The following is a 144179-nucleotide window of genomic DNA, read 5'->3' as shown; positions in this document are numbered from 1 at the left end:
ACTGGTAACAAGCTGAGAGGAAGACATGCAGGGCTGATGGGTCCTTGGTGCTATGAGAACAGCGGTGGTGAGGTAGCAGGGCTCTCACTACAAGGACAAACAGAGAGTTCAGTGGCCCTGATAAAAATAACACCAGAATCTTCCAGACATTTTCCCCATAAAATAAAAAGGTGAATGCCCCTTTAAATCATTAACTAAACCAGCATTCAAATCTGGGCAGACTCTCCCAGGTTGGGCTGTTCTGCTTTGCCAGGAATCAATAAGCTTCTGTGAACCCTCCAGGGCAAGTGAGGCATGATCCATCTTCCCTGTCTGAACAAGCTTGATCTGGCCTCCCTCCTCCTGCTAAAGCAGGCCTGAGGTATGTGCCAGGATTCTGTGTTTTAGGCTAATTAACACATTCCAGAATGGTCTGGACTCCTGCTGATATAGCTTTTCAGCTTTTAGAGGGCCCTGCTCTAACCCTCCCTGGCTGTACCCCTCTCAGAACCCACATTGATTCCCTCTAGACCACACTCTGGGCACCTTGGACCATTTCAGAATTCCTTGCCCAAATGCCCCAAGCTCACTTTCAAGGCCTGCCTACACTTCCTTCCCAGTCCCATCCTCTCAAGGACAGACCATGCCACTAGTACACTCCTCAGCCTGAAGGTCACCAGGGGATGTGCACAGTGTGGATGTTTGGGCCGGGGCATATACACTTCTGCAGGAGGGGCCCTTCTCCATTAGAGCCAGGGGTGGGAAGAGAAGAGGGGCAGCTTCAGCCTGGGGCCCAGCTCACCCCGTGCCTCCATGTCCTATTGCAGGACTCCAAGGAGTTCAAGAATTATACATTCAGACTTGGTCTTCAGATCATTAGGAAGATAGAGTTATCAAATTAGGAAAATAGAACATATTTTATTTATAATTTTACATAGTTAGACATGGGATGCAGACCTCCATTTGTACTTTCCCTTGTTTTTACAAATGTCAGGGGTAGTCCTGGCTCCAACAATGTATCATTTGCCCATTGTGAAGAACAGCTCTTCAAAATTACTATTCTAAGTTTATTTGACATCTAGTTAGGTCCAAATCATATCCCAGGATGGTGAAAAATAAAAATCCATTTAAAATCCTGTCAGGATTTCTAAAAAGTTTAGGTAGCCTCAGCCCTTTCTCTAATTTTTCTTTTTTTTAAATTAATTAACATTTATTTATTTTTGGCTGCATTGGGTCTTCATTGCTGCACCTGGGCTTTCTCTAGTTGAGGTGAGCAGGGGCTACTGTTCGTTGCGGTGCATGGGCTTCTCATTGCGGTGGCTTCTCTTGTTGCAGAGCACAGGCTCTAGGCACGCAGGCTTCAGTAGTTGTGGTACACGGGCTCAGTAGTTGTGGCTCGTGGGCTTAGTTGCTCTGTGCCATGTGGGATCTTCCCGAACCAGGGCTTGAACCCATGTCCCCTGCATTGGCAGGAGGATTCTTAACCACTGTGCCACCAGGGAAGTCCCTTAGCTTAATGTTTTCAAGGTTCATTCATATTTCAGTATGTATCAGCACTTCCTTTTTATTGCTGAATAATATTCCATTGTATGAATATAACATATTTTATTTATCCATTTATCTGTTGATGGAACTTGAGCTGTTTCTACTTTTTAGATGTTATGAATAGTGCTATTATGAACATTTGTGTACAAGTTTTTGTGTGGACATTTGATTTCATTTACCTTGGGTTATATACCTAAAAAGGGAATTGTTGGATCACAGGGAACTTCCTATGTTTAGCCTTTTGAGAAAGCCAGACTGTTTTCCTAATTGGCTACATTTTACATTTCCACTAGCAATGCATGAAGGTTCGAATTTCTCCAGTCCCTCACCAACACTTGTTATTATCTGTCTTTTTTATTATAGCCATCCTAGTGGGTGTGAGGGAAATCACTGTGATTGTGATTGCCATTTTCCTGAAGGCTAATGATATTGTGCATCTTTTCATGTGCTTATTGGCCATTTGTATATCTTCTTTGGAGAAATGTATATTCAGATCTTTTGCCCGTTCTTAAATTGGGTTGCCTTTTTATTGTTGCGTTTAAATTTTTTTATGTATTCTAGATACAAATCTCATATCAGATATATGATTTGCAAATCTTTTCTTGTCTTCTATAGGTTTCTTGCTGGTGTCCTTTGAAACACAAAAGTTTTCAATTTTGATGAAGTCAAATTTATCTGTTTTCTTTTTTTGCTTGTACTTTTGGTGTTATATCTAATGAGCCGTTGACTAAAGTTACAGATTTATGCCTGGGTTTCCTTCTAAACTTTTATAGGTTTAGCTTTTACATTTCAGTCTTTGCTTTTGGGGGGTTAATTTTTGTATTTGGTGTGAAGTAAAGGTCTAATTATATCCTTTTGCATGTGATATCCAGTTGTCCTAAACCTTTTGTTGAAAAGACTATTCTTTCCTCATTGGATTATCTTGGAACCCTTGTCAAAAAACCAACTGACCATAAAAAATAAAAATTAAAAAAAACCAACTGACCATAAGTGTGTGTAAGAGTTTTTAAAATACGTTTTTTCCTAATATCTATAATTTCTTTTCTAAAAGGATAAGTAATAGGTCACATCTCTGGTTACTATGACACTTTTAAATCAAAAAGTTCAGAATAGAAGCATTTTAACAATTGTTTTGTTCCCCTAGAGCCATTTAGAAAATTCTACTTGCAGCTAAAACATTCTTTCCCATTAGAGGTATTTCACCCAGATAGAAAACAGAAAACTAGATAAACTGGGAAACTGAGGTCACACAAAGGATTTCCTTAATCTCTTGGGTACGTGTTCTAATTTCCCCCTTTTTGCCCTCTTTTTTTTTCTTTTATCCAGAAGAGTAATATTAACTTTTTAATAAAATTCATAGCGATCAATCAGTTATCTAGTGTTCAGGCCCAGAATATATTTCTTGGCTAAAAGATCTCTACCCCACTTCCACATGTGGAAAGAAATAAAACATGGGACTCTAATCTCATAAATGAGTAACAAGGGTTGTTTCCTCAAATGAGACAAGGATTTAGGATGAGAACATGTTTTGAATTGAGATGGTTTTCATAAATCTGATTAGCTCTGATTGTAGGTTTATTTTATTGTTCACTGTATTTTGTTCCCATTTATAGTAATCAATAATAGATTTAATTGTGCTCTATCATTTATATCATTAATATTTCCCCTAGGTTTGAGTGCTGTGAAGTTCTCCTTTAAACTTGTATGGGGATTAAACTTGGCAGTGATTTAAAGTAATTAATTCATATGTCAGTTGTTAGCAAGGTCCAGTAATTAAAGTCTACTTTAGAGTAAGTTATTAACTCTCCAATAAAAAAAAAAGCACTTTATCAACTTATCAGTTTTAGCTATTTATTCTGGTTGACAGACGAGATAGGGAAGTTATTGACTGCACATAATCACCTCTGTACTTTCACCAGTAAGCACTGGGGTCAAATGGAAGTCTAGGTTGTTCAAGGTCATAATTTAAATATAGAATAAACCAGTTCAGATTGCTGGGGTGGGGGAAGGTGCCCTTGGATCTTGTCACCTTTGCAATACTGTCTCCTGAAATTTTGCAAAGTCTGTTTTTACTCTGTTCACAATTTTCAAATTTCTGAAGTAAAAACCTAGACCGAGTATTTCATATTGAGGTCAGATATTAAATTGCTTTACTTTTATGTTTTATTTGCAATATTATTAACTATAGTCACCATGCTGTACATTACATACCCATGACTAATTTATTTTATAAGTGGAGGTTTGTACCTTTTGACTCCCTTTGTATAATACTTTTAAAAACTAATATAATATAAAAAAACTAATATATGTCAGTTATATCTCAACTTTTTAAAAGGTAAAATTAAAAAAATTTTTTAAACCTTTAGATGCTCTCCTTGTGAACAGGCTAGGGGGAAGAATTCTAGTTAAGTGTAATACCTGGGACACAACAGGTGCAGGCCTTTTATTTGCAGGCCTAAACTAGCCACATTTTTCCATCTCATGATAGCAAGGTTCCTTTTTTTTTTTTTAACATCTTTATTGGAGTATAATTGCTTTACAATGGTGTGTTAGCTTCTGCTTTATAACAAAGTGAATCAGTTATACATATACATATGTTCCCATATCTCTTCCCTCTTGCGTCTCCCTCCCTCCCACCCTCCCTATCCCACCCCTCCAGGCGGTCACAAAGCGCCGAGCTGATCTCCCTGTGCTATGCGGCTGCTTCCCACTAGCTATCTATTTTACATTTGGTATGTATATATGTCCATGCCTCTCTCTCACTTTGTCCCAGCTTACCCTTCCCCCTCCCCATATCCTCAAGTCCATTCTCTAGTAGGTCTGTGTCTTTATTCCTGTCTTACCCCTAGGTTCTTCATGACATTTTTTTTTCTTAAATTCCATATATATGTGTTAGCATGTGGTATTTGCTTTCTCTTTCTGACTTACTTCACTCTGTATGACAGACTCTAGGTCTATCCACCTCATTACAAATAGCTCAATTTCGTTTCTTTTTATGGCTGAGTAATATTCCATTGTATATATGTGCCACATCTTCTTTAGAGGGTGTGGAGAAAAGGGAACACTCTTGCACTGCTGGTGGGAATGTGAATTGGTACAGCCACTATGGAGAACAGTATGGAGGTTTCTTAAAAAACTACAAATAGAGCTACCATATGACCCAGCAATCCCACTACTGGGCATATACCCTGAGAAAACCATAATTCAAAAAGAGTCATGTACCAAAATTTTCATTGCAGCACTATTTACAATAGCCCAGAGATGGAAGCAAGGTTCCTTTTATTCTGCTTTGCTTCTTGGCCTGACATTTGGTTACATTTATTCAGCTTGAGGGCAACCATAATGGGCCCTTTGCTTTCCCCTGGTGGGCTTGTGATGAGCTACTACCAAGGTCAGTTCAGGTCTAACTCTGTATGTGGTCAGCCATGACTACAATAGTGGTTCCCAAGCCCAGCTGATCATCAGACTATCTGGGGTGGTATTTAAAGAGCTTTTTAGGCCTCATCCCAAATGTACTGAATCTGGATCTCTAGGGTAGAGCTGATGAATCTGTATGTTTCAAATCTTCCCAAGGTGATTCTGATATTCAGCCAAGTTTGAGACGTGGTCCAGGACCCTCTCCAGGTAATTAGAGATCCCATGAGTGTGGCCTTAGGGCATTGCCTCTGAGAAACTGCCATCCACTTACCAGAAGATTCTAAAAAGACCAGAGGTTCCTGTTTGCAGTCTGCCCTTAATGACTATCCACTACCTTGGCGAAGAATTCAGTGTTCTTTCTCTGTCACTCTCACTCCCTCAGGCTGTCCTTGTGACTTATTTACTCTTTCAAGCTGCCCAGCAGTGGTGCTGGTGAGAATAAGATAGGCTTTGGTCTTAGAGACTTGACATGGCCTCTTGGCTCAGCCTCCTCTATGGGTGCCGTTTGCCTCATCTGTACAGTGGAGATAATATTGTCCTCCCAAGGATGTTATGAAGACCAGAAGAATGTATTAATATTACACCCTGCACTAGGCATTATAACTTGTTTGGTTTTACTTATCCACCTCTATGAATATGTTGGGTAAATGAAGCTTGGTCATCAGTTTTCCCTGATTGTAGCCCCTGGATTTCTCTATGCAGTGTTTCTCAAAGTAAGGAACATAGATCACCTGCATCTGAATAGGAGGGAGAGAGGAGAGAAATCTGCTCTTATGTAACTGTAACTTTCTGCACTTTTGAATTTTTTATTGCAGTATAACATACACATAGCAAAGCGTATTTATTATAAGTGAACAGCTCAGTGAATTTTCATAAACTGAAGACACTCATGAAACCAACACCCAGATCAAGAAATAAAACATGACCAGAACCCCAGAAGCCCTCTGCACTCGAACTTTGAGAACCAGTGTCATAGGAAGAGCCCAGCTGGGGAACTCCCCTTTGCCGCAGTCCCGCTCCTTTCTCACGAGCCAAATCTGCGTGCCGTGTGAGCCCTCCCCAATCTGAGAGCCTGTGGCCTCACATGCACCCTTAATAGTGATGAGACTTCCTTTGTCAGAAGGGTCACAAAGGATGTTTCCATCATTTATATTCTTGCATACACCCTAAACTGCTTACAGTAAATGAATTCAGGTCCTAGCCAACAAGGAGTGGAGATCACTCATTGTCTGAAAGCATCAACTTATTACAACACTCCAGCATTTTCTCACGGAAGGGTGAATGAGGTAGATTCTAGTGTAATTACCTTTGTGTAATTGAAAACTAAATCACTGTTGACTGCATAGTTTAAATATCCATTTAAATACTTTCATTTCATTGCACTTATTTTTGCAGGACATGCTACTACCAAATAGGCTATTAATTTTTCTAGTGGATTAAAATCTGCATGGGAACATTAAAAACTAACCCAGCTCAAATAGATGCCCTCTTCTTCCAGAAATCATTAGAGAGAGCTTGTCTTTTTCTTTAATCCAGCTATTCAAAATAATCTATTAGACTAAGACCTGTAATAATACAGGTCTTGCCCAAAAGAGATCAGGTTTTTCTATGCAATATAATTTAGGCAAGATTTTAAATAATAGAACAAGAGCCCGTGGTGCTTTTGCCTGTATCTCCTCAAATTTTAACATGCACACCAATTACCTGGGGGTCTTGTTAAAATGCAGATTCTGATTTCGCATGTCTTGAGGCCTGAGATTCTGCGTTTCTAACAGATTCCCAGCTGGGGCTGATGCTGCTGGTCTGAGGGCCACACCTTGAGCAGCAAGAGTATTCAGAATAAGCCCTGACTAGAAGCCTGGGTACATATCTGAGCTTCAGTTTCCTCGTATATATAGACAATTTCTAAGTCCCTTCTAACTGTACAATTCCACAATTCAATAATCTCTCTTCACTTATTAGCTCATTTTTCTTTAGGCTGCTGATTCTCATTGTTTATGCTGTTTAAGCTGTTGTATTAGGTATTGTGTATTGGAGGGCCAGGTAAAAACTCTTACTTATGGCTGAAAAGTTTTATTTTTCAATCTTCTACAAGTCTACCTCAATCCATGGAAAATTTTGGCTAATAATAACATGATACTGGCCTTGGACCATAAGCTAAACTTGAGTCAGCAGTGCAGGGCTTTGGATAGATAAGCCAGTGTGAACCTGGGAGTATAACCAAAAGAAAGGGACAGCTAGGGCTTCCCTGGTGGCACAGTGGTTAAAAGTCCACCTGCCAATGCAGGGGACACAGGTTTGAGCCCTGGTCCAGGAGGACCCCACATGCCACGGAGCAACTAAGTCCATGTGCCACAACTACTGAGCTACTGAGCCTGTTCTTTAGAGCCCACAAGCCACAACTACTGAGCCCCTGTGCCACAACTACTGAAGCCCACGTGCCTAGAGCCCTTGCTCCTCAACAAGAGAAGGCACCGCAATGAGAAGCCTGTGCACCGCAACAAAGATTATCCCCTGCTCACCGCAACCAGAGAAAAGCCCGCGCACCGCAACGAAGACCCAAAGCAGCCAAAGATAAAATAAATAAAATAAAATAAGTTAAATTAAAAGAAAAAAAGAAAGCTATGGAGACCACTGCCAATACCACAGCCAGTTCTTACCAATGGAGGTGGTGACAACATGGAGGCAGAGAAAGTCTAGCCACTGAAAATTATTCCTAATACAGCATACACATCAGCAACTAACAGGGAAAACTAACAGGCAGGGAAAATAGCACCCATCTTCCTTTTACATTCTAGATCTCACTTCATTATATCTGACTGGCAAAATCTAGTTTATATAGTCATAGTTTTTTAGCTATAAGTCAATATTTATTGAAGTATAACATACACACAGAAAAATGCACAAATCACAATTAGTCAGCTTGATGAACTTTCCTAAAGTGAACGTACCCATGTAACCAGCACCCGGATGAGGAGATGGAAATTCCTAGCACCCAGAAGCACCCCTTATGCTCTTTTCTAAGCATTATCCTCCCTAAAGTTAACTGCAATCTTGGCTTCTAACATCATAGAGCAATTTTGCCTATTTTTGAACCTTATACAAAGTGGAATAATATGGTATGTACTCTTTTATAACTGACTTTTTTCACTCAGCATTATTTTTGAGATTTATCCATGTTGCGTGTAGCAATTGTACCTTCATTTTCATTGCTGTATTGTGTTCCATTGGATGAATATAACAACATTTATGTATTCTACTGCAGCTGGACATTTGGATTGTTTCCAGTTTGGTTATTACAAATAGTGCTGCTATGAAAATAACATATGTATACATTTCAGTTAGATATATAAGAATGGAATTTCTGGGTTATAGGAGATACATACACTTAGCTCAAGTATATATTGCCAAACCGTTTTCCAAAGTAATGAATGTGCCACATCCTTACCAAAATTTATATTTTCCATCTTTTACATTTTAGCCATTCTGTTGAAAGGCTAATGTGATGTATGGAAATCATATTGTGGTTTTAGTTTTTATTTACCTGATGTCTAACAAGTGAAGCACCTTTTCTTATATTTATTGGCCATTTGGATATCCTCTTCCATGAAGTGCCTGTCCAAGTCTTTCGCCCAATTTTCTGTTGGCTTGTCTGACTTTTTCTTGTTCTTTTTGGTTCTTTATTCTGAATATGAGTCTTTTGTTGGGTATATGCATCGGAAGCACCTTTTGCCGCTCTGCAGCTTGTTTTTCCACTCCTTTAGTAGTGTCTCTTGATGAAGATGTTCATAATTTTGATGTAGTTCAGTTCATCAGAGGTTCTCCTTTATGGTCTATTTTGTGAGTATACAGTTTAAGACTGCTGACTCCATGGTCGTAAAGGTATTCTCCTATGTTTTCTTGTGAAAGCTTGTTTTACTGTTGACATTTAGATTTATAATTCATCTGATACTGATTTCTGTATATGATGAAAAGTAGGAAATATAGTTTTGAGCCTTCCAACTCCTATAATGCTGTGCAATGGGGTATCTAGAGAAGTTGGTGAAAATGAAGCTGAGTGCCAAGAGGCTATATCTAACACAGTTAACCTAGGCCAGTTTTTATACCGTAAAACATGGAGCTACAAACCATGAATTTTACTGAACCTCTTTTCAATATGACTTTCTGTGATAGCGATTTTCCAGATTCCACACCTCCCTAATGGCAACAGTCCACTTCAAGCACTTGCTTCACCTCTTCTTCCTTACCCTACCTCTTGGAATGTCATCATTTTTGCAAGAGCACTGTGTTCTTTTTCAAAACTTATAGCAAGAATTGATCTGCTTTCAAATAAATGAAAAGAAGCCCAAGGTTAGACTTGGTGAGTAAATGTGAATGTTAGAATACTTTTAAAGATTTGTAGTTTTATTATCCAATCTAAGAAACTGGGGTCAGGTATGGAATATTGTTCTAAAAGGCTTGAGGATGTGGAAACAACCTCAGTGTCCATCAGTGGATGAATGGATAAAGAAGTTGTGAGATATATTATATATATGTGTGTGTTTGTGTGTGTGTGTATATATATATGTATATATATGTGTGTGTGTGTGTGTGTATATATATATATATATATACAGCAGAATATTATTCAGCCATAAGAAAGAGGAAATCCTGCCATGTACAATAATATGGACCTTGAAGGCTTTGTGGTAAGTAAAATATGTCAGAGAGAGACAAAACTGTATGATCTCACTTGTATGTGGAATCTTAAAAAAAAAAAAAAAAAACTCTTAGAAAAAGAGATCAGACTTGTGGTTACCAGAACGGGTTGAGCCAGGGGAGGAGAAATTTAAGGAAGGTGGTCAAAAGGTACAAACTTTCAGTTATAAGATAAGTAAGTATGAGGGATGTAATGTACAATATGATGACTATAGTTAACCCTGCTGTATAATATATAGGAAAATAGTTAAGAGTTTGTGTCACAAGGAATAAGTTTTTTTCTGCTTTTTCTCTTGATTGTATCTACATGAGATGATGCATGCTGACTAAACGTGTTGTGGTAATCATTTCACAATATATGTAAGTCAAACCATCATGCAGTACACCTTAAACTTGTACAGATATATGTCATTATATCTCAATAAAACTGGAAAAAGTAAATAAAAGGCTTGAGGAAAAAGCGAGTTCTCCTAGGTGGGTTAAACAAGCTCCATCACCCTACCTCTCCCCACTTAGAGGCACAACCACTTCAGGCAATTTTTTTCATGTAGAACAACTGATGCCTCAATCTGATGTAAGGTATTATACAAAGGAGGTTTTGAAACAAACTCCCTACAACCAGATTTCTCTGTATAGGATCCTCCTTTAGAAATTACGGGGTGGCCCCTAGAACAAAAACATGCATCTAGAGCAAAATTCTTCTCAACTGCCTTGCGCCTGAATCCCTGCTCTTTCCTTTGACATTTCGATATATCCTTTGGTTCCCTAATAATAATAGCTGAAGTAGGTTGTGAAATATGACTTTTTTATTATTCAGCTCAATTTTTATTTCATGTCCCTATGTCTCTGGGTCCTTAGGAAAATAACACTGGTCATTTCAGGTCATACTGAAATGGTCATTTCCAAGCCATGCTATACAATTTCAGGATCTTACATAGTGCCAAGGCTTCTGGAACAGGGTGAGTGTCTTAGCTGGTCCTTAATTAGTTCACAGTGATAAGGCCAAGACTGATATACATTGTAGGGGTCCCCTGGCCCCTTTATGTCTAGGAGTCTTCTGTTGTTTCTGGGTTCCTTAGAGATCTGACCATCTGCATAGATGCACCTGGCAGCAATTGCCCCTCGGTTCTCCCAATTCTTATTTGCCAGGCACTCTTCTAATTATTCTATATGTATTGTCCTACTTAATTTCCATAATAACCCTGTATGGTAATTGCTATTATTATCTACATTTTATAAATGAGGACATTGAGGTTAGATAACATGCCTAAAGCCCTCGCTTCTCGTTAGTGGTGAAGCTTTTGCTGTGGATTGATTCCCTTTACTCTTTCGTGTGAATGCTCATTAATAATCCATTTGCCCACCCTTGCTTTGCCTCTCAGATCTCAGACAAACCTCTTATTATCATCTCCACTTGCCTCCAGAATTTTTCTTTGCAAAGATCCATCACACCAAGGTTTGCCAGTCATCTTAGTTAATCTTCTTATTCAATTTATGAAGCGAGTATTTGTAGGCACCAGCTATGTGTCCAACACAAGTTCTGATGACTGAATGGGATAGGGAGGAAAGAAATACAAGAGTCCCTTTCGTAGGAAACAGAAACGGAATTTAACTTAATTAGAAAGAAACCTAAGTGCTTCAATCACTAACCATTGATTTGACACTTGGAACTCAGATATATGAACAGCTATTGTTGTTTTTGATGGCCCTTTCATCTGGGTCATTTCCCAGAAGTAGCATATGTTTCCTCTTATGCTCATCTGAGAACTACTGATCCTTCTGAGGGGCCCACCTCCACCCACAGCCCCCCTCAGGGTTCAGTGGGTCTCAAGTGTCAATTTCCCAGCGTTCACTCACGCTTCCACAGGGATTAGGATAAGGATGGAATCTTTGGGAAACTGAAAGTGCCATTTTAGACTCAACATAGTTTATTTTTTAAAAGATTTTTCTGATGTGGACCACTTTTTTTTTTTTTTTTTCGGTACGCGGGCCTCTCACTGTTGTGGCCTCTCCCGTTGTGGAGCACAGGCTCCGGACGCGCAGGCTCAGCGGCCATGGCTCACGGGCCCAGCCGCTCCGCGGCATGTGGGATCTTCCTGGACCGGGGCACGAACCCGTGTCCCCTGCATCGGCAGGCGGACTCTCAACCACTGCGGATGTGGACCATTTTTAAAGTCTTTATTGAGTTTTTTACAACATTGCTTCTGTTTCATGTTTTGGCCTTTTGGACATGAGGCATGTGGGATCCTACCTCCCTGGAAGGTGAAGTCCCAACCACTGGACCGCCAGGGAAGTCCCGTAGACTCAATATAGTCTTGACAGATTTTATGGATGAACCTGGTACCTAGTCACTAAATATAAGGTTTTTATGGAAAAATATCTACATGTTCCCCAAAAGACAATTTTGTAAACTAATCTGACTACAGTCCTTGATTATGAACCATGTTACATTCTTTGCATTTCTTGGGTACCTTAACTTGTAAACCTGACCGTTTTAAGTGGAATGTCTGGTGTTTTCTCTATTCTTTACTCTTTCAGAATGAGGTAGATGTCTCTGTCCTGATACCAGTTCTCAACTTGAGCAAATTAGTGCCTCTAGCCACTTCAGAGAAAACAGATCTCTGGTAGGGATCATTTAAGACATTACAGCAGTGTTTTACAAAGTTCTAATTACCCTGTTTATCTGGAATCTCCTGAAAATTAATCCCTAATTAGCTGAATGTAAGATGACCTACTGTGGGAACTAGTTTTACTGGAACATTTCATCCTAGATTTCTGTGACCACGAGTTTAATCCTAGAGAAAAGTAAATCGGCACCACTTTCTCCATTTCGTCACGTAGTAATCACGAAATGTAGGAGCCTGATCAAACAGTCCATGGTCCTGATGGAAGGCAGAATGTCGTGGCTTTGTAAGAAGAAACATAAAATCCCTAACCCTAGAGAGTGATCAGTTTATCTTGTTGCTTCCTCCTTAGATTAAGAGCAATTTCGGTAGGATGAGATCCCTGGGCACAGCACCTGCAGGAAGGAGAGAGGACTGAAATGGAAGATAACTCCAAGCTTTGTCTTGAGGAATTTTTAAACCTCCATCCATCTCAATTTTGTTATTTGTGAAATGGGGTCTTAATAACTATTTAATAGGAGAATTATAAGATTGCATCGGATGTGTGAAAGTGCTTTATGTTTAAAGCAGTATATGCCACTACAGATTTTGAAAATTCATTTTTATATTGCCTTTGCTTTTTTTTTTTTTCTTTGCTTTTTAACCTAGTAAGTGCCATGACCAGCCATAATGACCACATTACACATTTTAAAACCATTGCTAGACTTTGGTGCTGGTGGTGTGATAGTAGCGATAGCAAGACAAACAGAAAGCAGAGTGTGGGTAGGTGGTGGGTGTAGGTGTGTGCATGCCCATGTGCTGGGTTTTCTTTATGTTCCGAAAAGTTCTGTGAAAGTCATCCAGTGTGCAAATGGGAAGGAACACAAATCAGGTAGGGAATCTACCCAGGTGTCAGAGAGTCCACATTGACCTAACTGACAAAATAACTGTCCATCCCAAGTTCATGTCATTACTTTTAAAAAAAAAATAACCATTTTTACTGCTAATAGTTTCAAAGACTTGTGTAGATGTTTTTTACTTTGTTATATTGGTTAAGATTTTTAAAGTTAGCTCTTAAGGTAATAGCTTATCTTAAGATGCCTTTGTTTAAGAGATGAGGTAAATTCCATCCTGGAAGCAAGAATGACCGAGAACAGATGCTTTTTTCCAATTCCACTCCAATGGATCCCTTAGGCTGAATTCCACCTCTTAAAAAAAAAAAAGAAAAAAAAAGCACGGATATGTATGGACTCAGTAAGGGTGGTGGAGGAAGGAAAGCTGATAGTGACTCACTCCAGTTTATAGGAGGAGAGGATTATGTTTCCACCTCCATAAGCCTGATGGTAGGAACTCCCACGTAGAAAGATGAGGCAGATCTTGACATGAAAGCAGTTTGAAGTAGTGGCCCACCCTACAAAACAAGCTAAATTCATTGTTAACTTCTAGACTACACAGTTAAAATGGAAGAACAGCAGGTGCCCCCATACGCTCAAAGGCCTGAAAAAATGTATGTATCTTCTGGTGAGGAATTTCAATTTTAGAACTCTATCCTTAGGGAGTAATCAAGCATAAATGCAAAGATTGAGCTACTGGGTAGATCATCCAAGCTCTGTTCATCATACAGAAATAGTAAAAGCAACCTAAGCAGCCAACAATAAAAGTTTAGTTAAATAAATACATCCATATAATGTGTACTATTTATATTTAAAGTATTGTAATAGATAAATATTTATTCATATGATAAGATTTTAAAATTTATTAAGGACAAACACAGGTGGCCAATCAACCAATTGATTCCAATTTTGTAAAATAAATAAATGTGTGAATGTAAGTGTGGTTTTAAAAGCCCTTAAAGGGCTCCTAACTCAAAATGGTAGAATGAGCCCATGCATTTAATCTCCTCTTGCTCTCCAAATCCCACTAAAATGATTTTAGGTCAGACCCACTCACAAACGACACAGTTTATAAAAGTAAAAAAAGGAACACCCCCTGATTTCACCCCCAACCCAACTCTGGGTCTTGCCTACATCTCTTCAAGTGGGAAGAAAGCTAAGGAATGAGACACGAGAATAGAAAGAGAAGATTTTTACTTTTTATTTTATACTTTCTGTACTAGTTGAATTTTTTAATTAGTATGTACGTATATTTGTAACTTTAAAAGTTATTGAAGGGTAGATACAAATGTATTAATACAGCAGCACCACACCATTTTGCATTCAGCTTCATGAGGATTCACCTAAATTTGGTAAAGGTAGAAGGCAAAAGAGAAAGAATAAAGGAAAGAGGGAAAGGGAAGAAAGAGAGGAGGAGGAGGAGAACAAGAGAGAATGTTTTAAATGGTGTGATGATTTCTGCCTGACTTGCCTTTCAGTTAGCTTGAACTTAACCCGAAGTTAATTCGAAAAAGGTGATGTAAATTTGATCCATTTCTGGTCCCGTGCACTGTTCATATTTGTAGTATCTGGTCATGATGAACGTGATTCTAGTATTAACAGATTCTTTTATTTTTATTTGTTTATTTAGACTTAAATAACATGGCTTATTAACACAACTACTTCATAAGGGCTCAACTGAGGAAGCAACATTCTCTGACACTGAGCGATGTAAGGTATTTTCAAGGGTAATTCTCATTCCCCCCTTGATTTAGAAGTTAATTCCCAAAACTATGGAAAGCCAGTGCAGAAATTAGTAATCAGTGGTGGTATTAAGATGTTTTTTATTCTCTTCCCCTCTCTCCTTAGTCATGTTTTCTATTTGAAGTACGAGGAAGTGTTCCTTTTGTAATAAGACAACTATATTTTAAAAAAATGTTTTTAACAGAATGTGTAGCTCTCATTCCACCTTCACCTGGCTGGTGAGCACCCAGTAGCTCCTAGTCTTTCACAGAGGCAAGCAGATTTCATGACTCTATTCTTAGAAGCATCTCATTCCCTCCTGCTGCCCCACATGGAGCACTTTTTAGTGATAAGATACCATAGCGTCATAATTTTTTACCTTATGAAACGCTCAGTCCTAGTCTGTGTCAGATGCTGTTCATAACTAGCCCTTCAACTTTTTTTCTTTTTCTTTGTGTAAAGTGCTTCATTAAATTTTAAGAAACTCAAATTTATATTCATCAGTTAAAAAAAAATTTTTTTAGAATTTGAAATACACTTAGAAAATGCCATTTGCAGAAGAAACATTAAGTAGTCTACCCCTTTATTACGTAAGTTGAAAAGCCATCCAAGAAACTTCAGATAGCGTAAAAAGGAACTCACATAGTGATGATTAATCTGTGTTTCTGCCTGCAAAATTGAGCAATCAGGGTTAGGCTCTCCCCAAAGAACAATTTTGAAATCCTGAAAGGATAATCAAGCATTTATCTCAGAGGCCTATGGAATAACCAAATCCTTTGGATACTTAAAAGGTAGAGAATAAGAAGCAGCTGAGGGCTACCTGCTCTTGAGGCAGGGCTAGCACTGTGGAAATGTGTCCAAAACTGGTAGCCTGACCAGGTTGCAGTTAATGGTTCTGATCTGTAGAAAGTGAGACTTCAAGACCACGGGTTCTCTGTGGAGGATAGGTACTTGAATAGATACCTAATTACAAGTTATGAATACAGTTTTAATAACTTATTATATGATGCAGAATAATTTATTTAATCTCCTGGACTCCTTTATTTTTATAGATTTAAAATGGGAATCATACTATTTGTTTAATCCACAAATTAAATGAGAGGCGCCTTTTGGGTATACAGTGCTGGCTCCTAACGTATAAGAATAAATTTTCAGGGCTTCCCTGGTGGCGCAGTGGTTGAGAATCTGCCTGCCAATGCAGGGGACACGGGTTCGAGCCCTGGTCCGGGAAGGTCCCACATGCCGCAGAGCAACTAGGCCCGTGAGCCACAACTACTGAGCCTGCGCGTCTGGAGCCTGTGCTCCGCAACAAGAGAGGCCACGACAGTGAGAAGCCTGCACACCGCGATGAAGAGTGGCCCCCTCTTGCCACAACTAGAGAAAGCCCTCGCACAGAAACGAAGACCCAACACAGACAAAAATAAATAAATAAATAAATAAAATTTTAAAAAGAATAAATTTTCAAACATTTATTAAGAAAAAAAGATAAAACACACCCTATCTACAGCAGAATTTTTGGGAAGTGTGGGAAGTGGCAGACAAGCAGTTCCTGATGTGGCCAATGGGAAGCCTGGAGACATCTTTATGTTCCCCTTTAGCATTTTGCAACTTGTTTACTTGTTAAATACCTTGGCAACAAGAATTGCATTTTTCTCTAGAAACAATAAATGCTGGAGAGGGTGTGGAGAAAAGGGAACACTCTTGCACTGCTTGTGGGAACGTGAATTGGTACAGCCACTATGGAGAACAGTATGGAGGTTCCTTAAAAAACTACAAATAGAACTACCATATGACCCAGCAATCCCACTACTGGGCATATATCCTGAAAAAACCATAATTCAAAAAGAGTCATGTACCAAAATGTTCATTGCAGCTCTATTTACAATAGCCCGGAGATGGAAACAACCTAAGTGTCCATCATTGGATGAATGGATAAAGAAGATGTAGCACATATATACAATGGAATATTACTCAGCCATAAAAAGAAATGAAATTGAGCTATTTGTAATGAGGTGGATGGACCTAGAGTCTGTCATACAGAGTGAAGTAAGTCAGAAAGAGAAAGACAAATACCGTATGCTAACACATATATATGGAATTTAAGAAAAAAAAATGTCATGAAGAATCTAAGGGTAAGACAGGCATAAAGACACAGACCTACTAGAGAATGGACTTGAGGATATGGGGAGAGGGAAGGGTAAGCTGTGACAAAGCGAGAGAGTGGAATGGACATATATACACTACCAAACGTAAAATAGATAGCTAGTGGGAAGCAGCCGCATAGCACAGGGAGATCAGCTCGGTGGTTTGTGACCACCTAGAGGGATGGGATATGGAGGGTGGGAGGGAGGGAGACGCAAGAGGGAAGAGATATGGGAACATATGTATATGTATAACTGATTCACTTTGTTATAAAGCAGAAGCTAACACACCATTGTAAAGCAATTATACTCCAATAAAGATGTTAAAAAAATTGCATTTTTCTTGCATGGAATCCATATCTAAGAAAACACACACCTGGAAGCTGTCAACAACAATATGCTTGCCAAGTTAGATGAGCCCACTGACGGGGTTGGCATGGATCAGCCTTAATCCTTTCTCAGGGCACTGAAGCAAGAGGCACTGGAGAGTATCTGTCAGGAGTTTTCAGGTGAATCCCATTCCGCCTCCGTGCACCAGAGGCCTGCACCATAGCCTCCTCCTCTGTCATCTGACCAGCAGGATTGCTGCTGTGCTTTACGGATGGTGAAGACATATTTTCGGCTCTTCCTTCTTTTTAATTCCTCCTTCTTTCCTTACTTCTGAGATGGGGACTGAATGGAGAGTACCAAATTGACCTGGAGAGCATGAACTAGATGTGCTTAGATTATGGAGCCTGGCCTCAGTGGGGAAGAAATGTACCCTAACCTACCACTCCAACCATGATATCCAATTTTAAGATTTAAGCATCTAAAACAAGAACAGTTATGAAAATACCAACCTTTTTGTGAGAGCAAGATCAAACAACGTAATGAATATAAAAGCACTTCGCCAACTGTAAACTATTAAAAAAAAATAAATCACATTAACAATTATTGTAGCAATTCTTTTCAAAGGGAAACAGCCAAGATCTCGAGTGAATGGAAGTCACTGCATCTTCCCACCTGGCCCAACACTCACTGCCTTCTGTAAGACCCAAATCTCCCTCTCCCTCTTCCTCACCCCAGATTTCCTTACACCCTTCAGCACCAGTGGAAACTTCTCAACTAGCTGTTGATCTCAATATCGGATTATAGAAATTCACAGTAAGGCATAAATGAGGATTAATTCTTCTGGAATACATTTACATGTTAAAAGAATTTGTTAATCAAAAGAATTTTATCTAGATGGAATGACCTGTAGAGAAAAAAGGGAAACTGATTTTTTTTTGTAGTTTAGGTTTATTTTTTCAGCTTTTAAATTAATACATGTGATAGTTGGCAGAAATGTATTCATATTTTCACCAAAAAATATGTACACAAATATTCATGGCAACACTATTTGTAATAGCCCCAAACCAGAAACAATCTGAATGCCCATAGATAAATTTTAATCTGTTCACATAATGGAGCACTACACAGCAGAGAGAATGAAGGAGCTAAAACTTTATGCAACAACATGGATGAATCTCGTGAACATAGTGGTGAGTAAAGGAAGCCAGGCACAAATGAGTATACACCATGTGATTCCATTTATATAAAGTTAAACATGGAATTCCCTGGCAGTCCAGTGGTTAGGACTCTGCATTCTCACTGCCAGGGCCCCAGGTTCGATTCCTGTTTGGGGAAATGAATCTCTGATGTTAGAAGTCAGGTCTGTTTTGGTAGGGAAGTAGTAGTGACTAGGAGGGAGGCACAAGGGCAACTTCTGGAGTGGTAATAATGTTCTGTTCCTTGATCTGAAAACTGGTTACATACGTGTATTAACTTTGTGAAAATTTGTTGAGCTATAAACTTATGTATGCATGCATACATACTTTGTTAAAACATGCATGTTTTAATTTGATATGCATGTATAATGTACTTAAATTAAAAGTTGGCAACACAGGGACTTCCCTGGTGGTCCAGTGGTTAAGAATCCGCCTTCCAATGCAGGGGACAGGGGTTCAATCTCTGGTCAGGGAACTAAGCTCCCACATGCCGCGGGGTAACTAAGCCCGCTTGCTGCAACTACAGAGCCCATGTGCTTTGTAGCCCACCCGCCACAACTAGAGAGAAGTCTGCATGCCGCAACGAAGACCGACGCAGCCAAAAATAATCAATCAATAAATAAATATTTTTAAAAAATTGGCAACACATGTTTATTGTAGAAAATCTAGGAAATATATAGTGTTAAAGGATAGCTTTTGAAAAGCTAGGTAAAAGGTAAAATCATGACTCATGTAAATATCAAATTAACACACATTAAAGATTTTATTTAACTCAATTACTGAGGAAACCAGTAAGATGTTATAGGCAGTTCAAATGATTTGATATACAGAGATTTATATTATCTACTAGGCAAAATTCATTTGCATTACATTAATAGAAATTGTTTACATAGCTATGGACAGAATACATTTGCACTACTATCAATTTTCTAAATGTTAACCCTCTTTCTCTACTGAGTTGTAAAGTAGTCTAGTCAAAGACAATGAAAGCAGAAATAACCAGAATGGATGAGCTAAATTTCATCCACTAAATTTCAAAGACTTTCTTAACACTAGAGTAAAATCAAAACAACCTGTAATCCTTGCATTCAGGGATAACCTACATGCGCCATATTTTTTAATATCATGCGAGAACTGTCTTAAATCTGTAGCAAAACTTAACTGCTTCCATATTGACTATAGATTTTTCCCTTTGTTCCAGAAAGCATTTGTTCATATTCCTGATTATATCCTTAGCATACTTTCTTAGAAGGAGAAATACTAGATCAAAAGGTTCAACCATTTTAAGACTCTTGATATATATTACCAAATATTATAGGAAGACTTTGAAGCACATAGCTGGGCTGGAGGAAGAGAGAAAGAAAAAACCTTTCTAGGCCAAATGCCCGTAAGACTTCATGAGTAAAATGTATGTTTACAGCCTTGCAACTACCCACTATTTCCTCTGCTTTTGGACTTCACCAGGATTGAGCAAAAACTCAGTCATCGACTGAGGAAAAAGCGTGGGTTGACACAGCAAACCACAAAAAATCTCCAGTTCAAACACAAATCCAAGATTACAAGAGATCTCCCTACACTGATGGCTTCATCTGTATTAGGTTATAAATCCCTTGAGGGATTTTCCAGAACTCAAACCCCACTTCCTCCATATGACTTCCTGTGTTCACATGTATTTTCTGATCTATTTTGCCAGTCAGGATTTAAAATATTCTCTAAACTACGTGTATTTAACCATGAGACCTAAATTATTCAATTATTCAATAGTGTTTATCAATTGTCTTCTAAGTGATATGCTAGTCCTGGGGTAAGTGGTAAGCAAAACAGACTTATTTCTTCCCTGTGAGTCTCAAAAGTACGTTTAGCATATAATAAATAAAATATAACCATATACATGGAATGAACATCATGCATTTTAATGTCAGGTTATTTTTTATTTTTATTTATTTATTTATTTTTGCGGTACGCGGGCCTCTCACTGTTGTGGCCTCTCCCGTTGCGGAGCACAGGCTCCGGACGCGCAGGCTCAGCGGCCAGGGCTCACGGGCCCAGCCGCTCCGCGGCACGTGGGATCTTCCCGGACCGGGGCACAAACCCATGTCCCCTGCATCGGCAGGCGGACTCTCAACCACTGCGCCACCAGGGAAGCCCCAGGTTATTTATTGTTTTTTTTTTTATTTGCTGACTATTCTCAGGAGATAGGTCTTTTCTTTCCAACTAGATAAGATGCTCCTTGAAGTCAGGTGCTATGTCTTCACTTCTCTAGAATCTTCCTAAGTATTGTGCACTTAATAGGCACCCAGTAGAGAGCAACCAAATTGAAAACATTAGTGCTTCATGTCTGTATGGACCAAGCAATTTATTCCTTCCAGCTCCTCAATTATTCTTATAATCTCTATGGGAGTAAGTAACAAATGATCGGGAAACATAAAGTAACTTATTATGTTAGTGATCGTTTTATATTTTATCTTCACCAATAGGTGGCATCATCCATTTTGAAATTATATTTTATAATGTTATAGCCCAAAATTTTTAAGTATGGAGTTCATTCAATAAATGTTTATTGGGCATCTTCTATGTGGAAGCTGCCCAGCTGGCCACCACTAACAGAGTGGAAAATAAAACTACTACAGATATGCTTTAACCTACTTCCTTTTCTAGTATACCCTAAAGGACATTCCACTTTCAGATTTCATCCTTGTTCTATAAAATAACATCTAAACCTGGATAACTCAAAAACTACTCAAAAACGACAGTTTTACGTGTGTGTGTGTGTGTGTGTGTGAGTGTGTGTGTGTGTTTTCAACTCAACCTAGTATCATATTTTTAAAAGATGAGAGGGATGCTAAGTTAAATAAAACGTAAACTAGAAAAATATGGATTGAGTAGGGTGGGGTCAATCTGCAGAATTTAATCCAAGTTGGCTTTTAATTAACACTATTTACCATTTCTCAGTGAAATGAACTTTCTTTCCTTTTGGAAGATAAGAAAAGTGCGATCCAGGCATAGCAGAACTACTTCTACAGCTTCCAAGGCTGCACAGTCCCATCTGGAGATAATAAAAGGTCCCATTCCTCTGTGTTTATTTCAAAAGGTTCATTCTCTGGAATGACCTGAGGTTGCAAACTGTAGAGCATTTGCCAGCTAAAAAGGTCTGCTGCCTGAATATTACTCAGGAAGTGTCTAGTCCCTAGGAGAGCTCCTCCAAACTCTCCTTAGAGTAGAAAGAAGCCCCTTCTGCTCTTCCCAACAATATTACCTTCTCCACAGGCTGGGGGAAGAGAAGGAGAAAAAACAGAGAAAGGGGGAGGTGGAGCGGTGGGGAAATGAAACTGCAGTATTTGCATTAAACACCATGTAACAGCCACTAATTTATCCACCTACTGATGAGAGAAAAGGGACATTTGACCAAATATGTGCTTCTTTTTACTGAGCAACTTTAAAGGGCAATGAGTGGCATTAGGTACTTTGGGAGATGCAAAGATGGAGCATACAAGGATTTTTGCCATCCAGGAGCTCCCAAACTAGTAACCACAGTAGTGTCTTGTGTAGTAGTGGTTAGAAGTATGGGCTCTAGGCTCTATTCATTTGAACCCGGACTCCACCACTTACACATTCCTGGATAAGTTATTTAACCTTTTCATGCTTCAGTTTCCTAACTTGCAAAATGGGGATAGAGTCATTAGGAAGATAAAATGAAATAATGCATTTTTAATAAAGAATGTTTATTATTATTAATACCAATAACTTTAATACACAAAGTAAATGTTCAGTGTCATAAGAGAGGTATATATAAAGACCTATGAAAACTCAGGAGCTAGAGCAGGAACTTCTTAGGATGGCAGGGCAGAGCAAAGCATTCATTGTTAGTGTTTAAAAGAAAGAGACAACAGACCCCAAATGGAGTCACTTGTGTTAAGCCATGTGACCAATCAAGACTTAATACCTAACTTAATTGAGGTTTCAACCTCCCCCAGGAATATAATCTTAACTGGTCAGTCTGGAATTTCCTGGTCAGCACTAATGAGGTAATCCACTTGTTAGACCCCTTCCATCCTCCAGAGAAAGATGAGGTAATCTGCTCTTTCCTTGTCCTGCCCCCTTCTGCTTATAAAAGCCTTCCATTTTGTACATCTCCTTTCTGTCCGCTACATGGGATGCTACCCAATTCATGAATCACTGAACAAAGCCAATAAAATCTATAAAATTTACTCCGTTGAATATTTTTTTTAACAGATTTGGTGGCAGCAGTGGGATCTGAAGTGAACTTCTGATGGCTTCAAGACAACAAGAAACACAGGCATGGTATTCCACAAACCCACTGAGTTCTCTGTCTTCCTGCCATTTCCGAAGGCCATGGGTAAGTTCCTCTTGGTTCTGAGTTTCACTCTCTTTGGATTGAGCTCCTGATTTAATTGGCTTTCCAGCCCAGGGCAGGTCAGTTTAAGCTAGCAGACAGTTCCACCCAGAACTAACCCCTAGCCCTTGGTTCAGTTTTCAGTTCCCCATTTGATTGGAAATCTTAGCCCTTGGTTCTGTGACCAGATTCCACACTGGTAACTGTTGGCAGTTTAGTCTGCAGTTTCCCATTTGTTTGGAATCAGCTTGCAGTCCCCATTCTTTGGGGTCTCTTGTTTCAATTCTCTCCCCAACCCCCGTTCCACATTGGGAATGGCTGGCAGTGTGCACAGTGCCTTCTGTTGGCCAGTCTGCAGTAACATTTCTTTGGTTACTGCGTGGTATATTAAGGTTCACATGTTTGTTTTGTTTTGTATGAAAGGCTATTATTGACAAGGATCTTGGAAGCCTAAAAGCCACAAAAATTGGTGGGCATGGATTGAACACTTAAAAGCTATTAGAGTACTTGCCACCAAACTCTAACACTCCTGTGTTAGGATAAGTTGGCCATAGAATGGGTAGGTGGACACTAGGTCACCAGCCAACCTCAAGAAAATTTGCAGGCAATGAAGTACACTGTAAAACACCACACAATTCCCAACCAAGCAGCACATTCCCTTTTTAGTATTAGTTTGACTCCAAAAGCTTAGCTAAATAAATACATAAATAAATAATTAAAAATAATAAAATTTAAAATTAATTAATAACTCTTAAATTCTAAAATTCTAAAGAGTTAAGCACACCACCTTCCAGCACACCTGCTTATTTTATGTCTAAGTAAATTGACCTGGAAGCTATAGATTTTTAGAAAAATGGCAAAATCTTACTAAAAACAAGCTAGGATTACAGTGACCATTATGGGGAATGTTCCAGTTAGACAAGATCTAATGAAGTGAACTTGAAAGCAAGCATTCCCAAATTAAACAGAATGAGATACATATCTTAATGGGTATGCAGAAGGCTCCAAAAGGCTTCATGATTCCAAAATAACTTCATTGAAAGATTTATTGCAAAGGCTAATAAAAAATTCAAGACACAAGAGGTACCTAAAATAAAAGACTGTAAGACTGGCATGGCTCCTACTGTTCCTCTCTATCCTCATTTACCTGAGTATTCACGTTCCACTAATTCTCTGTCTGAACTGCTTTTCCATTCTGAAGAGGCTATTAAGCAGTTTAAAATAAAACCACCCAAGGTTGCAGGCAATTCTCCCCAGGTATCTTTCACTCCTTGGTCAAAGACTGAACTAAGGGCCACACTTAAAGAATTTGCTAAACCCAGAGAGGATTAAAAAACAAGCACTTCAAAAGTTTTTTGAAGAATTTAGAGTCATTATCGGGCCTATGACCCTGGTCTGTCAGATCTTTATCAGCTCGTGCACATGCTGGTAGAATCTGGTGAAGCACAAAAATGAAGGAAGCAAAATGCAAAACGCTGAGGATGATAATTTGAGATCCTCAATCTTCAGCATGGTCCCCTATGGACCATAAAATGCTCTCAAATTAGAAACTGATCTTTTAAGAGTCGTTCCTAGAGTCTTCCTGGGTCTGTTATTCAGACATGCAAACAAAAGAAAGATGAATCTGTGACAGACTTTAAAGCTCATCTGGAAGCGCTCTTCCTACAGCTTTCTGGGTTTCATAAAATAGGTGAGGTCACCCAACCTGCTCTAGCTACCCTATTTGTAGATGGATTATGTCCTGAGGTTAGTGGATTAATAAAAAGACAAAAAAATGGGATGGGAGGCTGGCTACCTGTTTGACTGAACTTGTGACCGTAGCTGAACACTTTGAAAGGACTTTGGAACAAGATTGTAAACAAAAATCCACCAAAGCTATTGACTTTAAAGTTATAACGGCTCCAAGGCCAGCTTGGATGCTTGGGTCCACTACATCACAGTCTCCTAGGGGGGGTCTATCATTAAAATGCTGACTCAGGGGTTGATGTCTCAGTTGTATAGTCACTTGGGACTCTGGAAAAGATAATGTCCTCAAACAGCCTATGAATAATTTTCGACAGACTTGTAGGTATGAGCGCCCTCATATCGACCCTCAAAGGAGGGCCCCTGTATGGGCCCCTCCCAGAGTTGATGAGACTCTGAGGGATTTTCTGGTAAACTGTTACGTTATTCCTTTAAATAGCCAAGGGAAACTAGAATTAAAATCAGTGGAAAACCTTGCCAAATTCTGGTAAATACTGGAGCTACACTCTCTACTTTAAACCCCACTCAGAGCCTGCAGATGTGGTCCTGGAAAAACTGGCAGAAGCCAAGCCTGCTAAGGGTGAGAATACTTACCAGAGCGTGCTCTCCCAGATCTTTGTCTACAGCACCCAATAGAGAGAGAAAAATAAAATATCTTTTGCACCTTCTTTGGGGACAACAAAGGAGTTGTTTAGCACTTCCAGAAATATCTACTGTTTGTCCTGGCTGAAAATGGACAAGATATTTAGAAGGATTTTTAAGCAGCTCTGTGGTCAGAAATTGGCCAGTCTAAAAGCTGATATTCAGACCCTGATAGGAATTTTTTTAGGCCTCCTCCACTAAGCTAAAATAAAACTATGTACACAAAGAAAAAGAAAAACCTTCTAAAGATGGGTGGAACAGCCTATGATGTCATTTAACTTGCAACCCAATTCCTTGAAGAATTAAAAACAACTGTTCTTTTCTTATGAACCTTTACAAAACCAGAAATGCTCCAAGAACTCTTATCTAAGTCATCTCTTTAAAATATAAACTTCAGGGAGGTAATTCTCATTAGAACAAAAAAGTGGAAGGGGAGGTCATTTTAAACTTAAGCAAATGAAAAATCTCTTATATTCTTCTCCACAAATATTAGTGAAAAGCTCTAGCCATCTGAGCAGGTAACCTTAACTTATTTCATCTACCAGAAAACATTGATCCAACTTCTTTTATAACTAGTAAGTTTTGTATTATTATACCTGATCCATGGCAGTAATTTTAAAACAGAAGCTATAATATCTCTGTTTTCATCTGTCTATATGTTTGCGTGTGTGTGTGTATGTGTGTGTGTGTGTAATAGATGTGTAGTATTTTCTACCTTTGGATGGTAGTACCAAAATTAATTTGTAAAAGAACTCTACTTGTTTTTTCAAGTTCACATTATTTGAAATAATTTTTGGTAAATAAAAGCTACTTTAAGGTTGTTGGATTAATTAAAAGAGGTATGTCTTCAGAATTATCAGCATTAAAATAATGGAGGCATACTTATTCTACTTAGGTTTCTTGGTCAAACAAGTTCATGTAATCTTTGTTACACAATTTGTCAGCAAGAAAAATAGCTTGGGATGACAGCTGACTTTGTCTAATGTCTCATGAAATTTCTGCAGGTAGTCTAAACATAATTATCCTGAGTAAGTGAATTTAATAGATATAAACAGGATAGAAGTTTTTAGGTGAACTTTTAAAATAGTTTCCCCAAATCTTTTTGGTAAGCTGAAACCTTAAAGTTTTGCTAAGTTAAATTAAATGATGGATAGTTATTATATATCTAGATCATTTCCAAGTGAGATAAAATGCTAAAACATTAGTTGCTGAGCACAGGCTTTTCTACATTTGCTTCCTTTCCCAGAGGACTAAAGATACTTGGATTTATTAGTAAACATGTTTCATGCCACACTGAAAACTTTACTATGAGAAAGCATATGTTTCTAGAAATTATAAAAAGTATTTATAAATTTGTCATTAGAATGCTAATATAACAGACAGTTCACAATTGTTTACACATATATATACATATATTTATATATGTTTACATATGTATATAATTAAAGCTACTAGAAATAATAAGGGAAACATCTCCATCTGCAAGGAAAGTAGGATGTATGTTTTCAGTAAAAGAAGGTATAAGGAATAGAGATGCATTTTTGTTGAGGAAAAAGAAAGTAATTTTGTCCTAAAGTGAGACTGGTTATTTCAGAATGAGAAAGAGGAAAAACAAGACAAAATTGTAAAGGTTTGTGGAAAAGGAATCTTGGGGATAGAATTTTACATGTAGTCAAGCTGGCTAAGATTAAAATGAATTTAAGTGAATGAGTTTTAATATCAAAAGTAAGCTGGTACAATATTAAAATTTGGTTTTCTCACTGTTGAAAGGACAGGATATTTTTGGATTGTTGGTCTGCTCTTAATATGACGTTGTAAACAAAGGTTTTTTTTACCTTTTAAGTGATCTGTCTAGAGAGCAAAGATTCTGTGTCTTATCAAAATAATTTCCTGTGTTTGTTGTTTTTATCAGGTCTTTGATTACTTGAGTAAACCTAGTCTTCTTGCTATTAAAAGAGCTAAGTTTTGCTCAGAACTATGTAACCTTCTGTATTCGCATTCAAAGTCTTTGTCACTATGGTTAAATGGCTAAGTATTGTTTCACAGTGACCTATGATCCTATATGACCAATTGTTTTAAAATCTTTTGATATTTGTTTACGAACTTCCCAAAATCAAATTCTAAATAAATTCTTTTTGATTTATAACTAACTTTAGGATTTCCCAGAGGGTCCCTGGAAAATCACAAAAGATTTGTTCTTTCTCCTTATAAAAAGGGAGAGGTTAAACTAATTAGGCTTATTTGATATGTTAAATTACATGAGAAGCATTGTCAAATAAGAAGTAATATTAAACCTTCTTTATGTTGTATTTGTATAGGTATATGTTATAAGTGTTCCAGAAATTGAGAGAAATTCTTGGAAATCTGATATGTTCTGGTCTAATGTAACCAGTCACAATTATTATCTTAAAATGTGTATGTCACAGAAATAACCAAATTTCCTTGTCAATTAAGTTGTAAAAAAACTCTCATCAGATCTTTTTTTTTCTTTTCTTCTTTTTTCTTTTTTAGATCTTTAACCATGTCCATTTTTTATGTCTTTTATCATTTACAGAGTAATTGTTTTACTCTGATGCTTTTGCAAAAGTGTTCTTGCAAAAGTGCTTCATCTTTAAGGAGATTCATGGAGAGGACTTTGAAGTACAGGTTTCTAGTAACTATAAGATCATAAAACTGACCTGGGTAAGAACTTCCAGAATTAATGGAAAAACTGGATTCAAGCAAAATAAGTGTTAATTACATGGGACTGAACGAACTGAGGAGGATGACTATAATTTTTTATGACTTTTTGTTTGAAACATTGCTGGTTCCTTAATGGTTTTTTTCCCCAGATTTAAGGAAACCTTTTCTCTTAATTTATACATGACATGTAGCAATTTGGTAAAGTATACCTTTGTAAATACAGATGAAACATTTACTTTTTCTCCCTACCTCATCCCTCTATAATTAGAAAATTCTTGAGTATTCTTCCACAGCAATAGAGTTAGCTATTTGCGTAAGTTCAGTATGAATTAGTTCTCCTTGTAACAGGACACAATTGGAAACATGGCTATATTACCAAGGCTTTGACTGGAATGTCATATTTGAGAGAGATATACATGGACTCAGATATGACCAAAGTTTATATGGTCAGTCACTGTAAGTTTAATGCAGACAAATTGGTTTAACTTTATCTTTTTTTTAATGGGGGAAACTGTAGAGAGAAAAATTATGTTTGCACCTTTGTAGCTATTATATTCTAGTTCTGCTAATTGTCTTTAAGGTTTTGCTATATACCTATAAACTGGTCTGGATTCTAAAGTCTTATAGTTTCCTCAAATATCTTGCTACATTTCCAATTTTCTCCTCCTTTTCTGATTTGGAATCACTAAGAACATAGAATGCCCTTGAACTATATCAGATCCTCCTAACTACCTAGATGGCAGCCAAACTTCAGGGATTTGAACCTTAGGTATACATCTCACAGCTGTATTCAAGTCAAATGGACTAGGAAGAGAGGTAGCCGACTTAGAGGTAGACTGCTTCCTCTCAAGGCGCTGGATCAAGACTTCGTGAAACCCTTTCTTCTCCTTCTTCTCTTTACTCTGGCATTGACCTGGAAAGATAACACTATTGTCCACATCTCCCAAGCCATTGCTAAGGAGGGTATCTAGAATCTGGAAAAACTTTTTATTTCAGGCTAGGAGATTTACTTCCTGAATGCACTGAAAGCCTAACTGACCCCTGGCTTGAATGGGCAAATTCAACAATTTCTGCAAATGAAGCCATTAACAGTGCCACTTCAGTGGAAGCGGTTTGTGCCCCAACAAGATTTATCTTTGTATGTGGTGGTTATCATTCCCCTTTGGCCTATGGATGCCTAAATGGCTAGTGTATAACTGGGAACACACCTCTTAAGTTATCTAATCATGTCCCGAAACAGTCCACAATCAAACTGAGAAACCTCACTGGCCAACACCCCTGAATTTTGCATCATCGGGTTAGAAAGGACCTACCAGGCATTTTTCATGATTCAGAATTCTCTTCCTTTGGCAGGTCCCTACTTCCCTGGTTAGGAGTAAATGTGAATGAGGCTATGATCAGGAACGTCTCCTTAACTCTTGAAAGTATTGTGGAATCTACTGCTAAGAAAATAGCTGCCCAACAAGAGTCCTTGGACTTTCTGGCCAAAGTTGGTTCTTGATAATAAGATAGCCCTTGATTATCTTTTAGCTGAACAAGGAGATACCTGTTCTGTAGCTAATACCACCTGCTGCACCTGAATTAACACTTCTGGAGAACTTGAAACTCAGTTACATATGATCACTAATCAAGCCACTGACTTAAAAGGGTGACTCCTTCATCTAGTTCTTTCTTTGACTTATTTGATTTTCATTGGTTCGAGTCTTGGGGACCGTGGCTCTGAGGTACACTCCGGACATTGGGAATTATCCTACTAATAATAGTCATGGTAGTCTCCCTGGCATGTTGTATTCTCTCAAAAGCCTTAAATGCATGTTTGCAGCCATTAACCACTAAGCAAATGACCTCCCTAAGACTGGAATGCCAGAAAATGAATGAAGACAATGACCAACTAAAAAATTGTGAGCCTGAAGTCATGACCTGTGAATACCACACAGAGGATCAATAAAAGCTGTGAGAACTACAGAGCAGTAGCCGAGAATAGCACTAACACCTTAAATTTTTCTTGTCATACCTCTCAGTTAAGCTGCCCAAAGGATGGGAATTGTTAAAAAAGAGACAACAGGCCCCAAATGGAGTCACCTGTGCTAAGCCCATGTCAAAAAACCAAGACTTAGTACCTAACCTAATTGCAGTTACAACCTCCCCCAGGAATGTGATCTTAACCAGTCAGTCTGGAATTTCCTGGTCAGCACTAGTGAGGTAATCCACCTGATAGACCCCTTCCATCCACCAAAGAAATGTGAGGTAGTTTGCTCTTTCCTTGTCCTGCCCACTTCTGCCTATAAAAGTCTTCCATTTTGTACAGCTCCTTGGAGCTCCTTTCTATCTGCTAGATGGGACACTGCCCAACTCATGAATCATTGAATAAAGACAATAAGATCTTTGGAATTTACTCAGTTGAATTTTGTTTTTTAATAATGGCTTTATGAAGGTGGTATTGTAACTGAGCTTTGAAGAATAAGTAGGATTTGGAAATGCAGAGATGGGGGAATGGAGAGTGCCCCAGGAAGATAAACTATGAACAAAGGTGATGGGAAAGGAGGTCAGAAGGTGTGGAGTGTTTGTTTGTAGCAGAAATAGTTAGTAGTTCAGTTTAGCTGGTATGAAGGACATGTGAAGAGAAAATGATGGTGAAAATTTAGCTGTAACAATAGGTTGGACTTATGTACAGGGCATACACAGGCATACTTGAAGATATTGTATACTTGGTTTCAGAACACCACAGTAAAGCGAATATCGAAATAAAGCAAATCACATGAATATTTGGTTTCCCAGTGCATATAAAAGTTATATATATGCTATACTGTAGTCTGTTAAGTGTGCAATAGCATTATTTCTAAAAAAGGGAAAAAAACAACAATGTACATACCTTAATTAAAAAATAATGCTGTTGGAAAAATGGCTCTGATAGACTTCCTTGATGCAGAATTGCCACAAACCTTCAATTTGTAAAAAAAAAAAAAAAAAAGGCAATATCTGCAAAGCGTGATAAAGCAAAGAGCAATAAAACAAGGTATAACTGTATCAGGCAATGGAGTTCAGCCCTTATAATTTGGGCAATAGGAAGCCACTGAAGGTTTTTGAGCAGGAAAGTGGTGTGCTCACGACCATGCTTTCTGAACTCAGCAACCAGGTGTGACATGTATTAGAAGAGAGGTGAATGTGATTGTAACAGCTGCCGTTTCCTGAGTGCTAATGTATTAGTCCAGTTGTATGGTGAGAGTAACAAGGTAAAGGTGGTGGTGAGAACTGAGAAAGAACAGATATGAGATATTGGGGTGGTTAGAGTTTACTGAATTTGATGGGTGTTGCATATGGAAGGCAAGGAGGGGCTCTCTGGCTTGGGTGAGTAGGCAGATAAAAGTAAGGGCCTAGCAAGTTTGCGGGGAGAAACTCAGTGTGTTCATTTGTTGATGCAGGGAATTTAATGTAGTGAGACAATTGGGCAGTGATGTCCAGGAGGCAGCTAGAAATGTGGGCCTTGGGAGAAAAGCTCAGGACTGAAAAGATTTTCAGATGACCTGCAAAGTTATACCAGTAGATGGAGAAACAGAAGACTGGATTAAATTACCAAGGGAGAGTAGAAAGAGTGGCAAAAGATGACCAAGGGTGAGTCCTTGGGGTACACTCATATTGGGGAAAGGGTGACAATGACTCTGCATCATAACCAATTCATCAGATTTCACTATCACCTGATAGCCTGTGTACAGGAGCAGAGAAATTAGACAGTGTGTCCTATCCAGAGTAGGGATCAGCAGTATTGGCTGCCTAGGGAGGGCAGGGGTGATGGAACCAGGGGTGCTGGTCAAAGCCTTGCTAGAATGTCTCCCTATGGATCTCAGGCTTAGAAAGGGCTGTCCAGTCTTGGTTTTATTGGGGTTCCATAACAAAGTACCACAAACTGGGTGGTTTAAAACAAAAGAAATTTATACTCCAGTTCTGGAGGTTAGAAGTCCAAAATCAGGGTGTTTGCAAGGTTGGTTCCTTCTGAGGACTGTGTAGAAGAATCTGTTTCATGCCTCTTTCCAAGCTTCTGGTGATGACTGGCATTCCTAGGTGTTCCCTGGCTTGTAGATGCATCTCTCCAGTCTCTGTCTCCATTGTCACATAGCATTCTCCATGTATCTCTGTGCCTTCACATGGCCTTCTTCTTATAAGGACACCAGTCATGTTGGATTAATGACCTTATCTTAACTGATTACATCTGCAATGACCCTATTTATGGATAAAGACACATTCTGAGGTACTAAGGGTTAGGACTTCCACATTCCTTTTGGGGAGGATACAATTCAACCAATAAAAGTCCTGATAGCAAGAAAGAAAGTAGTGTAGGTAGGGGGAGGAGGAGAGAAATGGGGGCTGGTCAGTGTGGTAGAGATGCAGGTGGAATTTTTGAACACTAGAGAACAGTGGAAGTGCTTTTCGCCGCAAATGAGTCTGAGTTTGAGATGACTGTATTGGTTTATACACATTTAATTACACCTCTAGCTTTAGAATATTTTTTTCCATCAGGAATTGACTTGGATATGTGAGTTGGGTGCTTTCCTAAAGCTCCAGCATAGATGGACCCAGCCCTCTGCAGAGACTTGGGGTGATAATCTGTTTGCAAGTGGGAGGCTAGGGGATTTGCCCTAAGCCGTGTTTTATGGCAAGCCCATCATATTTATATGGTTTGTTGTTATTTGGGATGACCTGGGGTTAGGGGAGCTGTTGGAAGTAAGGGGGGCCAGACTCCCAACCAACCTTTGGACGTTCACTGATCTCTAGTTTATCCTTTCATCCTGCTGACCTTTCCAGATGTATTGTAACTGTAGTAACCCTAATGTGTTAGTTGAAAATGGAACCAAGACGACATGATTTCCATGCTCTCAGACTCACTTTCTGGCTCATGCTCATCAGCAGAGAGGGCAGTGTGTGAGTTAACTTTTCTAGTATGGTAGTTCAAGCATTTGGGGGCAGCCTTTAGCAGCAGCGGTCTTACATAATGATGACACAGGCTTTTGCTGCCCTTGGAACAGTGAATAAGAAACTGCACACAACATAACACGACCTGTGTTACAACACAGATTTTGCAACTCACACAAACAGCAAGGTACACATTAAGTACAGTAGAATGGTTGCTTGTAGGCCAAAGGAGGAGGGTGGGGGGAGACCCAAATAAAATGAGATGACTGATTGATAAAACAAGAGGGGGGCATTGCAGAGACTGATAAGGAGAGGGTACTATAGACTAAGGAGTGTGATTAATACAACCTCCTGCGTCAGAAGTTTTAAAAAACAAACAAAAAACAGCCAGAATATCTGGGTCGGAACTGCAAATCCACTGTTCACTAGCTTTTTGGAAGTTAGCTAACCTTTCTACAGCTCATCATCTGTAAAATGAGATAGTATTAGTACCTACCTCATGAGATTGTTGTGACAATGAAATGAATCTGAACGTATAAAGTGCTTAGAAGAGCACCTGGCACCTAGTGAACACTCAACCGGAGGGTTGAGTGAATTAAGTAAAATAATCCATATAAAATGCTTAGCACAGCACCTGGCCCATAGTGTTCAATCCACGTTAGTTAACTGCTGTTGTTATCACCACCATCATTTCTTTACATGGCCAACACCATGCCTTAAATGAGAGAGAGAGAGAGCTGGAGACTGTTTTGCACCACTGAAAGACAATGCTTTCTACTATGCTAATTGCTAATTCCACCTTCATCATTCCTTTTGTGTAATCTTGGGCAAGTCGCTTCACTTCTTGCAGTATTGGTTTCCCCAAGTAAGCCTCCTACACCTGTCGTCAGCATTAAATCTCACTCTTGGCACATCACTCCCTTGGAAGCTCTAGTGCTGGAACCCTGCACTTAGTTCTATTAGTTGCTGTGACAGGACCCAAAGCAAAGGCAGGGGCCTGATCCTCAGGGAAGTCACAATGGTCCTTGTGAAATTGCCTGACCCCTTAGGCATGTCACGCCCTCTAACACAAGCCCTATCAGTGTAGCCTACTTGAACCCCAAATATGGGGTCATTGGGAACTATTGGTGCCTCATGGAAGCAGAGGCCCACCCAAGATGGGATAATCTGGGTTACCCACCGTTGTCTCATGGATTCTACTCATCTTGTTCTGACCTTTTCTGTTTGGAGTCGGAGTTACCAAGGACTTGCTTCGTCAGTTGTTGTACTGTTTCACAGCTCTTCTCTCATTTAGTCCTCATAACAGCCCTGTGAGGAAAGAACTGTTACTCTCATCACTTTGTGAATGAGGAAACTGAGGCACAGGGATGCAGAGTCATTTGCCCCAGGTTATACAATTAGTAAGTGGCTAAACCAGTGGCTGAACGCTTGCAGCCTGGCAGCAGAACCTTTGCTACTACACCACCCCTTGGAAGTTCCCAGGGAGTTTGGCAGTTTGGATCCAAAGGGAAATTGGACGTAATCTTGATGCGACAATTTCACCTTAATGAATTTACCTGATAGGTCTGTTTGACTGGCTGTTTGAATGCTTATAATGGCAAAAACAAACAAACAGGAAAACAGCTAAACATCCATTTATAGAAGACTGTTTAAGTAATTTACGCTACATAGTTGCAGTGGGATGATGCAGACTCATGAAAAAGAATAATGTAGATTTATATGCATTAATATGAAACTATCCCCAAGATGTAGTCCTAAGTGAAAAAAAAAGGCTTGCACAAGTATGTACATTAAAACAAGATTGCAGAGACTTCCCTGGTGGTCCAGTGGTTAAGAATCTGCCTTCCAATGCAGGGGATGTGGGTTCAGTCCCTGGTCGGAACTAAGATCCCACATGCTGTGGGGCAACTAAGCCCGTGCACTCTAGAGCCCTGCGCCACAACTAGAGAGCCAGCGTGCTGCAACCAAGATCCCACATGGTGCAACGAAGACCCAATGCAGCCAAATAAATATTTTTAAAAATTGCAGGGCTTCCCTGGTGGCGCAGTGGTTGAGAGTCCGCCTGCCGATGCAGGGGACACGGGTTCGTGCCCCGGTCCGGGAGGATCCCACATACTGCGGAGCGGCTGGGTCCGTGAGCCATGGCCGCTGAGCCTGCGCGTCCGGAGCCTGTGCTCCGCAACGGGAGAGGCCACAACAGTGAGAGGCCCGCGTACCACGCACACACACACACAAAAATTGCAAAAGGAATGTATATAACACGCTATCATTAATACTTTTTAAAATAATTTTATTTATTTTTGTCTGCGTTGGGTCTTTGTTGCGGCACGTGGGCTTTCTCTAGTTGTGGCGAGTGGGGGCTACTCTTCGTTGCAGTGCACGGGCTTCTCATTGCAGTGGCTTCTCTTGTTGCGAAGCATGGGCTCTAGGCGCATGGGCTTCAGTAGTTGTGGCACGTGGGCTTCAGTAGTTGTGGCTCACTGGCTCTAGAGCGCAGGTGCAGTAGTTGTGGCGCACGGACTTAGTTGCTCCGCGGCATGTGGGATCTTCCCAGCCCAGGGCTCGAACCTGTGTACCCTGTATTGGCAGGCAGATTCTTAACCATTGTGCCACCAGGGAAGCCCTCTATCATTAATACTTTTAAAAAAGAGGTGGACACACACACATACTTACTTGTAGTTTTAGCTAAAAAAAAAGTGCCCCTAGGGCTTCCCTGGTGGCGCAGTGGTTGAGAGTCCGCCTGCCGATGCGGGGAACACGGGTTCGTGCCCCGGTCTGGGAGGATCCCACATGCAGCGGAGCGGCTGGGTCCGTGAGCCATGGCCGCTGAGCCTGCGCGTCCGGAGCCTGTGCTCCGCGGCGGGAGAGGCCACAACAGTGAGAGGTCCGCGTACCGCAAAAAAAAAAAAAAAAAAAAAAAAAATGCCCCTAGAGGCATATGTAAGAAACTGGAACTAGTGCTTATCTCTGTGGGCAGAATTGGAGGATTAGAGATCTTCTGGGGGAGGCAAAATTACTTCTCATCCTTTTGTACGATTATGTATTTTAAATCATAAATGTTTATTTCCTTTTCAAAAATTATTTTAAAAGAGAACAGGCAAGAAAAGAAGAAAGACTCGTGGGAGGTATGGAGGTTTCAGCCCCTTCTCCGATGTTCCTGTTCACTCCTGGGTTTCTGGGGAAAAATGGTTTAGCATTGCATGCTAGCATCGTTTGAGTGCTTACTTTGTGGCCACTTTTGTACTAAGGGCTTGGTATGCCTTATCTCACTTAAACCTCACAACTATCTACAAGGCCATTTTATTTCACCTCTTTCTTATAGAGATTGCTCGCAAGCAGACCTGAGTTGGGAGTGCAACCTAAGCGGATTCTCCAGAGGTAATAAACATCTAGAATAGGCCTCCCTGCCACTAGCCCATGCCCATTCCATTCAGTTGTTAAGGATGCTGAAGGTCTCTTAGAACAGTGGTTCTCAAAATGTGGTCTCCAAATGGCAGCATAATTATCATCTGGGAACTTGTTAGAAATGCAAATTCTCAGGCTACACCCCAGGCCTACTGAATCACAAATTCTGTGGGCGTGACCCAGTGGATATGGTTTAACAAGCCCTCCAGCTGATTCTGATATATGTTTCATATTTAGAACCACAGTCCTAGGCCAATGGACTCACCTGGGAAACATTAAAAATACCAATGCCTGAGTCTTACCTCACCCCAGAGATTCTGATCTAATTGGTTTGGGATGTAGCCTGGGCGTGAGTTTTTCAGTGCTCCCCAGGTGATTGAAACCACTGTGTGACCTAGACCTTTGGAAGCAGTCCCCTGCATCTGGGAATGGCTAATGGCACAGTTAGAGCATAAAATCAAGCTGCAGAGACTAATAAATACGTAGAAGCATCACAACTTCCCAGTTTTAAGTCCTGTCCCCTTCCCCAAACCCTGCACCTAACGCAGGAGGCAGAGCCATGGGTGGGCAATGCTCTTTGGCTGAGCAGGTATGAACTTATTAGTTTGAGCCCTTTAGTAGTGTTACTTACTTTTTTTTTTTTTTTTTTGGTACGCGGGCCTCTCACTGTTGTGGCCTCTCCCGTTGAGGAGCACAGGCTCTGGACGCACAGGCTCAGCGGCCATGGCTCACGGGCCCAGCCGCTCCGCGGCATGTGGGATCCTCCCGGACCGGGGCACGAACCCGTGTCCCCTGCATTGGCAGGCGGACTCTCAACCACTGCGCCACCAGGGAAGCCCGAGTGTTACTTACTTTAAGCCTACAAATTCAGTCTTTAGTGAACACTGAGAAGAGGCAGGAGAGAAAATATCAAATTATCCACAAAATAATTTAATGGGGGAAATGAGATCTGTAAATGGCACAGTAAAAACCTAATTTTACCAGCTCACCATTTCTTGTACTTAAATATTTTGTACTGAAGATCACATCATATCACATCTCCAACAAAAGAGGGGTTCAATCAGCGTTTTGTCTAGTCAGTGAATCCACTAATCAATAAATGAATGGATGGATGTCACTGAAGGAGAAGCTGATTCTGTCTTTGGCATCCACGGCCCAACTTACTACCAATGCCATTCTTGGAGTGGAGTGTGGGGAATAAAAATCCATTGACAATAAGTGTGCTAAAATCAGGTGCTAGAGCTGAATGTCACCCTAAGGGGACTATAAACCCCGACGGGAGTGGGAAGGGTGAAGCAGGTGGCAATCAAATATTTCCAGGTTTCCTCCCGGGAATATAGTAGGATGGCACTTCCCCACCCCCTTGGAGTTCTCTGTGGCCGTGTGACTTGCTTGGGTCACTGGAATAAGCAGAAGTGTTGTGTTTTGCTTCTACACAAAAGCTTTAAGAGCCAGTGTGTGATTTGTCCTACCTCTCCGTAGGGTGACCAACCTTCCTGGTTGCCTGAGATTAAGGAATTTTCCAAGGTGTGGGATTTAAAGCGCTAAAATTGGGCCACCTCCAGGGATTAATGTTTCAAGTAGTGATCATTCCATAAGCTTGGGTCCAGGAATGAGGGCAATTCATCAGACAAGACTCAGAGCATTGAAATAACTTGCCGGGGGACACACTGCTAAGATTGGAGATGGGTTCCAGGCCATGTCTGTCTGACTTCAGAGACCACAGTCATGCAACACTCCACCTGGGTGTAGGTAGTCTTTATTACAGGTATCTTTTTAAATTTTGTTTTCAACTGTTGAGACTCTGGTCCACAAAGGTAGGTGAGAACACCAACTTTCCCAAATTCATTGAATGACACTCATTCCACAAACAGGTGTCCTGGGCTACACAAAGATGAAGAAATGCTATCTATGATTTCTTCCCTCAAGAACTATATAATGTAGAAGGGAGATAGACATGTACATAGCTCCCTGTATCACAAGACAAGCTGATAGACATTATTAAAACTTTTTGTGTACCTTTCTGTATTTAGAAAATTTACCACAACAAGCGCATATTAGTTTTTTTTAAAGCGTTTATTTTAGAAAGCAACAATGAAAAACAGCTAAAGTATTTTTACCCTTCAGGTTACCAATTCTCAGCACATCAATAATAATAACAATAATAATAATACCTAGAGAAAGTATATTAATGCTTTCTTTTTCTGAAGGTCAGTACCATTTATTTAAAGATGATGGTACAGTTGCACTTACCTGGCTTCAGTAGGATAGCAGCATTGAGATTTCATTCTATTATGCTGACAAATTTCCCATTGTATTCATGGTTCCTCATTCACCCTGTGTGACCAATGGCCCAAGTATGCATGCCCACTGGGCAGGATTCTCTGCTATGGATCAAAAACAGCTAACTGGTCCAAAGGAGGGTAGTCTTTGTTAAGGAATGAAGGAACCAACCCTCCCTAAAGATCATTCCTACTGGTCAAAGGCATTAGAATAAAACCTTATCCAGAGAAGGTGTGGTGACCGGACCTGAGGCAGAGGAAATTTGAAGCCCAGGACCTTCCAGGATAACTGGGCTCTCTTGCCAGTCCTGGACAAAGAGAGTGTGGTTTCTGGAGAAAGCATGACTGTCCTGCTGTCTGCAGTTGGACAGCCTCCCGGGCTGCAGGGAAATTTTGGTCTCTGAGTACAGTCAATAGTACCACCTGCTTTGGTGACTTGAGCAGGAGTTAAGTAGCAAATGTGTGTATGTTGGAACTGTTTGGGGAATGGAGATGACAATAAGCAAACAAACAAAACCTACTGCTTTGAGATGTTTTGTAACAGCTGTGCTCCCTACAGAATGGGTTTCCTCATTGCCTGGATCCAAGAGCATCTTCTGGGTCCTCCCTGTTCGAATGCTGATTGTCCATGGAGAATATGAGCCGAGGAGGGAGGGGGTGCTGTCTCCCAACTAAGACCGGGCAGCAGTCATGCAGGTAAAATCTCAGCAGCTGTGGTGAGGTGGTGCAGAGGGCCTGGGGTCTGTCAACTCCAGGTGAGAGATTTCCCCCAGGTCTATTGGTGAATGTGCTTCCTCTGAGCAAGCCATAGACAGGAATGTCATTGTAACTTGTGCTTGTGACATCTTTGCCCAAGAACAGCACAGATTGAATTTTATGTTCTTTTTTTTTTTTTTTTTTTTTGCGGTACGCGGGCCTCTCACTGTTGTGGCCTCTCCCGTTGCGGAGCACAGGCTCCGGACGTGCAGGCTCAGCGGCCATGGCTCACGGGCCCAGCCGCTCCGCGGCATGTGGGATCTTCCTGGACCGGGGCACGAACCCGTGTCCCCTGCATCGGCAGGTGGACTCTCAACCACTGCGCCACCAGGGAAGCCCTGAATTTTATGTTCTTTATAACATGGAAGGAAAGATATAGACTTGCCATTTCTTCATGCCTTGAGACATCTCATAATATATGTTATACGTGATATGTGTATATATATAATAATCATCATATTATTATCCTATTATTCTAGTACTATGCCAGTCAGGAGAGGCTAGATAGGCTGCATTAACACATAACCCCCAAATATTATTGACTTAACACGATAAAAGTTTACATCTTACACCACAATTCAGTGTAGGTAGGGGGCTCTCCTGGGTGACTCCTTCAAGTGGTGACTTTGGGATTCAGGCTCCTTTCATCTTAAAATGCCATCAGCTTGGGAATTCCCTGGTGGTCCCGTGGTTGAGACTCCGTGCTCCCAATGCAGGGAGCATGGGTTTGATCCCTTGTTGGAGAACTAAGATCCCGCATGTCGCATGGTGCGGCCTAAAAAACAAACAAAACGAACAAACAAAAAATGCTTCAACATTTGGCCTCAACAGTTGCCACCAAGGGAGAAAGGAGTACGTTAAAGTCTGTGGCTACGTCCACTACTTCTGCCACATCCCACTGGCAGAACCCAATCACAGCGTCCCATCCTAACTGCAAGGGAGCCAGGAAATGTTGTCTTTTGTGTGCCAGGAAGAGAAAACGAAATTGATGGGTGTCTCGCCAATCTTTCCTGCAAGTTTCTCCAAGGTGAGTTATTATGTAGCATTTTTCTTCTAATTATGCTTTGCATTTGATACCATTTAGGCTGCCTCCTTGCTTTGCACTGTATTCTGTGACATCCACGTGCAACATCCCATTCCTCACAACAGCGCCGTGAGTTGTCAGGATGGATTTAATAGGGGAAATGATTGAGGACCTCGAGACCCAGAGTAGTCACATGACTTGTCCAAAGTCACACACTACTGTGACAGAGCTCTCTCTTAGGTTGGCAGTCTCTCCACTACACCACCCTGTCTACCCCAGAAGCTCAGACTAGATTAGGCACAGATCCAAGTGTGCAAGAAATATATTTTTATTCTACTATAAATCAACCTAATTTATCTTTTAAGCCCCTGCTCTCTCTTGGAAGGTGTCAGCAATGAGTCCCATCATTTTAATATCTCTCTGCCTTCGAGGGCGTGTCTGGGTTTGGGGTGGGACATGGCGGGGGTGCAGGGGTTAGTGCCAAGGTACTGGGGGATCCATGTGCTCCTTAAGTCAGCTCTTTGAGAAGGCACCAACCCAGATGACTACAGTTCCTTCTAGTCTCCCCACTGATAGTGATGCATGTGTGCCTCCTTCCTGCCCACACGGCCCATGTGTGTCCAGCAGCTCCCTGCTACTTTGGGGCCACTCCAGGGTCCGGGAAGCTTCGTAGGCCCACACCCCACAGCCATTCTTCTCTCCAGGACTTGTGCCTTTCCGAGGAAGGAGGGGAGGGGAGGAGGGAAGGACGCACTCAGGCCTTTGCTCTCTCATTTTTCATCCATCTCTCCTCCCACTCCAGTGAGAGGAAGTGTTTCCTCATCTTCCAGGGAAAACCCACTCTCCCCAAACCTTTTTCCTCCGAATAACTTTGGCTATACACCAAATCCTCTCCAGTCCTCTGAGGGCATTTATAACACAAAACGCAACTCAGAGAAGTTTCTCGTCCTTGTTTTGCTTTTTATCCTGTCACATCATTCCCCTACCTTGAGGCAATGAAACAAGGGCCTGCTGTCCAAGGCATGGAGGTGGGGACAGGGAATACCAAGAAACAAACCATTTCTCAATCACATGTGTATCACATGTAACTTCAGCAGGTCCTGGTGGAGTGAAGTCTCTGTGTCATTTTCCTGCAACTAACAGTGAGGGGAAGAGGCATTGATGGAAGTTATTATATTGGGGAACTAGCAGGTTAGACCCCTTTCTGCCTGATTGGTCTTTAAATGTACACTTCCCCCTCCTCCACCTTGTCCCCTATGGCTCCACCCGCAAAGGATTGATCTGACAATCTTGGTGATCAAGTTTTCACTTAAGAACTGAGGACCTGGTCTTCTCAGAGGAAAACCCACAGCTGGGAAAGCCTGTCTATAGATGATTCCCTAGTCTTCTAAATGTGGAAAAGGGGATTTGTTTCTCTGTGTGTTTAAATGTTTATCACTTCCCCTACCTCAGTTATGAGCATGCACCATAGAGGTAATCTGTTCCCAGGAGGACATGTCATTGTACATGCCATCCATAGTGATGATGGGAAAAGGAAGCATTAAGACGACGTAAGTGGAAAGATCACTTGTAAGAGCTGCAGAAGTCAGACCAACTGACAGGCAAAGAAATGCTGCCTTAAAGCAAAGCATCATGTAAAAAAAAAATCTGACTTGTACCAAATCCTATTTGCAAAGTGGATTTTAGAATCATTTCAAAACACACTAGGCTTTCAAAAGATGTTTGTTTTAGAGTGCAACTGGCCTCTGGTCAAAAACTGAAGTTTCGGTAATGCACAGTAACAATTGTTGTATAATTACTGGCCACAAAATACCAGGTGCCCAACCAAGCCTTTTCTACCCATTTAAGAGAGCCACGCCAAGCAAAAATGCCCTGCCTAGCCATACCCAGAAGTTCCAAAGCTCAACCTTTGTCACCAGGAAGGACAAAGGAATTAATTCACAGAGCAAAGCCATTATAAGGCACAACCAGGTGTTCTGTTGTAAACACCTTTTGTTAATACATGTTGAGAGTTGAACTTTCTCACATTTAAAGGAGGCCTGCTTGAGAGAGAATTTAAACCAAGCCAGACCCAAGGTTGTTTTCTTTTTTAGATGTGTGACATCATAACTATGGGGTCTACAGAGTAGGGAAGCGCTGGCTTTGGAATCCAAAGTCTCCCGCAGCTATCCTTTGACCTAAGGATTGTAGTGTTCCCTGTTCTTGTGTGAACAGATTGCTTTAGCATCAAGGGAATGAACTCGAAGAGAACAGACAAAACGCAGGAATGTTACAGGGAAGAAACATATTAAGAGACCTAAAGATGCACTTCCTCATTTTATGTAAAGGAAGCTATTTCCTAGATTCCTGGAGCTATAAAAAGCCAAGTGAATTTGCTTAAGTTAATAAATTTTATTGAATTATGATGATAATACCACAGCAAAATGTTTTGTTTCCTCTCTTTATTGCTTCCTGTTAGTTACCGAGAGAAGAAATCCAGTGTAACTTTTTGTACTCTGATAATGATGAGGTTCTCTCATTTGTTTTGCATGTGCTTCCCAATGTGTGTGTTTGTGTGCCTATATAATTAAATTGATAAGATGGATGCGTGTGTGTGGTTGCTACAAACACAGATGTAAGGATAAAGGTGGGGCCCAGTTTTGTTACAGCAAAACCCCATCATAAAAGCCCTTTGCCAGGTATTGGAACTGATTGTTCTGGACTGAGAGGAAAGGCAAAATCTTCAGTTCTCAGAATGACCTGAAAAATCTGTGGTATGAACCTTATTCTTCTTTCCTAACCCTGGGATTAGAATGAAGGTCCACATTCAGCTAAGATGACTAATCTGCTTTGGTTTGTCAGTGTCACATGTCCCAGAAAGAGTCTGGGTCCCCCTGGGTTCAGCTGATGGACCCCGAGTTCTTCTTCACCAATAGCGGCAGAGGCTGAGGCGGCGGCAGCGGTAGAGTGGACATCACTGAGCAGGCGGTGTGAGCCAGGGGCTATCTGAGCACCTCCCTGTCTTCTCTCTGCGTCCCCTCCAGGTTGGTGCCGATCTGCATTTCACATATGAGGAAACCAAGGAAAAGAGATAAGTTATTAACTTGAGCCATGTGGAATTCCTGTTTTTGCAGGTCAGAAAAGTCTAATATCAGCAAGTTCGTATGATTCAACCTAATATTTGCCCAGTTAGTAGGTTGTGATTCCAGAGTTTGAACTCTTACCTACCCCCAAAATGGTAGCTGCATATCTGTATTTCAGATGGCAGGCTAGGGCTCTGAGCAAATGCATTCAAAAATAAATAAACAGGGCTTCCCTGGTGGCGCAGTGGTTGAGAGTCCGCCTTCCGATGCAGGGGACACAGGTTCGTGCCCCGGTCTGGGAAGATCCCACATGCCGTGGAGCAGCTAGGCCCGTGAGCCGTGGCCACTGAGCCTGCGCGTCCGGAGCCTGTGCTACGCAACGGGAGAGGCCACAACAGTGAGAGGCCCTCGTACTGCAAAAAATAAATAAATACGGCTTCCCTGGTGGCGCAGTGGTTGAGAGTCTGCCTGCTAATGCAGGGGACACAGGTTCAAGCCCTGGTCTGGGAGGATCCCACATGCCGCGGAGCGGCTGGGCCCGTGAGCCACAACTGCTGAGCCTGCGCGTCTGGAGCCTGTGCTCCGCAACAAGAGAGGCTGTGACAGTGAGAGGCCCGCGCACCGCGATGAAGAGTGGCCCCCGCTTGCCGCAACTAGAGAAAGCCCTCGCACAGAAACGAAGGCCCAACACAGCAAAAATAAATAAAATAAATTAATAAACTCCTACCAAAAAAAAAAGAAAAAAAAAGAAATAAATAAACAGTGCTATCAGTAGATGACTTCCTTTCGTCTCCAGTCTGAGGTTTCAACTACTGGCTTTATTCACGTCATGGTGTGAAAGTTGGCTGGAGCCAGACAAGACTGCCCTGCCTGTGGCTATTGCTTTTGCTGTGAAGCTGAAACCAGCCCATCAAACCAGCTCTGTCTGGCTGGCTGCCTCCCAACCTGCCTGCCTAAATGTATCTTCCTCTCAGGATGGCACAGAGGCATACACCCCATCTCCCCAGCTGAACTACCACCGCTGGAACCACTCACCTGTGACCACATGCCTTCCTCCTAGAACCATTGTTAAACTCCTCTCAACTTCCCCTGTTAACACACTGATGATTAGTTTATCATCAGATTATGTGAGCTCGGGGCTTGGATCAAGTGAATTTGGTTTGGAGCTGACGGGTAAGGTCAGGAGCGTGAGGGTGAATCATAGACTATTAGATGCAGCAGGAACGTTAGAAGATGTGTTGGCCGATCCCAGCATTTTACAGCCGTAGAAACTGATATACAGGTGCCAAAGCTTTGGTGTCTTGATTGTGGAATGACCACATTTTACCTGGGACCGAAGGGTTTCCTGGAGTGTGAGACTTGCAGTGCTCAAACTGGGAAAGTCCTGGACAAACCAGGACGAGTTGACCACTCTCCTTGCTTGGGAGCCCCAAACTCTTCTGATTCTCTGGGCAAGTCAGAGTTGTGCAAGCCCTGACAGCAAAGGCCCCACCGCTGCTTGGTACAGCTCAAAAACCCCAGGTGGAGAAATGACAGCAACACAAACCTACACGGCACACTTTAACCCCGGCTCGCTCCCCTGAACGGTCAGTATCCAGGCGTGAACTTGGATGCCACGTGGAAGCAGCCATGTGAGGTAAGGTTGTGTCGGCCTCATGGCTGACTGAACTCTTAGCCTCTTGGGCCAACTGCATTTGGGAAAGCCGGGTGGATTGAGTCAGTCTCAGAAAATAAGGCTGTGGTCTGCTTTATTGACTTCCTAGAGAGGGCCACTGGGTCTGCCCCAGCCATGCAGTTCACAGAGCCTGCTAGGAGAGGGCCGCTCTGTCTTGTCTGTGCTCCATGTGGCTGCGTGGAGGGTGGAATGGAGAAGTGATCAGGCAGGGAGAAGGGTCAGCAGGGTGCCCCGTGCTACCATCGCTTCCTCTTTCAGAAGTTTTGTCATTCAGAGGTTTTGAATCCTGCAGTAGGCAGTTATTCTTGGCTAACTTTGGACTTTTTCCTTAAATGTCAGGCATCTAATTTTTAAATATTTCTTGGTTTTACTTCTCCTCCTGGCCTATTTTGCCCCCAGCCCTTGGTTGCTTGGTAGCTGTTTCCTTCATCAGGCCTCCTGCTTTCTGTTCTGCTGGGATGCAGCCTCTAGCTCATGCCCTGCACCTGGGGATGAGTGTGTGGGGATGAGACGAGAAGGAGAGGGGGGAGCAAGAAAGGAATAATGCAAGGATCCCAGTCAGGCAAAATTGTCAGATGGTACACGTTCACTTCAACATTCTCTTTCCTGTGGGCATTCCCTTAAGCTATGCCTGGACACCCCTGCCCCCGTCCCTATTCCTACACACACCTGCTGAGATCTACTTTTTTCATGCCCCACACTTGTTCTCAACCACCACTGAAATGTCCCTCTTAGTGCCGAAATAACATTTACAAATTTACTGATCAGAAAAACTCGTCACTGTTAATGGGAGTTAAAGTCAGAGGCCAAGGCCTCAAAAGTGAATCCTAACTATGACCTGTGTAATTAATACCCCTCTCAGGTTGTCTTAACACTTTAGTGAACCTGATGCCAGTGGAGGGATTTTGAAATTGGGGGAGGGGATGGGAAGCATAGTGAAGGATTATTTGTGATAAGGGTTGCCAGATTTAGCGGAGAAAAATTGGGCACCCAGTTGAGTCTGAATTTCACATAAAAAAATATGTTTTTTATAATTTAGTATAAGGATGTCCCTTGCAATATTCGTGATATACTAAAAATTATTCATTGTTTATCTGAAATTCAAATTTAACTGGGCATCTTGTATTTTATCTGGCAACCCTCTGACCCACAATGTCTCCCGAATATGCAGCCTTTGCAGCAGGAGGTCGGGATTGCTGCAGAATTTGGAACAGTTTCCAGATGTCTGGCAGAAGGGAAGCAAGTCCATCAGAGAGGGCATCATGTGGTACAGTCAGGTGAAATCTCTGCCCCCAGTGCCAGGCCTGTTGATGTGCAGGGGCATGTGAGGTAGGCCTGAACGGAATACCCCTGGAGCCTGGCCAAGGTGCTGGTAGAAAGGGCATGTTCTGCTGGGTCCTTCCCAGAAGATACAGTGTCTGGTTCCGGTGCTGACAACTGACCCATCTAATATCCCTCACACTAGAACATTATTTTTAGATCTGGGGAAGGAGTGGCAAGGTTTTAAAAATAAGGTACTAGATATAGAGGGAAACTACATTCAAGAAGCTCAATCCTGACTGGGAAATGCAATCCCTGGGCCTGCTAACATTAGACCTAGAAAAGGTTAGTACCAGCAGCTTTCTGTGTTAAAATGCCTAAGACTGAGACCCAACACTTTTCTTTTACTTTTTTAATAAACAAAGGTAATGCTACTAGCTTCAAGAGAATTGCTTTAGCCACCTATAATAATCTTTTTGTTTTCAATTAATGAAGATAGTGAAATTAATCTTTTGTTTTCTTTTTGTTTTGTTATCTGTTTTTGGCTTCTGTATGGGATATACCCTGTCTGCTCTTCCAGATCTACCCTCTATCCTTCTTCTCTACCATGCTCTGTGCTCTGGGAAGCTGACACTTAGGACTCCCTTCGTTTCTGTCTTCTATTATGACCAGCCAATGGGAGACATCAGCAAGAGATTGGAGGTTGGAAGACAGTTAGGTCAGAAGGATAACTTTGCTGTAGTTGGCGTTTATTAAAATGCTCATGGTTTCAACAACTTGATAAAAAGCACTCAAAATAGGAACAGATGAATACTTCTTTAATGTGATAAAATACATCTGTATCATCCCCCCAAACCAGGATGCTGCTTGACAGGGAAATGCTAGAGGCAGGAATAAAACAGGAGTGCTTTGCTATCACCATTATTAGTTAAAATTTTACTGAAGATACTAGCAATCATAATCAGACATGATAAAGACTTCAAGTATAAAAATGGGAAAGGAAGAAAAAATAGTCACTATGTACAGATGATAAGATTTTATCTCTATAAGCCCAAGAAAAATCACTATAAACAATAAGAAAGGGTTTGCAGGGCAGAAATAGATACACAGATGTAGAGAACAAACGTATGGACACCAAGGGGGGAAAGCGGCGGCGGGTGGGTGGTGGTGGGATGAACTGGGAGATTGGGATTGACATATATACACTAATATGTATAAAATAGATAACTAATAAGAACCTGCTGTATAAAAAAATAAATAAAATTCAAAAATTCAAAAAACCACAAAAAAACAAAACAAAACCAAAAAAACAATAAGAGGGGGACTTCCCTGTCAGTCCAATGGTTAAGACTTCACCTTCCAATGCAGGGGTTGTGGGTTTGATCTCTGGTCAGGGAGCTAAGATCCCACATGCCTCACAGCCCAAAAAACCAGAACATAAAACAACAAATTCAATAAAGACTTAAAAAAAAAAAGAGAATTCAGTAAATTAGAAGGATGCAAAATTAGTTGATCTCATATATACACAAACAGTAACCTATTAGAAGATAGAAGGATGAAAGATCTTATTTAAAGTAACAACGAGAAAGAGAAAATACCTAGGAATAAATTTAACAACTATGCACAAGACCTATATGTAGAAAAGTTAAAAGGAAAAAAAGAAGACCCAAAATAGATTTTAACAGGTAGAAGACATAACTGGATAGGAAAATTAAAAATTGTTAAAATGTCACTTATCTCAAAGTTAATTTAAAATTTTAACACAATTCCAATAAAAATACTGATATTTTTCCTTTTGAAGTTGACAAGCTAATCCTCCAATTTATATTGGAGACAGGGGTATAATAGCCAGGAAAATTCTGAAAAGAAGAGAAATACATACATCTGTGTGTGAGAAAAGGTATTATGGTTAGCCTTGCCAGATATTAAAACACACTACAGAGCTTCAGTAATTAAAACAATGTGGGACTAGTCTATAAATAAACATACAGATGAATGGAACCAATGAGAATGTTCTGATACAGACCCAAGTAGATAAAGGAATTAATATATGATAAAGGTGACATTGCGGGGCTTCCCTGGTGGCGCAGTTGTTAAGAATCCACCTGCCATTGCAGGGGACATGGGTTCAAGCCCTGGTCCGGGAAGATCCCACATACCACGGAGCAACTAAGCCCTTGCACCACTACTGAGCCTGCACTCTAGAGCCCGCGAGCCACAGCTACTGAGCCCATGTGCCTAGAGCCTGTACTCTTCAACAAGAAAAGCCACCACTATGAGAAACCTGCACACCGCAATGAAGAGTAGCCCCCACTCACCACAGCTAGAGAAAGCCAGCGCGCAGCAATGAAACCCAATGCAGCCAAAAATAAAATTTAAAAAAAAAAAGGTGGCATTGCAAATCATCAGAGAAAAGAGTAACTTTTCAATAAATGGTGTTGGTATAACTGGATAGCCATCTGGAATAAAACTGGATCCATACTTCACACTGTGTAATAAATTACAAAGAAATCGTATATTTCAATGTAAAAAAATACTAAAATTACTAGAAGAAAATTATGGAAGAATTTCTTTATAACCTTGGAAGGTCTTTATAAATGTGACTCAAAATCCAGAAGCCATTTGAAAATTGATAAATTCAGTTATGGAAAAATGAAAAAATATCTGTGTGGCAATATATATATATATATATATATATATATATATATATATATATATGGTGATATATATATCTATATAGATCTGTATAGGTCTATATAGATCTATATAGATCTATAGATATAATTAAACTTAAAAGATAAATGACAAACCAGGAAAAAGTATTTTCAACTTATATTACAAAGTACAAATATCGCTTATATATCGATACAAAGCACTATTATAAATAAATAAGACCAAAAAAATTTTTTTTTGACAACTCGATAGAAAAATGGGTAATGGAAATGAATAAACAACTAAAGAGTTCTGGTGTGGGGTGGGGGGAGTTTTGCCATGCCAACAAGCTGGCTATCCTACAATTCAACTCAGTTCTGACACTATCTACCCAGAGATACCATTAGATCCCACAGGTTAAGGGTTCAGTCCAAGAATGCCCACCCTCCACTTCAAAGATCAGTAGCAAGTCCAGGTTGTCACTTGTACTTCTAAAGAAGGGCTATAGATTGGAGTTTCCAATGACACCCCTCTTTGGTTTTGATTCATTTGCTAGAGCGGCTTACAGAATTCAGAGAAATGTTTTACTTACTGGATTACCGGTTTATTATAAAAGTATATAACTCAGGAACGACCAGATGGAAGAGATGTATAGGGCAAGGTATGCGGAAAGGTTAAGGAGCTTCCAAACCCTCTCTGGGCTCGCTACTCTCCCTAAATCTCCATGTGTCACCACCCCAAAAAGATCTCTGAACCTCTTCCTTTGGGTTTGTAAGGAGGCTTCGTTACACAGGCATAATTGATTAAATTATTGGCCTTTGGTGATTGAACTTAATCTCCAGCCCATCTCCCCTCTCTGGAGGTGGAGAGGTGGTGGTGGGACTGAAAGTTCCAACCCTCTAATCACATCGTTGGCTCCCCTGTCAACCAGCCCTCAACCTGAGGTGCTTTCCAAAAGTTAACATGAGACACCTTTACTGCTCTCATCACTTAGGAAATTCCAAGGGTTTTAGGAGCTCTGTGCCAGAAAACCAAATATATATTTCTTATTATAAATCTCAATATCATAACAACTCATGGAAAATTCCATAAATATATGAAAAGATATTCACATAAGAAATGCAAATTAAAGCTATGCTGATATATCATTTTTCACATATCAGATTTTCAAAAATCTAAAAGTTTGATTATCTTTGTATGATTGTAAATTGGAATAAGTCCATAGAGGTTAATTTGGCAAGATCAATCAATCTTATGAATGCACATACCCTTTGACCCAACAATCCCTTCTAATTGAATATATCCTATGAATAGATTTGACACATAAAATGACCTAGGTACAGGTTATTCATTAAAGCATTACTTGTAATAGCAAGGTTGGAAACAATCCAATGACCATCAATACAAAACCTGTGAAATAAATCATGATGCACTTATATATACTAATGGAATATTATACAGCCATAAAAGATAGAAATTTAAAAAAGGAAGATAGTGAGGATGTGCTATATATTGTACCAACATGGGAAAATCTCTAAGCTAGATTTAATGAAAAATGCAAGATGCATAGCAGTATGCACTATCTATCTGCTACATTTTGTGTGATAAAAAGAAAAATATATATGTATAAGTATTTGCTTGCATATACATAAACTATTCTGAAATAATATCCAAGAAACCAGTAACAGTGGATTGGGAAGAGAAAAAAGGAGGAGATCTAATGAATGTGAGATAGGGAAGGAAGAGAGATTTTACCTTTTATAGTTTTTAAATATTTGAGTTATGAGCATATGTTACTTATTCAAATATTAATATATAAATAGTGCTTGTTAAAAAAAAAATCAAACAATTAGAAATACATGAGGTAGGAAGTAAACATTCCCCTACTCCTAAATTTACCACTCAGAGAAAACCAGTGCCAACAATTTAGTCATTGAGAAGCAAGTAGGAAACTTTTTAAAAAGTATGTAGTAGGCAATGGAAGCATTATTTTCTGAGTCCCTGAAATCATGCAGTTGTGACAGTGCCAAATCCACTTAGACCAAAGATAAGCAGCTGAGATCAATATTGATCTCCTTCTGCAGGCTCACAGTGAGCCACTGGGCTTAAATAGCACATTCAATACTGTAAAATATTTCTGAGTTAGGTAGCAATGTAAAAGTGAATGGTAGGGATCATTAGCTCTAATGGACTAAGTATTATGTGGTTTTGAAATCAAGACATTAACATTTCAGCAAATGAAAATGTTTATGCAGTCTTCAAATTCTTGGCAGTAGTACCAGAGAATTCAGCCAGCAGTGGCTCCTAAATTACAAACATAAAGAGTTGCAGAGAACATTAAGAATTATTCCTTATTTTCCACTGCCATTATTAAAAATTATTTAAAATATTTTCTATTCGGAATCTGACATTCCCTCATCACAATAAAGCAAACCTCATGTTACAGTCTCCCTCAAGATCATGTTCCTTTGACTCAGAAAATTCCTTGATGAGTAGAAAAATGAATAAGTATCTATTAGCAAAAAATGTACAAAATGACATACACAGCCTCCCTATTACAATATAAATACCAAGGTCTTAGCCAAACCAGCAGTTGATATTTTTAATGCATGTGCCCTAATACAACACAACAAAAGTGTTTATACAATGCAGTCTCTTTCCTGTCATCTTCTTATAAAAGCAGGGTGTTGATGTTGGAAGATAATTTAGAAATCAACAAGTCTATTCATGCAATCATTTATTCATTTAACAAATATTTATCAAGAGTCTCCCATATCAAGTTAAATAAAAAGCAATAGGGATAAAACAAAATAACAAAGTCTCTGGCCCTGAGGAGCTTATGTCTAAGCCAACCCCTTTATTTTCATTTTGAAGAATCTCTAGGTCTTCCAAGTTCAGACTAGTTGTTCTTTTCATTATGCCAAATATCAAGCGTTTATGAGAAGAAGTAAACAGTTTATATTTATGAATTGGCAGTAGTCTATTATTACTTTAATGCTTTTCACATCCTAATTTTTTGGTTTGGGGTTATCATTTCAGAGGATCTAACTGCTTCATCTTCACAAGTAACTTTATATACGTTATGCCAGTTAACCTCACAATAACCTTCATTTCACAAATGAGGAAATGGATTCAGTGAATAAATCAACTTTCCCAGGATCACACAGCTAGGAAGTAAGCAAACTCAGATCTATCTGTATCTAGTGCTTATATTCTCTGTGTCATAGTACCCAGCAGGATTTGTCAAAATATAGGCTAGAGAAAGTGTAATTTGTACTAATGCTTTCAGAACATATGATTGTTAAAGAAGATGTGGCGCATATATATATATATATATATATATATATATATATATATATATATATATATATATATATATATATATATACAATGGAATACTACTGAGCCACAAAAAAGAATGAAATTTTGCCATTTGCAGCAACATGGATGGAGTTGGAGGGTATTATGCTAAGTGAAATAAGTCAGAGCAAGACAAATACTGTATGATATCACTTATATGTAGAATCTGAAAAATACAACAAACTAGTGAATATAGCAAAATAAGAGGAAGCAGACTCATAGGTATAGAGAACAAACTAGTGGTTGCCAGTGGGGAGAGGGAAGAGGGAGGGGCTAGATAGGGATAGGGGATTGGGTACGAACTATTATGTATAAAATAAGCTACAAGGTATATTGTACAGCATGAGGAACATAGCCAATATTTTATAACTATAATAATTATAATTATGGAGTATAACCTTTAAAAATTGTGAATCACTATATTGTACACCTGTAACTTATATAATATTGTACATCAACTATCTTCAATTAAAAAAAAAAAAGAGTAGGACTTCCCTGGTGGCGCAGTGGTTAAGAATCCACCTGCCAGTGCAGGGGACATGGGTTCAAGCCCTGGTCCAGGAAGATCCCACATGCTGCGGAGCAACTAAGGCCATGCACCACAACTACTGAGCCTGCCCTCTAGAGCCCAAGAGCCACAACTACTGAGCCCACGTGCTACAACTACTGAAGCCTGTATGCCTAGAACCCATGCTCCGCAAAAAAGAAGCCACCGCAATAAGCCTGCGCACCGCAACGAAGACTAGCCCCCACTCGCTGCAACTAGAGAAAGCCTGCGGACAGCAACAAAGACCCAATACAGCCAAAAATAAATAAATAAAAATTTATTTTTTTAAAAAAGAGTACATGATTGTTATTTGATTGTTAAATCCTCTGCTGCTTCACGGAGAATTTCTTAGAGAAAAGCACTCTATAATGGTAAACACAATGTACTTCTGGGTACCTTAACGCCAGTTCATGAAGACCATGAAATTACACTGGGTCATTGTTAGTTTCGATCATTACAGTACTCTGCATTAAAATGATCAATGTTTAAATAAAGTTACTTTTTTCCCCATTATATTCCTTTACCTTTTTATCCTTGAACTTTCCTATAGCCTTATCTTTCATTTTTTTGAACTTTTTGCTCTACATCTTTTGAATACCCATATCAAATCTACTATATTTTTAATGATCCTACAATATTTTTATTTTATATTATTATTACGTTTATTAAGTGGTATCTGATTTTTCTTCTGTTAGCCACGTTGATATCAATCTCTTCCTCATAACTACACTTCTCAACTTAAGCCTTCTGAGAAGTAAGACATTCACTCTATAGTGAGTGACTAATGCAGCAGTCCCCAACCTTTTTGGCACCAAGGACTGGTTTCGTGGAAGACAATTTCTCCACGGACCAGGGTGGGGGGATGGTTTCAGGATGATTCAAACTCATAACATTTATTGTGCGCTTTATTTCTATTATTATTACATTGTAATATATAATGAAATAATTACACAACTCACCATAATGCTGACAGGAGGAGGAGCTCAAGCAGTAATGGGAGCGATGGGGAGCAGCTGTACATACAGATGAAACTTTGCTTGCTTGCCTGGTGCTCACCTCCTGCTGTGCAGCCCGGCTCCTAACAGGCCATGGACCGGTATCAGCCCACGACCTGGGGGTTGGGGACCCCTGGACTAATGCATAACTCACTCAAAACAAAATAGAGACTATTGCAATCATGAAGGTGATCTGTAGTAAAAGAGAGAATTTTGATACAGTCCCATGATCGAATCTGACACTGATTGGCAGTTGGCTTTGAAGACCTTGGGCCATGGTATCAAACCATAAAATCTGAATCATATTCCTTAGAGCGATGTTCTTCATATCCACCTATGAGCCACTAGCAATCAAATACAGGTTTCTAGGGGCACTTATAATTTCCTTTTTATGTATTTACAGATTTAGATCAATAATAGAGGGTTGGTAAGCAGAAATCAAGAAAGGAAAACAAATACATGGAAATCTTAAATTGAATTTCAATGTGAAAATTATGGCTTTATTATATCCCAGTAGCATAAAATTATGGTTCACCCTTCAAAGTATGTCATACACTTAAATGAGGTCCATGGCAAAAATTATAGTATAGCTCACAGTCCCTACACTGTTAAATTATTCACAAAGAATTGGGTGGTATCTTGGGACTAGCTTGGCTCAGTGAAAAGAACAAAGGTTTTGGAATGAGTTAAACCTAGGATTTCAAGGAATTCTCTGGCAGTCCAGTGGTCAGAACTCCATGCTTCCTATGCTGGGGACATGGGTTCGAACTGTGGTAGGGGAGCTAAGTTCCCACATGCCGCGAGGAGCGGTCACAAAATAAATAAGTAAAAATAACCTAGGATTTCACCCGAACTCTGCTGTGGAAACTTATCCAAGTTACTGAATCATGGAACTGTGTGGCTCGGCCAAGTTACTGTACCAGATTGAGTTCTGTAAAGTGGTTGTTGTAAAGATTAGTAATAACACATATAAGGTGTCTGGAAGTAGAGCCTCATACATAGTGTGTTCTCAGTCAGTGCAAGTCTCGCATGGGGCACCTCACAGTACACACAATGATTTTTTTATTGAATTGATTATAAGGAGATTAAATGTTGGTATTATATGTCCTTCTTCCTTGAGTGGACAATTGAAATTGAAAGGACATATTTCTTGCTGCTGACTATACAGTCTTACTTCCCCAAGAGACTAGAATAGGCAAACTTTAGTAAAAAATGTCTTTGTAATGTTCCTTTAAGGAGAAGTCTATAGTGTGCAGAAAAAACTTCCTCTATTTTAAAAATCAGTATTGTCACAAAATATCTATTTATTTGGTGTTTAGGACCCCTAAATAATGAAACTGCAGTGCCTTTTCAGGATGGTTAATAGATGATTTTAACCAATTTGGTTAAAATTGTTCATGGTAACAAGTAGGGTTTCAAAAGGAGAGGAGTCAAGGAGGAAAAAGAAACCGATAATACTTGTTGCTTCTCAGGGCAGTTCAGGAACCACGAGTGGGTCCATCAATGCATGGTGAGTGGAAGAAATTCTCAGGCACCAGGTGAAAGTAAAATCTTAGTATTCTGTAGCTTATTTTTTAATAACTCAAATTTGCATTAAGATGCATATTCTATATTTTCTGGATTTTTTAATGTCATTTAAATCAATAGTTAATATTTTCTTACCATAACTCTTTGATTTATCTGACAGCAAAGTTACTAACAATGAAGCATACTGTAGGGATGTATCCCTTCCTCTCAGTCAACATATAAAAAACATTATATTACACATTAAAATTGCTGTGCCATGTAAAGATAGTCAGCATCTTTAGTCATTAGGAGATGTGAATTAAATGAAAAATAAAACCACAGTGATTTTATATATATATATATATATATATATATATATATATATATATATATATATATATATATATATTAGAATGACTACACCAAGTAGTCTTGGAAAGGATGTGGAGGAACTGAAACTCTAATAGTTTGCTGGTGGGACTGTAAAATGGTATAAAATGCTGGTGGGACTGAAAAAGGCCTGGCAGATTCTTATAAAGTTAATCATACTCCTACCATATGACCCAGCTATTCTACTCCTAGATATTTACCCAGAAGAAATGAAATGTATATCCATACAAAGACTTATACATGAAGGCTTAGTAACTTAAAAAATGGAAACAACCCAATATCTATCAACATGTGAAGGGATAAACAAATTGTGGTATATCCCCACGATGAATACTACTCTACAATAAAAAGGAATTACCTATTGTTACATGCAACAACATACGTGAATCTCAGTTATGCAGAGTGAAAGAAGCCAGATTAAAAAAAGAGTACATATCGTCTCAGTCCATTTATAATATTCTAGAACATGCAAACTAATTAATAGTTACAGAAAGTAGATCAGAGGTTGCCTGGGGATGGGTTGGCGGACAAGGAGAAACAGGAGTTAAACGAGGTGCAAGCAAATTTGGGGGGATGATAGATGGGTTCATTATCTTGATTGTGTTGATGGCTTCACACATATATATCAAAACTTATCAAATTGTATGTTTAAATATATGCCATATTTTACATGTCAATTATACCTCAATAAAGCTGTTTTACAAAAATCATTGTGTCAATTTTCTTTAAAACTGAAGAGACAACTGTGACCGTCTGCTGTTAAGTTCGGCAGATTGACTGTCGGCCCTGTGGCATTCACCACTTCTTGGCTATGGTCAATTGTAATGTTTTATTACAGGACTATAAGGACTTTGAGAGCAGGATCCAAGTTTAACTCATCTTGGTCTTCCCTCTAACGCCCAGCATGGTACACTTCATCAACTGTTATTTATTTATTTATTTTGCAGGACGCGGGCCTCTCACTGTTGTGGCCTCTCCCGTTGCAGAGCGCAGGCTCCGGACGCGCAGGCTCAGCGGCCATGGCTCACAGGCCCAGCCGCTCCACGGCATGTGGGATCTTCCCGAACCGGGGCACGAACCCGTGTCCCCTGCATCGGCAGGCGGACTCTCAACCACTGTGCCACCAGGGAAGCCCCAACTGTTATGTTTTAAATGAGTGAATTACTTGGATAATTTTTGGCAAAACATTTCAGAAAACATTTCTTCCCAAATTCCCTAATTAACCCTTGCCATTTTTTTTAAACATCCATGGGAGACAGCAAATCTTCATGCTTAAGAACTTTAAATCCAGAGTGACCTGCTCAGCTACTTGCTAACTGCTTGAGCATAGATAAAATTAGCTAGCCTCTCTAAGCCTCATTTTCCTCATTTCTAAAGGGGGTAATAATATACCTATGTCATTGGTCTCCTGAGAGAATTAAATGGATAATCCATATAAAGTGCATGGCCCATAGTCAAAACTCAAAAAGGCAAGTGAATTTGTACATTTACCATCACAGACTTTTGAAAGTTTATGAACTCCAAAGACTGAAATAATCTATTTTTCACCAGGAGAAAGAAAATGTGATGAACTGGTACCTGAATCTTATGAGGAGAGATGGCTCTAAACTGACGTTAAAGTTACCTGCATGTTAGGCTTTTTAGAAGCATACAACCAGAGAAATTTAATGTATTGGAAGAAGTACAAGGGTTACAATAGCTTATAGTCTTGTTCTTAGACCTTTTCATTAAAACAGAAATATTAGAACCTTGTCATTAGGTGGAGAGCCTGAAGTTGCAAATAGCCCATTTAGTTTCTCCTTACACTTCACTTTGAGGTTCTTAAATGTAGAAATCCTGTTCTCATATTTGTTTGCAAGCTTTCTCTCTAGTGAAAAAGACTTTATCATCCCATCTATGGGGAATTAATTGAACGAAATGTGGAAAAATGTAATCTTCGGGGAGCTCTGCTGTGAGTACTCTCAGTAAATACAGCACAGCCAAGGGACTCTGCAGAGACCTGACCTAGAGTAGACAGAGCCTGGGCTTTAGATCCAGCCAGTTTCAGATAAAATAATTTTCTTGAGCTATGAGCAACTCATTTCATTGTTTTGCAGTCTTTTTATTTGTTTGTTTGTTTGTTTGCGGTATGCAGGCCTCTCACTGCCGTGGCCTCTCCCGTTGTGGAGCACAGGCTCCGGACGCGCAGGCTCAGCGGCCATGGCTCACGGGCCCAGCCGCTCCGCGGCATGTGGGATCTTCCCGGTCTGGGGCACGAACCCGTGTCCCCTGCATCGGCAGGCGGACTCTCAACCACTGCCCCACCAGGGAAGCCCTGTTTTGCAGTCTTTTGATTTATAATATTGGGCCTAGTCACATTGCCATGATTTGTAGGGGATGTTTATAAAATATATGAAATAACTATTATCATTAATAAACTGGGTTATTAAATCTCTTCCAAAAATAAGGTGCTGACATGTAAATAAAATTTATACCTGATGCGTTAGGTCTGGCCCAGTGCTAGACATGCCTTCAAAAGTCCAAATCAATTTGTTGTGCTGGAAGAACATAATACCAGGGGTCAGGAAATGTTATTCTACACCTGGCTCTGCCAAAAGCTCGTTCTGTGATCATTTTTAACCACTTCACCCCTCAGTTTCCTCAAATGTAAAAGTAGAGAGTTGGACTAGATCAGGAAGGGGAAACACCTGATACTATAATCACTCCTATCTGTCTGTGCCCATGGCAGACACTGTTAATCAATCACTGAAACTCTTCTACCAAACTAGGAAGCTGCTTCTGATTTCTTCTCAGCAAATCATTGTAGGCAGTTACTACCAATCAACCGGTGTTAGCAACCAAAGTAAAACTTACTTGCCATCTTTGGGCCAGAAGATCTCTAAAGGTTCTTTTAATTCCAGTATTACTCAAAGGTCAAAATGAAAGTCTGTGCCAGAAAGAAATATGTTGGCAAATCTTACTTCCCTTTTTCACATTCTAGCCTCTGAATGTTAAAGACTTTGCAAGCCCTGTCCATGAGGATGCTCTGCTATCCCGTCATTGCATTTTGCTTTTGTTTGTCCAAAATGAAAACAGTTTAGTGGATTTCCCCCCTAATTCTGAAAATGCATACTGTAAAAATTTGAACAATGCAGAAAAGTACAAAGATGAAAGTGAAAAGTGTCTGATATTCAACATCCATTATTAATATTTGGTAACCGGTCTTAGAGACACAGCTCTAGGTGTAAGTGTTTTTCTGTACTCTGTTTAATGTCCCCATACAGCAACATTCTGTATGAGCAACTTTGCATATCACTAGGAAGCTGTGGTTCTTAGTCTCTATGTACTCATAAAATTCCATCTTTATCTGGGGGTTCCTATTCTGCTGAGTGAAACTTTGCAAATATGGCAGCAGATTGAAAGAGCAAAGGGTCTTTAGACCCTTACCATCAACTACTCTTAAAGATGTGGTCAAGTTCTCCAGGTTCCACTATAGTAAATGCAGAATGGAAAGATTGGTAAAGCTTGTGGTTAAAATTCAATATGAAAATGAGATGGACCCAGTGTCTTGCGAGAAAAGCAGGTGTTCCTCCCTTACCCCTACACCCCACTGCCACTTTTTTTTTTTTGCTTATTACTATAAAAGTAATATATGTTTATTTAGGAAAATATAGGCAGGCAAAAATGAGAAAAATAAAAATCATCAGTAATCTAACTAATCAGAATAATTGTGGTTAACGTTTTGGAGCGTATACGTTCAGGCTTTTTTTTTCCTATGCATATATTTTTATGTAGGTATCAACATACATAATTAAAAAGCACTCTTTTAAACTTCTGGGTTTGTCTCTTTACTCACTGCATTGCAGTTCCTGTAGAGCACGGTTTCTACTATGAGCAGGAAACTATACGAGTTAAAACTGGCTTTTGTGATATACAACTGTTTCATTTCATTTCAGAGCAAAATGCATTGAAATGTTAATTTCTGTGAATTTGAGGTGATTTGGGTAACGTACCTTCAACGTTATTTTCATTAAGACCTAAGATTCTATTTAATTGCAATTAAGATGACTTCCCTGATTTAGAATTAAATTTGGATGGAAGTAGGCAATTCAAATATGGCAAAACCTTATGATGTTATTTAAAAATCAACATAATTTTATATTTCCCTGCCTGATTTTCTTGAACACATGAATTAAAATATATTCCAATTGGAAAAGGAATAAAAGTGAATAATCGTCTAACAGAAATTAAATTTAATCTTTCTTTTTGAAGACACATATGACAAATTTTGAGAAAATATCAAAAGAATATTTCATGTTTCTTTAAATTAGTGGGCTAGATGAATACTTCTTTCTCCAGTCATATTTCAAAGTCAACAAACCTAAGCTAGAGGTATTTAATATATATTTTAAATGTTTCAGTGATTCCTTTCTAAACCAGCATCTTTGAGGTCTTGGAACAGATGACAGTAAAATGAAATTCTTCTGATACTTCTATTTTTAAATACATCTCTTCAGTGTAGTTGTTCTCAGTTGCTAACAATAATTTCCTATCAAATGTAAAATGCTGCATGTAAAGTATTTTTCAAATTTAACATGGTTATGGATAAGCAATCAATGTGCATTTTCATTTGTAAAAAGGAAGAGGAAGTAATTACCAAGCAAAGCAATCTTAGAGCAAGAAGAGCCTTAGAAGTTTACTTAGTGCATCCCGTTCTTTTTAGAGCTAAGAACACTGATGTCAGAGGGGGTGATTCTTTTCAAAGTAACACAGAGGAACTGGAATTGGATGTTGACCCCCGAGTCCATGCAACCTCTTTCACTGCTTATGCCACTACTCCCAGAAAGTGAAAATCATATTCATCCCCATTCAACATCTAGAATGCCAAGTATAGCATAAAGTATTTACCAACCTAGCTGTTGTGGCCAACAGATGCCAAAGAACTTAACATCTAATTGGAAAAGTAACAAATAGAATAGACAGGCAATGGTAAGTGATACAGGGCACCAAAAATAGTAGAAGATCATTTCCAGTTGGGAAGGATAGGGACATCTTTATATAGAGAATGGTTTATTTGAATCAGGTCTTTAAGTGGGCATGAGATTGCAAGAGAAAGAGCGAAAGGAGGACTTTTGGGTGGGAAACCTATGTGAACAAACATATAGAGGTAGGAAATCATAGATATAGTTGGAAAAAAATGAAAAGACTAATTTGACCAGGGCATATGATTTGCATAGAGGATGTGGTGATAAAATTAAGAAAGGTAGTTGGAGCTCAGTGGTTCTTGTGCATTACAACTTTTTAAGGATTGTAGACAGGTAATTTTTATAATATGAAGGAAAATTTTGTTTGTATATTTCTACGGTTTTTTTTTTAATATATTATGGCACCCAGGTAGCAAGATGTAACTTTATGAACCTACTAAAATTGGTCCACATGAACTTTTGAACTGAAGATTTTTAAAGTTTCTGATGATTCTTGATGTCAAATTTGTGGTATTCCTGACATTTGTAAATAACTTTCTAAAACCTAGAGAAGTAGAGAAGTAGTGAATTATGGTCCTCGTTTCACTCGAAGCTGTTAAACATTTGGAGTTCAACAGTAAAGTTTTTGTGGAAGAAAAGTGATAATTAAATGGCCAAGAAAATAAGTAATTAAAATAGAATTTTAATTAAAAAAAAAGCTTAGGTGGAGACTTGGCATAGTGTCACTTCCAGCCTCCTTCTATAAGTTAAAGCAAGTCTCAGGGCCAGCCTTGCTGCAATGTGGGGGGACTACACAAGCACATCAATATCAGGAGGGGGTTCACTGGGCGCCATCTGTGGAAACTAGCTACCCGATACGCTTAAATTGTAAGCTGGACAACTTTAGAATTTCAATGATAATTCCAAGGGAGTTTGGATATTTTCTGGCTCAAACATAGAGTACAATTAAAAGGAAGTGAAAAGAAGAGGGAAGAAGCCTCAAGGTGATGAAGGATTTTGAAATAGTAGGTAGTTTCTTGGGCCTTGCAGATTTGGCAGATTAGATCACGGAGAAGCAGCTGAAATAAATGGGTCACTGCATCACTATCCAAACTTTGCATACTTGGAAGGATTACCTGATGATGCTTGTTTTTCATGAGAACTCTGGGGCAAAGTACTACAATTGTGCCCTATCTCAAGCATACATGGAAGGTTCTCTTTCTAAAGATGGCAAAGAACTCAGACAGCAATGGAAATGTACAAGGGTTAGTAGAATGTAAAACTAGTTGAGAGAAAAAATAAAATAGCAAGGAGAGCCTGACAGTAAAAGAACTCCCATGGCACCAGGATAAGAGAGAAAAGCCAGCATTCTCCTGGAACTTCTCAATCCATAGTATCTGTGCCCTCATAGCACAATATATAAGTTTAGAGGGCAAGGCCTAGGTTCTCACATGAATATAATCTTACTTCAGAATTCTGCAAAGACCAGGAACCTCCTTGACGTGGGTGGTCTGAGACTGGGGTTCACTGTTCTTATCCTGAACCACCATACAATGCCAAACAGCTTTTCCTTAGCTGTTTCCTTTATTTTTCTTAAACATGTTCAGACTCTTATCATATTGTCCTCCTCCCCTCGAAAATACATACTCTGCAGGTGCCTGAAATAATATACTCCCAGTAATTGCAGTTTTGCAAAAGTAGAGTTTATTTCATTCAGTCTAAACTCCATGGAAATTTGTTGCCTAACAAGGAAATACCAAACACTTTATAAACTCCTGGAGGGCAGCAACCATGTCGTATATGACTTTGTTATCTCCTGCCTCCTGGGCTCACAGTCTACCTTCTCGGATGTACTAATTTTAATAAGTAACTTGAATTGTTAACAATATACTCTTGTGCCCTTCTTTGACGCACAAATGTCATTTCATTTTGTCTTCGCATGTTTCATGTCAAGTTCATTGTAAATCATTTCTCCTGAGCTTGTTGTTAGCCTGCAGATCATTTTGTAGGCTTTTCACATAACAGCTGAAAGAGTTTAATTCAAGTTGAAGAAACTTACTTCATTTACAAGCGATTAATTTGGGCTTCACTTACCTTAAGGAATATTCGAACATGTAAATTTACAGATAAATCCTGGGAGTGTCAAATTATGTAACCAAGAGAAAGTAAGTTCTGTGCAGCTTTGGGGGCATTGGTCGGCTGTAGTCAGGCTTTTTTTTTTTTTGGGGGGGGGCGTCAGGTTTTTGAATGAAATAGTAAAACCGGTTCCAGGAACTGTCTACTTCACCTGGTTTTGCATAATTCCAAGAAGTTAGAAACTGAAAACCAGGCTTGTTAAAGAGTTAGAAAGATTGCTATTGCATAAGAGAAAAAAGCAAAACCAAACCATCTATTCTCTTTTAAATCATAAGATTTCACAATATTCCTGTTTTCAAGTACTTGAAGTTTTCTCTGGGCAATGATTAATTTTTAAATAATTGTTTTTAATGTGGAACGTAATACATACTCATCGTAGAATTAAAACATACTTAAAGTAACAAAGAGAAAAATAAAAATCATTCATGATCCTACAACCATTAATATTTTGAGGAACGACTTTTAATTTTTTTTCTAGGTACATGTTTTCACAGGACGGGTCCACACTTCAGTTTTATAACTTGGTCTTTTGGATTTTTATTTAAAAAATTATATTGTGAGTACGTGAAAAGAAAACTTCTGAGGATTATGACATGTAGTAGCATCGCACGGTGTTAGAGGACGCCATCTGTGGTGTGGCGTGTACGGTCTGGCGGGAAAAGAACGCTCCGGGTGGGCAACATCGACCACTCTCCGAGCAAAAGAGACTTCATTTGCCTTCGGCGACTAGAGCCTGACGAGAGTGCAAGGCGTGGGAGTAAGTGGAGGGCGTTCTGGGTGACTGCGAGCACGAACTCCCCGCGCGGTCCTCATTTACCCCGGGCAAGTCCAACGGGCCCAAGCCCCGGAGGGGAGCCGGGGGAGAGAGTGCGGCGCGCGGTGCGCTCGGCCTGGGTCCCAGCCTCCGGCCCCCGCCCCCGGGGCTGGCGCCACTCTCGGGCGGTGGGGTGAGATAAAGCGGGGCAAGGTTCTGCAAGTCCAAATCAGGCAAGCGCAGCTACGATACCAGCGCCTTTACGGGGTCTCCAGGCGTGTTTGTTCCAACTGTTTAAACTTTCAAAGCACCCGCACCCCAGCGACCTTCGGCAAACAACTCTTAATCCCGCGGGCGGAGAGCGTTGGCTGTATTTGAGGGGAGGGTAAATTGAGAGCGGGGGACCGGGGGGTCCTAAGGCAGCCCTCCTCCCGGCATCCCGCCCGCGGCCGCCCACTGCTACCCCCTCCCGCGGCCCTTTCCCGCCCCAGGACCGCCAGCTTCTTGCGTCAGCCGGAGCGGGGGTGGGGGATTTTCGGAAGCTAAGACCTCGCGGCCGGCAGGGGAAGGAAGGGCTTGGGCTCTTGCCCCGCCCTCGGGGGTCGGGAGGCGGAGCCGGGCAAGAGCCCGGCCGGCGAGTCGGGCTGAGTCGCGGAGAAGCTAGTTCCTAGGATCCTAGAGAAGCAGCCGCCGCCGACGCCGCCAGTACCGCCCTGTCCGCACCGCGCCTCGGCAGCCGGGACAGGGCCGCCGTCGGGGAGCCTCAGAGCACCGTCCCTAGCTCAGCATGATGGACTTGGAGCTGCCGCCGCCGGGACTGCCGTCCCAGCAGGTGGTGCCAGGACGGGGGCGGGGGCGCGAGGGAGCCGCGGCCCGGGAGGGACAGCCGCAGCTGGCCTCTCTTCCCGTCTGTGGCCTGAGCCGGGACTGCTGCGGCCGCGCGCACGCCAGAGCCGCTGCGCTTGCGCTGGGGCCGGGGGAGGGGAGCTGGGACCAGAGGGCTTGCGAGGGGTGTGGGGACGCGGCCGGGTGGTGGGACTGACAGCGCGCCCGCAGCCCCCGAGGAAGACTGTGTTGGTGCTGGGGGGCTACGCCCTCGCGCGTGGGGCGAAGGGCGTCTCTAACCACGCCCCGGGCCGCTGGAGCCCCGGCCGGGCCCCCTCCCGAATTTGAGCGGCCCGGAGGCAGCGGGGCAGGAGGGGGCGGACGCTGGCGGTCTGAGCCGGCGCGGCCCGGCCCTTCCGGGGCTGTGCGGCTCCCCAGCCTCGGAACCGGCAAAAATGTGCCTAGTCACGGGACCGCTCTCGGGGGAACTGAGGTCTCCTTTGGGCTGGGAGCCGGAGTCCCCCCTCTGCCGCTGCCCCTCGGCCCATGACCTCCGAGGGCGCGGGCTGCGGCGCCCTCACTCCGCTGGGCCGTTTGAGGGTGCTTCTGTGCAAAGTAATCGATCGGTCCATCCATGGGATCTCCCTTAGGCAGCTTGGCGAAAATGCCCAGTCCCCAGGGTGGGGGCGGGAGGAGGTCATAAAGTACCCAGCGCGCTAGGCTGCCCCGACGTACAGCGACCGAACCCCGCCCCACTCGCCCCCTTGCGGCCCCTGGAGCCGAGGGAAAGGTTCGGGCTCGAAGACCGGGAGTTGTCCCCGTGCAACACGCCGGGAAGTGGCGGCGGGGCAGTGGACTCTGGGGTCAGAGGCGGCTGCGCCCCCGGCCTCTCGATCCCGGCGTGGTGCCTCCCGGGGGGCGAGCGTGGCCTCGGCCGCCGTGACAGTGGTCGGTTGGCTGTCACGGCGGCCCTCAGTTGGCCCTTTCGTGCTTTATAGCGTGCAAACCTTGCCGCGCCGGGGCCAAGGGAAAAGTTGGAGCTGTTGATCTGTTGCGCAATTGTTATTTTCCCCCGGGCGGCTTTGTTTTTGGATTTAGCGTTTCGGAATTGTAATTCCAAAATGTGTAAGGCAGGATATTCTGTTCTGTGCTGTCAAGGGTAAGAGTTTCGAGTGTAGATTAGAATTTCTTTTGTTTTTAGACTGTTACTAAATTTTGTTCTTTCATAGATTGATTCTCCCTTGGGTGCTTTATTTTGTTTTCCTTTTCTGTTTGAGAATTTGCCTCGATTTCTTATTTTGTTGCTTCATTTGCGAGGGCAGAGGGTGGGACAGCTGTGTTTCATAAGGCTTTGCTAACAAGTTCTGTAAATTATCACAAATGTGAAAACAAGTTTCTGTATATACTTTGTAGGGACTTTTAAAGGAGTAGATATTTTTATTTCCAATTTTTTTGTGTGTGTGAATGGGTTCTTTGGAAAAATATTTGGTTCAAGGAAATGTGTAACTTAATAGGAATGGTAAATACATTTATACTCTGAAACGTCACGTTTTAGACTAATCCTGAAGATCTAAAAAGTAAGGTTTTGAGTTATTGACAATGTACTAATTGTGCTTTTTTTTTTTCTTTAAAGCTGTTTGTCTTGAACTTTCCCCTAGTAATGATTAGGATTGGATTCCCCCTCCCCACTAGTACGAAGAAGTAAATTGTGCTTTCCGATTTAGCTGCTGTTCAAGACTAATCCCTATAGCCATTTCTTTAATACTCTGTATGACCCAAAGACATATAATGCTAATAGACTTTAGTTTTTCTAGATTCAGGAATGTAGCCTAGAGTGTTATTAAAATTTTTTTTTCTTTCTTTACTATGTGATTTAAGATTCCATCTATACTGCTTTCTCTTTTAAATGTGAATTTTCCAATTATGTTTGTTAAGGTAACTGCTTTTCCACCTTTTGTAATCAGACATCAGTTTGCATATTTGAATAGTATAAAAAAATGGAATAAAATTTGGAATCAATTTCATGCCTATAACTATGATTCATATTAAATCTTTGTAGTCCAGAAAGATTTGAAGAGTTAAAAGTGGATTCTAACCTTTTGTCAAAGAAAAACCAGGTGTGAAGTGGTACTGGGATACAGGTTTTCACGCTCTGTAAGGAGGAGGTGTTGATGAACAGCAGCAAAGAGAGTTTTATATTCTTTATTTCCAGTAGCTGGAAGGAACCATCCATTACTCTTTTCAAGGGTGTCTTGGAGAAAGTATTTTTGTATATGAGGGATGAAGTATTTTGTATATGGACTAGACCAATGAGATAACTTTTAAAGAAAAATAGCACAGGTTTCTCATCTCCTGAATGAATGTTGAGCAAAGAACAACTTGACTTTTTAGATATTTGAATAAAATCTCTTGAGAGATTGTGAAAGATTGTAGGAGGGTAAATACATAACTCACATAAGTCTTTCTGCATTAAAAATAACTTGGGCCATTTGGGACTCTTTCTTTCTTGTTAACTTGGGTTTTTATAAACAATGCTGGGGGGAAAAAAACTCAAAACCCCACTTTCTTTAGGATAACCAGGAAGAATTGAAAGCCAGATACATTAGTTTTCTTTCTTTATTATTATTCAGGATGAATTATACTTACAGAGCTGCTTGAAGAAAAGAACCCTCTGTGGACTATAAGCACATTTTTTTTCTGGGAATTTTCTCTCTATTGGCTGAACGCATTTAAAGGGAGTTTTGCATAAATAATGTTTCCTCTTTGATTTTTCCTTGATCTGCGGTTAACTCGTCAGCGTAAACTCTTGGGCTCAGGAAGAGTTCGGCACTAACATGGTCATAGATGAGTTATTGAGTATTTCCTTGTGTGCGAGGCAGCATGATAATTGCTTCACGTGCATAATTTCACAGTAACCCCATGGGAAATACTATTATCTCCAGTTTCTAGGCGAGGAAAGAGGCATACAGCCGCCCAGAGTTCTGGTTAAAGTGACCCAGCTACTGAGTGACAAAGGTGGGATTCAAACCTGGGTAGTCTGACTCCAAACCTATGTAGAATGACTCCACTTCCAAACTGGACCAAGACTAGTTAAACTTTAAACAGGAGGAAACTCTTACACTTTAAAAAGTGGATAAATTGAGAAAAACTCAGAGAAGGACAGGCAGGGATTTAAAAGGTTAATCTCTGCACCTTTTCTAGTTACCAAGAAATATAATAACTTTATATTTTGTGTTTGTGAGACGGGAGGTGGACCTTGAATACAGTGAAGGTAAATACAACCTATCAATTGGACTTACCACATGGAGTTCTTTTAAGCAAGTTGCAGAGGCCTAGCGGGGTTTAATTTAGAGAGGCAGGACTATTTCTTAATATAATAATAGTTTTTAAAATTCTTGGTATTTCATCAGTGTCCAAGATTCTGCCTCATATTTTTCAGGGGCTCTTTTCCTTTTTCTTAATTAAAACTCTTAGTTCCTGGAGTCTTTGTTTAACTTTATTTGCCTTGTTAGTTGGTACATTCTCCTGGTCCATTGGTTCTTTTTTTTTTTTTAACATCTTTATTGGAGTATAATTGCTTTACAATGTTGTGTTAGTTTCTGCTGTATAACAAAGTGAATCAGCTATATGTATACATATATCCCCATATCCCCTCCCTCTTGCATCTCCCTTCCACCCTCCCTGTCCCATCTCTCTAGGTGGACATAAAGCACTGAGCTGATCTCCCTGTGTTATGCAGCTGCTTCCCACTAGCTATCTATTTTACATTTGGTAGTGTAGATATATCAGTGCTACTCTCTCCCTTCGTCCCAGCTTACCATTCCCTCTTCCCGTGTCCTCAAGTCTATTCTCTACATCTCCATCTTTCTTCCTGTCCTGACCCTAGGTTCATCAGAACCATTTTTTAAAAAAAATTTTTAGAGTCTATATATATGTGTTAGCATACAGTATTTGTTTTTCTCTCTCTGACTTTCTTCACTCTGTAACACAGACTCTAGGTCCATACACCTCACTACAAATAACTCAATTTCGTTTCTCTTCATGGCTGAGTAATATTCCATTGTATATATGTGCCACATCTTCTTTATCCATTCATCTGTCAGTGGACACTTACATTGCTTCCATGCCCTGGCTATTGTAAATAGTGCTGTAATGAACATTGTGATACATGACTCCTTTTGAATTAGGGTTTTTTCAGGGTATATACCCAGTAGTGGGATTGCTGGGTCATATAGTAGTTATATTTTTAGCTCTTAAGGAACCTCCATCCTGTTCTCCATAGTGGCTGTATCAATTTACATTCCCGCCAGCTGTGCAAGAGGGTTCCCTTTTCTCCACACCCTCTCCAGCATTTATTGTTTGTAGATTTTTTGATGATGGCCATTCTGACTGGTGTGAGGTGATACCTCATTGTAGTTTTGATTCGCATTTCTCTAATGATCAGTGATGCTGAGCATCTTTTCATGTGTTTGTTGGCAATCTGTATATCTTCTTTGGAGAAATGTCTATTTATGTCTTCTGCCCATTTTTGGATTAAGTTGTTGTTTTTTAGATATTGAGCTGCATGAGCTGCTTGTATATTTTGGAGATTAATCCTTTGTCAGTTGCTTCATTTGCAAATATTTTCTCCTATTCTGAGCATTGTCTTTTTGTCTTTTTTATGGTTTCCTTTGCTGTGCAAAAGCTTTTAAGTTTCATTAGGTCCCATTTGTTTATTTTTGTTTTTATTTCCATTTCTCTAGGAGATGGGTCACAAAGGATCTTGTTGTGATTTATGTCATAGTGTGTTCTTCCTATGTTTTCCTCTGAGAGGTTTATAGTGTCTGGCCTTACATTTAGGTCTTTAATCCATTGTGAGTTTATTTTTGTGTATGGTGTTAGGGAGTGTTCTAATTTCATTCTTCTACATGTAGCTGTCCAGTTTTCCCAGCACCACTTATTGAAAAGACTGTCTTTTCTCCATTGTATATTCTTGCCTCCTTTATCAAAGATAAGGTGACCATAGGTGCGTGGGTTTATCTCTAGGCTCTCTGTCCTGTACCATTGATCTATATTTCTGTTTTTCTGCCAGTACCATACTGTCTTGATTACTGTAGCTTTGTAGTATAGGCTGAAGTCAGGGAGCCTGATTCCTCCAGCTCCATTTTTCTCAAGATTGCTTTGGCTATTCGGGGTCTTTTGTGTTTCCATACAAATTGTGCAATTTTTTGTTGTACTGTGAAAAATGCCATCGGTAATTTGATAGGGATTGCATTGAATCTGTAGATTGCTTTGGGTAGTATAGTCATTTTCACAGCGTTGATTCTTCCAATCCAAGAACATGGGATATGTCTCCATCTGTTTGTATCATCTCTAATTTCTTTCATCAGTGTCTTATAGTTTTCTGCATATAGGTCTTTTGTCTCCTTAGGTAGGTTTATTCCTAGGTATTTTATTCTTTTGTTGCAATGGTAAATGGGAGTGTTTCCTTAATTTCTCTTTCAGATTTTTCATCATTTGTGTATAGGAATGCAAGAGATTTCTGTGCATTAATTTTGTATCCTGCTCCTCTACCAAATTCATTCATTAGCTCTAGTAGTTTTCTGGTAGCCTCTTTAGGATTCTTTATGTATAGTATCATGTCATCTGCAAACTGTGATATTGGCTCTTTTTATTTTGAAATAGTGTTCAAAAATAAGTTTGGTAGTGAAGATGTTTATGTATATGGTAAAGAGTGGGACAGACAGGGTTAAACCTGGTTGAAGGAAAGTGGGAAAAATGGGGAGAATTTGAGTTGAAAACAGCTAGTAGAAACCTGTTGGCTCGAATTAAACACTAATCTTCTGTTTTGGCATTTCTGATTTGAAGCAAGCACAAGGGCTCAGGTCTGTCTAATTGAAGTTTTCTTGGGGTTTGGAGTGTGGTACATTTCAAAATTAAATACTTTATTTCTTAGTCCTTATTATTAAATTGTTTTCAGAATTATTGTCTTATTTGTCTGAGTTAAGGATGCTGCAGGATTTTTTAGGTTTCAGTGGATGATTTGCCTAAAAGTTGGTCTGACTAATCCCAGGGTATTTAACAGTGATCAAGTCACTTCTGAAAGTTTCCTGGAATCTCTTGTTGCACACCCGGGTATAGCAGGACAGATTTACTAAATGCAGTATTCAACCTGCTTCCTTCACCAATGGCTGTATGTTTATTTTAAGTTTACTGTAAAATGGAGAACAGGGCTTCCCTGGTGGCGCAGTGGTTGAGAGTCCCCCTGCCGATGCAGGGGACACAGGTTCGTGCCCCGGTCCGGGAAGATCCCATATGCCGCGGAGCGGCTGGGCCCGTGAGCCATGGCCGCTGAGCCTGCGCGTCCGGAGTCTGTGCTCCGCAACGGGAGAGGCCACAACAGTGAGAGGCCCGCGTCCTGCAAAAAAAAAAAAAAAAAAAAAATGGAGAACAGAGTTTATATTTTGATAATAAGATTTCTAGGAGTTTTAAAAATGTAATTACCACCTGCTTTTAAATATGCTCCAACAAACATTTATTAAAGAGGCTCTAAGATACAGGCCAAGACTTCTTTCATTGATACTGGTATGTTTTCTGGAAATGAAAGCAAAACATATATTCAAATGTATAACGTTCCCAAAAAGTGTTAGAAAAAATACAAATGGTGTTCTTACAGTAACTTTCCCCGCCAAGACAAAACAAGATTGCTAAACAAAATCCTATCTTGCCTAAAGTAGGAATTTTCTCTGGGTCAGCCCCTCCCACAGTAAACACTTTTTAACTATTAGTACGAAGAATTTTAGGAACACTGAGGATAGGAAGCACTTTAACATATCGTTTTTATGGTATATGTCCTGTAACACCTGTGTATCACAGAGCCTTATATATGAAAATCTTCCTCTGTGTGTAAGCATGTAAGTTTATTTGGCCCAAACTCTGGTAGAGGTGAAGACAAACCCGGGACGTAAGAAGTATTTAGAGCACCAAATTCATCTTTCAAAGACCCTGTTGATAATTGAGAGTCACTGTAATCCATCAACAGCCTGTATTCTGGTTTTTTAGTTGTTTATTTTTTTGGTCATGCCGCAAGGCTTGCTGGGACCTTCCCTGACCAGGGATTGAACCCAGGCCACGGCAGTGAAAGCCCAGAATCCTAACCACTAGACCATCAGGGAACTCCCAACAGCCTGTATCCTGAAGGATTAAAAAAATTCCCTGGCAATGCTAAATTAGTCATTCCGTTTCTCACAAACTTGGAAATTGAAACTTTGGGGCCTTTGATATCGGCAGCGTACTGATGAGATCCAAACTCTCCATTGCTTTTCTTCAAATCAGAGAAGAATGGTTGGGTAAGAGAAGAAAACTATCAGATCATTTGGCTTTGAAGCCTTCTTCTGAACTTAGAGTTTTTATTTTGTGCATTAGGCAATTCTCTAATTGCTTTTTAAAATCTCTGATACTTGTCTTATGTATGTATCTATGTTTTTTTCCTCTACAGCTAGATTGTAATTCCTTGGGAGCTGGGCATAGAATTTATATTTCTCTCCTCTTTTAAACAGCTTTATGAGATGTAATCCGCATACTATACAGTCCACTCATTTAAAATGGACAGTTCAGTGACTGAGTGTATTCAGAGTAGTACAGCCATCATCACAATCAATTTTAGAACATTTTCATCACCCCAAAAAGAAACCCATATCCATTAGCAGTCATCACACCCCATTTCCCCCAAACTCCCTTAGTTCCTGGTAAGCACTCATTATTCTCTCTTTCTATGGATTTGTCTCCTGGATATTTTATATAAATGGAATCATAGCATGTGTGGTTCTCTGTGACTGGCTTCTTTCACTTAACATGTTTACACAGTTTGACCATATTGTAGCATATAGCAGGACTTTGTACTTCTTACTGCCAAATACTATTCCATTATATGGATACACCACATTTTATTTACCCACTTATCAGTTCATGGACGTTTGGGTTGTTTCTACTTTATGAATATATTTTTGTTCCCTGTGGTAATGGTTCTTAAAATTCACTGTATATTAGAGTCACCATCAGTATTTAAAATACTGATGCCCAGGCCTTACCACCTCATTACATTAACATCTCTGGGGGTGGGACCCAGGCATCAATATCTTTTCAAGCTTTGGAAGGAATTCCTTTGTGCAATTAGGTTTGAGAACCAGTACCCTAGAGAAGCTGGCACAGTGCTTGGTACCCATGAAAGGTATTTATATTTATAGAGTGATTTAGAAAATCTGGTTAGGATGTTGCTTAATTCATGAAAGGAAGTGTTCTTATATTTGATCACTGACCTTCACAGCCTTAAGATTAATACCTAAATCTGGGAGATGCGTTTAAGATGCCTGATGAATGTTTGAACTTCAGTAAATATAATTTGAGCTCTTTAATCCCTCATGGAGATTTGGGTGATAATTTTGTCATCAAAAGGTTTTCCCCAAGTGGGTTAGTAGAAGTGTGTTTGGTCAGGAGTGTGGCGAGTGATAACCTGCAGCGTAGATTATTTGGCAATCACGTAGAAAAGGCAGTGAGGACCAATGCAGGGCACTGGGGAGGCTGGAGAGCTTGGAGGCCAGGACCCAACACTGCCTCCTAGAGGAAGCTCTGAGCTCTGCATTCCTGGGCCTCTATCTTCCTCCATTAAAAAACAAAAAACTTAACACCTACAAGGCCACTTTTAGCAACTCAGCTTTTTGATTCTCTGTATATGCTTGGCAAAGTCAACTTTATATTCTGACCACAGTGGTTATCGTTTGTACTTAACCTGGATGGTTTCTGGTTTACACTTTGGAAACTGGGGCTAACTTCTGAAGTGTGTGTGTGTGTGTGTGTGTGTGTGTGTGTGTGTTGCACTAAACTCGAGGGTGTGGCTCAGTGCCTTCTGAAGCTGCCTCAGCCCTGCCCTGCAGACAGGGTGGGAACAGGGCCAGCAGGGCGTGGGCGCCCCGAGCCAGCTGTGACCTCTCTCCAGTGTTGCCAGGCCCATCTTTGTGTGGCCCAGGTCCAGTCTTCCCCCGGCCATCACGTGATGGGGGGTACATCTAGTCTGCCCTCAGGAAGCTGCCTGCTTTTCTAATTCTAGTCATCAGTAGTTTGAAATTCTTTTAACCTGTCCCTCCTATTATTGTTTTAAGATTAAAAAAACAGTCCTGTTCTTTCGCTTGTTTTGTGCTGAATGATGTACCTATGTGTTTAAAGTACCTGTTAACGGTATTTGCAGTGCATGCTTGTATTTCAGTGAATCATTCTTCGCATTAAATGCCCTTTCCCTTTTCTGGATGTAGCCGATGTTGGGGTGGGTTAGTGCCCACTCCCGATTCTGTTTGGGAGGCAGGGACAGTATTAACTGTGTTTGTAAGGGGCCTGCTGATAAACGGTATAGAAATTGGCTTTACTCCAGACTTGACGTTCTTGTGTGTGCTCTGCTTCAGCACAGAACTGTATGGATTACACGGATGCAGAACCCAGCCTATCCCCCGGCAATTCTAAGGGATTAGAATACAGGGAGCAATGATTGATCAGGTTCTGAGGCCTTCTGTGAACAGGGGTGTGACCCAAGGTGGACGTGCACTGCTTCTCCAGGTGCCTGAGGGTTGGCTTATTAAGAACCTGTGCTTTTTGCTGGTGGGTTTTACAGTCCTGGAGCCAGGGAGTCTTGCTGCTGTGGCTAGAGCGTGTTGAAGAACGATGAATTTTTTTGACCTAGCCAAAAAAATAAAATCAAATTCTTTTAATCATTACAATCCTGGTAATGAAAACCACCAAAAATAAAAACTATCATTTTTTTTCTTGTAATAGAAAAAATTGCCAGTTTTTGAAGAAGTTATTTTGTTCTTGGTACTTCTCAATGAAACGTTTAAAATGTATATTGAGAAACCAACCCCAGAGGACAGGGGTGGGGCTGGTGTGCTTAGTGCTACCCCCAGCTTGTATGTTCTTTCTCTGCTGGTTCCCAAGCTGAGACGAGGCCAAGAATGAGAACCAGACTGTGGGTTCAGGTTCTTTCTTCTCCAGAGACAGAGGTTCACCCTCTGCTAGAAACTTCTTTACCAGGCTGCACGTTTGGGAGAATCCTTGGGGCAGTGGACTGAGAGTGGGGAGATTCCAGGTAACCTTCCACTTGGAAAAAGGGTTCTAGAAGTAAAGGGGGAGAGGTTGGGAGGAAAAGGAAAACTAGTTTAAAGGATTCATTTAATGAACCCAGGAGGAATGTAGCTTTTTGGTCTCTTCTGTACCACTTCGATTTGCTCCTCGACATGCAGCTTGTACTTAGGTCCTTCATGTGAGAAAAGGGAAAGCATTTTGGGGAGTATTTACTTGTGCTGTGTTTATACTCATTATCTTTAGTTCTTTTAACAGCCCTGTTAAGGTACGTTTTGTCATTATTGAGAAAACTCTTTGGAGAGGTTAAGAAGCAGTCCAGAGTTCGGTTTAGGAACTGGAAAGCACATGAGGTATTTTAAGCAGAAGGATTTTATATAGGAAATTAATTATATAGGTGATGGGAGAGCCGAGAAACCAGACAGACAACCCAGAGATTAGCAGCCTCTGGAAACCACTTGCCAGCCCTAGAGCTGGAGGGGCAGAGAGAGGAGGTGGAATACCAGGGCCTCACTGGCCCTCCCGCAGGTGGACCAAGTGAGGAGCTGGGGCCACTGAGAGAGGGGCTCTGCCTCCTACCATCCAGCGTCCCCCGCTCCTCTCGCAGACCCCTGCTGGAATATAGCTGGAAGCCATATAGCAAGGGAGCCTGGGGATGGATGGGGAAGGGATCTGGGGGCCGTGGGCAAATGACCAAAGCAGTCACATAGCTGGTAAGAGCTAGAGCTGGCACTGGAGCATTCTCTGCCATCAGAGTCCTTGCGCTTTTCTCCAAACCATCTTCTTTTCAGGAATCTTTGACCAGACATGATGCTTTGCCTTTGGGGCACTTGGCACACCTGCTTGGGGGCAAGTTGCATGGGAATCCTATTAGACCGCAGTGCCTACTTGATTCTGACTTGCATGGCACATTTTATGCTATATATTTCTTCTGGTTAGCAGAGCGCACATATGTGACCACAGAGTGATTCAATAATAATGAAATGTTAGGAATTCCTCTCAAGAGTGCGCGGATGGAGATTCCCTTAGGGGAGTTCCCAGATTCGATAAGCATCCCCACTATTGGTAGGTTCTGTGCCCCCTTCCCCCATGAGGTGCCCCTGGGATGCCAGGGCAGGATTGATTATATACGGAAGTTTTTGGTGTTGCTGAAGGACTTGGGCCTCTGGGTCTTGAACTTGGGGGGAGGTTCAGAAAGGAGGAAAAGCATCTTAAGAAGAGCTGGGGGAACATCTCTTCTATTGATCCTGAAAAATAAAGCCTTTTCTCCCCAGAGAGATGTGGGTAAAAACGACCCCCCTTTCCTCTGTCCCTGTGGGACTCTTGGAAACCTGCGGCTCCGGAGCACATGGCATTGCCCTGTGCTACAGGTTTCCAAAGTTCACTTGATAACAGCACCGTTGTGCCATCAGGTTTCAGTGACCGGTGTGTGTGCTGGCAGAGCGAATAATGGAGGCGGAGGGAACAATTACTCTTTCATTTTTGTTCACATTACCGACTCTCTTGCATTACCAACTCGCTTGCAACGTTGTAAAGAGAACCAACCTTTGAATGTTACAAGACATCAGGATACAGGCAACTGGCAATTTCAGGGGGAAGAAAAAGGGAAAAAACTAACATTTACTGAACAGCTGCTAGTACTGTACTAGGTCCTGGACATGTTCCCTCTTACTTGATCTTGACAATAAAGCTATGGTGATGGCGGCTGTTACCCCCTTTTTACAGACTAGGAAACCTGTTCAGAGAGGTAAAGTAACTTGTCCATGGCCATGCCACTCTCGATGGCAGAACAGGGATTTAGAAAGTCCGTAATCACTGCTCTCCCTTCCTTTCTTTCTTTCCTTCCTTGTCTGATGACTGTGGGTGTTTGGTTAGATGCTAAAGAATGAGGGGCTCCTTTACAGAGATTCATTAAGACAGTGTCTCTACCTCAAGGAGCTCCCTCAGTGTTCCTCAAAGAGGGTACCGCTGGCAAAGGGGCTGGACTTCTCTTTGGAATGGGGGGTTGTCCCACATTACAGGGTATTTAGCTTCACTGTGACGACCAGAAAGGGTCGCCCTCCCCTGTCCCGACACCATTCCAATTGCTTCTAGGTGGTGGTCCCAGCCCCAGTGGAACCACTGTGATGCAGTGACTTCCAGAGACAGTTTGAAGCCGGGATATTACTGTTTGTTCTCAGGAAACCTCAGGATATTCCTTGTTCTTTGCAGGGTAGCCCACCATCTCCTCCGATGGCAGCCTGTTCATACCTCTTATTCTAAACCAGAAGGGGATAGTGGGAGAGAGAACACAGAACGTGATGAAAACTCTAGAAACCAGAGGGACCAAGTACACTTCATTTACTCAGGTAGAGTGTCTCCTTCAGATCCTTTAACACAGAGCAGTTTTATTTGACCTGGTGATTGTTACCGCTGCTATTTACCATTTTTCCAGCCTATAGCTGCAGGGAACTAGTCCTAAAAAGATAAGCTAAACATTATTTTAAATTTCAGGGTGAAGTTAAAAGTCATATGCCACACCTCTCTGGGTCTTGACTGCCTTTTCTACCGGGTACTTTTTGAAGAAGTTTGGGTACTGAGGACAGATAGTAAGGGAAGCTATAGAGTAGCTGAAGAGGTTGAGCTATTCTGGTGATAGATTGATGCTTTAGAAACAAAGTCTAGAATAGGGAGGAAAGTGAGGTTGCCCACTTTCTTGTCCTTTTCCTGACAATCAGCCTGAGGGAAATAGCTCGTGTCCTCTATGAAAATACAGTTAATCCGCATTTATATTGACTAATTGTTATATTATCCAGATTACAAAATTCCTTAATGGGTATTTGAAAATACTATCACATTTGTTGTCTCAAAAGATCAGTTTTATTGTTAACCTGAAGTAATGTGCATTTATGATTCTTAAGGTATAATATTTTGTTTTTAGTAGAGTACCCAAAGAAAAATTTGAATGAAGTTAAATAATTTTTCTATGACTCGTAGTTGGGCTATAACTGATACTAAACATGATACCTTTATTAAGTAATTAGAATTCTTTAACCCCCCAGACACCTTAGGTACACAGTGAAAATGCTGAGTTCTAAGCCTAAATGTAACTTATTCATTCCACAAGTATTATTAGGTATTAACACGCCCTAGGGAACTTTCGGGGCATGAAGTTGTTTTAATCTTCTAAGATAGATAATGTAGCAAATATATTATCCTCCTTGAAGGACATTTGCTTCTCAAATTACCCCTTCTCCTAATTAATCAGTCCCTTTGTTCTTTGTACACCTGGATTATAGGGCATGTTTCATATCATAATGAGTATAAATTACATCTCCATCTCCCCTGCTTAAGGTATGACTTCCTCTAGGATAGGGACTATGTTTTTGTCATTTTTGTAATTCTGGTGGCTCGCACCATGCCTGGTGCTTATTTAATAGCACTCGCTCAGCAGATGTGAGAGCGAATCCATTACTGCCCTCTTGGAACTTGGTATATATACAAGTGATATTCATTGGTGATATATGACAGCGCAGAGGAGAAAATGTCACTTCCAGCTGGGGTGCTCAGAGAGGACGTCCTGGAGGAGGTAGCAGTCTATCTAGATTTTTTAAGCTGGTAGGATTCCTCTTGGCTCAGCTTCACTTGGAAGCTGGAGGAAGGGTACAGGCGTGATCTGGCCTGTGGCGGCATATAGGGTCACTCGGGGTGAAAAGGTTAATGTGGGGCTGGCTGAACGGGGCCTTCGGTGCCCATGCGTGGCGTTTCACGTTTATCTAAGGCATTTGGAAATCATGGGAGGTTTTGGAAAGGGCAAGACACATGAGCTGGATGTGGACAGGAAGTTATTATGGCCCATGCATCAGAAGATGGGCAGGTGTCGGCAGAGATGCTGAGGGGCTCTGGCTGTGGTGCAGGTGTGGCTTCGTCGCCTTGGCATCACCAGTGCAGTATTGAAGATCTGTAACTGTCACTCTGATCTGTACCACCTTTGTTAGCCATTTAAGAAGAAATTTTTTAAGCTCCCTTTTTCAAGGAGGGAGTAGATTTTTCTCCTATTGGCACCATTGTGAAACCATCTGTGCTCAAGATTGCAGGTCCTGCTGTTCCTGGGTTTTAACAGAAACTCATCGCCAGGGTATTCACTCCATTGGTGAAAGGAGAGGAAGAACGAGCCAGAAGTTGCCGGTTTGCTTTTAGGATGAATTGTTTTCTTCTCTGTGGTGGCACAGGGAGAGTTTCTCTCTTCCTGACCTCCGCTAAGATCCTTTTGCTCTCACCGTCTTCCTTCAGCTGGGACCATCTCATCCTTGGCTTCCGGCCTCAGTGATTAGCAAAATTCACCCAAGAGAGAAAAAACAGACAATATCCTCTCTTTCCTGTCCCAGAAAAGAGGCTTTGCTTGTAAGCCCTGAGCTAACAGATGTGGGTATCTAGCAGTGTTGGGGAAGGCAGCCGCAGTCTCTCAGGCTCTTCCACATGCCGGCCAGGTGCCAGGTGCTTTCACACACTGATTTTTGTCCTGTGTACTCCTTACTCCGCCCTGTGAGGTAAGGAGCCTTATCCCTGACTTATAGGGAGAGAATCGAGGCCCAGAGAGCTTGAATGAGTGATAATACAGTGGGATGTGCCTTGGCTTTATCATCATTAGGTGTGGGTGATAGGTATGTCACAGCATTCTTAGGATTAAGTAAGAACTGGGCACAAGATCTAGCATACAACAGCTGGTGGCTGTGATGATTATTATCATAATTATACATTTTCTTTGTCAGGAATGTTTGAATATGTGGCATCTGAGATTTCCTTGGCCCACTTGAAAAAAAAAAATCCCTCCTTGAATTCTGGTAATCCATGCCCCTTTTCACTCTTCGCTATAAGCTTCATATTCTCCTGTGGCGTGTCCTGGTCTCATGTCAGGACCTGATTGTTGTGGAGACAGAAAACCAATCAATGGCAAGGCCTTACGTGTGCCCTGTCTCCTCTGTGGGATCCTCCAGCTTGTCTGCTGGATCCCCTACTTATGTGGATTGAAGAGCCATCTCTTTGAACCCCATGCCAGACACACTCCTTCACTGGTAGCAGAATTTCTTACTCTGGGGTTCTGGGCCTAGAGATGGGGCAGTGTCCACAGGCAGGTTGTATGAACAGAAAAAGCTGGTGGTGGGGGGGTGGGGGGAAATGTGTTAGTGGAAGGCTAAACGCAGCCTTCCTGAGCTGACCCCTGTGGCCTTGCCCTCTTCCCAGCCCCAGCCCATCTTTTAGTCTTTAAAGACTAAAGTATTTCTTCTGTAATAACTACCTCTAAGTAACTCTTTAGAAAGGCAGAGTGGTGAAGGGAAAGACCTTCTATAAGACCCATGGGGGAGATGACACAGCTGAAAACTTTTTACACCCACTGCCCTTCGGTGTTGCCATGTGATGTCTGATGTAAATACATCAGGAGCTCACCTTCTATTTTTTGTATAGTGGTTAGACCCAGAAGCCTCAGAATTAGATGCTTCTCATGTTCCTTTGACATCTGCAACAGGTGTTGAACTTATTAATAGCATTAATACCTCACCCCTGGCTTGTCTTCTGTATTTTTAAGTGGCATTCACATACCTTTTTCCCACATGAAAAACAGTTCTGTGAGGACAGGTATGATGTCTCGGTTTTTCCTTACAGCCCAGAGCTCTCTGTACAGCTAGTCAGCAGCAGAGCCCTGGCAGGACTGCACTGTGCAGCCTCCTTAAAGAGGCCTCGGGTATTCTGAGTAAGAGCCTCTGTTATGTGAGTTCTTCTGTAATATAAACGGTGTGGATCTTAATACCACCTTCCTTGCCAATTGGTGTGAGTACAAGTGAGCTTATGGGCACAAGTGCCTGGAAGAGTCTTGAGCACATAGAAAGCGCACAGTAAATGCACTTACTGTTATTATTGTTAGATTGTGTCATACTTACCTTTACCTGGATTTAGCATGTTGGCACTGTGATCTTTTGTTTTCAAATCTTAATGTAAAGGCTCACCAGGTAGCCATTGTCCTTACATATTTATTTAGTGGGTTAATTGAAAAGATTCACCTTAAGGAAAGTAAAAGATTCCTGTACTGATTTTTTAAAAAATAAGTTTATTTATTTATTTTTGTCTGCGTTGGGTCCTTGCTGCCGCGTGCGAGCCCTCTCCAGTTGCATAGAGCTGGGGCCCCTTCTGGCCGTGGTGCCCGGGCCTCTCATTGCGGTGGTTTCCCCTGTTGCGGAGCACGGGCTCCAGGTGTGCGGGCTTCAGTAGTTGTGGCGCATGGGCTTAGTTGTTCTGCCGCATGCAGGATCTTCCAGGACCAGGGCTCAAACGCATGTCCCCTGCGTTGGCAGGCGGATTCTTAACCACCACGCCACCAGGGAAGCCCCTTCTATACTGATTTTAAGAGAATGAAATGTGGTATATATACTTATCAATTACTTTTTAAGAGGTCCAAATTGCTGCCTGGCAGTTGGTGACAACAGTGGATACTGTGCATGTTCAAATGTATACATTTGAAGCAGTTGAAATGTCATTTCCAGACTCAGGGTTAATTCATATCCTTAGTTGGAACAGAGAGTATTTTCCTAGCACCTAAGCCCCTTATTTCTACCCATTCTTCATATGCCCTTTGCAATAATCTGGTAATTGTGTGGCCTCTGAACCAGACATTGCTCATTAACATCAGGGTGATCCCCTGTGGTCCTTATGAGCCCTCTTAGTAACTTAAGACTCACACTGTCACTTTCAGGTCATTGAAGTAGCTTTTTGCAAATAATTGCTAACAGTATAAATACTGCCTAGTGTCCTTTGGAAGGGTTAATGTTACGGTGTTGCGAAACAGAGGAGTTTGGTTCATTAGAATTCCCCCCTCAGGAGTGTGGAGGACTCACTCTGTAGGTCCCCAGAGCTGCACTGTCACTTGCCATTGGTCACTTTTGACCACTTGAAATGGGGCTGGTGTAACTGAGGATCTGCATTTTTAATCTTAATGAATTATTAAAAATTTAAGACAGAAGCAGGATAAGATATTTTTCTGTTGAATATAAATTTATTCTGGGGGGACAGCATTTCATGTGATGCCTTCAGGTGAGATTTGTTATGTATGTTGAGTGTTTTGTCACTTCTAATAGCTCGTTAATAATTGAAACATTTGGGTTACATGATAGAATAATTTTTTGACATGGGTGAAATAAATATATTGTTTACATTAAATTCACTTTTTTTTAGTAAGGCTACTAAAATTGTTTAAATTACACATGTGGGGCTTCCCTGGTGGCGCAGTGGTTGAGAGTCCGCCTGCCGATGCAGGGGACACGGGTTCGTGCCCCGGTCTGGGAGGGTCCCACGTGCCGCGGAGCGGCTGGGCCCATGAGCCATGGCCACTGAGCCTGCGTGTCCGGAGCCTGTGCTCCTCAACGGGTGAGGCCACAACGGTGAGAGGCCCGCATACAGAAAAAAAAAAAAAAATTACACATGTGGCTTGCATTAGATTTCTACTGGAAAGTACTGCTTTAGAGCATCTGTTATAGGTAGATGAAATTAGCTTGTTTTAAAGTTCAAAATTAGTTTTCAGACTTGTATTTTTGACTTTTTATAATCAGAGGTGTTTAGAGGAAGGAATCTTAGGAGTCACTTAACCCAACCCTGTCCTTCAGCAGATGGAGAAACTGAGGTTAAAAGTTACTGTAACATGGCATGCCCTAATTCTAGACGGGTACTGAACTTAATGTTCTTTATAGCCTATTGCTTTGGGTCCTCGGTTTACTTGGCATTGGAAACATGGTGGGCGTCAGGGCTGCAAAGAGCTTCCACGAGATCCAGACCAAAGAAAAGGCCTTTAAAAAGAAATTATTTTAGGCACTGAGAGAAAGGAATTTTTGTGCTGTGCCTACCAGTAGACAGGGTGATTGATTCCATGTTTGACATGTATTTTTGTTGGGCAGTATAATGATACTTTCATGGGGAATAGTAATAAGGTACAAATAATACCCACACTTTGTGTGATCATTTACTTTAGAAAACTCCATACATCTGGCTTTCATATTTTAATTTAGAGAGTTCTTTTCCCAAAGCCAGAGATTTTAAACCAGACCCATAGCTTTTGCCCTTGAGAAAAAGACTGAGAGCTTGACTTCATGTGTTTATTGTTTAGGTAGGTTGCCTGAGATCATTCGGTAAAAGTTTAGGCCTGTTTTATGGTATTGTTTTCTTATTAACAAAACTGACTTAAAGGAAGAAGCCACCAACAACTGCAATGGGCACCCTTAGAGCAAACCAGAATTTTATTTCTATTTTGAGGCATAGAGGAGGAAAGGGAGGCATTGCGAGTTATTAAATGGTGATTTGATTTATGGGTCTGTCCGTCAGGTTTAGAGAGGGCTGCTTCTGCTACAGATGCAGCTGACAAGCTGGGCAACCTTTGATATTTAACCTTTCTGAACCTGTTTCTTCATCCCACTGATCTTCACACAGAGTAGCATGAAGATTAAATGATACAGTCATGCAAGTGAAAGTATTTTGTGCTCCGAAAGCACTGCAAATGGAAGGACTGGTGTCTTGAGGGCTTCCTTTCTCCAAGGAGTTGTAGAACTATTTCTGAGGTCACACTTGGTCTTGGTGAGGCCTTGGATGAGTCAGTCACGTTTGGAATGTGCATTTAGTGGGTCCAAGGCTTTGACCCCATGATTTGGGAGTTCTCAGGGGTCCACTTTAATTTTTTAAATTTTTTTTAGACTTTTGCTCTTGGTAGTGGAGACGATCTGCCTGAAGTAAGGGTTAGAACTGGGAGGCTCTTAGCCCTATTGTATTGAGCATGGACACAGACCACCCAGGATTTAGAGATTAGGAGTAGGGAAAGGAAAGTTCTCTGCAGAAACTTCAGTCAGGTGACAGAGTTTTATAGGCCATTAATTTGGCTGCAGGGTCGAATGCCATACAACAGTTTTGTAAACGTCTGTTTTCAAAATAATTCCTAGTATTTCATGAATTTAAGGAATAGAAATTGCAATAGGGGGACTTCCCTGGTGGTCCAGTAGTTAAGACTCTGCACTCCCAGTGTAGGGGGCCTGGGTTCTACCCCTGGTCGGGGAACTAGATCCTGCATGCATGCTGCAACTAAGAGTCCACATGCCATAACTAGGGGTTCACATACTGCAACGAAGATCCCGTGTGTCACAATGAAGATCCTGAGTGCCGCAACTAAGACCCGGCGCAGCCAAATAAATGAATGCGTGCGTGCATGCAATAGGAAAGTCTAGTTTGAAATCTAATTTGTGTTAGTTGACCAGATGCCCCCTCCTGGGTTCTGCTCAGTCAAATGAGACCTAGGGCCATTTACCCATTTAGCATCTCTGGGCCCTGGGATTCTCATTTGTAAACCTGGGGTTTGGTGTGTGGTCTGCAAGATCACTGTCAGCTCCCCTTAGTCAATTGTGTGTTCAATGTAATTTAATGGCCAACAGACATATATTTCTGAGAGACACATCCCTAGACAAGGATGCCTTTTCCTGGTCTTTAGAGAGCTGGTGGATGGGTCAGCCTGGCTGAACCTGCTTTTTCTTTTATAGATTATACTCCATTTAAAGTTATAAAATATTGGTTATATTCCTTGTGCTGTACATTGCATCTTTGTATCTTATTTATTTTATACCTAGTAGTTTGTTACTTCTTAATTCTCTTCTCCCCCAGGCCTCTCTTCACTGGTAACCACTAGTTTGTTCTCTGTATCTGTGAGTCTGTTTCTGTTTTGCTATAGTCATTTGTTTTATTTTTTAGATTCCTTATATAAAATGAAAACATAACAGTATTTGTCTTTCTCTATTGGAGTTATTTCAGCAAGCATTAATACCTCCAGGTCCATCCATGCTGTTGCAAATGGCAAAATTGCATTCTTTGTGGCTAATATTCCATTGTATATATAAACCACATCTTCTTTAAACATTCATCTCTTGATGGACACTTTGGTTGCTTCCATATCTTGGCTGTTGTAAACAACACTGCAGTGAACATCAGAGTGCATATATCTTTTCAAATTATTTCAATTATTTCAAATTTAAATTATTTTGTTTTCTTCAGACATATGCCCAGGTGTGGATTTGCTAGATCATATGGTAGTTCCATTTTTAATTGGACTTGGTTTTTCTTTGGAGTTTACCTTGCCTGTTAGAAGGGCTGAGGTTGCTGATTTTGCCTGTTTCACCTGTTGAGACTTTGCCTAGCCTCTGTCTATCTGTGTGCACCGTGGCCTTTACATTTCTTGCCCCTGCAGATGTTTTACCAGCTCCAAAGGCACCAACCAAGGTTACCTTGGCTGGACATAGACTGGTGATTAAACAAATGCTGTTTGCCGGACAACTGATTGTATGTATGTACAGTATATTCTCTTCTTTAGTCTTAATTTTGTTATCTTTAAAAATAGTGGGAGGGCTGATTTTGAAATGATTCTGGAATTAATATAGGAGACCTTGTATCAACAATTACAATGTATTTATTGAGTGGGTACCACGTGCCAATATGCCGCAAGGTGTGAAGGACACATGAGTGGGGAACAGAGTGGGGAAATGAGCATTTCTCATTGCTGGTGGGGTGTAAAAGGTACAGCCTCTGTGGAGAGCTGTTTGGCAATATGTATCATAAATAAAAATGCATATACTCTTTGACCAGCAATTCCACTTCTAAGTATCTATCCCACAGATAATCCTCACACATTCGTGAAATGATTTATGTACAAAGGTAGCCATTATAGCATCATTTGTAATAGCAAAAGATTAGGAATAACTTAAAAGCCCAATGAGGGGCTGATTAAGTAATTACTAAATAATATAGTACATCCTCATAATGAAATACTACTCAGCCATTAAAAATAATGGAACAACTCTAGGCCCTGATATAGAACCATCTCTAAAATAAATAGGGAGAAATAAGTGTGGAACATTATGATTATATGCTACTTGTATGTGTGCCTACGGGTGTGTATTTAATAGAATATCTTCCTAAGAACACAGAAAACTGATGCCAATGGTTGCCTTGGGGAAGGATAACTGGGAGATTACTTTTGCAACTTTTAAATTTTATACTATGTACATCTACCATCTATTAAGAAAAGACATTGTTGGGCTTCCCTGGTGGTGCAGTGGCTGAGAATCTGCCTGCTAGTGCAGGGGGACATGGGTTCGAGCCCTGGTTCGGGAAGATCCCACATGCTGCAGAGCAGCTAAGCCTGTGTGCCACAACTACTGAGCCTGCGCTGTAGAGCCCACGAGCCACAACTACTGAAGCCCACGCACCTAGAGCCCGTGCTCCGCAACAAGAGAAGCCACCGCAAGGAGAAGCCCGCGCACCGCAACCAGGAGTAGCCCCTGCTCGCCGCAACTAGAGAAAAGCCCATGCACAGCAACAAAGACCCAATGCAGCCAGAAACAATAAATAAATAAAATAATAATAAATAAGTTAAAAAAAAAAGACATTGTCATGCCTTGAAGGAGTTTGCAGTTTAGTCAGACCAGATAACATAAGATATACAAAGTACGGGGTAAATATTGGCTTTATGGGAAGATTTAAATGCTAAGCTCTGTGTGTGCCGTTGACTGTATTTGCCCTGAGTCATCAGGAAGGGTGGGTCTGAGCTTCAGCAGAGCCAGCTTCCAAGCCTTAGCGTCCCACCTGGGGCTAAAGCAGTTTGCAGCCTTTGTCCTGCAGTGGTGGGAAGAGCCCACAGGCTCAGAATCAGTTCTTGGTTGGGGTCCTGGCTCTGCCACTTGCCAAGCATGCAATTTGGGGCAGGGATGCTCGAGGCCCAAAGCCTAATTGTGCTCATTCGTAGATGAAGATAAGCCACCTCCCCCTTGCTCTGCAGTGAACACCCCTGCAAACCATGAAGTGCTCGGCAAATGCCAGCTCAAATAGAAGCTGCGAGGCACCTGCAGACTGGCAAGCTGGGGCCAGAGGTGCAAATTGAAACAGTGAAGCAAAAATGTATCTTTTTCCCCCTCTGCCAAATAAGTTGGCAGGATTTGTAAAATTAGAAAAGTAGACCATAGTAGTTTTGGAATCCTTGATCTCTGACCTTGGGGCAAGTCATTTCATCCTCTAGACCTGTTTCCCCATTTGAAAAATGGAAGGGGCTGTGAGTCCTCTGGGCCCCTCCAGTCGCAGCGTTCTGTGACAGTGTGGCATTAGCAGTAATTCCCATCTCAGCTGAGATGAGTCATACTGACCGAAAAGTCCACATGTGAGGAGGAAGTCTCTGAGAATTTTCCTCGTGCTGGAGGATCTGAGCCTCTGGGGGGAAACGGGGAGGCGTGGGGGGATTGCTGCCACCAGAGGGGAGACCAAGAAAGCAGAGTGAGTGGAGATGGGTTGTTTGTGTTCTCCACTCCAAAACCTCCTTTGCTTTCAGATAGTCATGTGGACTAGATGTTTGGAAAAACCCGGCTTACCCCTTGTTTAAGCGGGTGGGATGTTCATGCAGTTGTGACTGGCGTACTTAAGTCAGTTGTCACTCCTGTGAGGTCTTTCTGTGCAGTTTAGTGACACTTCCTCTGTGCTGCCTTGGCTCCTACATGTTTCTCCTTGAGTCTCTAAACTGAGATCAGAGACTGTCCTCTGTTTATGTCTGTGTCCCCAGCACCTAGCGCAGTTCCTGGCACCTGAATGGCGAGCTATATGCATGTAGTAGATGGGTTGCTGGATTAATGATCCATTTAGGGTAGTATGGACACTAAATCTTGTTAATCTTGACCACCACCTTTATTATAACTATCACCATTCGGAAGTGATCTTTTAGCTATTAGTATGAAATATTTCATACTCAAAAATTTCACACTAAAAAAGAAATTAAAGACCCCCCCCTTTGGAAAGTATTTTAACAGGATGCACAAAAAAGAAAAAAGTCTAAATGTTTTAGAGTCTTTCTATATTACAATATATAATACATATGTATCTAAAATTCATCACTGCCACCACCAGCACAGGCAACACAGGTCTTTGGCTACCGGCAAGAAACAGCAGGCCTGGGTGACTGTCCCAATTCTTAGCTTTTAAAGCTTAATTGTAGGCAGTTAAATCTGAAAAGGAGCTTTAAGATAGAAATAAATAATTTCTGTTTACAAATGCAGGATCCACAGAGGGTGAAGGATCACTGAGGAAGTTCAGAAGTGGCAGTAAAGAGCCCCAGTAGTTCCAGTGTGCTAGGGTACTGCCCTCCCTCATGGGGGCTGCCCTTTAGGAGGAGGGGCAGGAGGGTGAGCAAACAGGGCTGTTTGAGCTCAAGGTAGACATCTGACGACCTGGTTAGTCCACGCTAGGTTAGTTTCAGTGTATGTTAGGTAAAGTGAGTTAGGGAGTTAGAGCCAGTGCACCTGAAGGTTATATTGGTAAGATGTGTGTGTGTGTTTTACTGTAGACTCATTCTAATAGTGATGGAAGACCGTGTCACAAAGTTCCTTTCATGTGCAGAGGACAGCATCCAGGACTGAATACATTCATGGCTTCTTCAAAATGGGGAAGAGATGAGAAAAAACATGTTCTGAAGTTTGCTCATCTAACCAAGCCATTCTCTTGACATAGTGACTGACCCTTGCATAAGCCCTTTGATTGAGGCCCAGCAGCAGCATCCTGCTTAAATACAGACAACCAGAAATTAACTCTGCTGGCATCCAGATATGAAACTTCCCATGGGAAAGTTGGATCCATCCACTTTTCGTAGCAGTAGCCTCACCTGCTATTTTGGAAATTAACTGTCCTTTATGATTTATTTTTGGCCAAACACATGTGCCTCTTGAGAAAATAGTCCAAGTTCCTAGTCTGTTCACTTTCCAGTTTTGCTGTTATCTTTGCATCATGCTTTACAGTGTACAGACAAGCGTAATGGGTGAGAGTTCCAGTAAACTGGCTGGATCACATTTCTTAGATTGAGTCATTGCTGAGAAACTTGTTTGTGAACAGGAAGCAGCCCATGAAAATGTCTGTACACAGTAACAAGCTGGACTGTGAGGAAACTGGACCATTTTTTAGCTGAAAGACAAAAGGGTAGAAGGATGCATCTGTGATCCAGGGAATAGCAAATTTGTGATCTAGAATTTGTTTTTTTAAAATTTATTTTTTTGGCTGCGTTGGGTCTTCGTTACTGTGCTCGGGCTTTCGAGCGGGGGCGAGTGGGGGCTACTCTTCGTTGTGGTGCGTGGGCTTCTCATTGCCGTGGCTTCTCTTGTTGCAGAGCACAGGCTCTAGGTGTGTGGGCTCAGTAGTTGTGGCTCGCGGGCTCTAGAGCACAGGCTCAGTAGTTGTGGCGCACGGGCTTAGTTGCTCCACAGCATGTGGGATCTTCCCGGACCAGGGCTCAAACCCGTGTCCCCTGCATTGGCAGGCAGATTCTTGACCACTGCGCCACTAGGGAAGTCCCTAGAGTTTTAACTTGTTGAATAATTCATGTCTTGATGTGTGTTTGAGATTTTTTATGCTGTTAAAAATTGCTAGTTATTTTAATGAGAACCTACTGTATAGCACAAGGAACTCTACTCAGTGCTCCGTGGTGACCTAAATGGGAAGGAAATCCAAAAAGGAGGGGATATATGTATACTTCTAGCTGATTGACTTTGCTGTACAGCAGAAACTAACACAACATTGTAAAGCAACTATACTCCAATAAAAATAAATTAAAAAACAAAGCAAAACAAAAAGAATTGCTAGTTATTGAAGATTGAGGAAATAATCCCTGGTAAATTTTCTCGAGAAGGAAAACTTGGATTAGTGGTAACTTTTACCTGTTAGGAGTCTCTGCTGACATAGAAACTGGTTGCTAGGCCAGTTATTTTTAAAAATGGAGCTGTAGTTAACACAGATTAACCCAGTGACATTTACACTTGGCCTAGGTGGCTGTAAGTCCCCTTCCATCTCTAACATTCTGTGATTCTATATAAATATGTTTTTTTGTGATCTTTGTTTTTTATCACCTGCTCCATAATTATTACAGCAATATATTCAGAAGTTAGCAAATCAGTCCAGTAGCCTCAAGAAAAGTACCTGAATGTGGGCAGACTATAGAGAATAACCTGTCATCTCATCTGCCTTCTCTAGAAGTCTGAGAAAACAGTTGGCCTTGTCTTGTGTATCTTCTTGTAATGAAGCAGGAGAGAAGTAAATAGGCAGATAAATATTTATGAAATAGAATAGTCATCAGTGAGATGTATTTTAAAAACACACCTGCTTTGGTGTCATTTTACTTTAGGAGTAAGGATTGTGACTGCAGAGTAGAGCCTTGTGAATCAAGGAGATCTTTGTTGTTGTTCAATCAATTCTTCAGAATTCGAGCATGCCCTCAGTTGTTTTTGTACTTTCCTATACCTCTTAATTTGGTTTATACTTCAACGGACAGTAGGATGAGATTCATGTTCCATCCGGTTTTGCCCAAAAACATTTGAGCAGCTTCTATGGAAAAAAATATTAAACCAGATTTAGCTTTTAGGTGAATAATATAACCACCTGGGCATAATATAAAGACTGAAATGTATGAAAGAAAAGCAATTTAGACTCTGAATGCCAGTAGTTAATATTTGGATGGAGAGATTGATTTCAGGAGAATAAACTTTAAAAGAAGATTTATTATTTTCTTATTGGAAATACATGATTTTAAGAAGGAATCTGTATAAAGCAATTATACCCCAATAAAGATGTAAAAAAAATAAAAAATTTAAAAAAAGGAATCACTTGAGACATTGTCTTAACACTTATACTGTAAAATTGGAAGTGAGGATCAGTTTTCATTGTCTGTTTACAAAGTTAGTTATCTGTGCAATTTTTTAAAAAAGTTTATTGGTGAAATTTGTTTTTAGAAGAAACCTCCCACCACCTTCCCGTCATCCTCTGGACAAAACAGAGGATGGGAGAGGGCAGGTAGGGAAAGGGGTTGGGAGGTGCAAGCTTCATTTATACATTTGAATGTATATGATAAAAACCATTTTATTTTTCATTTCAAATACTTTTCTAAAGCCTTAGTTTACTGAATTGCTTTAATTTAGGAAGAGATGATATCTTTACTTTATCTTTTCTGATTTGGGGGGATCATCTGAGCATGATAAATGCTTGTTTGTTCAAAGCACTAAAATTGGCTTGCAAAAGACGTATTATTATGGGATTATGGTTCAAGGGCCTTCTTCTGTTTATCCTGGAACAAAGACATTTGTTTTAAAGTGGTACGAGTTAATAGTCCAACTTCAGATTTCCCATAAAATGCGTAACAGATTACCCAGATGGCAAATGATGATATATATATAGAGAGAGACATTTTCAATATGACTGTTTCCATTGGGCCAGATGGTGATTTAACGTGAATTGTCAAACATTTACGTTCTTATTAAATTGCCTTATTTTGTCGAAGCCAAGCTAGCAACATAACGTGGAATACACTCAGGAATTGCAAAAGGACAACAACAAAAATTCAGACACCAAGTATGTCAGACGGCATTTGCTCCATATGGCATGTGAAGGCTCACAGCCAGTGCCTGTGTTGCCCTTGGGAAGCTTAAGGAAGTACCTGTTGAAATGCCACACATTTCCTCTCCCTCCCCAGACCCTTTTTATCTGCCCTCTTGCAGGGCAGCCATGCTTCCTCAGTGCCTCAGGTTGAAGTGTGGGAGAGCAGTTTAATTCTTCCACTGGCATTGTCCTTCCATACTGTCCGTTTTGTTATGGGCACCACCCCAGCTATTTCCTCTTAGATGGTTCGGGAATTTTGCAGAGAGATGGGTCATTTGTGGAGTAAGTCATGTGCCCAGTCACAGGGCTCCTTCAAGACAGCTCACTGCCTGAGGTCAGCACAGAACACAGTCCTGGGCCTGCAGGGCTCCCCACCAGTGAGTCGTGGGTCAACAAACTTCTGCTGTTCTCATTTTCAACATAAAGCTTTGAATATTTCATGTAATATCAAATCGCTGCAGGTTTGTTCTTCCAAAACTTATGTGAAAATCTGAGTAACACAGTATATGATATATCAAGGCCATGACAAGCAACCCCTTGTTACTGAATTCTGAATTTGATCAGAACATCTGTGTTAAAGGAATTCAAAGTGGTTAAAACTCAGCTTTTTTTTTTTTTTTAAGCAGATGTGTTCTTTCAGAGACCTTGCATGGCAAGATTAAACATTCTATAAAAATAAACTTAAAAATGAAAACCTCTGAGAACACTTTGAAACCTGTTTTGGTCTATTATCTCATTGAAGGCTGCCCAGCCTTCATTAAGAACAATTAGATGTTGTCACTTGAAATATCTTTTGGTGGCATTCCTGGTGGAGCCGGTCAGCTCTGGCTGTAGGAGCCCCTCCACCTCCCAGGGTCCAGCATTGTTTCAGATCAGATAACAAGAACAGGTGCTCAGGAGCGGATCCAAATGACATTTTGTGTTTTATTTTTCCTGTTTGTTGATGAGGATCCATCAATGTGTCCTTGTCTAATTATGTTATGGGAAATTTTAAAACATTGAATTGGTTTGGAGCTGTGCATTGAAGGGTAGTCATGTCAGGAATCGAGAGGGTGTTGTGTGTGTACATAAAATTTACATAAAAGTGTATGTTATTTACAACACACGATTCACATGCCTAGTGGTCAATTTCAGACCTTCCCTGAGGAGGAACCAAGTAGCTTTATGGCTGAGTGTTGTTTCAAGGCTCCCACTACAGTTCCGTCTGTAACTTCATTATCCTTTGGCCTGGAGCTTGGTCTCACTTACAGCAAGTAGTAGGGCCCATCCTACTTCTTGTTGGGATGCATAACAACACTTACATATACTTTACATTTATAGAGAAATTTCTTCTACATTTCATTTGATCCACCAACATCCGTATGGTAGGGGTAGGATGGAACAATTATACTAAATTTATAGCTAAAACACCTAAACCCACTCAAGACATCTGATGGGGAGGAAAGGGGGGAAAAGGAAAGAACAGAGTTGTATCAACTCTTGGTGTGATTGCCACTGACAATTTTAGAGTAAATGACATTAGAAATTTTCTTCCCACCCATAGTTCTGGGTTCTAGGAATACTTTGGACTAGTCATATTTATGAGGTGTTTCCAACATAAATTCTTCAGTGCTCTTTCAGTTCTTCCATGAAAAAGTCAAAACTGAGTACTGGTTTTTATCCTGGGATCTCTGAACAAGGAGAAGCCCCAGGCCTAGGGCAGTCTGGGGAAGTGAGGGCAGATGTGGCAGACTGACCCCCAGGTGCAGGGACAAGTATTTGGGTTTCTCTATTGTTGACCTTCTGAAGAGCTCAATGTACTTTCCGTGTCAGTTTTTGAGAGAGGTGGCTACAGGTACTGCTTATTTTATAGAGAAACTAGAGTTCAATTGAGATAGCATGAGTATGCATTTCCTTAATTTTTAGTGCTAGCATTTAGTAGTGAACACCCTGAACGAGACTTAGCACCTTGGTCGTTAGCTCCAGTTTGGAGAATGGCCCAGACAGGATACTCAGCTGTAGCTAGATTCCCTCAGAAGATATGGCCCAACCTAATTAGAATTTTAAAGTAGGTTTCTCTATATCTTGGGCCTTTCTCTTTTCACATGACCCTTGTGTAAACATGTCTATTAAAGTGGAAACAAATTATTTTTAAAATGGAAATTCTCATGTTTTATTTTAGTGGGGAGCCCCCTGAGAAGATAGCCACGTATGACTGAATGCTCTACGATTCCTATTTTGTTGCTTGTGGCGAGGAAAATAATCCAGGTGACATTTGCTCAATCCAGTCTTTTGAAGTGGTGATGGCCACTTCTTCCCACCACCAATACGTCAAGGCAAAGTCTACATATACAACAATGGATTTTATTTCCTGCCCCACTTAGGAACCACTGTCCAGTGATCAGACTTCGTATTTTTAGTGTGGGCTAGTGGTTAAAAATCAGGAGTCCAGGATTGGCTCATATTGTACTCATGCCTGGGTATATATCCCTGTCCTGGCACTTTATCGTAGTACGTCTTCTTTCTAAGCTTCAATATACTTATCTGTAAAATAGGGATACATGTCCTCTTTATGTGGTTTTGAGGGTTGGTTTGTGTATATCTGAAGTACTTAGAACAATGCTTGGCATATATAGAAAGCCCTTAATAGATGTTGGCTTACAAACAGGTATACCCTAGCCAGTTCTGAAGAGCTACAGATACTGCTTTAATTATACCTACTGTGTGTGCTTTGTACTAAAAGTTATACTGTTCAAAGCTAGAGTAATGAACCTCATGAGCAGGGTTTCATAGCATTTAAGATTCTAACACCAACTTTCAATCAAGGCTAGAGGTGGCCTCTACTATCCAGTTAGCTGGGCTGCCTCTAGGCTGGGTGGTCTGTGCTTGTACTTTGTTGGGTGAAATAGCCTGACTGCTCAGTGAAGCAACAGCCATGTTGTTTTTTGTCCTTTGGAGGCTGAAAGTAGTAGAGCCGTAAATGCACTGGGCAGCCCAGTGCTGCCAACTGCTGTCTGAACCGCAATACAAAGTTTGATGTCTGTACACACTGTGTCTGCTGGCCTTCAGATCCCAATTCCCTTTCTCTGTCAGTTTTTCCAGTCTCCATCTCATTATTTTCAACACAGATGATTTGTTAAATGGAAACTGATTTACATTTCCTACCTGTTCAGACTTTTACAAAAACTAAAGTTGTAAATCAGAAAAATTGCTTTTGACACATGTGTGGTTAGGAAAATATGGATATGGTAACCTAAGCCTAGCCTTGTAATATAAATCAAAATAACCATTCCCTCATTGTACAATTCTCCCCATACCTTAGAACATATTACCTTCCATTTTTCCCTAGAGCCACCTTTTTTTGGTTTGTGTTATTAAGAGGGTTATTTACGATTTCTCAGGAGTGAGCCTAGTGGGCACTACCCCTTTCCCAGTTCTTTTGGCAATCTCTTGCTTCACCCACACAAGATTACCATTTGCTAGGACTTGAATTTACTAATTTGTTCATACCTCAGGAGCTAAAACTCAAGTCAAGAGGAAACTGTTTTGGGGCTTCCCTGGTGGCACAGTGTTGAGAATCCGCCTGCCAATGCAGGGGACACGGGTTTGATCCCTGGTCCGGGAAGATCCCGCATGCCGCAGAGCAACTAAGCCCATGAGCCACAACTACTGAGCCTGTGTGCCGCATCTACTGAAGCCCACGTGCCTAGAGCCCGTGCTCGGCAATGAGAAGCCACCGCAACGAGAAGCCCGCGCACCGCAACGAAGAGTAGCCCCCGCTCACCGCAACTAGAGAAAGCCCGCATGCAGCAACGAAGACCCAACTCAGCCAAAAATAAATAAATAAAATAAATTTATTAAAAAAAAAAAGAGGAAACTTTTAATAAGTAACCACAGACACAGAAGTAGCGAGAAATGATGGGGAAAAGATAATCCACTATAGCGAAGACCAAATGAAAGGTGATATTTCACAACTGCTAGGTTGACAGTTTAACTTGGGTTTTTTTTTTCCCCTGTAAACTGCTATTTGCTAAGCAAGTTTAGGGAAAAATTCCACATGCTCAATCATGTTTTCCAAACTCCACTTCTCATAATAAACCATTGGCTTGGAGTGCTTGCTCTAATTTCTCTATTCCATTAAACAAGTGTGGGAGTTCTTTTAATTCAAGAATGTTAATGTGCAACATTTGTTACTTTGTTGTTAGTGACCTCTACCATCACCCAAATTGTTAATAATCCAAGTAATAAGTGATTACATTGGATAGCTGTTTGTAGCTGATTTAAAAAAAAAAAAAAGATACATACGTTGAATAGAATTAACTGTGTCCTTCCAGAACTTTGGATCTGTGTTCCCATTCAGATTTTATTTGTAATCTCCCTACCCCCCACCATCAGCAATGGCATAATGTAAATTATGTGGTATCTGCCATTTTAAAACTATTTTAACCATGGTCTCTCTCCTTCCTTTTTTGTTTTAAACATAGGACATGGATTTGATTGACATACTTTGGAGGCAAGATATAGATCTCGGGGTAAGTCGAGAAGTATTTGACTTCAGTCAACGACGGAAGGAGCATGAGCGGGAAAAACAGAAAAAACTTGAAAAGGAAAGACAAGAACAACTGCAAAAGGAGCAAGAGAAAGCCTTTTTCGCTCAGTTACAACTAGATGAAGAGACAGGTGAATTCCTCCCGGTTCAGCCAGCACAACACATCCCGTCGGAAACCAGTGGATCTGCCAACTACTCCCAGGTACAGGGTACTCAGTTCTTGGGAAGGTAAAACATCTGGATTTGAGTTCCAGCTTTGCCTTTTACTTCATGAACTTATTAAGTCAACTTCCCAACCTCAGCCTACTGATGAGTTCAGTGCCTGACTGACTTACCTCAGTGTAAGGATTAGGAGGACATAAATTACATGGAAGAGCTTTGTAAGCTATAAAAACATTATGTAATTGTAAGGATCAAACAGCTGCAACAGTAGTGACAGTAGTACGACTGTTGTAGTAGGGATTATTCATGTACTGTGACAGGTACTGTTCTACTAAAGTACTTGAAATATTGATTGATTTAATCAACACAACAATTATGAGTTAATTACCATTATCTTACTTTATCTACAGATGAGCAATTGAAGCCCAAAGAGGTTAAATAACTTGCCCAGAAACTGGGCAATAAATAGGGGCGTGGGGGCCAAGATTTTAAACTAGATAGTCTGGTTTGATTCTGTGCTCTTTACTATACTAAACTGACTTCTGAAACAAGAGGAATGTTTGACTAACTAGACTGTAAACATTTTATGAACACGGAACAATTTTTTTCTTCCTCTGTGTCTTTCCCTTTTATGCAGGTAGCCCACATTCCCAAACCAGATGATTTGTACTTCGATGACTGCATGCAGCTTTTGACAGAGACATTCCCATTTGTAGATGACAATGAGGTATTAACATTTAGTTAACAGCAAATCTCCACAACTATACATAACATATCGTATATTGGTCCCTTTGATGTATCTCCATTTTTTAAAAAAAAATGAAAAACTATTTCAGGAGCAAATTTTATCAAGGAAACCTTAGCCTATAGGTAACTTTATGATTTGGGAAAAAAAAAAAAAGACACAACTCCTTCCCCCACATAATACAAAACCAAAAACGTTTACTCCTGCATAGCCAGAGGGATGGGTGAGCATAACCGTGGAAACAAGTTAACTCTCTTGTTATAGGTACTTAGAAATTTTGGTGAGTAAAAAGCAAGCTGGGTAGTAAACCAAGACTTGTTCGGTTAACAATTTTAATAAGTTTATTGTCTGAAGCACTATACTAGGTATTACATACATATATACAAATTAAATTCTAAAGATTATTCTTACCCATTTTGACGTTTACCTTCAAATGCATAGGATAAAGCAATCAAGCTAGTAAATGAATAAATGTGGAGTCAGCTGGGCAGGACAAAAACATCTGTTTCATTATATAGAAATAGGAGTCGTAAGTCCCCATTATAAGTAGAGAAATACAGAACTGCAGCCAATTCCAGTCTAAGATGTTGTGATGGCCTTGGAGCATACCCATCCACTGCTGGTGGCAGATTCATGTAGATAAATGCCTTCTCAATTTTAGGTTTCTTCAGCTACGTTTCAGTCACTTGTTCCTGATATTCCCAGCCACATCGACAGCCCAGTCTTTATTGCTCCTAATCAGGCTCAGTCACCTGAAACTGCTGTCCTTCAGTTAGCCACTGCTGATTTAGATGATATGCAGCAGGATATTGAGCAAGTTTGGGAGGAGCTATTATCCATTCCAGAATTACAGGTAACTAAGATCTAATATAATAAATACCAAAGATGCTATTTTATATTCAGTCCCTTTAAATTAGTCATTCCAGTTATTTATTATTTATATGCCACCTACTTATAGGAAGGATTGGAGGGTGCTTTTAAATTAGTCATGAGAGCTGCCCATGCTCACTTCAGTGAACTTTTGTTAGTTAAATGGACTGGATGTCTTGAGGGACAGATCAGGTTATAAACCTGAAGTCTGATCTGGGAACTCTGAAAATAATACATATGCTTAGGCATAAGTATCTGTTGGAAATGGGAATTACCTCTGAATTCTAGAAGAGCCTGGTGTGAATGGGGGTGGGGAGAGATTACCATCAGATATGGATTATCAGCTATTAAAAATAGCTTAACCTTGACTTAACATAGTATAAACTTCTTTTCCATGCAGTGTCTTAATATTCAAAGTGACAAACTGGCTGAGACTAGCATGGTTCCAAGTCCAGAAACCAAACTGGCGGAAATTAACAACAATTATCATTTCTATTCATCAATCCCCTCATTGGAAAAAGAAGTAGGTAACTGCAGTCCACATTTTCTCAGTGCTTTTGAGGATTCCTTCAGCAGCATCCTCTCCACAGAAGAATCCAGCCAGTTGACAGTGAACTCATTAACTTCAAATGCCACAGTAAATACAGATTTTGGTGATGAATTTTATTCCGCTTTCATAGCAGAGCCCAGTACCAGCAACAGCATGCCCTCCTCTGCTACTTTAAGCCAGTCACTCTCTGAACTTCTAAATGGGCCCATTGATATCTCTGATCTATCACTTTGTAAAGCCTTCAACCAAAACCACCCTGAAAGTGCAACAGCAGAATTCAATGATTCTGACTCTGGCATATCACTGAACACAAGTCCCAGCATGGCATCACCTGAACACTCAGTGGAATCTACCATCTGTGGAGACACACTGCTTGGCTTCAGTGATTCTGAAATGGAAGAAATAGATAGTTCTCCTGGAAGTGTCAAACAGAAGGGTCCTAAAACACAGCCAGTAAGGCCTTCTGGGGATACAGTCCAACCCTTGTCATCATCTCGGAGGAACAGTGCTCCAGTGTGTCATGCCCAGTGTGAAAATACACCAAAGAAAGAAGTGCCTGTAAGTCCTGGTCATCGAAAAACCCCATTCACAAAAGACAAACATTCAAGCCGCTTGGAGGCTCATCTCACAAGAGATGAGCTACGGGCAAAAGCTCTCCATATCCCATTCCCTGTAGAAAAAATCATTAACCTCCCAGTTGATGACTTCAATGAAATGATGTCCAAGGAACAATTCAACGAGGCTCAACTTGCATTAATTAGAGACATACGTAGGAGGGGTAAGAATAAAGTGGCTGCTCAGAACTGCAGAAAAAGAAAACTGGAAAATATAGTGGAACTGGAGCAAGAGTTAGATCATTTAAAAGATGAAAAAGAAAAATTGCTCAAAGAAAAAGGAGAAAATGACAAAAGCCTCCATCTACTGAAAAAACAACTCAGCACCTTGTATCTTGAAGTCTTCAGCATGCTACGTGATGAAGATGGAAAGCCGTACTCCCCAAGTGAATACTCCTTGCAGCAAACGAGAGATGGCAATGTATTCCTTGTTCCCAAAAGTAAGAAGCCAGATACTAAGAAAAACTAGATTTGAGCAGATCTGACCTTTTCTGAGCTAGTGGGTTTTTTTTGTTGTTGTACTGTTATACTAAAAGCTCCTACTGTGATGTGAAATGCAGAAATATACTTTATAAGTAATTCTATGCAAAATTATAGTCAAACTAGTGTAGAAAATATAAAACTTTAAGAAGCATTAAAATAAGTTATCAGTATGCTGAATCAGTAGTTTCACTTTAACTGCAAACTTAATTTCTTAAAACACCATTGGGGCTAGTTTCTATATACATGTAAATACTACAAAAACTCCTTATTTATACTGTTCTTATCTCATTTGTTACTTTCATAGATTTATATGATACATCTGGCTAAAAGCAAATAGTTGCAAAACTAACCACTGTAATTTTTTAAATAAATACTGTATGAACAAAAAAATGGCATTTTTTATATTAAATTGTTTAGCTCTAGCAAAAGACAATTTAGTCGAAAAGCTGGTACTAATAAAGGAATATTATGACCATTAAATTATTTCTTTGAAGTTCATTCACAATCTTTTATGACAATAATATGGAAAGCACTACACTAAATTGGTACGGGAGATACAGGGAAATGGAATATATCAAAAAGATTTTCTCGGGCTTCCCTGGTGGCGCAGTGGTTGAGAGTCCGCCTGCCGATGCAGGGGACACAGGTTCACGCCCTGGGTCTGGGAAGATCCCGCATGCCGCGGAGCGGCTGGGCCCGTGGGCCACGGCCGCTGAGCCTGCGCGTCCGAAGCCTGTTCTCCGCAACGGGAGAAGCCACGACGGTGAGAGGCCCGCGTACCGCAAAAAAAACCACTTTCTCTTCAGCAGCAAGTATATCTCAACTAAAAAAAATGCTCTATATACTTTGACATGAAAACACCGGTTCTTTTACTCCTATCAAGATATATGCCATACATTTGAAGGTGTGGGAGAACCATCCTACTAACAAAGAGTATTACAGACACAGGAAGTTGGAAGGCTCTGAGGCCTGTTTGAGAAAATATATGGCTGAACGTGGAGGGGGAGAAAAAGGGTGGGTGAGTAGAAAAGCACATCCTTGTTAAGCCTTCATAACCTTTGCTTTTACCTTGTGGAGAACTACTGGCAGTGTTAAGTAGGGGTACATCTGAGTTAAAGGTTTCCTCTGCCTTGTGTGTCGGCAGTAGTCTAAAGGGTAAAGGTAGGAGACCAATGGGGAGGCTCTGAAATAGTCACATGGAGTATGGTGTCTTGGTTTAGAGTGATAGCAGTAGTTAGAAGGCACTGGATTCTGCATGTTTCAAAGGAGGAACTAAAAGGATTTTCCAATAGAATGGATGCAGGATGAAGGTAGGCTCAAGGACTTGAACATTGAAAGAACTGAGTTGCCCAGAGATGGTTAAGACTGTGGCTAGATTTAGGTGGGAAAACCAGTTCACTTTGGGACATATCCAGTGATTAAACATGTAAACAGCAGGTACAATAGCAAGGCCCCTCAAAAATTTGAGACTCTGCAGGCTACCCAAGAAACCATTCACAGCACTGATCATTTTCTTCATCTGGTCAGATATTCACATCTTGCTTGGTTTCATTTTGAAGTGGGTAAATGGAAGTCATCTGAGGGCTCAGCATGTTTAAAATAAGCACTACGTGCAGGTTATTCACCAAAAGTCCTATCAATCCATCAGGAGCAATATAGTGTACAGGTCCACAGGCCCTAGAGCCAGACTGCCTGGGCTGCTACCATTTTCCAAGAATGACCTCCAGTGAGGCAAAGCACCGAGGCTGCTTCATCTGTAAGCAGGGATAAGTATGCAGTGAATTACTCCACAAGAAGCACTGACCCTAGCTAATAGTAAGCACGCTATAAATGAGACTTTTTTCTTCAGCCTTTTATTAGCATGCCTTTTAGTTGCAAGTGAAAGAAACTAAAGTCAAACCAGCTTAATAAGAATTTGACTCAGCCGGCTGTAAAGTTCAGCGTTGAAAACGACTTCAAGGACTATCTAGGCTTTCAAATGTGGAGATTCTGTGGTCTGTCCTGTGTGGTCAAGAATTCCTTCCCATAGTGGTGTTTTAGAGATCCCTGGAAGACACATCACTTTTCCAACCTCAGAAGACAAAAATCTCATTTCTAATAAAGTGCCCTTAAACAAAATTATGGGTGGGAGTGATAGCCATCTGTTAACAGCAGCCCCCATCTGGAGCACGTGGAGTTAACTTGCACCAACTACTATCTACTCCCCCCCACACACAAGGGCGAAGAACACCTAGGCAGACCAGATTTCTGCTATCATGAAACCAGATGCCTTCACTCATGCATTCATTAGTCAAACTTCAGAACTTTGCAAGTTGAAGATAACTGACCACAACCTCTCAGTGCCTAAAAATTACTCTGAAGTACTATACATGCTGCATTACATAGAACTAAAATTTTAAAATCTAACAAATCCTGACCCATAACTAGAAGTAGATTTCACCTCTTGATCATGATGTTTTTCTGACTCCTCAGATTAAACTTGGCTCTCCAACTGTTAAACCTTACTTCAACAGTTCCTAATTTTAAAATGTGTACCTATGCCTTTTACATTGAGGTACACCCTATTAGAAATCTTAACTGCATGACACTGCATTTGTTATATAAAATTCTTGCCGAGATTTTCTTGAAGTCTGTGGAGTAGCTCCTCAAATGTACCTTATAATACTTCCATACCCATTCTTCTAAGTCTCAGAACATATACAAAATATTCTCATTTTTACTTTAAAGATATTTATCAGGCCAATTCCAGCTTTTTAACACTTTGAGAACTGGTAAAAAATTAAAGACAAGAACTTTAATCCTATGTGGAGGAAAAAACCTCCCATTGGCATTAACTTTGTCACCCTTTAAAATTTAGGCATCGCTTCAGCACATGATTATTACCAAGAATACTATCTTTAGGGACCATGGACCAAGAGCCAGCTTAAGCTCTTTAAACGCATTATCCCATTTAACAACCTTCACACTTACGAGCAGGTAATATCAGGTTACTGTTGCCAAGCATCTCAAAATACCACATAACCATCACAACTTCTAAGTTAGAAGTCAGACCCACCACTAGCCTTACCTGATACTTAAGAGTACATATTACCGAATCAAACCTGATTTTTGGTTAACTACCTTAAAAGTAACATTTAACGCGTATAAAAAAAACATTCTAAGAGGTCTGCTACCATCACCAAACTGCCAAGGGGAGCATGGCATAAAAAAGGAAACCCCAGACAACCTGATCAAGGTCACAAACCACCGTGTTAGTTCTGAACTTAAAATTTTTCCCGATAGGCAAAATCTGGCATCTCAGAATCAAACAAAATCCTGATTGCATTTTTCTGATACCTACTAAATAAGGATATTGAGTAGAAAACTGAGATTAAATCCAAATAACCTATCAGTTCTTTTGATGCAGTTTACTCAACATTTGTTGGTGGAATAGACTAATACAATGTATTTTTAAAAATGAAAATTCCGTGTATTCTGATTTTCAGATATAGTTGATATGTGATACAATTTTTCATCTTTGTGATAAACCCTTAATTGTAATGGCTATACACATGGATGTAGTGAAATTTAACCATTTCTCATTAAGCTGTCCACTTCCTTATACATAACACTATCCACATTTATTACCAGTAAATTTCAGAAGTAAAATAGTACATACAGGTAAATCCGTTATTTCCTAGCTTTCAGTACCATGCCCACTTAACTTCTACCAGGTGAATGCAGTTTAATGCACCCTTGCCATTACCTGATTGAAAATATATTAAGCAAAAATGGCATATATTACCTATTACCTTACTCTTCCCCCAACCCTTGGTACTTTTAATTCAGTTCCAAGTTTAATTAACCTAGTGTATTTACAGGACCCCGCTTTTGCAAAACACTAATCCTCCAAAAAAATTTTAATTGCAGTTTGTAATGAGTACACGGGAGATTCCAAATTTATCTTGTTGCCTGAACATTTTGCAGTTTCATTTAATGTATTTTCACTCTGAGAAAATAAAGATAAACGTTATTTTACAACTCAAGCATTAAACTGGAATTATAAGGCACTTACAGCTACACAGAATACAAGCAAAATGTGTCAAAATCCTAAAATCCTCACATGGCTTCAATTCACAAAGCATTTCACATGTTAACAGCTATCAACGCTACGAACCCAAATAAGTGTGGTATGAAAATTAAAAAAAAAAAAAACATCAAAACCATACCTCACAAATTTGTCACATTTTTTGGGGGGTGTGCTGCCCAAAATATCTTAGTTCCCCAACTAGGGATTGAACCAGGGCTCCCTGAAGTGGAAGCATAGAATCCTAACCACTGGACTGCCAGGGAATTCCTTCAATTTGTCAAACTGACACATTATCACTTGGGTTAAACTGCATAACGATAGTTTACTACTACTTAATTTTATTAAAGTTTTCCCCGACCCACCTTCACACCACAAAATGCTCAATTGCCTTTCTCAAGATTAAGAAACCAAGTACCTCCAAAAACAAAAAACACACAGTACCTTCCAACATTTTGAACCCTCATTTCACCATTCTCCCAAATTACCGTTCACATAATTGTCCTTACCCACAATTTTTCTCCAAAGAAAGTTCACTGACTCACCAATCACCCAAGTATCTCATGTATTCTGTCCTTTAAGAATTAAATCCTTACATGGCAATAAGCTTTTTCCCCACACCTACTTCTCATGTGATCTGTTTTCCACTGAATAAAATCTACATCCTTTAAATCAACTGATAATGTGAAGGCTCATGCCAAGTTTCCTGTTTTTTACTTACTGGTAAAGTATGCAATGTCCACCTATACAGCATTTAAGTCACATGAACACTGTGAAGTGACAAAACAACACACACATTTCTAAAAATATTTTAATGAAAAAGTTCTTTCTGTAAACATTTCATTATACTACAAATGAAACATTTGAATCCATTACAGACCACCTCTTAAGTCTTATAAATCAGAGTAAAACATTGAGATTTAAAAGTAATCTTGAATATTTATATAGGCTAACAATCCTTACATTACCCCTGCACATTAGCATGCTTACTCACTACTTTGTGACATCAATTACTGGAATTCCAAGAGATACTGGCATTTAATTAGAAATGTTTCAAATGGTGACTTACATATTAGAACTCTTAAAACCAAGTGTATTTCAACTGTTCAGTTCCTTAGCAAACGGTCTTTGTTACCAGATAGTTTTTGTTCTTTAGGACACGAGTGTAAAATGAGCTTTTTCAGAAGAAATGTAGTGTGGGAAGCTGTAACCTATGAGTTGCTTTGACAAAATGAGTTAAGGTTTGCCTTGACCATTTTTCCCTTGTATAACTTCCTTCGTTTACTGGTGTTATGACTTAAGAGCATCGTATTTTTCAGAAATGACAGTGGAACTACATTTAAGTAAAATCACTTTATTTCATAAAGGAGATGGACTGCAAAAGAACAATGCCTTTAAAAAAGAAAATATTTCCTATCTTAGGAAGTTTGCTTCATTAAAAACCATGTTGTAAAGAAAAATTATCATTAAAAGGCTATTTACCTTATTCAACACTTCATTCTATGGTGGTGTGTAGAAATTCAGTCCTGATTTAGATAGATACAGAAAGAGACCCAACCAGTTATTTTCTGAAAATAAAATCTGTGGCAACCTAACTGCTCCTGTATATAAATAACTTGACTTACTATAATTTAGAAACTAGTTTTATTTTAACCATCTGTCCCCCCCCCCAAAGTGTTATTTTTTAAAAAGTGAATTAACATCAAACCTCAAATTTTAACAAGCCCTTTTGGGGCAGCAATAATAGCCCTTATGAACAACCAGCATCTGATTTGTGTAGTAATTGGGTAATATTTTAACTATTCTTTGGGAAAGGTTGTCTTAAAAAGGAGCTTTAGTGGAATTAGGCCCCCACTGCCTCTGATTAACAGATTAAACACAAAGAAACCTAAAAAAGAACCAAAAGTTTATCCTATTAGTCCAAATAATTCCCTGAAGTCGTATGTGAGAGAACTTATTTATGTATGAGGCCACTTGAACGAAGACCATTTTTGTATCTGTATGATCTGACAGTTTTGAAATTTCATTCCAAGATTTTCTTTTCTCTAGAATGAGTACTGAAGCGTAATGCTTCTGTTACATGTCATGCTTATTACAAAAATTCTTTTAAAAAACCTGGTCACTCTTTCTCTTGTCAAAAATTGACTTTATCCTAAAGACACCAACAATGAATTGTATATATCTGACTCAAGATGAACACTCACAGTTACTGCAGGGAAAATTTTAAAACTGTTTAAAATGTGTTCGATGTGGTTCCAAGATAAACTTTTCAGCTGAACAATTTTGCCAATGTATCTAATAGTTTTAAAATATGTAATATAAATTTATAGGGAAACAAATGGTGTCATCAGGCTTTAGTGTAAGCTACAAACCTTACCCAGCCAGAAACCTTCGTATTTAAGATGGTAGGAAAGACATTCCTCATTTAGGCAAGTAGGGTTCTCATTCAACCTGCAAATCAAAAAAATTACTCTTACCTTGCTTTACAAAAAATTACTCTTTAATTAGTGAAAAAATTCAAATTCAAGCCTTACCTAATGCTTATTGCCCTTCCTTGCAGGTCTAAATGCTAGACCTAGTGACTGTGGCCAACTATCTCTCATTGGTGTTCCAAAAGGCGAAGAGCTCCTTCCTGCTAGACTTTCTTCGATATTTCAGTTGTAATAAGCAGATTTAACTAGCTTTTGGAAAGTTGCTCACTATCACCATAGTATCTTATGCCTTCACTTCTCTGTAGTTGAAGCTCTTGCTGCTGCCTTGTCATTCTTTATTTATGCTGACTTGTCCATACTCAAAAGGCTGCTGAAGTCCTGTCTTAGTGAGTCTCCTTTGATCCACACTGTGCTTAAAAAGCACATCTTAGGTCCTTTAAAGCTGGTTAAATCGCTCTCCTCATGGCTTAACTTTTCCACACTGTTCACAAGAACTAAGCTAATACAACTTATAAACAGGTCACATACACAGATTTCACCTGCTTATAGGTTGCAAACATCAACTTACTGACAATATTTTCACTATTAAACTAGTTCCAGAACACAGAAAGTTTGTTAACAGTACAAATTAACCTCATATGCCATTAAAGGATACTGTCAAGGTTGTGTCAAACAATTTCACAAACATAGAAACAGGAAATGTTAATCTCCCCCATTCCTTCAACCTTTATTATATGAATAAAAGAACTTGAGACAATTTAGCTTAATTTTAATAAAATGTTTCCCAAGCATTATTTTGACCAGGTACCCAGGTTTAAGTTATGAACATTGACAGTGTCCATTTATATAACCAACACTTGAAGTTGTTAAAGACTTAACCATTTTCTAATAATTAGCCTATTTTCTACACTGCTTATTCACATATGTCCATTAACAAATGGAATGTTGTCTGTTACATTTATTGGTTTGTGAGTGTTTTCTGGAAAACTGCAGTGTCTGTGAAGACCGATTTCCATGCTGGCATTGCATGCATCCAAATATTAATGCACAGAGGCACAGAATTAGAGCAACGAGAGCATATTCAAACACTAGCACGCCCCATCCCCCCTTTTATTGCTTGTTTTGCTTAGTACTTCTTAAAACAAAAATAAGAATCTCAAATTTAACGTTCAACTACCGAAGAAATAATAACAGCAGGGCACATACTTAGGGCTCGAATGAAATTTTAAGCACTAGCTGGCGCAAAACAGTAGACATTGGTTTATATATATATATATATATATATGACCTTGTTATCGAAGACTCTTCTCAACCAGGGTCTTCCAAACAAATTGTAAACTCATACCAACATGACTTAGGTTCAAGCATACACATGGAAATAACAGTGTGTTCTTTGGGATTTTTAGTGAGTACGAACTCTGACTATCCAAATTTGAATTCAGGTCTTGAGGAAGTGAAAACCTTGTTTGTACTAAGCAACTGTGCTACACTTCTACTGCAGTAATCACTTGGGATGATTATATCTAGACTATCCTTGGTTTCATCCAGTATAATGCAGAGGGTACAAACAGGAAAGCATGCCAGCCAGTTAAGGTTTCAACAATGCATGATTTTTATTCTCTTGCTCTGAGAGCTTGTATCAAAAAAATATATATTAAACCAAGGAAAATAACTGAAGATTTATGGGCCTCTTGTGCTTTAAAAAGGAAAAAAAAAGGTAGCCACTAATTCGCTCAGATAGAGCAGGCTTAGTGGTCCTGTATTTTGAAGATTTTAAGAATGTTTCTTAAGGTAGGAGGAAACGGAAAACATTCACTATCCCTTTCCAGAATTTAAACAGAGGGCAGGAGACATTCTTTACACCCAAATAAAACTATGGCAGCAGTTCACATGTGACCAAAGTGAATGTAGAATGGAGATGTTCTAAACACAGCTAGGACTCTCAGCAAAGCTAATACACTAAAATCATATGATTACATTTTGAAAGAAAATGCACAAAAACCAAATAGGAATTTTGAGATTTTTCATTTGAAGTAAATCTTAATGCTATTAAATTCACAAATATGCTAATTTAAATACCCAATTCTATTATCTAAAACACACATTGCAAACATACAAATATCTATTCTCTCCACATGTCAGAGCCCATTCATTTCATGGTTTGGAAATGGGGAGAATAGATCCCCTTAAACTGCAAGTCAGCAGGTGTTTCTTTACAGTTAACTTTAGCAAAATTCATACAAAATAGTAATTAACAATGATCTTCTTTACTTGTTAACTCACAAGGAAACACCTTCAAAACTGCATTTTGTTAAAGTTTCTGTACTAAAATGTAGAAAAACTGAACTACACAAATATTGAAAAGTTAAAAATTCCTTAATTTTTTATTCCTGGTACCACTACCACAATTTACAGGGCAATATACCTGATGTAATGAAAAGAAAAAGAAAAAGACAAAGCTACAACAGATAAAAGACCTCAGGAATGTACATCTAATTGACACTACATTGCATTAATCAATAGCTGCACTTTTTGCAAACTGTGGCTATGACAGTCCTGAACAAGAAGGGTTTCCTGTTTAAGCTGCAGTAACTTTTCTGACTATGGATCATCGTTCCTTCTGTGGCAGATTTTTACAGTTCCTCTAATGCATTTGGGACGACTGTCTCAAAGTAACCTGCAGCTTTCCTGACAACTCCTCGCTCTCTCTCCTGCTAAGAACTGTAGCCTGTTGAATAATACAGGATAAAAAAATTATTACACTCAGTGAACAGTTCCACATATTCTTTATCATCATGATAAAAATTTAAAGATACCTACCCTTTTCTTCTGAGTTTTTAGAACCTTCTGCTACCATATCCACCACTTCCACCACCAGATCCATAACCACCTGGAAACATACAACGATTTTAAAGAATCACATGAGTTTTTAATTTAAAAGGCTATGAAAAATTTTGATAGGAAAAAAATTTATTTACCACCATAGGGACTTCCCGAGCTTCTTCCACCAAAACTGCCCCCCTTCATGGGTCCATAATTTGATTGCTGTTGTCCACTATAATTTCCAAAATCATTATAGCTCCCACCACCACCATAGTTACCTGAAATTACAAAGGTTTTATTTGTGGCTGACCTACACAATTATTTTCCTTTTTTAATATATGTACTCGTCATCTTTTGACAATCGTGGCAGCATGTGCTCTGACACTTACACACAACGCTTTGAAAAGAGATTTTACAGAGCTACCAAACTCTTTTCACTACAGAGGCCCACTAGCAGGCCTCAAACATAGGAAGGAGAGGAAAAACAAAGTGAAAGCTGGCTCAAAACACTACGTATTTAGACAGCTACCGTATTTTGTTTATATTAGATGTTACACGCTAGCACATTCTCTCCTTCATACCACTAAATAGCATCAAAATTGTGTTTGATTCACCGTAATTCTGATACCGTTTAACTTTTAAATCAATGACAAAAAAGCATTTCAAGTTGACTGTTAAGAAAAACCTGTTGTTGATACATCAATACAGTTCAACAAAACTCAGTGCATTCATAACGAAGTTCTTTATAGCATCGTGGAATGATGCAGAGCTGCTTAAGAGTCTGCAACACACCTGACATATTAAGACTCAAAGTATTTTTGTCACCTAGACTCCAGATGACACCCAATTCAACATGTCTGCACATTCAATTTACAGTTCCCATCTGTCCAGCTTAAAAGTACCTAGAGTTAACTAAAATTCCGGCAACGAACATTACCGATAAATGTCCATTTCAATACAAAAATAAGAGTTGAATACACTTTGCCAATTTACTAAATTGCCAGCAAAATAAGTTTAATTTCCCACCATTTGAGTATTTTCTATTATAAAACATCATATTTGACCAAATGCTGTTTTAACATGTTTTTAAACACCTGGAAGAAACTATAAAAACTAATGAATATTCAAAACAAGTGAAAGTCTACCACCTCCAAAATTTCCTCCTTCATTGTAACCATCATATCCTCCACCACCGCCACCATATCCACCACCTTGGTTTCCATATCCTGGTCCACCACCACCATAGCCTCCTCTACTACTGTAACCAGGACCACCGCCATAGTTACCACCTAGAACAACAAATTGGGTTGTCAGACAAAAAGATAAATGTACAGAGGGTCAAGTTATTGAATGCTAGTTTACCATACTTTTAAGCCCCCAGAAAACAGGTCAATAAATTGATTTAACACTCTAAAGCCTGGTAATACCTGGCTAATAGAACAGCAAGAATCTGGGCTAGGAACAATTAAGATGAATGCTTAAATCTTTTGATATTAAAAAATTGCCTCAATTTTAAAAAATCTCACTAAGGAAAATAGTGAACAGTCTCCTCTGAGACCTATAATTCCACCTCAACTGCTAGTACAATAAATCTTATCAGCCAAAAAGAACTAGGTAATGTTTAATCTTTAGGGCTTTAAGGTCTACTTTTCCAAGATATTAGTTTAAAAGCATACTTTAATGGTCAAGCCACACAAGTTTTAAATTAGGAAAATGTAAACAAACACTTTCATTCTTAATAAAGTATAGAAACAAAATCAAAATATCAAACATTAAAAAACGTACCGTCGCCTCCAAATCCATTATATCCACCATCACCTCCTCCATAACTACCTCTGCTGCCACCACCTCCACCACCATACCCTCCTGAAAAAAAGCAAAGTGTGAATTAAACGAATATATTCAACTTACCAATAACACTTAGGTAGACATGTTCTTAGAAATAAGGTAACTGTCCTACCTCTTCCACCAAAGTTTCCACCACGGCCAAAGTTACCTCCACCACCTCCAAAGTTTCCTCCACGACCCATGAAGTTGCCAGATCCACCTCCACGACCTTCAACACAGGCAGGAAAGTTCTTTAAGAACCTTACAAACATTACTCATCTCTATTTTGTATGTATATATGGTACTACTCACCTCTTTGTGATCCAGCAGACTGCATTTCTTGTTTAGAAAGGGCCTTTTTCACTTCACAATTATGCCCATTAATAGTGTGGTATTTCTGAACTAAATTTTGTTTAATCAAACAAACAAACAAAAGTTATTTGATGTTTGGAAAAGCACACATAAATGATATCCTTTATCACTATTTAACTTATTAAAACATCAAAAAGGTAGTGACTTTGAGTAGTGATAAGGGAGTGTTCTGGGATGTTAATAACATTTATTTCTTGATCCAGACGCTGGTTACACACGTATAGTCACTTCATGAAAACTAAACCATACACTTTATATGCTATTATTGTACACAATATAAAAGTTGTAAGCGATTTAGCAAGTTTAGTAGAGAGCTAAGAAGCCATTTCTGCTTTCCCATTCAAGTTCTGAGAAACTGCTACTTACCAACAATTTTATCAACTGTATCATGATCATCAAAAGTTACAAAAGCAAATCCTCTCTTTTTTCCACTCTGCCTGTCTTCCATAACTTCTATGGTTTCAATCTTGCCATACTTTTCAAAGTAGTCTCTCAAATTATATTCTTCTGTATCTTCTTTAATACCACCAACAAAAATTTTCTTCACTGTTAGATGGGCACCAGGCTTTACAGAATCCTACAAATAAAAAATATATAAGTTAAAAAAAAACCCTCAAAAATTCTGCAACAATTTCACACGTCACACAACATGGTATTATTAAAATACCTCTCTAGAAACAGCTCTCTTTGGTTCCACTACACGCCCATCAACCTTGTGTGGTCGAGCACACATTGCTGCATCCACCTCTTCAACACAAGAGTAAGTAACAAAACCAAAGCCCCTGGAACGTTTTGTTTGGGGGTCTCTCATCACCTACAAAACAAAAATTTTAAAGCACTGAAACACACCTAAACAGGTCCTCTGCCCTCTTTCAAGAACCTTTTGTTCCCTTAATAACTTACCACACAATCTGTAAGTGTGCCCCATTTCTCAAAATGTTCTCTTAAGCTATCATCTGTAGTTTCAAAGCTCAGACCACCAATAAACAGTTTTCTCAACTGTTCTGGTTCCTTTGGATCATGACCCTGAGGAAACAAACCAATATATTTTAATTATTTCGTTTAGTAGGTAAATGCAAAGATGCACAAGCCTTTTAATCTCCTACAAATAAACTTTTAACATCAAATTCCTGTACCATTAACACTTTCTCCAGTTAAAAACTGGAGTAGGATCACACACATCAACTGATTAAAGGGACCAAGAAAACCTATAACCAGACTCTGAAATGCCAACATCACTTAAAAATTAAATTGAAGCCCAAGATAATTCCAGAATCAAAAGTCCCGAAATTTTGAGGTACAACTACAAGTGTCTGGGGACAGATTATTTTAGAAGTGGCTACTGAGAAACCAGTTTCTAAGAAACCAGAAGTGTTGTAAATGCAGTGTTTCATCTATGCCATTTCTTCTCTCGTCTTCCCTCCTGAGTCTACACCCCCAAAAGCATATAATTATAAACCACAAGACTGTGAACTACAACTTAAAAATGGAGAAATTCACCACTTTCAAGCAAATAAAAAGGTGAAAATAAGTGTTTCTCAGTGAAAGGCTAAACCAGCATTTCCCCCCCAAAAAACTATGGAAAAAACCAGCCACGTAAAAATTTTCTATTTGCATTTGTACCACGTGCCAAAAATGTTTTCAAAACCAACATTTTACTGGGTCACAAAAAGGGCAGTTTGGACTTACGTTAGGTATACTGTCTGACAAGGAACACAGTAAAAAAGAAATTGAGATTAAAAAAAAATTAAGATATGGCCTGAACTGTTTTACAACTTAACTAGTTCTTTAACAAATCACATAACTACCACTTAATACATATATGCATTAAGACAACTTTCATCCGAAGTCCTTAAATAGAGGCACTCACACTTACATTCTAAGATCTTCCTGTGTCTTCTAAAAGTAGAGACGTTAAGGCATTTAATATGAAGAGACTGTCACATGCCACGAAAAAATGTTAAATGATTAATAGCCTAAAGCGTTTATTCACTTAGTCTCATCTTTTCAAGTCCCGGTTAAATACATCTAATTAACAATACACAAAGTTGAAAGAAAGAAACAATAACCCACATGAAATTATCCCAAACAAATGAAAAATTCGACTCTGGTTGCAGTCCTCTGAAACAAAATTACAAGAAAGTACAACCTGAGCCGACCCATCAGAATAGGAAAAACGAAGGTGAAAAAATTGCAACTTCCTATTTTACATCCACACTCTATGAGATGGGGCACTTCACCCACATGGAACGAAGCTACGTAAGGACTTTAGCAAAAACGGCAGATCAAGAAGTACTTTAAAACAGCAAAATTAAAAAAAAAATTATTTTCAACCGAGTGCTGCGAGGAACAGAACGGGACGTAAAATTCTCCTTAGCGATCTTTAAGGCCTGGAAACGCGATGGGAGAACATCACTGAAAACACTAGGCCCCAAGCTTCGAGGCCGTTTGCAGCATTCTCTGCTGGGCCGCCTCCTCCCTCTTCCTTCCAATCCCACGCTCTCTCTCCCGGCGGCGGAGCCAGGCGGCGGCCATTGCGTGCCAATGCGCCATTTCGTAACGCGGGAGCGGATCAATGTCAATGTGGCCGCCGCCCGCCTGCTCGCTCGCCCGGATGTGCATGCTCGTCCCCTCCCCTCCCCCACCGCCTCCTCCCAACTGCTCCCGCCGAGGCCCGCCATGCCGCCCTCGGCCTCGAATGGGAGGCCGCGCGGCCGGCGGGCCAGCTCCCCTCCCGAGGTCTCCCCAGCCACACCGCGCCTCCGAGGAACCACTTGTGCAGCCCAAGGAGACGGCAAGGCTGGCGAGAAGCCCCAAGGAAGCCTCCGAAGCCCGCTCCCCTCCCCCTCCCGCTGCCCGTCTCAACGCAGAGCGCGGGAGGGCCGACCCAGTCCACCCGGCCTCCCCACTCCCACCGAGCCCGGCCCCCCTTGCCGGCCACTACCCAGCAACCCCCCGCTCTCCCCCTAATACCTCCTCCCCCCGGCGGCGACGGCGACGGCCGGAGTCGGGCTGGGGGCGGCCGGGCGGCGGTTTTACCTCCATTTTGAGACCGGACTCGCCTCTTCCAACTCGAGTTCAATATGGGACCGAGAGGAAGAGGCGGGGCTAGCCGTCACGTGACGCGCTTTTCGCGCGCCGCCGGCCTAATGGGGGAGGGGCGAGTTGGGAAGGGGCGTGGCCAGCTGGGCGCGAAGAGGGACTGGACGAGCGGGTTGGTTGGCAGAGGACGGGGGCGTGGCAGGCCCCGGGAGCGCGCGCGCCTCGCTAACTTCCAGTGCGGCACCGCCCTTGCCGCCGTTCGCGCCCGGGCGGCTGCAAGGACGTCAGCTAGGCTTTCGCCAATGGTCGGTGCCCACGTCGGGAGAATGCCTCGTGACCGCGCGTCACCGGAGAAAAAGGCCTGTTTCCCTTTCTTCTCGCGCTTCTTTCCCCTCCCCCACGTGGGCCTTTCCGTCTCCATTATCGAATTCATTTCATTCAGGCGCCTGGATAAAACCACATTTTCCCTTCTTGTACTTTAGGGTTGTAAGAAAGCCCTCTCGGCCCCTCGGCGTCTCCTCGCACGTTTCCAAATGGCAGGGCCTGGTGTCCGTGACTGGGATGCCCACTGTGAGGGCCCGCACTGAAAATCCCTGACACTGACATATGTGAATCATGGGCATCTTGGAAAGGCCTCAAAACGTGGCTGAAACACTGAAATTTCACCCTTAATGAGCTGAGGCAAGACCGGTCGAGGTCAGTTAATTAGGTACTCACTGATATCTCAAGAAATCTGTCGGCACTATTTTCTTACACTTATAGTTACTGTGGAAGGAGCCGAAGGAACTGTTCTCGTGGACTGGATTTAAGGAATGATTTACAAGATTGCTAGAAGTAAGAGCACCAGATATACTCCCTATTCGCGAGTGATTTTTACCTAATTATTTTCACGTGTGAAGAAAAACAAGCTCAAAGAGTTGATTAATTCTTCCTTGGCCTCCCAAGTGACTTTAAGTCATTTGACCTTACTGAGCTTTAGTTTTAGAATTTTTTTTTAATGAAAATGGGGATAAGATTTGGTGATCTTCAACACCTATGACAGCTGTAAGGTAATAATCTGTGGATCCGTATTGAAGCAAAGGTGCTGGTAAAAGTGACCACAGTTGACAGGTCTCCCTACCATGCTAAGAAATGCCCTATATTTTAATGTAGCATTCCATACGAGCATCTCGTTTAGAATTGATCAGGCCCTCCCTTGGAAAGATTATAAATCTAATCAGTTATATTCTAAGTTGTTTGAAAAGCAGGTTGTTAACCAGTGGGGAATGGTCAGCTCAGAGTTTAGGGAAGAAAATGAGCACAAAGAATAACAGTTTGTTGATGTTTATCTAGCATTGCCCAAGTGGAATAGTGTTTGATTTGGGAGACACGAACAAAAGGTACTCTGTTCTGGGGCAGAAACCAGTCACCAGGCCTTACTGTATCTTGGATGAAAACAACCCTCCAAGCAAAGTAACCCTCCTCTGGTTGCTCTGATTCTATTATCAGAAGCAAATTATTACATATTCTGCTTATCAGGTACTCCTGATAGCCAACAATAGTACTTGAGATATTGGGAAAATTTCTACTCTTAGTGTCTCGTTGATATGTAAAAGCTTTGTGAGTTTGATTACTATGAAATAGTCTTGAATAACTTGGTCACTTCTGAGTGTGTAGAAAAACGTGACGTTAAAGACCTTAGGGAGATGGTATTCAAACCAAGGTATCTATGAGAAACTGCAAGAAAACTGATCACTTGGCTTCACTTTAGTGCACGTTTGTCTAGTTGTTTTCTAACCAAGTATTTCTAATCAATAACTTCTGTTATTCTTTCTTTGAATTGTATGAAGTTTTCATATTAATTTGAGAAATGGTGGGGAATGGGATACTAAGTACTTCCATCCAGGAACACAGTATGTCAGTCCATTTGTTCAGGTCTTTTGTCCTACAGTAAAATGTGGATTCCTCCCAGATATGTTGTTCACACAGATTCTGTAGTTTTTAGACATTAGCTGTTTTTTATGCTTTTATCTAAGCCTCCTCTCCAGCTCCGGGGCCACGTGGTATCTCGTACAAATATCCCTGTTGGAGTTCTTGACCCTGTTGGACACAGACTTGAACCTTGGCTGTTTTCTATCCTTGTAACCCTGGCTGTTTTTGAAATGTGAGAGACAGAGAGTATATGGGGTAGGGAGCAGAGGACAAGGGTCCTAGGGTGGGATGGGGTGGCAGACTGATTTTATGAATAATCTATATCAGGGCCTCTCAACTTCTTTCACATCACAACACATAGAGAAAATGCTAATTTAAAAAAAATAAATTTATTTTATGTATTTATTTTTGGCTGCGTTGGGTCTATGTTGCTGTGCACGGGCTTTCTCTAGTTGCAGCGAGCGGGGGCTACTCTTCGTTGCGGTGCGCGGGCTTCTCATTGCAGTGGCTTCTCTTGTTGCCAAGCACGGGCTCTAGGTACGCGGGCTTCAGTAGTTGTGGCGCATGAGCTCAGTAGTTGTGGCTCGCAGGCTCTAGAGCACAGGCTCAGTAGCTGTGGTGCACAGGCTTAGTTGCTCCGCGGCATGTGGGATCTTCACAGACCAGGGATTGAACCCGTGTCCCCTGCATTAGCAGGTGGATTCTTAACCACTTCACCACCAGGGGAGTCCTAGAAAATGCTAATTTTTGTACAGCACACTAGGTTACATAAAAGAAGAGATTTAGAGGCATCTAAATGATGGTAAAAAAAAATTATCACATTTTCTTTAAATTAAATAATTATGATAAAGTAAAATACAGTGTATTAGGGAAGATATTAAAAATTGAATTTGGATAAAACTTTCAAATAAAAATTTCCCACATGTTTTAATAATTGACTTGAATTTGTTCCTGTGAATATACTTTGATATTAGATTTTATGGTTAAAATGACTTTATTCAGTTTCTGATCTAGACTTTTTTTTTTGTTTTGCGGTACGGGGGACTCTCACTGTTGTGGCCTCTCCCGTTGCGGAGCACAGGCTCCGGATGCGCAGGCTCAGTGACCATGGCTCATGGGCCCAGCCACTCCGTGGCATGTGGGATCTTCCCGGACTGGGGCATGAACCCATGTGCCCTGCATCGGCAGGCGGACTCTTAACCACTGCGCCACCAGGGAAGCCCATGATCTAGACTTTTTTAATGATAAACTCATATTCTGAATAGTAATTATCAGTGAGGGACTCTGATCACCTAAGAGAGTGGGTGATAAAATATTTAAAACCATTTTATACAACCGTTCAAAATGTACAATTGGGGGCTTCCCTGGTGGCACAGTGGTTGAGAGTCCGCCTGCCGATGCAGGGGACACGGGTTCGTGCCCCGGTCCGGGAAGATTCCACATGCCGCGGAGCGGCTGGGCCCGTGTGCCATGGCTGCTGAGTCTGTGCGTCTGGAGCCTGTGCTCCACAACGGGAGAGGCCACAACAGTGAGAGGCCCGCGTACCGCAAAAAAAAAAAAAAAAAAAAAGTACAATTGTAATTATATTTAAAGAATAACAATTCTTACAACTCTTCCTTTTAGTTTATTAACAAATATGTTGCAATTTCATAAGATAATGCAAATGAATTTCAATCCCAATAGTACATTTTTAGTACATTTTTATATCAAGATTTCCACATTGAAACTCTAGCTTTCAGAACATGCATGCATTGTCAATAGCTAACCTGGGCCCTATTCAAAGACTGTACTGCTGCAAAGGGATAGAGATGGCCAGTATATGTTTAGACACATATTAAAGGCATTGCCTGGAGCTGAGCCCACCAGAAAACTACACTCTGCCAAGGCTCCTCTCTCATCCCCTGACAGATTACCCCTGAGGCTGTGTGCTGTGCCCCATGGGTCTCCTGCATTGGCTCCAGGATCTTCGGTCCATGACAGGCAGTGGGATGCTTTGCAGATAGATGCCAGATGTGGCATCTTCTTGGCCGCATGCAGACAGCAGAACTGTAAGTGCTGGTTGCTTCTTTGGCATACACCTCAGACTGCTCTGCACAGGTGCCTGAGGAGACCTAAACAAGGCTGCTCATGGCCAGAGGTAGTAGCCCAAAGGGCTCTGGCTGCCCCCGACTGCTCTCAACTGCCCCGTGCAGGAGGGGTCAATTTCTCACTTACATTCAGGACACCAGCACACCAAAGTCCACCAGTTAGGAAGCTCTGTCTGTATTATGTGCCTCATTTTATGAATGAGGAAGCTGTTTTACAGGTCAAGGCGGTGATTTTTTTTCCCGAAATTAAGAGCAAATATGACAGAGTCAGAACTGAAAGAAAGAAAAGAGAAATTGAATGAAAATATTTTGGACAGGAGGAGGGTAATTCTTAGAAGGGAGGAATTGTAATATAGTATAAGCTTTGTTATCTGCCACTATATTCAGAACATGCTAATAGCTTTATTTTTCTAAATTCTTGGTTTTTAAATGAGTATATGAAGTAAAACACAAGACAAAACAAACATCTCTCCCCCCAAATCCTATTACACAGATTTGACTGCAGTCAGTGTAACTTGGTACATACGCTTTTACGTTCTCTTCTAGGCCTAATCAAAGCCTTAAGTATATATAAATGTGTATACATAGCCATATCTGTTTCATTACAGAACATATAAAACTATCTAGATCTGAAATTTCCTTTTTACCACCCACTTACCAAACCAGTCATTTATTGAACTCTTACTATGTGCCAGGAGATTCTGGCTGCTGGAAATTCACCATGGTCACTCACGTTATTGAACACTTACCCTGTACCTTGCACTGTTGTAAGCACCTTATGTTCTTGATCTCACTTAATTCCCATAGCAACCTTAGGAGTAGGCCTTATTATTATTGTCATTTTTTTTAGGTGAGTAAACTAGGGCTTAGGAAGTTGAATAAATTGACCGGGGCCATATAGCCTCTACAACTAAGGAGATGAGGTAGAATGTCATGTCATAGCTGTATTTACATTTTAATATTCTTGGAAGTAACAACATTTTCTTAAAAGATTTTCCGTCATGCATCTGTCATGTTCGCTACCTTTTTTCATCATGTCTCCAGAGACTGGATGGCTCATAGTAAGCAATTCATTTATTTGTTGTTGAATAAATAAACGAATGAACAATGAATGAAATTTTTGGGTCCCTTTCAGTGCTCTGCAGGACCTACTGTATAATTTGTGGGCCTAGTGCAAAATGAAAATGCAGGGCCCCTTCCTCAAAAATTATTAAAAGTTTCAAGACAGTGACACCTGAGCATTAAGCCAAGCCAGGACCCTTATGAATGCAGGGCCCTGTACAACCCTGATGCTGGCCCTGGTGCCTAGTGTAGTGCCCTGTCTAGAGCAGGCTCTCAGTCTCTTTTGGATGATTTATTCATTTTTCATTTTGTGATCTACCTCCACTTCCTCATCAGCCACTCATTTCTTATGTGTTCAGAATCTAGTTTCTGCCCCAGGTTATGGAAATTCTTTCTCCAAAGTCACAAAAGACTATCTAGCTGTCAAATTAATTTCCCTATTCTCAATGTTAATCCTCCTGTTTTAGTTATTTCAGGCTGCTTTAACAAAATATCATTGACTGGGTGAACTAAAAAACAAACATTTATTTGTCACAGTTCGAGAGGCTGGGAAGCCTATCAGGATGCTAGCATGATCAGATTCTGGTGAGAGCCCTCTTGCTGGTTTGCAGATGGCTGTCTTCTCACTGTGTCTTCATATGGCAGAGAGAAGGAAAGAGAGAGAGAACCGGTGAGAGCATGAGCACTAGCTCTTGTGTTTCTTCTTTATAAGGACACTAATCCCATTATGGGGACTTTACCTTCATGACCTAATTACCTGCTAAAGGCCCACCATATTGGGATTAGGATCTCAGCAAATGAATTTTGGGGAGACACAAGCATGCAGTCCATTAACACCTCCCTAACCCAGGGATTGACATTACTGCCTATCCCTCCTTTTGGTGTTCTCCTCTCTTGTCTTTATTAAGAACATTGATTCTCTTTTTCAGTACTGTCCCTGCTTCCTTTTGGAGCCTTCCCTCTTTCATTTCCTCCTCTCCCTCCCATAAGGTTTTGTTAACACTGAGGTATGGAACCTCTGGAGGGACTTTGTGAAGTGTATCCATTGCTCTCCCTGGAGTGGCCACTTTCCCTGGGAAAAATGTGAATGGTATACATGCCTGAGAACCCTCAAGCATGGGATATTGATGTCTGGTTAATGAAATTCATATCCCATCCTACATGAATGGTAGGTAGAACTGCAATACTAGGGCAAGAGGGGCTCAGAACTGGAGAAGCTGAGGGTGAATTGTCAGCTCCAGTCCTGGGAGCAAGTCACAGAGTTTTGAATGGATCTGGGAGGAATCTCAACATGAAATTGGAGTCAAATGTTAGGAAGGAACTAGGCAGATGGAGTGAGAGGAAGGAGAGATGGGAGCCCTAGAAAGAAGATGGACTTAATTTTGGTGGACAGGTTCCCCAGCACGGGATTACTTTCATGCAACTGGGAGTGCCCCAAGTAACAACTTGGATCTGGCATTTCTCACTGTGATATCTTGGTAGCTATCACTGGCCAGCCCTCAGTTTTATCTTTATTTCTCAAGCTTGCCAATACCACCACTACCCGTACCACCCTAATTTTGATTTATTTTAATTTTAACAACACGCAGCAACCTGGCTTCTATGTGGCTGAGAAAGGTCAGTGCACACACAAAATGAAAATAGTATGAAGTGTAAGACTGTAAGAAAAAGAATTTTTTTTGGGGGGGGTGTTGCCGTCAGTACAGTTGGTCTCAGCTTTCATCTGATTGAAAGAAATGAGATTAACACCCGAATTGACTGACAGACCTTTAATTTTTCTCAGGGCTACTTTCCCCCAATCTTTTTATTATAGAAAAAAATACCGAAAAGTTGAAAGAATTGTACAAAAATCACCTTTATACCCACCAACTAGGTTCAACAATTGATAACCATCTGTCATTTATTCTTCATCTATCTGTATAGAAATGCATTGCAAATATCATGACACTTTTCCCCTAATATAACATGCATAACCTAAAAACAGGGACATCCTCTTATATAATCACATTACCATGGGTTTTTTATTTATTAAATGTTTTATAGTTAATTGCAGTCATTATTCCTTTTGATATTTGAATTGCCTCCAATTTGGCGTCTGTGTACTTTTCGTCATGCTCCCATTAGTCTTAAAGAGCTTACTTGAACTCTCTCTCAGGTACACTTGAATTTTATTAATCAAAGCAAACTCTATAGTGGATTTTAGGCAATATGTGGAAAAGATTTGGGGATGAGGAGAGGGAGAAAGTGGCCTCTATATAGGTAGGCCAGTGGGATTGTCCTTGGACTCAGCCAGCCTAGGCTCATCTTGACTGGAAAAGCCTTCTCTTGCTTTCATCAGAGCCCCAGATTCACCAAAAGCTCCACTGTTTTTCAGAATTTATTGGCAGCGGGAGGCCAAAATTACTATATTTGTAAATTAAGAACTGCTTGTTTGTAAATTAAGAACTGCCTGCTTATTTTTGTAGGAAGAATGAGGATGAATATGATTAAAATTGAAGGGAGATACTCATCAGTAGAAATATGGGCTATTAAATTAGAAAAGCATGTTAATGTGTATGGTGAGGAGAGACCTCTGACTGAGACCGGGAGAGAGCAGACCATGGGTCCCTCTGCACACAGAAACTTAGCTGTCCTGTGCCTTATTCCTCATGGCCTTCTGAGCTCACATTGACAAATGAGTCCCATGGCTTTGGGTTATGAGAGAGTTATATTTTAAGAAAATTTCTTGTGACAATAATACCTTGACTCAAAGCAAACATTTTCAAAGGGTGGGAATTTGGGCCACTGAGGCAAGTCAGTGGAGGAATTTGATTTTTGACAGCGGCTCTTTCAACAAGTCACACCATAATAGCTATTCCTATTCTGCTACCTATCTCTGGCCCTGGCTACAGTCTTATCACATTGAACATGTAAAAGGTAGAGAAGATTCAATTACCCTGAGTGGCAGTTATGAAATATCCTTCCTTGTAGAAGCAAGGACAAATACTTTCATGTTGCTGTGAATATAGTAATACTCAAGACATTGTTGATGGAGGATATTTAAATAACTCTCTGTGAAGGCTTAAAGAATGGAAAAGTCGTTCAGGATTGCCTGTTTTTTCAATAATCCCCAACCTCTTTACATTCTATTTGCTTAGATCCCTACTTAGATTTTATTGTATTTTTTTAAATTATTAAATAATTTATTTATTTTTGCTGTGTTGGGTCTTCGTTTCTGTGCGAGGGCTTTCTCTAGTTGTGGCAAGCGGGGACCACTCTTCATCGCGGTGCGTGGGCCTCTCACTATCGTGGCCTCTCTTGTTGCGGAGCACAGGCTCCAGACTCACAGGCTCAGTAGTTGTGGCTCACGGGCCTAGTTGCTCCGCGGCATGTGGGATCTTCCCAGACCAGGGCTCGAACCCGTGTCCCCTGCATTAGCAGGCAGATTCTCAACCACTGTGCCACCAGGGAAGCCCCCCACTTAGATTTTAGATATGTTTACTTTATTTGTTGCTTTTAATTTCTTCATATTTCCCTTTCTTCTGGTTCATCTGGTCCTTCTACCATCATTGCCTTAGTTAATGTAGTGTCATTTGCTTCCAGCCATGAACTTTTTAAAAATGCTTTGGTTCTCCTAAATAAGGAGGTTTGGGTTTCTTGATTTAGATAAATCTTTCCAGGATACAAAAATATGAAGAAGATTCTGCTAATCCTACAACTATATAAAATTATATACAATCCTGGGACTTCCCTGGTGGCACAGTGGTTAAGAATCCACCTGCCAATGCAGGGGACATGGGTTTGAGCCCTGGTCCGGGAAGATCCCACATGCTGAGGAGCAACTAAGCCCGTGCACCACAACTACTGGGCCCACGCTCTAGAGCCCACGAGCCACAACTACTGAGCCCACGTGCCACAACTACTGAAGCCCGCACACCTAGAGCCTGTGCTCTGCAGCAAGAGAAGCCACTGCAATGAGAAGCCCCCTCACTGCAACAAAGAGTAGCCCTTTCTCGCCCCAACTAGAGAAAGCCTACATCTAGCAATGAAGACCCAACGCAGCCAAAAATAAATTAAAAAAAAAATTATATACAATCCTAGAAGGAAAATACTTTGTAAATTAATCAGGGAGGTGAGTTTGACAGGCTCAAATGTAATTCAGGTGTTCCCTCTCTCTCCTTTACTGTATGGAATAGCTGAAGTGGTGCCTTCCCCAGCTCTGGTTCCCTTTCATCTCAGAGCTCTGCTCAAATAAAGTCTCTCTCTGTAAAAGGAATCTTGGTGTGAGTGGCTAAGTCACTTCTCCTACCCCCACGTTATTAAATATACATGGGAGAAATCATGTACTAAGAAAAGTGCTTTTATGTACAGCTATTCAGCTGAGCAAACAAAACAAGCTGGTTACCACTGCAGCATGTCTCAGGCACATTCTTTAACCTCCAAAAGTATACATAAACATTAGAAAGCAAAATAAAAAGGAGTAGTGTAGGAAGAGACATATGAAGCTTTAGGGGTGGGCATGATGCTCTACTCCCTTAATGGACATTTTTTCTGGCATTTTATTTATTTGTTGGTTTATTTATTTTTATTGTGGTAAAATATATATAACATAAAACATACCATTTTAACTGTTTTTAAGGTACAACTCACTGACATTAATTATATTCACAATGTTGTGTAACTATCACTGCTACCTATTACCAAAAAGTTTCTATCACTGCAAGCAGAACTCTGTACCTACTAAGCAATGACTCCCCCTTCCTTCTCCTCCCAGCCCTGGTAACCTCTAATCTATTTTCTGTCTCTATGACTTTATCTGTCATTTTAAAAAGATGAATTTTGGTGGCTATGTAGATGGGAAATGGCTTAAGGAATGCACGAGAACAAGACTTAACTCTTTTCCTTCAGGTAATTTAATGGGATAATATTTTGAAAACCATTATTGTGACTTTCTCTTTTGCTTTTCTCAGAACATAATTTCTGCTCTGCTTGGCAGAGGTGCTGATCTAGCTGGCAGAACTGGGAGATTAGGGTTTGAAATGGAAAGGGCACAAAAAGAAAAAGCTACATGATATTCACCTCTGAAAGCAAAAATAGTGTTATACATGTTGGTGGCCTTGCAAGCTGTGTTTTTATCTTAAGAGAGGATTTTTCCAAATTTCTTTAATATTCACTGAATCAGGAGGGACCAGCTCACAAAGTTCTGCGGTAAAGAGAGGATACTCTTGTGTTCGTATTAACAAATCCACGAGTCTTTCTGCTCAATAGCAAAAAGAGAGGGAATAGGTAGGTTAAGGTTGCCTGCAAGTAACAAAAATACTCCAGATAATAGTAGATGAGGGAGAAGTTTCTTTCTTTATCATGTTCCTGAAGTCTTTTTAGTTCACAAGGTTGTCAGTCCAATACTGGCATGGCATTTCATGAGACTTGAGACTTAGGCTCCTCTGTCTTGCTGTCTGCTGTGCTTCATGCCAGAAAGTAAATCTACATTGCAGCCAGCAGGCAGGAGGAAAGGGGGAAAGAAGGATACATCACCTTCCTTTAAGGATACTTCCTATAAATTGCACACACAATGTGTGTTCATATCATATGGGCAAGACTTAGTCACATGGCCATAACTAACTGCAAGGGGGCCAGAAAATGGGAGCTCTGTCATTATGGAAGAAGGGACATTCAAATATTTGGGATAATTCCCACTTTCTGCCACAGAAAGAGAGGTCGTTTGAAGAATGAAACTTTAAGATGGAGGGGAGTACTGAGTGGAAAGTCATAGTGGGGGGCTCTGGGCAGCCCAAGGGCAACTCCAGGGGAGGTTATTGAGTGTCAGAAGTGGGTTAGTTCTGAGAACATCAAGAGGCTCGGAAATGGGTCTTGCTAGCTGAGAATGTAACAAAGAAGTGTTCTTGATGGGAATTCCCTGGTGGACCAGGACCAGTGGTTAAGACTCTACGCTCTTGCTGCCGAGGGTCCAGGTTCAATCCCTGGTCAGGGAGCTAAGATACCATAAGCCAAGAAGCGCAGCCAAAAAAAAAAAAAAAGGAGTATTCTCAATCTTATAATTTTGGGAAGAAGACTGGTTCTATCCTGTCTTCACCACAAACTACTTGTGAAATGGCTTCTTCCTTCAGAAAATGAGTCCCAAGGAGGGAGTGTGATGGATATCTCTCTTCATGCTGCCTGAAGAGCCTGGAGACAGGGATAAGGGGAGTAAGAAAGGCCTTGACCAGAATCTGATACAGGATGTGGACCTGTAGCCTGCTGAGGGATCTGCCTCTTGGGAGTAGCGGCAGGTGAGGGTGTATACTTTGAGATGTGTGCACCTCTGATGCGTTCAGTTTCAGAGGGGATTCTGCTTTGCTCTGGCCTTCAATTTATGACACATGGGTACAGAGGCCACATCATGTAGTGATTTGCAGCAAGGATTTGGGAGCCAGACTGTCCAGATTTGAACCCCAGCACTACCCTTTACTATCCCTTAAGTAACCTGAGAAAAGTTACTTAATCACTCTTAATATGAAAGGAGACAATAATACTAGTACCTGCCTCATACTACATGACTACAGGATGTAAATAAGACCAGAGATATATTATCAATATAAAGTTCAATATGGTTGGTCCTACCAAATGGAGATTGTTTGCCTGCATCTTACCAAAAAAAAAAAAAAAAAAAAAAACTTTGGCATTCTATCTACTTTGTCCCTACAGCTTTGTGTAATGTCTCTCCTTTATGTCAGATTTCTTACTAGTAGTCCTGTTATGTGGTTTTTTTTACAAGGTTTTAAAATAAGGATTAAATTAATTAAAACATGATATAGAAAAAACTAAAAAAAGTTAGCTATTATATATTATTATTATGAGTCATAGAACAAAATGGAGAAAATGGCTGAAAAATGGAACCCTAAAGAGTCTACTTGGGCATAGAAAATAGGTGTTTATTGATTCTTCATAGATGTCGATGTAGCATGATATAGATGGTGGTAACCTATTTTTAAATGTTAGTAGATGAGGGCTTCCCTGGTGGCGCAGTGGTTGAGAGTCCGCCTGCCGATGCAGGGGGCAGGGGACACGGGTTCGTTCCCCGGTCCGGGAGGATCCCACATGCCGCGGAGCGGCTCGGCCCGTGAGCCATGGCCGCTGAGCCTGCGCGTCCGGAGCCTGTGCTCCGCAACGGGAGAGGCCACTACAGTGAGAGGCCCGCGTACTGCAAACAAAACAAAACAAACAAACAAAAAACCCCCAAAAGTTAGTAGATGAATAAATACGCTTTCAGTGTGTTATCAGTTCATACAATGGAAACAACCTTAAAGCCATAGGAAATGACAGACACAAATGGGTGAAAGCTGAGTCAATGAATTTTTTTTTACTGTTGAGCAATATTAAATTCAAACAATGTTACTCTGCTGTATATATGACAAATCCGTGCTTTTGGTTAGTCCCTTGCAGCAATTACGACAATCACAAAATTGCAAGTAGAAAACAAAGTGCAATTCTGATTGTTCTTGGGAGTAAATGTAACAGAACAAAGCAAGGCTACTCGGAGGAAATCTGACATAATAGGAGAGACAATGTAAAGGGTTGTTGCAACAAAATAGAAGGAACCCTGAATGATCTCTCTCTCTCTCCCTTTCACTCTCTCTCTCTCACTTTCTCTCTCTCTCTCTCTTTTCCTTTTTGTAGTATACAAGCGGTCTGCATTTGGTAGGGCTAACCTTGTTGAATCTACGATGATACCACATCTTTGGTCTTGTTTACATCCTGTAGCTTATTCATAGAGCATGCTAACTAACATATGCTGTGTGTTTACTTCAAGCTTACAATACCAACTGTGAATTATGTTCAGTCTAAGTATTACCGTGGTCTTTTAAAATTGTAGTTAGAATATTTTAAACACTATCTATTAGATAAACTAGTAAAGCCAGATTAAATTTTTTCAGTTTATAATTCAGATTTCTTCAATTATTATTATTTTAATTATCTACATACTATAATTATATTCCTACTGTACTTTTTTTCAGCAGGTTAATTATGTCTTGGTGTAATGTCCCTTAAATCAGATAATATCATATGAACCATATGAAAAGAGTAATTATAAATATTCTAATATGTTGTGATTTAGATTTAAAGCAGTTTTAATGAGTTCTGGAAATAAAATTTATATATTGCTTCATTAATATTATTTTAAATTTGGATTTATCTTAAGCATTAACTAGCACTATTAGGGATAAGACAATTTTTTTTTTTAGAATTTTAAAAAAATTATTTTTGGCTGTGTTGGGTCTTCATTGCTGCGTACGGGCTTTTCTCTAGTTGCAGTGAGCAGGGGCTACTCTTCGTTGTGGTGCGTGGGCTTCTCATTGCGGTGGCTTCTCTTGTTGCGGAGCACGGGCTCTAGGCATGCGGGCTTCAGTAGTTGTGGCACGTGGGCTCAGTAGTTGTGGCTCGTGGGCTCTAGAGCACAGGCTCAGTAGTTGTGGCACACGGGCTTAGTTGCTCTGCAGCATGTGGGATCTTCCTGGACCAGGGCTCGCACCCGTGTCCCCTGCATTGGCAGGCGGATTCTTAACCACTGCACCACCAGGGAAGTCCCGGGATAAGACAATTTAAAAAGCAGAAAGTACTGTTATTAAATAATAGAGCAATAAAAATGTTTTGGGGGTGTGGGGAAGAGAAGGTTCAAATACACCTAAGCAGTGACTCAACCAGCCTAATAAAAAATCAATTAGCATTAAGAACCTCAAAATGTACTAACATGTTCAGAACACTTGATTCCATGTATGAGGAAGAATTGTTACAAATTTTGATCCCCCAATTTGAAATAATTTTGAGTTCTTCTCCTTTTGGCTAAAAAAATGACCTTGATTTCTCAATTCTGAAATTACACATTCCTTAGTCTAGACCTTATAGTAAGTAACAAAGACAAACTGGGCACATACTGGTGTAACTACTGAAGTTAGAATTGTATTAGATAGTTAACCCGAGTTAAGTTTCTAAAATGTAAAAAAACTGACTCTCCTTCAATGAGTTTTGCTGTTTACTGACAGGTAAAACAGTGTTACAAGGTGTAGATGATGGGGTAGGTAATCACATCTTCAGCTGGTGGGTGCTCAGTGCTCCACTGAATCAGACCCCCAGCCTTCCTGGGTCTCCAGTCTGCTCTCAGGAACACTTTGGGTCAATTAATACCAGGCTAGGTACTCAAATCATTGTTCCCAGTAAACTAGCAACATAGAGCCTTGTAAACCAATACCTTGGGTGGCCCCTGAAGTCCATTCCAGGGCTGCTTTCTCCTAACTGCCTGTCATAGATCAAGCCAGCACTACAGGCAGTCACTATGGTTTTAGCTATCTTCAGTGGTTTTAGCCTCAGTCCTACCCTTCTTGTGTTCTTTTGGCTGGTCTAATAATTAAATTGACACAAGACATTAACAGGAGGAAAAAATGTTAATTTGTACTGTATGGAGGTCTCATAGAAATAGGATCCTCAAAAAGTTTAAAAGCAAGAAGGTTTTATACTTTTTAGACAAAGAAACAAATTTGTGAGGAGTTGACAAGACAAAGAAACTTAGGCTTGGGTGTTTAATTAGTGAAGAATCTGAGTTTGGGCTTGGGGTAGTAAATTAGTAAAGAAGTAACAAGGTTTGTTTATATAGGCTTCTTAGCCCTGAATTCCCTATCTCTGGTGATAAGGATGTCTCTCTACCTCCAGATGCAGGGAGTATACCTTTCACATGGGAGATTTATTTTCTGTTTTCAGAGGGTCAAGGTGTCCTTCTTGTATTGGCTGTCTCTTAAGTAACTTTAATTCAAAATAACCAGTATGCCACCTTGGCATATTTTGGGGCCACCTGCCCCGAGCTCCAATACCACCAGTCTCTGGTATTTGTTATAGCAGCCTGAACTAAGACAGACAAACATAATCTAACAATGTTATTTAAAGATTTCTCTCCCTTGATATTTGATGATTTTAACAAATTTGCATTGGATTGATGTGTAACCATGAGTGTATTACTTACTCTCTAGGGGCCTCAGTTCTTCTGAGTTACTATAATTTACTTTGTAATAATGAATTTCCATATATATTCAAACCCATCCAAGAAGAATTGCCTGATTGGATTACAGAAAGGATTCTACACCTCAGGTGTTTCAGTTAATTCACTGTTGCTATGATGATATTTTTCTCCTCTAATTCCCTTTATATTATTTATGAAATTTTATTATAATAGAATTTAGAATATTAGATCTGGAAGAAATATTAGAAATTATGTGGTCCAACTCCCTTAGTAATTTATACCATATTTTGTTCTTTCGATTATTGATATACTACTGAGGTGGCAAGAAGGAATAGGAAAAATCTGGGACTACGTAAAATGAAGCACTTTTCGGAGAAGGAATGAAACTCAAGTGAGGCCTCATCTTTATTGATGAAACTTTAGTCATTTACACCGTAATTATTAACTGAACATTTATACAGGATAGATTTTTGTTTTAATTTGTATTATTTAAATCATACTATTCACAGATATGAAATAAGAAGATGATCATGTTTATAGTTTCTATTACAGCAAATAAAAGCAACTTTTAGGTGATTCTACTACCTTCATAATGAGCCTCGAATATTCATAGATATTAAATATATCATTGATGTTGAATATTTTTTGTATATAAATCTGGAAATCTTGCTTAAGTCTTACTATAATTTTTTTTTAAAGCTTGACTGATTTTTGTTTTAATTTTTATTGGAGTATAGTTGCTTTACAATGGTGTGTTAGTTTCTACTGTACAGCAAAATGAATCAGCTATACATATACATATATCCCCTCTTTTTTCGATTTCCTTCTCATTTAGGTCACCACAGAACACTGGGTAGAGTTCCCTGTGCTATACAGTAGGTTCTCATTAGTTATCTATTTTATACATAGTATCAGTAGTGTTCATATGTCAATCCCAATCTCCCAATTCATCCCACCCAAGTCTTACTATAATTTTTGAACATTCTTTATGCTACTTGATAACAAAAGGCGTATTTCTATAATATATTCCTTAATATTGCAGTGCTCTGATGGACAAGACACCATCTCAGCTAAAAACAATGTGTGCTCTGAAGTCCTCAAGCTAGAGTTCCATGTCAAACGCTTCAGTTTTGTTCATGTTTTAGTGATGGCACACCTTTGAGAACTGAAAAGAGTCTTTTAGCATAGTGGTGGAAAGGACAGACACCAGGCTATTTTTAGTTGCCAAGAACATCATATTCTAGCCAACACATTTTTTTACGTGGTAGTATGAGCCAAGTCTGAGGGTGTCATTAAAGTATCCCTTAATGTGTGGAGCAAAGATTGTTTTTAAATAGTGTTCATAAAGTCAAATTCCTAAATATTAAAAAATTTAAAAATAAATATCTAAAATTTCAAAAAATTTTTTGCTCGTTCCTTTGAGAACCTGTTTCACTAGAGTTAAGTAATTCTCAGGTAAGAAAATTACAGCCATTTCCCCCATTACTGGCTGCCTGTCAGTTTCAACCTTAGATTCTGTACTATTTCCTGTACTGTGAGCTTGAATTTCTAGGCAATAAAGATAAGGGAGGAACAGGGTGGCTTCTCATTTCCACCCATATTTAAAAACTCAGAGGTGGGTGGAAACTTATGTAGATTAAGAGCTTACTAGTTGACAACAGTCCTTGCATACCTTATTTCAATTAATCCTTTTATTGGCCATAAGTAGGTTTATTATCTCCATTTTAGAGACTAGGATGCCATGGGTCAGAGAAGCTAAGTAATTTGCCTAAGATCATATAGCTAATAAGAGTAAGACAGGAGCAGAAAGATCTGACTGGGGACACAGAGAGTGTGTGGTGAAATGTCTCACTCCATAAGCAGCTCACCCCAGTCTTTCTCCTTGGTCCTGCCACATGGACAGTAGCAGTAGTAATAACTTAGGCAGCCCTGGACCTCTGTGCAGGATGAAGACAACTGCCCAGTTTTTTGAAATAAAGGCCACCATGGCTTGCCCAGTATACTTCGAGCAAAATGCCATAAAAAATTTAAGGTATAATATTGAATTCCTTCTTTCATTAGCACTTTTATAGTGAAAATTCTCCATATTAGCTCATTCTCCAGGGCCATGTGGGGCACCTGTACCGCAGCTGCTTTCTCTTCTGGTGACCTCATAGAAGCCTTACAGGCTTATTTTTGTGCTTTCAAACCTTTCTCCATTTGGTTCTCTCAATTAACAGGAAACTCGTTTCTTAAGACTCAGAATTGACTTTCAGTAAAGATTGTTTTTCTTCCAAAGTGGTGTGAAATTTAGATGCTAATTGTGTTTTGCTCAGCTAATTAGATGTGTGAGTTAAAAGGTATAAAATAAGCCACTAGCTACTTTCTCACAAGATACAATAAATCTCTCAAATTGAAAAGAAAAATGGCATAAATTGTAATCAAAATAGTGTACGATATCACTTCATGCCAGAAGAATGAATTACTTCCAAGGGCTCTCCCTGAGAAATTAGGTTGGGAAATTGGCTAAATCCTCAAATTCTCTCTACTTCCTCATCCACAAGAGAAACAAAACAGGTATTTTGCAGTACACAGTTTAAAGTGAAGCTATAATTATCACCTAGTACCTCTCACCATGTAATTTCTAACCATTCCTTACCATATAATTCTTCACACCATTCTGCTTTGATACTTCTCTGCTCAAAAAATTCTCTGCAGTAAAAGCCAATGAATGTCAATAATCAATTCCTTGGCTAGATTACATGATAGGATAACAAAACAAAGCCTTTGTTGCTGCACAACAAAGCCTTTGATCCATCATCAGAAATATATGCAGCCACTCACCCCAAATGCCAGTATGTCATCTGCAGTCAATAAGCAGTACTGACACCACCCCTAGAAACTTGTTGGAAGGCCTTCAGGCCTAAACAGAGAAGGTCCAGTCCGCTGTCTTCAACTACCTACAGCAAGATTTGCAATTCTGGATTTTCTGGGGACAACCCCCTTTCTAGACCATGCTCTGGCTTCCTGGGACCTTTTATTATATATACATTATATATAATAATTGCATATATATATAATGTAATACAATATATATATAATGTATTACTTTTTAATTATATATACATTATTATATATACATTATATATAATAATTATAGATACACATTATATATAATAATTACATATATATACACATTACGTTTATTATATATACATTATATATAATAATTACATGTATGTGTATATATATATATATAAAACGTAATACAATATATATACAACGTATTACATGGAAAACAGAGAAGCCAGTTCCCACTGCTCACTCATCCCTATATGGTATAGCTGGCCAGAAGGGGTGCCTCTTTATCTTAGACTATAATGTAATTCTATTTAAGTGAGCAAAGATCCTTGTGCTACGCAAGTAGAATGAAAGCTGGGGCATTCCATTTGATTACTGTAATTAACATATCATGGTGCTTTTGAGAATTCAGTGAAAAACTTCTCAGAGAAAATGGGAGATGGTCTTCTTGTCCTCTGAACCTTATGATAGATTATGTCAGAGACATGTAACTCCTCAGATTCCCCCTGCCCCTGCAGAGCTGGTTGCTTTATCTTAGCCACAAACACAAGTGACTGACTGCTCTGGGGCCTGCATGAGTCTGCTGCCTGGGGCTGGCCAGTCGCTTGTCTGGGATATTGGCTCTTCCGGGCTGCTGCTGTGCCAATCATTTGGAGTTTCTGGCTCCTCCTACCACTTTGAGACTTGGATGAAAACCCACACTAAAGAGCATGGTATCTGGCTTCCCAAATGGCTGCCAAAGAATCTGGATGATGCAATGCAATGGGCTGGATGTTAACGCGCATGGGATGAACTTTGATCGATACAAATAGGAGAGTGTGGCAGATCAGTCAACACCCTCCTTCCTCCCTTTCATTAACTGACTATCCCATGGCATAGTTTTTCCATACAGCCTTCCTATGCATAGCTTTCCATTCTTTCCTGCCTCTCCTCCCTTTTCTCTCACTCTCACTGCCCTGGGTTTACACCTACCAAATAAAGCAAGAGCACTCAATTTCCCTCAGACTCTGTTTTCTAGTAAACTGGGCTAAAACATAGGCCTGCTATATGAATCAGAAAAAATAAAATTCTGAGAATGTGTAAGGTACAAATGCAGGTAGTCTTAGGAATAACTGATATAGACCTATTTTTATACCAACATCTTCAAATTGCATGTATGATAGCTAATTATTTCAATGTGATTTTAGGGACACTATGGCACTTAGATGTAAATTTCATCTCTCTCTTTTTTTTTTTTCCCTCAGACACCCAAGACCCTTCCTTTTTATCCTAATTAACCAAGAATTTATTGAGAATCTAGTGTATGTGAAACACTATGCAAAGCTTTGGAAACATTTAAAGTTCTTCAGAAGCCTTATCTGTCCTCTATCCTCATAATATAGTTAGGACAGGGAGATAATATACAAGTACTGACTTCTGTGGTCTAGATTAAAGTGCTGTGCCTCAGAGAAATGGGGAAATAATTGAAGGTTTCAATCTAGGAAGGTTTCATGATGGAGATGAAACTTGAATGACATTTTAAAGAATTGATAATATCTGAATTGTTAGAGGAGAGACAGAGACCAGGAGGTGAGCATTTCAAATCTGAGTTAAGGCATGCAGACTGTGTCTGGCACTTGTGATGCACTCACTACTCCTGCATTCTTCATAACAGAATCCCTGGAGGGTTATGGACCCTCTAAAACTCACCTCTAGAACCCAGGTTAGTCTATGATATACAAAGATTCATAACTTGACAATTTTCTTAAAACAGTAACAACAAGAAAATACAAAATGAAGCAGAATTTAAACTCCAAATCTGGATCTTCAAACAGGCATAAATTCTGAAAAGGGCCCTCTAAATTTTATTAATAAAAATAAACATTTCTGATGGAAAGGTACCTTCTTGATAACCTGGATGCTTAAGGGTGAATAAAGTAATACATATTAAGTAGCACAGTCAGACTTACAGGATAATTTACACACAAGTGAAAACTGAGATAATAATTCACATTAGAGTAATATTGAATTATGGGATATTCTGAGAATAAGCGAATTGAACTTTGACAAAAGAAAGTCTAGGCCGTTATTTAACATTCAAGTATGTGACCTAATAAATTTTTGTTGATCTGGGAGCAAAATTCAAGAATTTAATTTTACTTGAGAACAGTTTATTAGTTGAGAACTCACAATTCAGCATAAAAAACCCTATTTGAATTTAAATCATTGAATTCAATATAATTATGAAACTTAAAGAACATTTTTTTAAAATTTAATTTTATTTATTTTTGGCTGAGTTGGGGCTTCGTAGCTGCGCACAGCCTTTCTCTAGTTGCGGTGAGCGGGGGCTACTCTTTGTTGCAGTGCGCAGGCTTCTCATTGCGGTGGCTTCTCTTGTTGTGGAGCACGGGCCCTAGGCGTGCGGGCTTCAGTAGTTGTGGCTCGTGGGCTCAGTAGTTGTGGCTCACGGGCTTCAGTAGTTGTGGTGCACAGGCTCTAAATCACAGGCTCAGTAGTTGTGGCACACGGGCTTAGTTGCTCTGTGGCATGTGGGATCTTCCTGGACCAGGGCTCGAACCCATGTCCCCAGCATTGGCAGGCAGATTCTTAACCACTGCGCCACCAGGGAAACCCTAAAGAACATTTTTGAAGGGAGGGAAAATAGAAAAATTCCTAAAGACTCTTATGAAAAACTCTCATCATTAAGGGGATAGATTGTGTTCCCAGACCATCAGCTATCTCCTTCCTCTCTTTTCTTGAGTGTAATTAAAATTTCAAAAATTCAGTATATGAAGTATTCTCTGGTAAACTGATATGATGAAAGAATTTGCTTCAAAATACTCCAGGGAAAAAAAGTTAGGAGAGGAGTGGAGATGAGGATCATGTGATAGGTGGTAGGTCATGAAGGTCCATTATTCCTTCTCTTTCTTTTGTACATATTTGAAATTTTTATAATGTAAAGTTCTTATAAAATCTGATATATCTTCAGTAGATTACAACTGATGAATCAGATCTAAATTTTCTTTGTTTTCTTCAAGGGGTTTATAAATATACATTAATTATTTTGTTTCAGCTAAATATATCCTGTTATTAGGGGTGAGTAGGGCAGAGGAAGGGATAGGTTTGGCAGGAGAGGTGATGGGCTGGAGTTATTAGATATAAGGAAAACAAGAAGCAGCTTTGAAGACAGTTTACAGGAGTTGATAACTGATTTGAATAGAGGTGGGGGTTGAAGTTTCTGCAATTGAGTAGATGATGGCACCACTAACTCCTGAGAATGTAGAGATAAGATAGGGTTTAGGAGAGATGAAGAAAGATGTAAGAGCATGGTTTGGCTGGGCTGATTTTGAAACAGCTAAAGGGTATTCTGCCCAAGGAGCATGTTTCAGTTGTTTACGTTGAAATAAAGTATCACAATCCTTTTGATAGGAACTACACCTTGATATTTTCAGAGGTATCCTTCCTTTTAATGGGTTTGTCTGCACAGTCTCCTGTGGGCATCCTCAGGCACCTTTGGCTAGCATCATGTTGCTGAGAAAATGTTATGTTTTCAGGATTAAAAAATTAAACATTTAATCACAAAAGCAAAAATAAAAACTACCAAACCTTGATCCTGTTGGTATTTAGTAATAGCTTTACAACCATTTATTATCATTTCCTCCCAACTCAGTCAAATTGCTGTCTCCTTATTGTAGGTTGAATAATTTGACCAAAGTCTAAGTGCTAACCACCGGCAAAGTCCAAGTTAAAACTGCACCTTTTTACTCCTTATTCCTTTTGCTTGATCTTAAAAAAAAATCTCCACAGTAGTTATAAAATAATAAAAACATATTCATGAAAGAACCAGTAGTGTGTTCCTGTAAGTAGTGTTTCTCGGCTGAGCTCCATGTAACTGAGACTGGAACCATAGCTCCTTCCCTTTCCTATTGCACCTTCACCAAGTTCTTCCAGTAACAGAATATCCTCTCTGCTCATTTCCCTTCAGTCTATTAACCCATATCTTCTAGGCTAAAAAACCAAACTTCAGTAGATTATTTTAACATATGTATATACGTATGATAGCTTCTTCACTCCATCCCAGGACAAATTTCTAGAACTAACCAGGCATCTTTTCAGCCTTCCTTGCAGAGAAAGATTTTTGTGAATATTGGACTTATTATTATTAGGTAATAACCTTGATGTCTTGGGCTCAGACCAATCATTAATAGCGTTTCCCCTTCAGAGTTGGTTTGGGCAAAAAACAGAAAGGAAATTAGGAGAAAGGAGCAAGGACCTCAACTTTCCTACATGTAAGAAAAAAGATTACAATAAGGTTTTGGTGAAGATGGAAGCTTATAGGTGAGAGTATCAGGAGTAAAGGTGGAATGACAAGCCTGGGTAGATCACTGTGGTGGGATTCCTGCACATCCAGGAGGAGCCCAAAGAACAGGATCTCTGGTAGAAATGGGTGCTGAAACTGAGAAAACGGGGCACCAAAAACAAGTTTTACCTAGAACTTTACCTGGGGTAGGTTCTAAAACATTCATTATCTTTGGCTTAAATAATACATACTAATTTAAGATCTGCTTTATTCCACTGACATTTTGAATCACTATAAAATCCAACTGTAAAATATTTAGGAAGCAAAATGCAGAATAAATACTTTTTTTTTTTTTTTAAACTTGATGCCTTAACTTTTTTTAAGAGCCAAGATACTGGGATGTTTGAAGACAAACTTTTAAAGGAGAAATGTAAATGATCTGGGGGATAATAGAGCATTTTTGTACATGATCTACTCTAAGGTATTGATCAATCAAACAAGTATTTATTGAGTTAACAAGGTCAGTGTATGGATCACACTCCACAGTAATTCTTGACTCAATAATAAGTCTGTGCTAAAAATCAATATTTTTTTTGTATATGCTCACAAAGCATCTATTTAACTAATTGTACTGTTGACCTTTGCCCAGGATTGGTATTAAAATCATACATCTTGGGCTTCCCTGGTGGCGCAGTGGTTGAGAGTCCTCCTGTCGATGCAGAGGACGCGGGTTCGTGCCCCGGTCTGGAAGGGTCCCACATGCCGCGGAGCGGCTGGGTCCGTGAGCCATGGCTGCTGAGCCTGGGCGTCCGGAGCCTGTGCTCCGCAACGGGAGAGGCCACAACAGTGAGAGGCCCGCGTACTGCCAAAAAAAAAAAAAAAAAAAAATCATACATCTTTAGTATTGATCACCCTTTAATTTTGTTCTCTTTACACTATTCTGCTCTGTCTACTTTTTTAAAAATTTTATTTATTTATTTATTTATTTATGGCTGTGTTGGGTCTTCGTTTCTGTGCGAGGGCTTTCTCTAGTTGCGGCAAGTGCGGGCCACTCTTCATTGCGGTGCGCCGGCCTCTCTTGTTGCGGAGCACAGGCTCCAGACGCGCAGGCTCAGTAATTGTGGCTCACGGGCCTAGCTGCTCCCGGCATGTGGGATCTTCCCAGACCAGGGCTCGAACCCGTGTCCCCTGCATTGGCAGGCAGATTCTCAACCACTGCACCACCAGGGAAGCCCTCTGTCTGCTTTTAATCTGTCTTTTTATTTAAAGGTGTGATTTTAAAGCAATTGACATAATTTCTTGTTTTCAAATCTCACTTAGAAATTATCTGATGGGTATATTTTTAAAATTCAAATTTGGGAAAATTATTGAAATTTGGGATATTTATTGAAAAGCTGTTATCATTTTAAAAGTGGAATGATATCTCTTGGAAAGTTAAAACTTTAATTTTGAGCTTGCTGACATATGAACCAGTAAAAATGTTCCTGGAAGTATCTGTGGTGCTAAATTATAATTTTTAAAAAGTTAAAAAACATAATTTTCGTGCAAATATAAAATGAAGATGTGTCCAAGATTTCGTTACCTTGTTAATTAATGAGGGAACCAGTAAGATGTTAAGACCAGTTCAAAGCAGAACTGGAAAACATGTTTTTATCAATAAATATCAGTATTGTGTTGATAAATATATCTACACATACACAGGAATGCTGAAATGAATTTGTGAATAGATACAAAACTGGTTAATATCCTATAGGGCAATAAAATACAATGTTTGCTCTTTCCCTGGTCTTTCACATGGAACTTACTCTAAGCTCAATATCTGGGAAATAGACGTCTACTAGCACTCTTCCTTCAGTAACATCTCGCTGATGTGTTCCCCCACACACCATCTAGGATGTGTCAGAATGGGGAGGGACAAATATACATCGTTTGAAGAAAGTCTCTCCCTTATGCTTCCACTGTGTAGGCCCCCAGACTCTAAAGTAACTCTATTAGGAGAATGTCTTTCTTTATTCTTGAAAATAATTCAACTCCCTCCTTTCCCCCCCTCAGTAAAACTTATTTTTTCCTTGTCCCTTTCCTACTGCATTTTACAAGAATGTAGGCTTGCTTTTTTGGATCAACTAAGGTGTTAAGTGTATTACATTTCTTGGAATACATATTTTTGGTTTATCAGGAGTCTTCATTGTCTTAATGCAAAGAATTTACAAGTACAGGGATTTTAGGCATGATGGCAAGTGGTAAAGGAACTAAGTTTTGACATTTGTGCAACAAATATTTCCTGAATCTCTGGTAAGGGCAAGGTACTATGTATTAGGTGTTGTGAAAGAAATCAAGTTGCATAAAACTTGGTCCTTTCACAATTTGGAAGTGAAATATCAATAAAATATTTACACAGGTACCTATAATGCAAGACCTGTCCTTTCTTTTAAATATTATAAATTTTTTAAATAATAGAAATGATGGGTGATCCGTGAAGAAAATTTTGAACAAGAGAAAACTAGAAAAAACATTATCCAGAATTCTACCACCTGAAAATAACCACTATTAATATTTTAGAGGAATTTCTCCAGTTTTTTTTTGTTGTTGTTTTGGTTTTTTTAGCAGTACATGGGCCTCTCACTGTTGTGGCCTCTCCCGTTGCGGAGCACAGGCTCCGGATGCGCAGGTTCAGCTGCCATGGCTCACGGGTCCAGCCGCTACGCAGCATGTGGGATCTTCCCAGACTGGGGCACGAACCCGTGTCCCCTGCATCGACAGACGGACTCTCAACCACTGCGCCACCAGGGAAGCCCCTAGGTTTTTTTTTTTTCATCGTCCCCTTTTCCTTTTTCTTTTCTTTTTACATACTTGTCACCTTAACAAACATATGATTTTGCATCTTTTTTAAAAATTTAGTTTTATATTTTGAGTCCTTTGCATGGCTTCATAGATTGGTTAGTTTTTTTGTTTGTTCCATAGCCTTTCTCCTGCTCTGAGTGATTATAGTTGGCCAACTGCAATACCCTACTCCTCTGGCAATAAAGATTGGTCTAAGAATGGGCTTGTGACCTGTCTGAGCAGGGGCAACTGTTTTGGGAGATTGACATGAATTCTCAAAGAGGGAGAGTTTTGTGAACTGCCAGGGGCCATATTCCCCACCTGAGAATAAAGCTGATAAGGAAAGGGAGAGGGAGGGAGAAAGGGAGTGGGGGAGAAAGAGAGATTGATTCCAGAAAACACTGTTCGAGCATCTGGATATAGACATGCTGAAGCCAGCTCAGAGCTGGAACTTTATAATAGTTTTGTGAGCAAAAATATTTTCTTTATTTGCTTAAAATAGTGGAGTGGGGTTTCTGTCACCTTCAACCAAAAAGTTCTGACCATATGCCTGTGATTGCATAGTCTTAATAATCATCATTTTAAAATATTTGATTTTCTATGCAGAGACCTTATTTACAGCAAAGGTAATAAATGTGGTCAGGACTTCCCTGGTGGTGCAGTGGTTAAGAAGCCACCTGCCAATGCAGGGGACATGGGTTCTAGCCCTGGTCCGGGAAGATCCCATATGCCACAGAGCAACTAAGCCCGTGCGCCACAACTACTGAGTCTGAGCTCTTGAGCCCACGTGCCTAGAGCCCGTGCTCCACGACAAGAGAAGCCACCATAATGAGAAGCTAGCGCAACGCGACGAAGAGTAGCCCCCGGTTGTCACAGCTAGAGAAAGCCCACGCGCAGCAACGAAGACCCGACGCAGCCAAAAATAAATAAATAAATAAATAAAAGATGTGGTCAAAACAAAAAGCGTTCCATACCAGAATTTGTGAAATGTTCTCCCATTTACTTTCAATGATATATTCTCACTTCCTTCCTCCTTCCTTTCCTTTTATTCTCCTTGCATGTTTAGTCTCTTTAAACATTTATTGATTGATTATTTACCATGTGCTCTTCACAGTGCTAAGTGCTGAAGACACAACAGTGAGTAGCGCAGACTTGGTCCCTGCCTTCTTAGAAATTATGAGCTCACAAAAATGGATAACTAATAAGAACCTGCTATATTAAAAAAAATAAAATAAAATTCAAAACAAAAAGAAATTATGAGCTCACAGACTTCTTTTTTCCTGCATTGTATTGGTATAATATTGTACAGTACAGCATTGGTGGTGTAGCATTTTTTTATGTTTTACTTTGAGTCAAATGGAAATGCTTTTTTAAACAGCAACTAATATTAATATGCTAATATTTTTTAAAAATCTCATGATTTTGAGATAATACAATAATGACTATATAGGTTTTAAACAGTGTAAATCAAATAATAACTAGAAGCCTTTGAAATTGATGAACACTATAAATATTTATGACACTATATAACCTTTTGACTTGATTGCTTTTGAAATACACATGCTTTAAATTCCCCTCATTTTTTGACTACACATCAAATCATTTTCCTTACATTAATAAGTACAATAGTAATAAAAACTGCACAGAGAGATGCCACAGGTACCGTATGTCTGAGGAGTGGAAATAAGTAAAGTGAATGTTATTTATAGAAGATTTTCCCAAGTTTTTTGCATTTGCCCCTAGAACAACGTTTAGCCCTCTCAAAATGTTTTGACTAAAATAGAATGAAAGGTGTGAACCTCCTCTGATAAAAATGTATGGAATATTTTTAGAATGAAATACAAAAGCAAATGGGTAAGATGATGATAAATGTATTTGAAAGGGGCAAACTTTCGAACCGAAATCGTTACAGAAAAGTTGTTTTCTCAGAAGTAAAGGTAGACCACTTTTCCTTTCGTACAAGCGTGTAGGAGCATTTCGAGCAAGTTTCCTCTTCTTGTCGGGAGTCTGGCCCTCTAAAGGAGTTAAGGGTCACTGCTACTCAGCCTTCCAGAGTCTACATACAAAGCAGAGATAGTGGGGTTGGGGGTGGCTCTCACCTCCTGGAAGCTGTGACTCCCCTCAGTCACGTCAGGAGAAGAACAGAGAGTCTGATACTTGGGCTAGGCAGGACAACGAAAGAACACAGATCAGGTGTGTGTCCTGTTGCCTCAGGCCGTCCAGAAAAGATGGCCATCAAAGTCACCTTTTAATGGGGCCAGTGGGGTCTAGTCCAGACTCTTAAACACGGGTGGCCAGGGATTCTGGGTCTGGCCTGTCTGGACACACATAATTCACCAATTATTTTTAAGTAGTTAGATGAAAGCCCATCACATATTTCAAACCTAACATTAATGCTAATTTTCAACCTTGACTGCACATTGGAATCAGCTGGGGGAGCTTTTAAAAGTCCTGATGTCCAAGTTTTACCCCAGACCAATTCAATCAGAATCCTTGGGAGTGGAATCCAGCCTCCCCAAGTGATTCCAATATGTAGCCAAGTTTGTGAGCTACTGCATTAGAACCTAACTGCGGACAGCTGTATTAGAATCCAGTGGTAACACCTAACTTTTATCTTTTAAGGATAGTCTTTGATTACTTCAGTGGATGCTCCTGTGACTAAGGAAATAAGGACTTGCTACAAAGTGGCACTTGCTTGGAGGATCCCGGAGAGATTATCATGGGGGTACCTTATGAAGGTCTTGTACCATTTTTCGTCCTCTTTTCTTGTTATGTTGGTTCTGTATTTATTCTCACTTTTCACTCTTCTTGGTAGATGCTTACACATAGCCACTGGACCATGGGGGTGTGTGTGTGTGTTAACAGAGCAAACCTATTTTGAGAGTAGAGCTATTTTTACTTGCCTTGGATTGCTTTGTATCTCCACTAAAACAGAGCAAAATGGGGGATCCTCGACTTGAACTGAGATCTCCAGAGTTTCAATTACAGCTGTTCTCAACATCCCAGGCTTTTCCCCCACCTGTAAGGGAAGAGTGTGTTGAGATCAGTTTGCCAGCTAGGAGCTTTCTAACAAAAATGCAGAGTAGGTTAAGTTACTAAGGGGACTTTATTCTACCCCAGCGCTAGGTGAGAAGTTAGGTAAAGGTGCCCCCATACTTTAAGTCTGTCCTGAGAATGCCATTACCTTTCAACACCCTCAAAAAAAGAGGTAAAGGCAAAATGTTTTTCATCATAAACTAAAGATATTTCCTTTAAAGACTTTACTTCAGAACTAACAGGCCTTTAATCTAACATCCCCTTGCTCCCAAATCTACTCCCTGCCCAATACGCACATGGATTTTACTGTAAAAATTCACGTATTCAAACTGTAAGAAAATTGTGATTATTATTTAGAAAGTCCATGGGGGGTTAGTTAACTATCATTGACTTTCATTCTTTTCATGGAACTTCTATATTTCAGTGTAGAATAGAGGAAACACAGACTTTTAAAGCAGAGGGATCTGGATTTGAGTCTCTGCCACTTGCTCGCTCTGTGACTACTGCCAATTTAACTTTTCACTGCCTTAGTTTCTTTGTAAAATAGTTACAGTTACTTTAGGGACTGTGTAATTACACGTGAAGTTTTTGGTATAAGATAGGGAATCAGTAATTGGTAGTGTTTAATATTAAAGTTTTGATATGTTTTTAAAAGTCTGAGGGTTTTTCTCTCTTACGTTCTCCAGTAATAATCTATGACCACTGAGTTCCCACACTTGACTGTAAACTCCAGGAAAGCAGGAATTGCCATCATTTACCCCAGTGCCTGGAATAGAGGAAGTGATAAATAAATATTTGCCAAGTGAATGTATGTGTCTGTTGTTGTACATTGTGCTCAAAATCTGCCATGTGAGCAAATATCTTTACTATGATATGAATTTGGAGACACATTCTACTAATGAATTAGGTTGTGAAAACACAATCTTATGTTCCTCATTTGAAAATATTAGCTTGTTCTTCCCAGTTTTGTTATTCTTCTTTGGGTTAGGACTATAGCATAGTGATTAAGGGGCAGGCTCTACAACTGAAGAGCTACACTACCTGGTTGTGAATCCAGACTACATTACCTACTAGCTGTGCAGAAATAAATTAACCGTTTTGTTTCTCAATTTTCTCATTTGTAAAATGGGCATGATAATAACCACTGCACAGAGCTCTTGCTGATGGTTAAATGAGCTAATGCATGAAAGTGCTTAGAATAGTGCCTGCCACACAGTTTGAGTGTTAGCTCTTTTGCTAGCTCCTTTCCTGGCTCAGCCTATACTGGTTATTGCATCATCCTTGTATTTCCAGGTTTAGGATGAATGGTCTCTGGTTCCTGGAGGAGGCTTTTTCCTGACTTTGCTCTAGTTCACCAGATTTGCCTTCCAGTATTGACACTGTTCTCTCCCCAGCCACCTAACTGGCTTGTCAGCTGCATATCCTGGACTGTATTTCTTGGTTATGAAAGTTCACCCTCTGATCAGTTTCCCTGCGGTGAGCTTCCTATCAGCAAGCATTCTCTTTCTGTCCTCTCCTGCCTTTGCTCCTTGCTGGAGCTCTTCTCTTCTACATTAGTACATTCTGGAGCCTCTCTTATGGTTTCTCTTGAAAGTCTTCCGCTCTTCACAAGCCCCTCTCCCCAAGCTTAATATGCCTGCCTTGATCCAGAGGACACATCTGCCTCCTTCCCCACCTTCCTTCCCTCACTCCCTCTGGGGCAGAGGGCACAGTCATTCCAGCAGGCTTTTGCTCAGAGTCTTAGATAAGTCCCTGCGGGTTGTATGCAAGGTATTTAAATATTGCCAGGAATGAGAGTAGACTACCTAGCTGCCTGCCCCCACAAAAAGCAAACAACTAAAACAATAAAATTAGGGCAAACAGGGGCTCTTGGATAGTAAAACTGATTTGCAGAGCCTCTTCACCTAGCAAGTGCCTAGTGCACAGTAGGAGCTCCTTAAACATGTGTGGAATACTGAGCTGGCTCAGCCTGTCAGCCAGGCTGCAGTCTGGGAAGGACAGCCTTCCAGGGCTCCTGTCTGTACTTTACTTGGGACTCTGTCCACCCCCTTCTTTTGTTGGTTTTCTTGATCTGCCTGCGGAGAGAGCTCTAAGTATTTCACTGTGGATTCCCAGCAAGTGTGAGGAAATGTTTATTTCTTGTCCCCGATAGCATCATCTAGCAATATTAAAAAAAAAAAAAAAAGTGGCTAGAGAGAGCCATGAAAAGAAGAAGAAAATGGAATGGTTGTCTGCCAACAAGAAAGCAAACACGTGAAAGGAGGGGAGAAAACATGGGTATTGCTAAGAAATGGCAAAAGTGGGATTCCTGATCAGTTCCTCCTTGATCCTTTTATCCATAGCTGACTGTCATGCTCCCTGGCAGCATTCTCTAACTGGGCATTTGTCTGTCAAGTGACTATAGCTGACTGTTCTGACTTCCTGGGCTGTCTGAGACAGAA

General features: G+C 40.3%; 2 protein-coding genes across 9 annotated transcripts; one reads left to right on the top strand and one right to left on the bottom strand.

The window, feature by feature from the left end:
* The first annotated feature begins 22863 nt into the window (after positions 1–22863).
* On the top strand, positions 22864–99401 carry NFE2L2 (NFE2 like bZIP transcription factor 2). Of its 7 annotated transcripts, XM_082841171.1 has the most exons (6): positions 64216–64432; positions 93143–93228; positions 95445–95711; positions 96309–96398; positions 97078–97269; positions 97687–99401. In XM_082841171.1, the coding sequence occupies exons 2-6, from the start codon at positions 93172–93174 to the stop codon at positions 98917–98919; spliced, it is 1839 nt and encodes a 612-aa protein (XP_082697297.1). In that variant the 5' UTR covers positions 64216–64432; positions 93143–93171; the 3' UTR covers positions 98920–99401. The 7 variants fall into 7 exon arrangements, with proteins under 7 accessions (XP_082697296.1, XP_082697302.1, XP_082697297.1 ...); XM_082841170.1 differs by lacking the exons at positions 64216–64432; positions 93143–93228 and adding an exon at positions 22864–22881; XM_082841176.1 differs by lacking the exons at positions 64216–64432; positions 93143–93228 and adding an exon at positions 63587–63603.
* A 1376-nt stretch (positions 99402–100777) lies between these two features.
* HNRNPA3 (heterogeneous nuclear ribonucleoprotein A3) lies at positions 100778–113531 on the bottom strand. Of its 2 annotated transcripts, none has more exons than XM_082841369.1 (11): positions 113427–113531; positions 111357–111479; positions 111121–111267; positions 110820–111030; positions 110394–110483; positions 110215–110310; positions 110040–110120; positions 109403–109543; positions 108410–108532; positions 108252–108321; positions 100778–105450 (listed from the first exon to the last, which is right to left on the bottom strand). In XM_082841369.1, the coding sequence occupies exons 1-10, from the start codon at positions 113496–113498 to the stop codon at positions 108269–108271; spliced, it is 1137 nt and encodes a 378-aa protein (XP_082697495.1). In that variant the 5' UTR covers positions 113499–113531; the 3' UTR covers positions 100778–105450; positions 108252–108268. The 2 variants fall into 2 exon arrangements, with proteins under 2 accessions (XP_082697495.1, XP_082697494.1); XM_082841368.1 differs by having other exon boundaries at positions 100787–108159.
* Between the last annotated feature and the right edge of the window lie 30648 nt (positions 113532–144179).

The sequence above is a fragment of the Leucopleurus acutus genome (genome assembly GCF_964270905.1).
Source record: "Leucopleurus acutus genome assembly, chromosome: 6".
Taxonomy (NCBI): Eukaryota; Metazoa; Chordata; class Mammalia; order Artiodactyla; family Delphinidae; genus Leucopleurus; species Leucopleurus acutus.
The sequence above is the reverse complement of the archived record's forward strand: the minus strand, read 5'-3'. Positions and strand labels throughout refer to the sequence as shown.

What these genes read in the sequence shown, in the direction of transcription:
- NFE2L2 (XM_082841171.1), top strand. Translation starts at nt 93,172, where the DNA reads ATGACTGAATGCTCTACGATTCCTATTTTGTTGCTTGTGGCGAGGAAA. An exon ending in TGGCGAGGAAAATAATCCAG is followed by an intron (nt 93,229 to 95,444) that starts GTGACATTTGCT and finishes TTTTAAACATAG; the next exon opens with GACATGGATTTGATTGACAT. An exon ending in GATCTGCCAACTACTCCCAG is followed by an intron (nt 95,712 to 96,308) that starts GTACAGGGTACT and finishes CCTTTTATGCAG; the next exon opens with GTAGCCCACATTCCCAAACC.
- HNRNPA3 (XM_082841369.1), bottom strand. Translation starts at nt 113,498, where the DNA reads ATGGAGGTAAAACCGCCGCCCGGCCGCCCCCAGCCCGACTCCGGCCGT. An exon ending in GTCGCCGCCGGGGGGAGGAG is followed by an intron (nt 111,480 to 113,426) that starts GTATTAGGGGGA and finishes TTGTTTCCTCAG; the next exon opens with GGTCATGATCCAAAGGAACC. An exon ending in GTCTGCTGGATCACAAAGAG is followed by an intron (nt 110,311 to 110,393) that starts GTGAGTAGTACC and finishes CCTGTGTTGAAG; the next exon opens with GTCGTGGAGGTGGATCTGGC.